At 42.7% G+C, this 103,112-nt stretch overlaps 6 protein-coding genes across 8 annotated transcripts; 1 reads left to right on the top strand and 5 right to left on the bottom strand.

Annotated features, from left to right (window-relative positions):
- The first annotated feature begins 2,954 nt into the window (after positions 1 to 2,954).
- On the top strand, positions 2,955 to 10,987 carry NIM1K (NIM1 serine/threonine protein kinase). 2 transcript variants are annotated; one of them, XM_088540317.1, is made up of 4 exons: positions 2,955 to 3,369; positions 3,909 to 4,147; positions 8,431 to 8,699; positions 10,216 to 10,987. In XM_088540317.1, the coding sequence occupies exons 1-4, from the start codon at positions 3,299 to 3,301 to the stop codon at positions 10,963 to 10,965; spliced, it is 1,329 nt and encodes a 442-aa protein (XP_088396443.1). In that variant the 5' UTR covers positions 2,955 to 3,298; the 3' UTR covers positions 10,966 to 10,987. The 2 variants fall into 2 exon arrangements, with proteins under 2 accessions (XP_088396443.1, XP_010226711.1); XM_010228409.2 differs by lacking the exon at positions 2,955 to 3,369 and having other exon boundaries at positions 3,468 to 4,147.
- A 3,139-nt stretch (positions 10,988 to 14,126) lies between these two features.
- On the bottom strand, positions 14,127 to 24,123 carry HMGCS1 (3-hydroxy-3-methylglutaryl-CoA synthase 1). Of its 2 annotated transcripts, none has more exons than XM_088540311.1 (10): positions 24,010 to 24,123; positions 18,697 to 19,154; positions 18,208 to 18,333; positions 17,542 to 17,706; positions 16,859 to 17,027; positions 16,574 to 16,744; positions 15,695 to 15,801; positions 15,226 to 15,351; positions 14,822 to 14,985; positions 14,127 to 14,441 (listed from the first exon to the last, which is right to left on the bottom strand). In XM_088540311.1, the coding sequence occupies exons 2-10, from the start codon at positions 19,142 to 19,144 to the stop codon at positions 14,349 to 14,351; spliced, it is 1,569 nt and encodes a 522-aa protein (XP_088396437.1). In that variant the 5' UTR covers positions 19,145 to 19,154; positions 24,010 to 24,123; the 3' UTR covers positions 14,127 to 14,348. The 2 variants fall into 2 exon arrangements, with proteins under 2 accessions (XP_088396437.1, XP_088396436.1); XM_088540310.1 differs by lacking the exon at positions 24,010 to 24,123 and adding an exon at positions 20,786 to 20,822.
- A 6,320-nt stretch (positions 24,124 to 30,443) lies between these two features.
- CCL28 (C-C motif chemokine ligand 28) lies at positions 30,444 to 37,508 on the bottom strand. Its single transcript, XM_010228417.2, is given in 4 exon segments — positions 30,444 to 30,554; positions 30,557 to 30,686; positions 31,426 to 31,552; positions 37,445 to 37,508. Coding segments are annotated over 4 exon segments (432 nt in total).
- Positions 37,509 to 57,468: 19,960 nt separating this feature from the next.
- On the bottom strand, positions 57,469 to 63,604 carry TMEM267 (transmembrane protein 267). Its single transcript, XM_010228412.2, has 2 exons — positions 63,228 to 63,604; positions 57,469 to 57,989 (listed from the first exon to the last, which is right to left on the bottom strand). Exons 1-2 carry the CDS (start codon positions 63,543 to 63,545, stop codon positions 57,654 to 57,656), a joined length of 654 nt encoding a protein of 217 aa, XP_010226714.2. The 5' UTR covers positions 63,546 to 63,604; the 3' UTR covers positions 57,469 to 57,653.
- A 4,389-nt stretch (positions 63,605 to 67,993) lies between these two features.
- Positions 67,994 to 78,280, bottom strand: CUNH5orf34 (chromosome unknown C5orf34 homolog). Its single transcript, XM_088540323.1, has 12 exons — positions 78,122 to 78,280; positions 77,831 to 77,920; positions 75,310 to 75,950; positions 74,611 to 74,712; positions 72,952 to 73,075; positions 71,805 to 71,896; positions 71,491 to 71,560; positions 71,007 to 71,177; positions 70,608 to 70,696; positions 69,884 to 69,976; positions 69,038 to 69,114; positions 67,994 to 68,139 (listed from the first exon to the last, which is right to left on the bottom strand). Exons 1-12 carry the CDS (start codon positions 78,278 to 78,280, stop codon positions 67,994 to 67,996), a joined length of 1,854 nt encoding a protein of 617 aa, XP_088396449.1.
- A 3,662-nt stretch (positions 78,281 to 81,942) lies between these two features.
- Positions 81,943 to 101,142, bottom strand: PAIP1 (poly(A) binding protein interacting protein 1). Its single transcript, XM_088540315.1, has 11 exons — positions 100,872 to 101,142; positions 99,736 to 99,905; positions 95,709 to 95,897; positions 92,115 to 92,227; positions 90,284 to 90,395; positions 88,539 to 88,664; positions 87,784 to 87,890; positions 86,422 to 86,539; positions 86,238 to 86,292; positions 85,396 to 85,489; positions 81,943 to 83,262 (listed from the first exon to the last, which is right to left on the bottom strand). Exons 1-11 carry the CDS (start codon positions 101,125 to 101,127, stop codon positions 83,169 to 83,171), a joined length of 1,434 nt encoding a protein of 477 aa, XP_088396441.1. The 5' UTR covers positions 101,128 to 101,142; the 3' UTR covers positions 81,943 to 83,168.
- Positions 101,143 to 103,112: the final 1,970 nt, after the last annotated feature.

Raw genomic sequence — 103,112 nt, forward strand, 5'->3', positions numbered from 1 at the left:
ACTAGGCTAATTCTCTCCCTAAAGAAATATTCCCAAATCCAGCTATCCTCTATGTAGACATCCTCAATCCAGGCCACAAAGGGAACTGAAAGGGGATTCGGAATTAACTGCAGTATCTGAAGCATCCTTATGAAAAACCTCGAGGAGTTGTAGGGTAAGAGGCTATTCCATGTGAGTTATTTCACGTTCGTTGCAATAGGATCTGCTCCAGGTTCAGGGAGGAAGAGAAATCAAATGCATAAACTTAAAAAGAGGCTACATAAAAGTGACCTGAGCTGGGAAGCACAAATTCAGGGCTCCCTGTTCTAGCTGATTTTAGATTTCCAAGTGTCCTATTCAAAGCTTCTTAAAATCAGTTGACTTTTATTTACCTACCAAGATGGGAATCCTGGCAAAAAAGTTTGTATATCCAGTGATGTCTCCTTTCGCTTTCTGCTTTTTGATTTTCCTCAAGTCTATGATCAGGCTTTAGCTCAGCCTTCAGCTAAAGGCTGAGGTTATTTAGTGCTTCTTAGAATAGGACCAGGACATCAGTACCTGGAAATATTTAAATAACAGGGTCAAATAAGAGCAATGCTGGCTTAGGATGTGTCTTACGCTTAATATACCTGCTTGCTCTGTCATATGGTGAGTTTTGTAGTGTGATTTTGTTTGTTACTGTTATTTAAAGCTATAAGAAATTTGGGCAGTTTTTATATTCTCCCAAGGCTTTTCAGATCACTGGTCAAACAGACTGGACACAGAAAATAAAGTATTCTTTCTTTATTGTATTTGGATGGCTTCTGATTTTCCTGGTTTCTCTCCCCTCTCTTATTGTTTCCTTTTATAACAAGCACCTTCTTGTGTGGGGTTGGGGTTCATTTTACTGGTTAAAATTGCAGGAAGGAGCCTAGGCCATAAATAGATGGGAGATATTCTGCTGGCTCCGGGAGTACTGAAATAGCTCGTCTCAGAAGACAGGGCAAGTCTGGCCATTGGGCTCAGGGCCAGGAGGTCGCGGGGCTGACAACACGTGGGAAGCCTGTAAGGGCAACTGACTGCAGGCCGTGCTCTAGAAAGGAGCCGCAGGACTCCGTAAAAATCAGGCAGGAGGAAGCCGTGGAGGAGCCGGCACTAGGGCCTCAGCGCTGCTCTGCCGGCCTCAGAGCGCCTCGGCCCCGCAAGGCCCTGGCCTTTCCCTGTGATATTTCTGCCTCGGTGGGGCTGAACTTTGACATACGGCGAGTTAGCCGGCTTCTCCTTGCCCTCAGCGAAGGTATTCGGGAGTGGATTACATGGGTCTGCTGGAAGGAAATCCTCCTTATGCCGGCAGCCTTTTCACACAGCTAGTTAATTGCAAAGGCCCAGATAATTCTTGCAGAAGATCGTCTTTAGCTGCAGGTCCCCTCCCTGTGTTAGTAACCTACACACACACATTTGGTTTATTGTTCCACCTAGGATTCTGAATAGACCAACGCTCCATGTGCTCCGATATCCTGAACTTTGTTTTTTGTTGCCACTAGGAGCAGTTCTGTGCTTGCCCTGCAATGGCAGGAGGAGGTAACGGTGTGTGCCCGCCTGCCGCTCCGGAGCAGTCAGGCCACTGGGTCAGGATGTAGCTGTCTGCTATGGCTCTTCTTTGGTAAGGTTATAAGGAAGGTACTGCCCATCAAAATACACTTAAATAATCATTTGTAGCTTGATGGGGCACTCTGCCTTGCTGACAAATAAGGTCGTTAGAGGGAACATTTGGCCTAAGAGAGGCCATTTAACAGGAGAATCCTGAAGGCTGCTGTGCTCCAGTCTCTAGTAACAATTTAAGTATTTAGCCAATGTTTTATGGTTATATACAGTATTTGTCAGCGGTTTAACTCTGTTCGGATCCAGAGAATAAAATATGAACCCTGTGATATCTTAGATTGTTGTTGAAAGGTGATTTGCTACAAACATTTGTCCTCACACTATTTTTGTCTGTGTTCGTTGCTTGTTTGCAGTGATTTCATAATATTGCATGATCCATCTAAGATCCAATTACTTCATTATTTTATATTTTTTCTATCACCCATGAAAATAGCAGCTCTGATTCTGCAGCTCTTTGACAAATACCTGATTTGTAATAATCAAACAGGAATAAAAAATTCAGATACTTCAAGAAACAAATATATTTGCACTCCAGTTATAATCTATTTAATCTATAAGCAGTGTTGCAGATAAACATAGCAAGTGGCAGCCCTTGCCTCAGAGAAGTAGCCAGGGCAGATGAGGAATCCTCCTCTATTCCCAAAGTGAGGAGAGGCTCTTGGCTCAGGACTGTTGCTTCAGCTGTGTGAAAGCTGAAGTGCTGAGTTGTGGTGGGCTCCTCCTGGCCAGCGAGAGCTGCCTGCGGGCCCTGTGCTAGAAGGGCAGAGGCAACTTGCCAAAGCTGCTTGCATGCCTCCCAGGACAAGCTGCTGGATGCTGCTTTCCACCTCCCAGCCTGTCTCCTTGGCCTCGCTCTGGGGAGCTGCCGGATAAGAGCAGACAAGCACCTCAGTGCCAGTGCAATCCCATTAGGGGAAAGGCGTGCCGGCTTCCTCCCTCCCGCTGCCCTCCCGGGGCCGCAGCCTCTCCTCCCTGGCTTGGCCAGCTCCACCTCACGCTCTCACATGCCCTCTGCTATTGCGCTGCCCCAGGTCACTGCCCACCTGCCCCAAGCACCGCGTGCAGCGGCTGCTCGGATCCCGTCCCCTGCGCCCGCTGCGTGGGGAGGTGTCCAGCGGGGTGTCCCCCGTATCCAGCCCTCCACAGGTAATTGCTGAGCAAACTCCTGTCTTACGAGGTTGCCAACAGATCAACAAGACAAAACATTAGAGCATTCTACAGGTAAATGATTGCTTGCTTACTTGGAATGCACATTTCTTTACATGTGTTGCCAAGCAGAGTTAAATTGCTAAAGAATATGTGGCATGCTCTCATTTAGTGAATCGCGTGGCTGTTACATAAGGGCTTTAATGACTTTCTTCATCCCTCTGCTGGCAAAGCGTCTGGCAAAATTTTGAGAAGGCTCAAGGCTTTAAAGAAAGCTCATCTAAATAAAGGAGGGTTAAAGTGACATTGCAGTTACTTAATCCTCTGTTGTCCTTCCATGTGACTTCAGAGATCCTGAGGCACAGCATTTCCTTTGGCTGGTACGTACCTTATCCTTTTCCTATCGTTTTCCAGGATGAGCTGCTCTGTTAAACCAGCAATGGGAAGGAAACAGAAAGGCAACAAACTTCTCACAGCCAGGCTGTGCAATCAGCCATTTCCACGGCACAGTGACAGGCTCACAGGATGAAGAATGAATCAGGGGAAAACCCTATGTTTGGCTTTTGGACTGGCACCGAAATCAAGAACTACTGCAACCTTAAGGTCAGCTATTCAAAATCACCTTGAAGCATCTGGGTTTGCTCAAAGCAGCTCGTAAGCTATTACTCCGACCTTTATTGAGTTAATTTTTCAGGGCATCAACATGGACGTGTGAAATGTTATGCATTTGTATCAAAAGTACTGCATAGAATGTGAATAACTCACTGCTTTTGTGCATTAACAGTTTACAGCTTTAATTGCAAAGCCTCTTTTACCTTGTAGATGAAGATCCTGACACGCTCTATCTGTCCGTGGGAGATGGACATAAATAGCTTCCAATTTTATGCCTGATTTTTGGACAGAACTGCAATATGTAGATATGCCAGATTTGTTTTTGAAGTGATGTCCAAACTGATCCTTGGATATGCAGTAAGCTGGGGTTTTTTTTGCTAAATTTGCCACAATTTCTATTATGCTGAGGATTATTATTTAATTTGAACTCTTTATGGGGTGGCCTTGTTCTATGGGGAGGTGATCACTCTGTGGACTATGACAACAGGGTATGTGGATGGAGGAGGTCTTGGAAAACACCGCTATGCCAGGTGGAATCGCGAGGACAGCAGCGAGGACTATGGGCGCGTGGAGAGCTACGGAGGAGACGAAGAGGGCAGGCAGCACAGGCTGACCCCATTCGAGAAACTAACCCAGGATATGTCCCAGAATGAAAAGGTGGTGAAGGAATTAACCCTAGGGAAGAGGATTGGATTTTATCGAGTCAGAGGAGAAATAGGGAGTGGGAACTTCTCGCAAGTGAAGCTTGGAATTCATTCCCTAACCAAAGGTAGGCACTGCTATATGGGTCCAATGGGTTCTGATCAAACTTGGTCTGCACATACGTTAGTGGAGCACCTTCTCTGGGAAGCTTTCTGTATACACCCTATATACACATAGAAGCTGTATGTGATTTTTTTTAAGTGAATCTGGAGTAATATTGGGAGTATCACTTATGCTTGAAAAGCAGCCAGAAACATTTTCTCTGGTCATTCCCCTTGGGAGGAAATGAAGAAGTCTCTGCATTTCAGGGAGTTTACACACGTGGCTGAAGGCCCCACACACTTTGGGAAGCAGCTTGTGCCCCTGCTCCAGGAACAGTCCTGTCCAGCTGCCTTCTCCTTGGCCTAGGCCGCAGGACTAGGTGATGAGCTTGCAAGGCAGCGAGGGCAGCATCTGGGGATGCCTCGGTTCGCAAAGCTGACGCTTTCAGAGCAAATTCTGCTAGTGGGGATAGGGCTTTTTTTTTTTTTTTTTTTTTTTGGTATCAGTAATTCTCATGAGAACTATGGCAGTTTTGCTGACTAATTCCAGTTTCATGTGAAGGGTTCGGAGAAGGGACATAGGTGTGGGTTGAGCTGGAAAATGAGCTTCTGTGCAGCCAAACCTAGCCAGAAGGTTATGTTGAGTAGTCATCTGTTCTGCTTTTCTTAAGCACAGAAAAGCTCCCTAGATGCTGCTTCTGGGAAGAACTAGAAAGGCCAGGTAACGGCAGTGAATACTTCAGTTGTAGCCAAGAACTTTATCTATCCTGCTTCTGTCACTGACCATAGGAGCTCTAGCTTTCCCTCAGGGCAAAGCTTCCTTGGCTTTGGTCCTCTTCTGCTTCCTTTTCCTCATAGTCTTTTGTTTCAAGTTTGGATTCATTGTCCTTCCCTCAATCATGTTAAAGGTAAGACCTTCATACTTTATGATCTGTTTTTCTTTGACGCAATCAGTCCAGACTGCAGAGATCTGAAAGCTCGTCTTTACCCTAGTCATTTTGCAGTGCAGTTATGCTAGGAATCAGAGGGGAGCAACACTTTTGTTTTAGTTTTTGGAAAATAGCTCTGTTCCACTTGTCCCCCCCCCCCCTTTTTTTTTTCTTTTCCCAGTGAATTTTCTCCTTCTCGGGCAAACTGTCTTGTGTTTGCTGTTGGAGGAAGGGCTGCTGCTGGGGCAAGCGCAGGAAGAATGCTAAGGGAAACAAAAGGATAAACTTTGATCTGGATGAACCTCTTACTTGTTGAATGTGGGGCAGAGGTTGCTTTGGCATTTGAAAGGGTTAGTAGAAAATATTTGTGACTGCAGGAAATTTGAATAAACCAAATACCAAAATGCAGGTCATCAGTTTTTCTTGAAAAGTTTCTTCTCCCTCATCAGAAATCTCTAAAATTACTCTTCCTCCTCTTTGCACAGGTAGCTTATTTTTTGGTTAAGATATTTGTAGGAGAAGGCATGAACTTCTTGCTGCCAAGTTTGTAATTGTCACGAGGAAGAAGAAATGAGGGTGCAGAGCCTCTTTTGCCTCAGCTCTGCCCCGAGCTCTTCTGTCCTCGTAGAACGTGGATGGGAAGCAGAAACACATCCGCACTTGCACACTCCTCTGAAGGACAGTAGGTCTCAGCTCCTGCTCAGGGCCAATGAGCTTAAGTCCTTCTTTTGGCTGAGGTGAAAATACAAGGGCTGCTTTACTGGAGCTGGCCAGGCTCCTGTGGTAGAAGGAGGTGGCAGGTAGGGGGTTCAGCTGCTCAGTTGCTATCCCTGTGTTGAGCTCTAAATACAGTCTTTCTCCTCACGTTTCACTTGGGTTTTCAGAAGGAAGCAGGTTTGTTTTTAGTAGCAAGCTCAGCTTCATTAGTGAGTGTGTGCAGTTCCACAGCCCTCGCCATGTGTCCAGCAGTGTGTGTGAAAAGGTTTGAGAGGGGAAAACTGCAGGAACGTGAGGATAAAGAGCTCCTTTGCTCCTTTTTAACTCTCAGGAGTTATCTTGGATGATTTCAGAGGAGGCAGAAAACCATTTGGTGTCGTCATACATATTAAGAACATTAATTAGGATTACCCATTTTACTAATCTGAATTTTGGCAGAGATTTTCTCCAGAGTCTTTTGCTGAGTTGCTTGCTACAGAGTATTAGGTTCCTAAGCTCTGTGTAATCTTGATTTTAAATACCCTCCATCTTGCAAGGATAGTGTGAGAACATATCTGAATATGGGCAATTAAGGATGCCTGATGTTCTCAGATGCTAAAAGGCAGGTGCAAAGTGAAGGATGAGGTGCAGGGGAGGGATGTGCGGGTGCCCAGAGTGCTACGCTGTCTGTTAAGCAGTTTTAACTGGGATCTGTTTGTTGCTTTTTGTCCTGAAGTCATAGCACACACTGTTTGTTCTGAGCCGGCTTCTCAACTTTTTCCTAATCAAAAAGGTCTTACTTGCTGCGCCTTAAGCTAGTTCTTTTCAAACCTTAACATTCACTGGGTATGGTCAATGACAGTCTCTTGTTCCTGCATTTTAGTGTGTCAGTGTAGAAGCTGCCCACTCAGAAGGCCCTTCTCTGTGCATTGGTGCAATGCAAGGCTGACAGCAATGTGGAAGCAGATGGAATTATTTTAAAAAGAAAAACTGTGTTCTTTGCACTTTAGTGGGACTCTCTTTGCACATTATGCATGTGTGCAGCTGGAGGGATGTAGGTTGTATGAGCTTGCTCCTGCTTTATGGTCTTATGATAAGAAGATAAGGCCCTTTAATTCTATCATGTTTCTTTACTTCCTTTTAAAAAAAATGCAGGAAAACTATGAGGAATCCTTCTTTGTGCTTTTTTTTTCCTTCCTTCTACATTTGTTTGTTTGTTCTGACCCAAATGCCCCTAAGATCTATATGGCAAGAAGTAGCAAAGCAGATCTGCAGTGAAGATGATGAGAAACGTTACCCACCTTGCACAGGCTGCCCCTGAAAACGGGCACATCAAGGTGATCATTCCTTACAGGAATCCCGTTAGCTTTGAACAGCTGTTGCTTTTTAGTAGCAGGATCAAAATCTGCATTTATGTCATAAAGAAATCGAAGTGTACAAGAGTCTCGACCTGTATGGCGATACGGGCATGGGTATCGATGGCATTTCTTCTGAATTGTTGAAACACAAATCTTACGTGTAAATAAATTTACAATATTAGGTAAAAAACATGTGGAATGTTTTTATACCAAATCATACATAGAAATATAATGGTCTTCTCCCTCTTCTCTTAAACTGACAAGTGACCTTTTTTCAATTTTATGGACAGGTGCTAGAAACTAAGGGAAACTTTTCCTTTCCACTAGATCAGATTAAAATTGGGAATCTATGAACATTTGAGGTGTTTTTTTTTTTTTTAAAAATCTCCTTTTCCCAGGAAGAAACAGTTACCTTTCCTGACTGCTTTAGTTTCATTTTCTGTCTTGCGCAAAGCTGCTGTAAATTTTTTTTTAACCAGACTAATGCTTCAAATACCAACTGAATGCAGTAGAATGAAAACAGAAGTTGCAACCTCTCACTTAATAAGGAAGGATGGGGGCAATTCTAACTGGACTATTTAGGATGGTTTAAGCTACTCAGGCAATGCAGTGCAACTGCATAAGTATGTCAGTGTTTTGTGCCCCTTGGGTTCATACAGGTGAGCTACAGAAACAAGGAGAACTTAGCAGCCCATGGTCCCAGGACAGTATACTACAGCCAGCTTTGTGCCAAGGTAAACAGCATCCTTGCAACTTCGTTCGCTTTACTGTTTTATTCCTTTTCCCAGTTTAAAAATCTCTCTGTGACATGGACTCAAGGCCCACTGTGGCATACAGATGCTGAACTGTGCCTCTCCCAGGTTGTATATGGTGCCAAGAGCCACGTGTGTATGAACATGTTGGGAAAAACATCTCTGGAGACAGCGAGGGAGGGAAGTGTTCATGCTCCGAGCCCTCTGCCCGGGCCAGCTTCCTGCTTTCACCAGTGCAGGGCCTGGGTCCGGGATCCCTGCTGCGCGGCCTGGGTCAGACAGCTACCGCACATGCTGGAGCCTGGGCTGTGAAACACGCGTTGGCCTGAGGACAAGAGGTGTTGAGCACTGCACTGCGGCTCCCAGATATTCCAGCAGGGACTGGCATGTAGGAGACGGAAGGGGGACAGGGTGGATAGGTGGGGCTGCACCCCAGGTGCAGGGTGCAGGGTGCACTAGGCTGCTGTGGCTTATCATAATTTGGTCAGGGGTGAAATATCGTTGCAGCTATATAACCAGCTAGGGTTGGACAGTTACTGCATTAAAGAACATGGAAAAGCATTTTTCTTTTCAGAGAAAGTAGCGATTAAGATTTTGGACAAGACAAAGCTAGACAAGAAGACTCAGCGCTTGCTCTCACGTGAGATATCCAGCATGGAGAAACTGCACCACCCCAACATCATCAGGCTCTACGAAGTGGTGGAGACGCTCTCCAAGCTGCACCTGGTGATGGAGTACGCGGGAGGTGGGGAGCTCTTCACTAAAATCAGCACCGAGGGGAAGCTGCTGGAAACAGAGTGCAAACTGATCTTCTCCCAGATCGTGGCTGCTGTGAAGCACATGGTGAGGTGCCCTACATGTTGCTCTGTGCTACTCTAGCCAAGGTCTGTGCACATGTCCTTGTTTGTCAGTCAGCTTTGCTGTTACCAACAAACAGGCCCACACTTCTCAGGAGAAAACCCATTACAGAAAAGCTGTCTTAGTTACCTGAGAGATCCTTCCTAGCTCTCTTGAGTTACTGCCTCCTGGTGAGAAAGTTCGGGCCAAGTGAACTGGGAAGTGGTGGTGGATGGTACAGCCCCCGAGCAGCGCCGGGTTCTGCTGCCTGCGCTGAGCAAAGCTGCACTCTATCCCTGCAGGCAAGTCAAGAGGCAGCACCGACCGAGGTGTTCCAGAGAGAGGTTTGCTAGGTATTGCAAAAAGCCTGCTTAGTTATTACAAAATAATGAGTGTAGGAGGCTGGAAATGAGACAGGAATTCCTGATCTTTGCTTTGCAGATAGGTGAACACCAAGCAAGTCCCTTCCCCAGGCTTCAGTATGACAGCTGGATTTAGGATTATGTTGTTTATATAGAGCACAAAGCATCTTCCAGCAGCAGAACACGGCAGTTAACTACCCTTGAGGCAGCAGCCTCTGCACCTTGCAGAGCAACTACTCTGCTTACAAGGACAGCTTAAAGGAAGGGAATTTTGTGGTGTTAAGAAGTAAAACTAGTATTTGTTCAAGCTGGCTCAGGGTGCCCTCCCCTGGCTTGTGTTTTCCTGCAGCGTAGGCTCACACACAGAAAGCCAGGCAGTCAAAAGCGATTGGGTATTTCCAGGTCAGGTGCCAGGTTAAGCACAGGACAGACAGGCCCCCTGTCCTGCAAGCCCTGGTTACGTCCGCCAGCTCTCGTGGAGCAGAGGAGGCCAGGAGCTAGTGCTGTGTGTTCTACATTCAGCGATCACATCTGGCTCAGCATTAAACCCAAACTACTGCCTGGCCAGTCTCTTCTCTGCCAAGCCCTTTATTTTTGCTAATCTGTCACTGAATTTGCGCTATTCATATCCTATCTCACTGCTGCCAACTCACAGGGGGACAGGAAGATGCCAGGCCCTAATTAACAATTTATTCTAAAATATCTTGGTATTTCCTATTCCCCTAAAAGCGTTGGGTAGAGAGTGCTCAAACCCATCTGTTCCTCCTAATCTTTTCAAAACTGAAGCTAAACCATCACCTAATCAAGACAGGGTAGAGCTCCACTAAACAGAAAATTAATCAATGCTCATCTCCCACTGTCAGTTTTGATGAAAAAGAAATAGTGGTTATGGAAATAGTGATTATTAGTTAACAACAGACTGTTATCCTTTAAAAAAAAAACCACTTTTTTCTTCCTGTCTTCTCCAGGTATTCTGGTGCAAATTCCTTCTCTACTGCTCTGGCAAGCATTTGTTCTAAACACTTTTAACTTTTCAATTTTACAGCACTAGTTATTTCTGACTTGGCCTGAAATAAATCTGTTCTAATGGACAATCTTGGTGGTCACTGCAGAACATTGCTGTGAACAAGCTATCACTAAACCTGCCTCTTGTTCTGCAGCACGAGAACAACATCATTCACCGGGACCTGAAGGCAGAGAATGTCTTCTACACCAGCAACACCTGCGTTAAAGTGGGAGACTTTGGCTTCAGCACAATCAGTACAAGAGATGAAACGTTAAACACCTTCTGTGGCTCCCCGCCTTACGCCGCCCCCGAGCTCTTCCGCGATGAGAGCTATGTTGGCGTCTACGTGGACATCTGGGCCCTGGGCATCCTGCTGTACTTCATGACGACGGGTGTCATGCCATTTCGGGCGGATACAGTGGCCAAACTGAAGAAGTGCATTCTCGACGGGACGTACAGTGTGCCCCCGTGCCTCTCGGCAGCCTGCCAGAAGCTGATAAGAGGAGTGCTCCAGCCCGTGCCAAGCGAGCGCTACTCCGTCAAGCTCATTATGAGCAGCGAGTGGATGCAAGGGATATGGTACCCCCAGCCCTTAGAACCGTTCCCACTGGATCCAAAGTATTTATCGGAGATCAGCACCCTCAAAGATGAAGAAAATGAAGTGAAAAGTATTCTGCAAGATCTGGGGGTCACAGACGAACACATTCAGAACAACCGGGGCAAGGACGCACGCAGCTCCATAACGGGCATCTACAGGATCGTTCTGCACCGCGTGCAGAGGAAGAGGGCGCTGGAATGTGTTCCGATCATGTCCAGCCCTGACCCCCAGGAGCAGGACATTCAGAAAGACAACAACTCTTACACAGGGCTAAAACACACATCCAAGCTGTGCTCTATTTTATAAATTACACTGAAGGCTTCACCCTTGGTACACTTAAAAAGGATTTTCTTCATTTTTCACATGCGTTGGTGTTATATTTTTGTAATTTTTAAATAAACCAAAACTGCCTTATCGCATCTGCATTTTTCAGTTCACACAAACAGCTCAAATGCAGGACTCTACTGGACTTTTGTTTGGCCCTCACTCCAGAGACCTGGGGCAGACGGTGCAGTAAGTACTCATGTAGTAAACCAGGTAAGAAGTCACTAGTGGAGCTGGTGAGCTTTTAATAAAAAGTGAGCAGTACTTACTTAACTTAATGCTCTCAAGCAGTAGCTCAGTTCAGGACTACAGTGGTAACTTTGGGGAAATTCTGCCTTAGCTTGACCCAACTTGAGCACAAACCAGGACAGCTTTTGCAGTGAATTATGTTTAAACAGAAACCAGATCACACTTGAAAAAACTGCATTTTTTTTCCTTAAACTTCTCCAACCTCATTTGAGTGGTAGATAAGAGCTTCTTTTTTTAAAACTTTTATTTTAAGAAACTACAAAGCTGTCTGTCAAACACTGAAACCAGCTGCATGATGTGTCCTGCTTTGTTAGGACATTCAGTGAGGCTGCCCAGTCAAATTTAGACATGCTCCTTTAACCTTGCTCCTGTGCTGTATAACCAGTGGAGTTACCACCTGCTCACTCTGTTTCAGTTATTTGTAACATGTTGGCAAGTCCAAGACCTGTTTTGACTCCAACTGCCCTTCCAATAAAGCAGCAAGGGGGTAGTAAAAATTCATCTAATATTATGTTCTTGCTTTAGCACTAGCTATCAGTAAGTTGAATGCAACTGCTAATAAATAAATACATCTGCTTATAAATTAAGTATTAGACTTTGCTAGTAACTTCTAGCATGACCGGTACCAAGGGCTGGCACAGAGTTAACTGTGACACACGTTAAATGCTGGAGAACCTGACAGTGTTTCCAGTTGTTCTGAACTTCATGAACCTGTAGATATATTCCTCCCTTGAGCTTTGCTAAGGTATGGCCTTACTTTAATGTGCAGCAGCCTTGGCTGAGCTGCAGAGGGTGTTTAGAGGCAGTAACTGTCCTCTGGCTGGGCCCCGGTGTTGAAAGGCCTAAGTGAGAGGTACAACCTATAGGGCTTTTGTTGAGGCAAGCAAACTTACCCAAGGCTTAGGGATGTTCTTTCACATTAAAGCAGGTTTGCCACATATGGTACCAGAGCTGAGGAGGTAGCAGGTGACTTTCAAAGGAACCAAATAATGTCAATGAGCAACAGAACAACTCTGAGAAACCACCAGGAGACAACTGGCACACTCAGGCTCAGGTAGACAGAAAGCAAGAAACAAATCACTTCCACCACTGTGAAAGGGGATAAAAATTACCGTCCTTACAAGATGGTAGCACAGGTGATTCTATTTCATAAGCTAGGAATTAATTCTTCCCCTCTATGAACAGTTTCTATCCAAAAGCACTTAAGACAGAGCCTTGAAGTACCAGTCTCCCAAAAGCATGAGCAGACCTTTCCACCTGTGTCATGAGATAGGATTAAAAAGTAAGATCAAGAGCCACACAGCTGGAAAACTCAACGTTCTGAGTTTACACAGGGCCAGTTTCCCCTCTTTCCTGTTAAAAGGACAAACAAAAAGCATCCTGAAATCCCAACAAGCCAGCACTACTCCAACAGGTTTCAAATATCTCAAACTTTATTTTATTAAAGGATCAGCCTCACAAACTGTGAGGGGGCCTGTGGTTAATTTTTTGTGCCAGTAGCTCAATCCTTGGCTTGTCCACTGCCAGCAATGGACTGTGTTCCAGGGCAAGTGTTTGTTGTGGTGCCAAGGGCACCTAAACCCCAGTCCTCGCACCGCTATCTTCATGCATTGTTGTTCATCATTTTCAATGGAACAGACACGCTAGTACCCAGCAAGTCATAATAAACAACTATTTTACCAAAGCTTGACTGTACAAATCCGGCAAAAGTTATCAAAGCCTAGTGAGTGACTGATCATACAAACACTTCATTACACCAAAAAAATGTAATTTAACAGACAAAGCCATTTCTTCTGCCACTTTATATTAAGTAAGTAATGCAGCTCTGTAGAATTAGACAAAGGAATAAAACTCAAAAAGACTTTGTTCTGTATATGAACTCAAAAATATATTACAAGCTTACAAGGCTCATGGCATAGTTCATTTCCAATCTGGACTTTAATATACCCAGGCTGGACTCACTATTATTAGTGGTGTACAGGTACCACTTGCAAATGGCTAGCTTTTAGTTAGGGGAAAAAAAAAAAAAAAAAAAAAAAAAAAAAACACACACATATACTACAACACTACTAAAACTTCAACGTATGAAGCCAGATTCAGAGTTAGAAGTAGTCTCTGAAAAACATATATATTAAGACTAATGAGAGGCCAAGGTTCCAGACAACCCGATCTTCCTCCCTTCCTTAGTCTGACATTTAAAACAGCTCCAGAAGATCTGAGAGTTTTATTTGAGAATTTATGTCTTAAATACTTAATCTTCAGTTACAATTAAATAATCTCAAAAGGTGCCAAACTGATGAACCTCAAAAAAATACACTGTTTGGTTCTCTGGAAGGAGAAAAAAAAAAAAAACAACAACAACAAATAAAAAACTGCATCTCACGTCATTCCTCTTCCCTTCCATAGTGCTGTGATTTATACTGAAGGTATAAAGCACACGGTATGAGGAGGAATTAACAGCAACTAACACAGTCAGTTTACAGAGCTCCTAAAATAAAACAAAAACCTCACAATAAACTTGTTAGTCTAGCTGTTCTTAATCCGTTGTTTTGACAGGGGAGAGAGAATCTATTCCATTAATAAGCGCTACCGCATGCATTCCAGACCTTTTCCAAAGAATGAGGCAGCTAGAACAGGAGAAGAAAGGGAAGAGGGAAGTGAAATGCTGTATGCAGAAGAGGGACTGCTCATTGTCAAGGCACTGAGAAACCCAACATTAAAAGCTTACACTGTTTTGTCTTACACTTTTGAATACAAGTTGTTAACAGTTGAAGTTTCAAGTCATTTTACGTGAAAAGGCAGGCAGAAGATTTTCTACATACAAAAGTCTTGTAACAGAACACAGCTACAGCTCAGCAAATTAACAATGTTTGTTTAGGAATCTACAAAGACCCTGGCAAGTCCCTCCATCTCCAGTATATTAATGATCTTAGTGTTCTGACAACACTATAATTATCACAACATATTAAAATGAATCTTGTCAAAGGGGTTTAGACAGTTTTCCCATGCTCCAATTAAGTTTTACTGTACAGTGAAACATCACACTATTTTAATCCGTTTTCTCTCTCTCATGCTACCCTCACACTTCTTCCATTTCCCCACCTCACAGAGGTATCTTAATGCTCCCCATTGGAAATGGCAACAGTAACGCCTTCCGATTCTGTTGTTGCAGGGATTCTTGGCACTTTCTTAGCAGGGCTTGGGATGTGCTAAGAAGAAGGGAAAAAATCATTAAATCAAGTTTTCTAGTTCCCATACATTCTTACTTCCTGGCTACTCCACCGCTCAGACACCATCCATGCACCATCGGCACCTGGTCTGCAGCCATTCCAGTCAGCCGCGTTTCATGCAAAACTCATTACGTGAAAGGAGCCATTTACTTGTGCAGCTTCGTTTTGGTTATAATGAAATGTACTTGGTTAAAATACGCAATGTACAAGCCAGAGGTAAAATACTGAATACAGCGTTTTAAAAAGTCCTCGAACCTTGCCAGACCCTTTCCTCTTTTGACATGCACCCACATGCCGACACATGCACAGAGCCTGCTCCACTACTTCACTCCCTCTTTAAAAGCGTGCAGAGTGTTCACCTCATGGACCACGCCGGGGTGGACGACTCCGACTCCCGCCTCCAGCGGCCCGTCACCCAGCAGCGGGCGCCTCGCATACGTTCTCCTGTGCTTTTCATCCACACGCACGAGGTACCACGTTCCCTCAAAGAGATCGTCTGCCGAGCACTGCGGAATATAGTTGGCTGCAAGAAAGACAACAACGTTGGTCAGTTCTGCTTTGTAAGTGAAGTTTGGAAGCAGTAGGCAGCAGAACTGAGTCTGCATTTTCATTTCAAAGACACTGGGCCAATAAACGCAAGCTACAGAAATGCAATTCACAAGCTATAGAAAAGTAGAGGGAGCTGGATGTGTCCTTCATGTGAATTAAACCCTAAGGATTTTGCTGTACACTGAGGGATGATTTATATTTAAGTGCTTTTTACCCAAATGATGTGTTTCCTGTCTAATCTTCATGTTTTCAGCAAAGACATCAGGTGCAATGCATTTTCTTGAGTCAAGTCTTGTTTTAAGATCAGAAAGGCTGGCGGTTATTTTGTCCAGGGAAGAACCTGCAATAAAAAGCCACCATGTAACACAGAACCAGTGCTGAGAGATGTGCATAAGCATGTGAAGCTCATGCTTCTGAGTGGTCTTCTGAATGGATTCTGAATGTTTTGAAATGCTTAAACATTACAGAAGCCAAACCTCTACCAATTTAAAATATTCCAGATTACACAAGCAAAATACCCAGCATTTGAAGAACACTCTGTATTCTCCACTTGCTCAGGGAAAGAGAGCTCCCTGAAGCGCTTTTAGCTGCTGGCCCATTGTGCATGCCCAGGGAAAGCAGGTCCTGTGTGGGGCGAGTTCCCACACAGGCTCCCCAGGGTGCCCTGGGCTCCCAGTGCTCACCTGGGGTGGCATCCTGCGTCACTCGGATGGAATAAAGTGTCGCGGCAAAGCCTGAGCCATACGAGAACACGCTGATCCTCTGCCCGGCGAGCTGCTCTGGGGAGTACCTGCAAATTGGCCAAAAACAGCAGCTTAGAATGCAAATTATGCCCAAGTGCCAGTTTTAAATAAACTAAAAGTTGCAGCCTGCTTAACAGAAAGCAGCCAGCAGACTGTACTCAAACGCACACATATGATCACTATAGGAATAAACAAGGATTTTTTAAGACATGATTCCAAGCATTGCTGCTATACCATTATTTTCAAGGTTGACTAAGCAAAAGGGAGCACATTAATGCCCAGAACATAGTTAGCTAAAAGGCAGCTAATTCTCATTGCTAAATTACCCAAAGCCTCAAATGAAATATCACATCCTAGAATGCAAGGTGACAACAAAGGAAAAAGACGACCCAAGACGACTTTCTCTATTTTAAGGGGATTTTGTGAAAGCCTCAGTGATTGCACAAAATACAACAGTTCCTTAAGCAAATATGGATTTCACTTGGCTCTTCTTGCTATAGAAGAGAGCAGTTTTTTCTTTTTTTATTTTTAATTTATTTTGAGCTGGGAAAAGATCACCACCCTACAAATAATATCCGGTTTAGAATGCAGGAAACATCTTCTAGGTCAACCTCTGGCACAGAACTTTTGCATTTGGTTTTCATTTGAGCAGATCGTGTGTGCAGAATAATTTTCTGGTCTTAGTCTTGCTGCTCAAGGTAATCTAACAGGTAAAACACCTAGATGGTTCTTTCACAGAAGCCTATCATCTGAAGCAAAACTATTTTACACAATTCTGTATGAGAAGCTGTGACTTTGTCTTCCTGGTCTCAGGCTTACTGGGCTAGAAGGGAAGCGAGGCAGCCGTAGACGGAGGGTGTGTACATATTCCCATTCTGGTTGGACACGAGCAGGGAAGCTTTGGTTTTCTGATTGAAGAGCTCGGCACTAGCTTTCATAAAAGCTTTTTCCACATCTCTGTCAAAATAGGTATCTTCCAGTTTAACATCCCTACAAAAAATAAAGGCAGTTACTAAAAGAGCAGAAAGGAAAAACATCTCGGGTGTTTAACGGATTCAGACTGGTGGATATGGGTAGACTGTGGGATACAGCAGCTATTCTCACCTGAAAGCCTCCAGACCACTGAAAACACCATTTGCTGTTTCAGGGTTCGGATCACTGAGAAAGTCATTCAGCAACAGCCTGGCCACAGATTTCTGCACCAGTTTACAGTAGGGAGAGTGGAAGATCATGAATCCAAAGTCATTCAAGGTGAAACGTCTGTCTGTTCCCTCTGGAAGCAGCAGAATATGGTATGTTATAACTTACTACTAGTGCTCACACTGTTACAGTAAACAGGAGAAATTATGACATGTCAGCATTCAAAAGATTGCCATAACACTAATGATTCCTGACAAGTTTGTTTAAAATACTGCCACAACTTCTATTCAAACAAAAATAATTCTTACTGACTGATCATGTGTGGCAACTAACAATGCCCTTTTTCTAGCAGGAAAAACTAAAAGCTTCACAGCATCTCTGTATTTTGAAATAGCAAATAAGCTGGTTTAAGTAGTAAGGGCCTGCAGAGGATACTCCTTGCTGAAGATGGTGTATTCAGTCACACCAACTAAACCATGTTTCACACGGCAGAAAGCAAACGAAGACTTCAACTACCTCAAACACCCGAACACAAGGAAATGGGGCACACACTAGCCTGCAGATCAGACACCAAACCCTGAGTCTGTCCACATAACTGGGCACTCCAATACACGCCCGTTTGCCCTGTCATGGAGCGAGGTACGTACCCTTCTGCCACTGGGCATGGATCTTGTTGCGATAGACAGTGTAGCAGCGATCCAAGGCACTGAGGTAGCACTGTATGGATAGTTTGCCATCAACTACAGGATACTCGGACACCATGTCTGGTTTATAGAAGTCATAGGCATGCTGCATGTGGGTCCCACGCAGCCCTGGTTAAGAGAATTTGACCAAAATTACTTTTTTTCAGCTACTTTGAAGTGATTTAAACACACCATAGCACACGTGAAGAACAAGCAGGTTTTAACAGCACCTCCAGTCCTTCTTGCCTGCACAGTTCTCAATTCCCTTGTACTCAAGCCCAGTAGGACTGAGCATAACAAACACAAATAACAGGATTTCCATCATTTCTTCTGGTACATGGAGAGCTTTGCTATTCAGTTCAAGTCCATTCTTCACCAATTTTATTAGAGAATTGGTTAGAGAATCCCCAAGGGAAAAAAAAAAAAAAACACACAAGACAGAAGCATCTTTAGTTGATATTTCCTGCCTCCTCTAATGGGCCTTGAACAAGTTGCCCAGAGCAAGAGATGACAAAGTACAACTTCGACGTGAGCGGGGGTTAATCCAGCCCTCCAGCAACCCACAAACACAGAGAAGAGGCTTCAGAAGGGAAACAGTGTCTGGCTGGTCTGTTTTCTCACAGAACTAACCTCGCTCAAAAATTAAAGGTGCATTTGGGCCAACTAGCATGGCAACTGCTCCGGCTCCCCCCGTCGGCCTGGCATTTCCAGTGGCATAAACAGCGATGTCTCCAGCGACAACGAGCGCGTAGCGGCCTGCAGGAAACACACACACAGCCCCAGAAGGGAGTCAGCATCCAGCGGGATTTAATATCCAGCAGCCTTTTGTGGACCTCTGTTCAGAGAGGAGATGACTGCAGGATTGGGGGGTTCTTCAATCTTTATTTATTCGCCCCATTTCGTGTTTTTCCTGGCAATCACCAGCGATCACAAGGAGAGCCCAGTGACGCTTCTCTGGGTCATTACTTTCCGTATGGAATTGAGCTAGTGGCCAATGCCCAGAGCACTTAAGGTGAGGACTTCACAAGAGGGCTCCGTTTTATTTATACGGTTAAACAAGAACAACAATTCACCAACAACAGAGTGACGCAGCCTCTCAAAAAAACACCCCAGACTTACCATCCCAGGAACTGGACTCGATCCAGTTAACAGCATTAAAGAGAGCAGCAGTGCCTCCATAGCACGCGTTTGTGGTGTCAATTCCTTCGACATCTGTATTACCAGATTCTTCAAAGAGTTGCATCAGGACAGTCTTTACCGACTTTGATTTGTCAATTATTGTCTCCGTTCCAACTTCTAATCTCCCGATACAGTCATAGGAAAGACTGTTCCTCTCCATGAGCTTCTGAACCACAGTCAAACAGAGAGAATTGATGTCCTCTCGGTCAGAGCAGAAGCCCATCTTGGACTGGCCAAGCCCAATGGTGTATTTGCCAGCATCTACCCCATCGTACTTCTCCAGTTCCGTCTGGTCAACGTACTGAGAAGGAAAGTAAATTTCCAGGGCAACAATTCCCACATCTTTTGGCCAACAGGATTCAGCATTCACTGGAAGAGACCCAGGCATTGTGGCAGATCTGAAGGGAAAAACAGGAAAAAGAAAGCATACAAAACATGAAACAGCTGACATTCACATCCATTTTTAGCAACATATTTCATATATACTATAATTTTATATGATTTACAAAAAAGGTTAAGTTTCAGCTATTTTAGTTTCCTTTGCAAAAGGCAAGCCTTTACTTCTGCAGCAAATTCCTGAAGATGCTTACTAAGAAGCTCTTTTATCTGAAAATGCAGTTTCAGACCTGCAGATACATATGCTTAAATTCAGCCCAAGTTATTTTACTGAAGCAAAATGAGCAAATCAACAAATGTTTAGTGTTCAAGAAATGTGAGTCTTAACGTTCATTATTCTACTCTTGCGTCTAAGGCTTGTATTAGGCCTCAGTTTTATACAACTAAGCTACAAATGCTAGATTTTTTTAAAAAAATGTTGCTGATTCATAACTTAAGTTTAGAACATAACTTCACCAGGAAATTGCCGCCTTAAACAGCCTTCAAAACTGTTTTTATTTTTAAATTAAATGACCCGATTGCCTCCATGTTGCATATACTTGCAGCAAAGACGGCAATTTTTGGGTCTCCCCCCACCCTGCAGTCTGTTTTGACATTACTGTACACTAGACCCAGAGGGATACCTCACAGGAAAACATATAAGAGTTCTTCATCACGGACTATGATTTCACATTTTAACACTCTTATCTACAATTACTAGGATAAACCACATTCTATTAATTTAACCCTATGAATTCTAAGCAAATAAGCACATTTTTTTTCTATACCTTTACTTACATCCTTAAAAAACAATTCTCTCTCATGCCCACCTATCAGCATTGTCAGATTGACCTTATCCAGCTTCTTCCTACAATCACGATGAGCTGCATAAAGGAATAAAGCCTTCCTAACCAGAAACAACCACTTCACACTGTACAAATTAACACAAATGCTAGGCAAACACTTTATATAATTGAATTGTATTCCTGCATACACGTATAATTGAAGACAAAAGTCCTAACTGAGACTTAAGGTAAGGACACACGGCTTCTCAGGCTTTCTGGTTGCTTTTAAGGAATTTGCAGGCACACCTATGATGCACCTAAAACAACCCATTTCACTCTGTGTTCATGAAGAAGCACGTTTAAAACTGCTGCCTGAAGCAGTACCCACGACCTATTAACACACCACTTCAAGATATTCAGGCATCCTCTCTCACCCTATTTTATCTAGTCAGAGGGAAAAAATAAATAAAAATTACACACACATATACATATAGAAAACCCGCAAGGTTACGACAAAGCCAGAACCTCTCCTTTTCAGTCCCCTGCCCCTGTCCCACCTCGCGCTGCCGGCGGGGAAAGGTGCGCGCGGCCCGGGACCGCCCGAGCGGCCGTTTCGCTTTCGCTGCCGGCACCCGCGCGGCCGCCGCGGCCCGCGGGGCGCTCCCAAACGGAGCCGCCGGCCCACGCTGGCCCCCGCCGCGGCGCGGCCCGAACCGGCCGCGCGGGGGAAGGCCACCCCGCGGAGGGGAACCGGCCGCGCGGGGGAAGGTCACCCCGCGGAGGGGAACCGGCCGCGCGGGGGAAGGCCACCCCGCGCGGGAAACCGGCCGCGCGGGGGAAGGTCACCTCGCGCCCCCCCCGGCTCTTACACGTTGCGGAATCCCATGGCCGGCTCCGCCGCACGGCCCGGGGGATGGAGCGCGCATGCGCGGCCGCGCCGGCCGTCACCTTCAGCGCGCGGTGATGCCGCGCGCACGCGCGCCCGCCCTACGGGGACGGTGTGGGCGGGGCTCTGCGGCCGTTACCGCCCCCCGCCTTCCAACCGCCGCCCGTTACCGCTCCCCCCCCCGCCTTCCAACGCCCAAACACCGCCCGTTGCCGCCCCCCGCCTTCCAAACACCGCCCGTTACCACACGTCCCCGCCCCCCCCGCCTTCCAACCACCGCCCCTTACTGCGCCCCCCTTTCCATCCGCCGCCCGTTACCGCGCTCCCCCCGCCGCTCTGGCTGCACCTGAGCCCAGCCCGCCCCTCGACATCCGAGGCATCACACACCTTTTTATAGTTGGGTGTGGCTTTGAGGTTTTTTTTTTTTTTTTTTTTCTCCTCCTCCTTCTCCCCTGCCTCTGCCCCAGCCGAGCTGGGTGTTTATGCCTGGGCGCGAGCAGTGAGGAGGCTGGAAGCAGGTGCGCTTCCGTCCTGCACAGGACATTTTCACATCACTTGACACAATGGAAAGTGCGCGGCCTTTCTGTTGATAGCTAGCTGCGCTCCCTCACAGCACCTCGCATTTGTCATGGCAGGGGACTCCAGGCACTAGGGAAACAAACCTCTCTCCTGCCAGTCCTCCTCTTTTGGCTGAGGTCCAGCAACTGCCTTCATGCGGCCCTGTGCTGCTCTCCTGTGGTGATATACCTTGATGCAACTGCAAGTAGCTGCATCAGTATATGGGTAACTCCCATAGAGACTTAAAGCCCAACAACATCCACAATTGGTTCTGACAACCAGTCAGAAGCTACCTTACCCTATAAGCCTCAGTTCTACTAGCATTTTATTTAAAAATTTTCTCAGATGCTTTAAGTAACACTTTTTGCTTGCCTAAGTGCTCCAGAGTGGGGGGAGATTAAAACTAGAGACCGTACTAAGTAGAGCAGATTGTTCTTACCAGCCTCTTGAATCTTCAGGAATGCTCCCACTGGTGGGTGGGCTCAGGAGTTCCACCTGCACCTTGGCTGTGCTGAGAAGCCAGTGCCAGCCACGACCCTTGAGTCCCACATGGAGGGCAGAGCTGCGTGATGGCCCCAGGGCCTCCACCAGCTGAGGGCTCTTCCTCCTCAGCAGCAGGGCTCACGGTGGTGGTTACTGAAAGCAGCTTCTCCAAGCTACTACAATGAGCCTCCACTTCCGAGCTGTTTACTGTCCATACAAAAACTGAGGAGTCATCAGGCTAGAGAGATTAACTAAGGAGCTCCAAGCTCTTTTTTTACAGGATTCCTGGGCTCCAGATCCTTCTCCAAGGACTGTGCTTGACCCTAAATGCACAGGGCACTGAAGAAGAGAGTGGGCAAGTCTGCTCCGGTCTTTGAAAGGATACAGGCACACTAACAGGGAGCTCCCAAAGACCAGCTGGAAAGGGATTTTTGACATCCCATCCCCTTTGGGTTGCACGTACTTCCCTTCCTTGAAAGGCAGCAAGTACAAAATCTTTGTAGAGCTCAAAAGCTGCTCCAGGAGCCAGAATGTCAAGAGCTAAAAGGCTGCAGAGATTAAATTAAATGTCTAAGAATGTAATTAAGATCCACAGTAACAGACAAGACAGTGGCAACACATAAGGGGCTTGATGGATGTAGCATGACATTAGAAAAAGGTGGCTTTTAAGTAAGGAGAGAATTCAACATTTCAAAGGATTCAGATTACATGGGCATCACCCTTGCTTGCTACTTACAGAGCCCAGATTAAAAGTGCCATTTAATTCTAAAGTACTGTAATTTTCATTAGAAAACTTTAGGCTGAAGACAACTAAAGGGATATTTTTCCTAAAGGTATTCTCATGGGCAGCTCAAACACACCTAATACTGCAGCAGTCTGGGCTACCAGGATATATGGTAATATAAGACACCATATCCAGTTATGTAAGATAACAGAAGTTACATGAATAAAAGTTATGTATGCTTCTGAACACTTAAAGCAAGACATCTTAACCAAGACAGGCATTACAGGAAAAAAAGCAAATGCTTATTTAATGAAAAACACCATTCTGTTCTCTTCATCAAAAGCACAAAAAGACAGTCACTGATTTTTTCCTACAACAGGAATCAAACTTTTCCATAATGCTTCTTTAAAGTACTCCCTTAAAAAGACAGTGCTAAGATGATTTGAAAAGAGACATGAGAAAGCAGACTTCGTCTGCTAAAGAATCTGTACAGGATAAGTAACATACACTGGCCTCTGCTAATAATGCCAAATAACCCAATGTGTTCTTCTCTACACAGGGCAACTGCTGCTTTCACCATCGTTATTACGAATATTTTGTTAATAACTTGACATTATTTCATACTTAAGTTTATTTCACACAAGATGCTAACTGAAAAATATATAACAAAAGTCTCCACGTGTTTGTGTTGCTTGTAGCAAACAGTTTGCAAATAGAAGGGGAAAAAAATAAAAACAAAAAGAATTACAGAGCACTTTTAGAATAGTGGCTCTAGAAGCAACATCTCAGGGCGTTTCCTCCCTTCCCCCGACGGAAAAAAAAAATAATCAAAACAAACAAAAGAAAACAAAAAACAACCAAACAAAATACACATGCAGTCGAGTGATGCAGTGGTAGCTCCAGGGAAGATACCCTGTAGTTGAATCTAGTCACCCGGCTCGGCGCAGAGATGCGGGCAGCGGGCGCGGAGCCGCTCGCGCAAACAGCCATCGCGCCGCAAGAGGTCACTGTTTTTAGCCAGATCGCGCAGCAAACGCAGCATCACCTCGTTCACCGCGAGCCACGAGCTGGACACACGAGGTCAAGCAAAAGAAAGTAACAGTAACAGAGAAGAGCAAGTAGAGTCTGACCGCAACCGGCCGTAGCATCCGCACGGAACCGGCATCCACCCTCAGTACCCGGGATGCTCCCCGAGGCCCCGCACGGCCAGGGGCGCCGCCGGCAGGGCGGCCCCGGGCTGACGCGACCCTCCGGGGCAGCGCCGGCCGCGGGGGGCAGCGCCCGGCCGCGGGGGGCAGCGCCCGGCCGCGGGGGGCAGCGCCCGGCCGCGGGGGGCAGCGCCCGGCCGCGGGGGGCAGCGCCCGGCCGCGGGGGGCAGCGCCCGGCCGCGGGGGGCAGCGGGCGATGCCCGCCGGGCCCAGGCCCGGCCGCGCCGCTCTCACCTGCGCGAGGCGATGGCTCCGGTGGCCGCTGCGCTCCGCACCCCGCTCGCACGCACGGGGGGACGCGGCGCGCGGCGCCTTTAAACAGCCCCGCGGGCCGCGGCGCGGAGCGGCAGCCCCGCCGCCCAATCGGAGCGGCCCCTGCGCGCGCCCCGCCCAGCGGGCGGCCGGCGCGGGCGGGGGCAATGGTGTGAGAGAGTGACGCAACGTGGCCAGAGGGCGGCACGCCAATGGGGACGCGGCGCCGGCGCGCGGCGGCCAATGGGAACCGAGCGCTGCGCGGCGGCGGCCAATGGGAGCGGGCAGCCGACCGCGGGTGAGAGTAGGGCGGCCGCGGCGCGCGGCGCGGCGAGGGGCCGGTTGCCCGGCAACGGGAGGCCGGGCGCGGCGCGGGGGGCGCGGGGAACGCGGGGTCGGTGTCGCCGCGGGCCGGGCCGGGCCCCCGGGCCCTGCGCTGCCCGGCGGAGCCCGCTGCTCCCGCGCGATCGCCCTGTCCGTCCAGCCGCATCTCAGGCACCGTCTTCATTGGACAAGTTCACGGGAAGCTTCTGCGGGGAAGCTGTAGCCTTTAGGCCTTAACGATGGTTTATAACCAGATGATCTGTTAGTACGTGGGGTCTGCAGTGTCCCCACGGGTTTGTTCCCTATCAGTGCAGGGAATATAAACCCTGATTGCGATGGGAAACTGCCAGATAAAAATCATGTATACCTTTTAACACCTGGATCATTTGGTTGCAAAACCCCAAGCAGAGGAAACAGGCTCCCTGACAGGCCGTCAGGTTCCCGGACGTGTGTTTGCTGCAGCATGCACAGGACAACACGCAGTATCAGGACATAACAAACAATGGTTAATTTTAATTTAATAAATTGGCTACTTGCACCAACTCATGGTCAGGTAGACAGTGCGGGAGAAGGGGCAAATCTCTCACTGATGGGCTTAATCTCTGTCATGTTTCTCAGATCCGAATTTGTGACCCTTCTGCTATCGCCATGTAAGAGCGCAGATTTGTGGTACAACCTTTCCTAGTGCAAGAACTGAGAAACGCTACTGAGAAACCAGGAAGAGACATTTTGTTGTTAAGTTTTCTTGCTACTTTGCTCTCCCCTGATAAGCCTATGTCAGTCTGTGTACGAGCCAAAGTCGATCTGTAGTTAGTTTTATTTTTCACTGTGAACATTTCTGCAGTTACAACATTTTTACGTGGACACGAGTTCCGTAGGCCCTGGCACGGTTCTGTCGCACAGACCCGCAGGCCGCACACGCTCCTCCTCAGAAGGGCTCGGCCTTTCCCGTGCGGGGGACGAAAACTCCAGCTTCCCTCCTCCTCTTCCCTCCGTCCGTGGACTGAACCAAAGGGCCTCGTGCCTCACACAGGCGTGAACTGCCCCGGCCATGACACACGTGGCGTCTGGCGCTGCTTCTCGTGAGCATCGCCTGGGCTTTCGAGACAGTAACAGCAGGATTTTCTTGGGCAGTTCTGAAGCGCTTCTTGAACAAGGCGTGCTGATGCAAATAGCACTGCTAAAGCTTTTTCTTCTAAAAAGGGAAAGGGTGAGGACTGGTGCCCAAATGACTATCTTTAGCTTGAGGAGAGGATTTTATTTATTTATTTATGCCTTTTTTTTACCCCTCATGGTACAAGATTGTGAATTACTTTCCATAATTTTTCACACTAACTTTCCATTTTATAAAATAGGATATGAATGTAAAAGACAGACACATGATACCCTTGTTAATAGCGTAATGCTTTCCCAAAAACCAAAAACAAATTAACCACTTATAGACAGTAGCATTATAACAATTTTCTTCTATTGTGCCCATTTTAAAGCGTATTTAATGACTACACCTTGCATATGAAGAAGGATAGCTAAAAACTAAAATATGACAGACTTCCTAGAATTTTATTTATATCCTAGAATAATAAAACTGAGGTTAAGGACACCCTCCGATCATAGTGATTTACTAATTATCTTAAGTGAAACTCAGGATCTAGGTATCTAATCTAAAACGTGTTTTTATCTCTTAGGATACATGCAGATACTAATTTAAACTTGTATCAAGTTTAGGAGTTCTCTTATATTTAGTTTCATGACTGGCTAATTCTTTATAGTCTAAGATTTACTACTACTATTTTATAAGCAGTAAAATGTCTTTTATAATGGGTGTTGACACCATCGTTCTTTTTCTTAAGGTTTATGAGTCTCCTGCTCTGCTTTTCCCATCACTGAGAATATTGCAAGTGAACAAACCTATGGGCGGGGTTGTTTTCAAATAGCAATCTTTTTTATTGGGAATGAGAAAGTCTAATGGCATCAGCTTTTTCTTCAGAGTATCTTTGATATAAATGCTAATTCCACCAGCACATGAAATTACAGAATCTCTTTTTAGAATTTTTCTGTCAAAGCAGTTTGCTATATAATACATCTCATTTTACTTGCTTTTTGCTTTTTGTACAAACTGATAGCTATAATTAAATCTCAATAGCTGAATTTTTATCATTTGGATTAAGTTTGAATAAAACCTCAATATTGTTTCAAGCACAGACACAGTTTTGGGTCCCATGGAACCTCTTATATTTGAGACACAAATATTTTTTAAAAATATATTGAACAAATATGAGATATGATTTTGAATACACTCAAGGAAATGCCATGCAGTTAAGCATATTGTTATCTAGTATTTGAATAATTTAAATAGTATTGATTTTATAAAAAATACTGTTATCTTTCCACTCTTTCTGTACTGCTATTGTGATCCTGTAATTGCTTTATATGGAATTCTGGGGAAGATGGCAATAATAACATTAAAGTGGTTGGTAAAGCTTCTTTCCAGATCTCCTGGGTAATAAATTATAACTCTCTAACCAAATTGTACTCCAGACACATGGCTTCCCGCTATTTCCAGACCAGCTTGTAAGAATTTGTGTCATTCTGCTTCTGTGGTTGTAAAACTTCATTCAGTCTGCCCAGTGACTTAGTTTTTTAATGCAGACTGTAATAGAGGTATATCTGGACCTCTGTAGCAGAATAACACTGCACCTAAGCAACTTAGAGCTTGAAACCTAAGAAAGGAGATGCCTTATAGGAGAAAGGAAAGAGCATTTACTAAAGATGCTGTTGCTGAAGGAACTTGGGATCACTTTGTTGCAAGGCTTGGGTCTTCCTAACAGAAGGCAAACAACATTTGTTCCTATTCCTGCTAAAATCCATTCGTCACCCGAGTCCGCTTTGTCAAAAGAGCACCTTGAACACAGGCCTCTCTCGCCATTTTTCACTTGTGTTAAAGTGGCTGGAAGCTCCTAGTCCAGGGGTGCTGTGAAAGAAAAATGCTGCTTTCCCAGCCTGTGACTCTCCTTCGGTTCCAGCTTTAAGTGTATCATATTTAGGATTGACTTGTCTTTGTAGACACAACAGAGTCTTTGCAGACACAACAGAGTCTTTGCTGTTGTTTAATAATTCTCTATTTACAGTAATAGCTATTAAAATAAAGAGTAAAAAGGGGAAGATTCTCAAAGCTATGAGCGCATCTGTAGGAATTTTCAAGAAAATCTGATTAATTATAGGCCTATATATAACTAAATGAATTCTAGGCCTGAGTTGGATTCAGCAGGAACTGGACTCCCGAGCTGCCCCGGTGCCCACCGGGGCATTGAGAAGCCGCCAGCGGCACCGTTAGGCACCCTGGGAAAGGGCTGTGCGAGGCAGCATCCTCAGGGAAGGAATGTCATGTGCTGCAACAATCTCTTCTGCAAAACAAGATGTTGAGATGACTTTACTGAAAAAACACCGATTTTATTTTTTTTGCCAAGTACACAAATAGCAAAGGTCAAAAATGATGTTCAGGTGCAAAGAGTGTGAGGTCACTTAAGTAATGTTTGCTTTTACTGAGAACCACATGAGTATAGACTTACTTTAAGCATTGACTGAAAATCTCACATGCAATAATGTGGCCAAAGAGATCACGCTCACATTTACAATTCACTACACTGGAATGTTTTTCTTTTATGCATTTGTGTGTCAGTGTTCAGGAATAAATGAAACTGTAGCAGGTGTGATATCTTTAAAGGCTGTTTTGATACTTCTGAAACCAACACTGGGGAAGAAAGTTTATTAGGTAACTAACAGAGGTTATTCCTACTCCCTTTCCCCCACAATGCACATGAATCCAAACTGGAAACACACTGGGCAGGTGTCATCTGACTTGTATCTTCTGACAATCCGAGTTTCACCTATTGAACCCAGGAGAACCTGTTACAGGATAACATGTGCTCTGCATAACCTGAAGGTGAAAAGGAAACTAGCAAAGTCTCCCTTTTGAAAGTGGTCCAGGAAATGCAAGTATTTGAGTAGTATTTAAGTTGTGTATCTGGCTGAGTCTTATCATACTAGTGACATTGACAGTGCTCATGCGTTGTAGCAGTACTAGTTATTAGAAAAGTCTAAAAATGCATTCAGATTACAGTTTGCTTTCTTTATAAAGTGTGCTTAAGAACTGCAGCACTGTAGTAATCTCAAATATGAAATAATATTTGAGCACTTGGGAACCTCAGATTTGGCAGGGGAGGGCGGACAACTGGCAGCATAAAATGCTGCCTCCTGAACTAGAGGAATAAGTGAGTGCCTGCATTTTTCATCTGCAAGCCGGACCTTCATGAGCCTCCTGCAGTCCATAGTGAAATTAGAGACCTCCCTTTCTGTAACAGACTAAGTATCTGAGGAGTTCTCACCCTCGATCGCAGCTGCTGCTGTTATCTTGAGCCACAGTTTCCCTTTTTCTTATCCTTTTTTATGCTTTTTGTTTTCCTGCCTGCTTGACTTCGCACCCTTTCTTCAGTCTCCCAAACTTGCTTGTTTTGCCTCTACCATACAGAGATACTTCATAATTCTGCAAGTGAAAGCCAAAGGCTTTCAGGGGCCCCAGACAGGGCCAGGCCTCCTGGAAAGGTAGACACATGGCTCCAATACTGTGATACGATGGATATCTGGGATAGAACAGGCATGGAAGTGGGATAGACTCAATACTTGGCTGGAAACAGCCGGTGATGGATTGATGGGAAAACAAGGAGGCATTGAAATGGCATCATAATGGCACGCAAAGACTCGAGAAGGAAGTGCACAGTTAACGTGGAATCAGTAGCAGAGCATGAGCAACAGAAGAAACCAGCCTGCTGGCACCAGCAGCGACGGATACAGCGCAGCGCACTGAGCAACCCGGCTGTCCTGGTGCTCTGCTGCCCAGCCCCATCAGCACGGGATTCCTCCTCATACCCACTCACTGCGGTCCCCGAGAGGTGCAGGAGCAGAACACAAGTGAAATGATGGGAAAACATTTGCAACGAATGCACCAAATGCACACAGCAGGGCAGAGGCTTCCTGCGCTGCTTCCCGCTGGCCATGTTCCCAGCAGGGAGAGCAGCCCGGGCTCTGCTCCGCAGGGCAGCTCCATGCCACGGGGCTGGCAGGGATGGATGGCACGGAGGGGACGCACGCAGTGCGCCTGGTGCCACGCGGACACCGCACGCAGCTGCACGAGCTGCCTCCCCGCCGCTCGGAAGCGATAGTTACATTTCCATAATCTGTTTTGGAAGAAGCTCGCTGCTTTCGCCAGGCGCGTACCAGTGGGAGCAGCACACCCACCGGCCACCTTGCTGCAGCCTCACATGTTCGCTCCAGCTTGGGAAGGTTTTAGCAGCCTCCTGTCAGTGCTGTGCGCCTTCTCGCTCTTCCAGCGCACAGCTAAGGCTTAAAAATTACAAAACAAGCACAAGAGAAAACCCTGAGGAGCTAATTTAAATCTAATGCAACAAATGAGAACAACAAACAGTAATTAACAGCTAGAGGAGGAAGAAGATTATACTCCCAGGTTAAGGATTTTTTGAACGTCCATTCTGTAGCACTTAACTCTTGTTTAAGATCTCTCTTTTCTCTTACTTGTTACTCACGTGTGCTTCTCCAAGGGAAGAGCTGATTTGACTGAGTTGGCTTTATGGGAATATGAAATTAGTCTGAAGCATTTCAAGGAAGGAGGGAGGGAACTGGGACTGTGTCAGGCCATGAAGGCCGCCGAGCGGGCAGCCAGCCTGGCATCGTTAGCAGTCCTCAAAGAAAGGCTCCGATGGGAAACCCTCCCTGGCAACATGATTGCAAAGAGAGAAGAGCAGGAGAGGAAGGTACAATGTAGGACACTGGGACAGCGGGACAAGGAGAAGGAACTGCCTAATGGGATGTGAAAGTACTGGGAGCCGCAAAAGTCAGGCAGGGGAAAGGAGACTCTAACCCTACTGTGGATCCAAGAGATACGGCAGAGCACTTGTAACTACAAGGCACTGTCAAAAAGACCATGTCATTTTGCTGGTCACGATTCTTGAGTTCAGGTGATGTTTTCTCACAGCGATTTCCCTCAGACCCTGGGTAATGCAAAGGTCATTTCAGTGCTATCGTGACCATCCCCGGTGCACTCCGCTGTCCTTGTACACAGTGCCGTAGTCCACGGGGGTTTGCATCACAGCGCCTGTGTCACTGCCGCTTCTCTCTCTCTCTTTTTCTCTTTTTTAATTTTGGTTCTTCTTTGTCTTCTACCACGTTTTTGGTGAATACTTAATCTCTTCTTCTTCATCCATTTCTTAACTTTTTTAATCCGTGGGCTTACACAGAACTTTCTGCCTTCTATGTAGAGACTACCACAAGGAAAAATAATTGTCAGTTTCAAGGAAAAGTGAAAAAATACATATTTTTAAATAACCATATGTATCACTCTCATACATAGCCTGCAAAGTTATGCTTGACTATATACCATCTATTTACTTTGTCTTACTTCAGATTTTGTAAAAGTTAGGATGTAAGGTTTTCAAGATTACATGTTTTTCCAAAATAATAAAAAAAGCTTTTCTTCTCCATTGAATCTCAAGACAATCAATGTAAATCAGGTATTGCCAATACAAATGTACTAAGTAGAACATTTTATCATCATCATGTAAATATCTAAGAATGAAAGATACTTATTAGGATTTCTTTAGAATTTATCAGTTTAACACAAACAGTGAAATTCAACCCCACTCCCCCAAAACATTAAATAGAAATAGTCTACATTTGAAAGTGAAGCTGATTTAATTAATTTAGGCAAGTTTTTTGGGGACTCTGGACCAGAGAAGTCTTAAGGTGTGTAAATGTTTCTTCAGTGCTGAACATAAAACAAGATTCAAAGTTAGTGCAGGCTCAATGATAATGCTGAAAATTCAGTTTTTAACAATCAGAAGTTAAAATAAGACATAAAAGGACAGTTTTAAAATTACACGGGACCTTATTTTTCATTGAATTCATGTCAGCATACTGAAGTTTTCACTTGCATAAATGGCACCTAACAGTTTTTAAATTGAGGCCACCCATTTGTAGAGAATCACCCCAAGTATCTCTTACATAACAGCTTCTAAGTGGCACAGGCCATCAGCTTTCTGGATGTCAAACCTCTCCACTCTTTGAAGAATTCCCTTGGGAATTTCCTCTGATATTTTTGTGCAACAGCTAAAGGCCACAGGAAACAAAGCTGAAAAGAATAACAACAAAATTAGAAATAACATAGATATGATATACAATTAGTTCATGTGTATATCTCATTAGATGAGATAGCATCCTCTTGACTTTTCTGAATTAGGAATGGGTGCTTTTGTTAGTTAATGAACAGCTTCCTCACCTCTTCTAACGCACACGTCTGTAAAGGCTTGTTACAGGAGGGGTAAAAAAGCAGCTTTTATTTATTTGTGTGTGTATGTATGTGAGAAAGTCACTGACATTAACAACACAGGAAGTGATTAGGAGTATAATTTAAAAAACACTGCCCTGCAAGACTGAAGCAGCCCCCTGGGCTTTTGTTTCTGAAGTAATTAACGTTGTTGCTGGGTTCTGTGCTTTCTCCCTTCTCCTCCTCTCTCCCAAGGGCTTGGGGGCGCAGGACTGGATGTGTCTCTGCTAGGAAACCATCCCCTGCAGATCGCTCCCTGCTTGCTAAAAGTCACTGCGGCTTCAAAGGCACATCAAAACTCGAGGATTTTCAGTGACACGTATCAAGATTGTGGTGCTTGCTTTTCTTCCATCCTAATACAAAACTACACCCCCTAACAGGATTCCCTCCATCAGCTCAAGGACAACCCAAGCTTTTGAGGGTCTCAGCTTCAAACCTCTGCTTCAAAGTGAGCACAGCAAGGACTCCCATGGCCCACCGAACAAACAGGAGCAGGGGGAGGGCGTCTCCTTTCTCTATATTTTGATTTTTTTTTCTCCTGGCCTGTAAATCAAGCTAATCTATAGGTAATGACTTAGTCTTGGAGCACAAGTCATCACACAAGAGAAGGGGGAAAATCCGGCTGAAAAAGATGCCTGTACAGAGCAAGGCGAGGAGGCTCCTCTGGAAGCTTGGAGTGAGCCACGAGGAGCCTTGCCGAGCTCGGGAGAGGCAGAGGAGGCCGGCGACGCGCAGCGGGGAGCTGCAGTTAGGCAGGATAAAAGCTTAAGGACAGGCAGTTATATCTTGAACTCTGTGTGAGGTTTCAGGGCCTTTCTGAAGACGTCTACCCCTGTGCTTCTTTTGACAAGATGTGGGAAGGCCAGCGCTGCCAGGCTCCTGTGGAATAGCTGGATGCTACAGAAGATCTTACAGCAAAGCAGGTTTCCTCTAAACTTTCTCAGTTATTTGCTCCACTGCCTGTCTGTAATCTCTCACCTTTACCTGCGTTCTGTACTTAGAAACACCACTTGCTCCCTTCCCTAGACCTGCACCACCTATACTGCATTGTCCTTCACACACTTGATAACTGAAAATGAAGAAATTAATTCTGATGCACTTTTGTAGCTGTATAAGGAAGAATACACATGAAATCATAGGATGAATATGAAGCAAAATTATTGGTGCCCCCAGGTGGGTTTTTGAGCATCTCATTAGTCTCATGTGACAAATTCCCCTGCATAGGCAGCAATCTTGAACTGAATGTGGCTACCTGATGCTCAGTAAGTCGTTGAACTGCAGCATTAAACCACTCGCATATAATTTATGAGAAAGGCCAGAAACATCACCTCTAGACAGGAGGATGCAATGGACTGCCTGTGAAGCCAGTGCAAATACCTAAAGAGCAGCATGAAGTTCTGCAGAGAATGTGACTGAAATGTCAGTGCTAGGGGGACAAATGCATTTCTTACAGAGACCGAGAGCCTGCTAGATCCTTTATACGTGTTTAGGAAGACTGTCTTGTTTTCAAAGGGCTCTATGGATGCTTGCCTTGTGGAAGTCTAATCCACACTCATTTTACTTCTTTGACCGAAAAGTACCACTTCTAAGTAAAGTGTTTTGTTCTGCGCATGGAAGTGCAGTTGCAATATTGCAGACAAATTATCTATCTTTGAATCACAAATGAATACAGAGTATCAGGGTTCTTCTGTCAGACACCCTGAAAATATCATCTGCCAAACTTGTGCTGACAGAGATGTTTGTGGTAACTCGTACCTGCTTAAATAGGAATCAGTTTACAAGTGAGGTAGAACCAGGGAGCAATAACCAAAGCTACTGAATTCAGCTCAGTACCAGAAACATCACTGGGTTTCAGTAGTTGGACCAGGCTCAGTAGTTGGTGATCCTTGGTCTAAACAACAATTGAAAGAATTGTGATTTTTTTTTTTCCACAAAGATGCTGTCTGGCCTTTCATGTGGTCTCTGAGATTTTTCCGGTGATGCTCGTTTCATTTGTCACGATGGCTGTCAATGGCTCAGTCAGAAACACAGCCCTGCGCTCCTACCCAACAAGTATTTAGAGCCGCTGTCTGACATGGAGCCTCTTCAGCCGACAGTCTTACAGCAGCTCCACAGTTGACAGCAGCTTAAAAGGACCTACAAGCTTGGTGCTGAATCTGGAGACTGGTCCCCTCAGCGTTTGCTCTGCCATTTTGGGGCAGGTTTTATTATCCATTCTGGCCTCTCTTTCTCAGGAACTCTCACCAAGGAAACACTTGCTGCTTTTCAAACTCTGTTTCAGATGCTCTTGCGGCATCCAAATAATTCAGTCTTATGGCTCTCCAGTCTTCAGTTCACTAGGAGAAACTAAGCATAGATCCTTGCAGATGGCAAGTGAGAATAACTGGAATACACCTTCGAGTGCCCACTTTCTCTCTCAAAGCTGCCTAGAAAGGATCTCCTCTTAGGATGCATGCTTTGCCACTCACACTTCTGGCATACATCAGTGCTAATCTTTTCACTGCATTTAACACATTATATGGAGTCTTATTATTTTCAAAAGAAGTGGAGAGAAAGGACAGCTTTCACAGCATAGGAAGCTTTGTCTTTCTAGTGACCACATTACGTCAAGCACATCTGAATATATCATAGCTTGAATACGTCAAGCACATTTGAAAAAAAACGTGCTTAATTTTTCCTTATCATACCTGGGCCTAACAGTATTAGGCAGTAGCGTTTCCTAATGGAGTTCTCATGTAGTTACAAAGCAAGGACCATACAACTGGGGGAAAAAATACTGCCTTGATTAATGGGACTAATCTCTTGCTTCGTTAGGACTGTGTACTGAAATGCTCTAGCTATTTCTATAGACAAGTTTCATCTCTTAATCCAGTGTTGCTGGTTTATGAACATAGACTCCAGGTGCTGTTCTTGTATATTAGTGATCACGTTACCTACACTTTACTATAAGGTGGATCTTTCAGTACTCGTTTGCTCAGGAAGCTGACAGAAAACGTTCCTTTAATCTAAACAAACTCAAGGCTGTTTTAAAAGTTCAGTACCTCAAAGCAGATCTTTTCAGCCTAACCCAAAGCAAGTCAATAACTATTTTGTTATGAAGAAGGTTTTGATCCTACCTGGCAGGGGAACAAAGAAGGATCCTAGAATTCTTGGCAAATGCAGAAGAGTTGTACTCGGCTAAGACAAGGAGGTTGCTTAACAGCAGGGAATGAGATGGGAAACTCTAATGTTGCAAAACGGCTTAATCCTTTCCATGATGTTGACTATGTAGTAATTAAAGCATAACTTTGAGTAAGGGGCTCAAGATTCAGAAAGGATGCTAGGCTATGGAAATAACACAGTACATAATGCTGTGGCCTCGAATCAATTCAACTTCAATGATGCTTTTCCTGTTCTGCTAAGATGGACATTTTCAAGGCTGGAAGCTGGTGGGGATGGATGGGTGGGTGCGTCACAGGGCCATGATTTTGAAACACACAATTGTTGCTCAAATCAACATCAATTTGCAGCTCTCTGTTCCTACGCATGAGGACAAGGCCTATGACAAAACTGCTGCTTGTGCCAAAATCCTGCCCAGCTCTGCTGTATAATTTACACAGAGCCCAGGTGCTGCCTGGGACCCATCCTCTGACCTCTGGCATGCAGTTCTCTATCCTTTGTGAGTGGCTGCATGCACGGGCTCCACCATGGAGCAGCAATTTTAAATTGTTTGTATTCCTAGTCTGTATTCCAGGGCTTATTCAAGACTTTGTCTCCTTCAAGATGGTGAAGAGAACATCAGCTGGAAACATTCTGAGGCATGAAATAAGAGTAAAACTATGTGTACACTGGGAAAAGTGTATGACAGAGAAGTGCAACTGAACGACACTGGAGAAACAGTTGTGCTTCAAGAAGCAACAGCCACTTCTCAGGACGCTCCTGCACTAGAGGACACACAGGCAGCATGTCAGAGAACTTGTCATTCAAATCCCATGACACTTAACACTTTTTTTTTCCTCTGATATCAAATTGATCTCTTCATATCTTGTGAAGGAAATATACATACTGGAGCTTTCACAAGAGAACCTCTGTGTCTCCCAAAATAAATTCAAATCAATCGCCTCTAAAATAAGAATAAACTATCTCGCCTAATCTGCTCCACAGTCTCCCATTCAAAGCTGCCAACTTCACAGCATTGCAGAATCTCTGCAATGCTGTAAGGGCCCAGTGCTGACAACAATGCCGTGACAGGAGAATATCAGGGATTATAAATCAAAATTTAAAAAAAAAAACCTAAATATTTTAAGAATGAAAATAATTCTGTTGCACATCTATATGTGAGCATAGGTTATCTGCTATTTTTCGAGCGGTGTCTCGTGCTCGTGCCTGGGTGCAGATGTGGCCACCAGAGGGCTTTCCTGGCTCTGGTCCCAGCAGCCAGGAGCGGCGGTGCCCGAGGCACGGGCACCCTTTGGGACTCGGCAGAGCCGCATCCCCAGCCTGGGGCACCCGCGCAGCCTCGTGCCATTCCGCCCCTTTCCACCCCTTTCCGCCGAGGGCGGCTGTTCAGCCAAGGAGCATGGTTTTATGTGGAAACTCAGATGCGGGAGATGCTGCTCTGGGCCTGGGAGCTCAGAATCAAAGAACGCGGTGTACGGACGCCTCCGCTCCGAGCGGCGCGCACGGGCGTCCCAAGCGCGCCCGACCTTGCCAACCAGGACGGTAGGGAAAAGCCTGCAGAGTCTCCTCACGCCAGGAGGGGCAGGGACCATTTTCACTGGCTGAAGTTTTGAGGTAGACTTGTCCACGTGCTGCCCAAATCCATAGGCAACTGAGCAGTTTCTGCTCTTAACGACTTGAGAAAAGAGCATCTCAAAGGCTCAAAGGCTGAAGCTCCAAGTTTTGGAAAATCTGGGAAAGAGTTTGTTACCTTCACGGACAACACAGATTATCTTGCAATAGAAAATTACAAAGATCTCAGAATTCAAGCAAAGAACTGGCTACTCTGTTTTGAAATGCTTCAATTAAGATGACAGAAGACAAAACACAACTGTTAATTTCTTAGGTCTCTACAATCCTGCAGACACACTACACCAAAGGCTGGGCAAAGCCGCGAGCAAAGTCTCTCTTCTGCACCTAAGAAACCAACTTCATGAAGTGGATCATAAAATAAGTGGTTTGAAATCTTTGCCGTCCAGGGCAACCTGATTTTAAAAGAAAAAAGAAGATTAAGGGCTCTTCTAAATACACTCACTTTGGAGAAGCTTGGAAAAAAGAAAATTGTAGTTGAACAAGAAATCCCTTTAGACAATGACATTTTGTCTACGTTCCCTTGAGAAATGACTGCTTTTAAAGTCTTAGGCCTTTATCAGTTAGTGTCTCACCTACTTTGTTCTTGGTATTATTACAAATTACCTACCCAGCATTTCCTTGTTTAAACCACTTTAGAGAAACACAAAGTCCCCTGATCTGAGCCAAGGAAATGCTAGGTGAAACCAACTCCCCTTAAACAAGTGGCGACTATTCTATGTAGTTTAAAGAGTAAGCTATTCCCTTCAGAAATTTTCCCTGGCTATAGCACAGACCTTAAAACTATCATTTTTGATCCCTTACAGAATGGTAAAGGCTTAAACAGACTTAATTCTAAGCAGTCTCTCACTTTTTTATTTATTTTGTATTAAAGAAATTAAAATACAGGTAAAGTACAGTTTTACTTACTCTCAGATGTCCGGCCAATCGCAACTGTGAGAATAGCAAAGGCAGCGACTAAGGCCACATCCATCTGTGCCAAGGGCTGCAGCTCTACTGCAGCGGAGCAGGTTGCGAATTCCAGGAAATAAAAATCCTGACCCCGCACCCGCACCTGGGGAGGGAAGCGGCTCAAAGCCCCACCCTGCACCTGGAAGCGGCTCCGCTGTGTGGGGCACCTCGGCTGCCCGCTGGCCCCGCGGCCACGGCCGGGTGCCCCCTCTTGGCCACAGCGATGTGGCTGCCAGAGGAGCCATTTTATGTGGGTGCCCCAGGCCCGGCCCGTTCCTACCCCCAGGCCCTGTGGCCACAGCTGCCAGAGGAGCCATTTTACCTGGGTACCCCAGGCCTGGCCTGCTCCTACCCCTAGGCCCTGCTCTCCTGCGTGATGCTTTGGCAGCAGAAGTCCTGCTGACAGCAAGGCCTCGGGATAGCTGCTGCGGGAGCAGGGCAGCGGCACGAAGCTCTGCTGTCACGCGCTGCCTCCCTGCGAGGGCGCAGGAGGCCAGCCCTGCGGCTGTGGGTGCTTTCCTGATGCCCTCGGGTGCACGTGGCTCTGTGGCCCCCCAAAGCAGGGGCCACGTTCCTCAGCACACCCGGGTCCCGCTTGGAGCTGCTGGCTGCTACAGCAGCCACGTTACGTGCCAAGGGCACTCCTGAACTAACCCGGTGAAACACAGCTGGAGAGAAACCACATCTGACTCATGTCCTTCCACATCCTTCTCCTGGCTCTTCCTCCTGAAGCCCCTTTCAGTAGTTTACTGGGGTGCCCTCATCTCAATATTAGCACACCCTTGACTTTCAGTGGCCTTGGAGGCTAATAATTTGCACAATGCTTCTATAAGGAGCATCAAAATAGTCTTTTCTGACTCTTGCAGGCTTTAGGGAAAAGCCATTCCTCACATTTCCTGCTACACTTGACATATCTAATGTGTTCACATCTTCCAAAATGTGGAAAGATTACTGCCTGTTTGCACAGAAAGGTTATGCTGTATGGAGAGACAGCAGTTGCTGTATTTTGCCCTGCGGCACCACTGCCATTGCACTGCAGGCTGCCTGCTTGGACCTTTCCTAAGCTCAGCTAGAAAATTCAATTCAGGAAGTTGCTGGCCTGCTTGGCTAAACCCACCTTTGCTCTGGCTCATTAGGGCACCTCAGCACATTCTTAAATTTCCGGAAAGTCAGATATAAGACACTGCTAATCTCAGAGACTTTAATCTCCACTCACACTATTCCCCACACCAGTCTTGCAGCTCCATCTAATAATAAAATAATATGATGCAATCCAACCTAACTGGTATCAGCTTCACTTCATAACTCTTCGATCCTGCTTGACCAGGACAACCGAATGAGGCACCTGTGAGTGCTGCACTCAAATGGACGCTGTGCTGTTAAGGGCAGTAAGCAAAGTATGCTGCTTTAAGTATAGTTTCACTTATGTCAAAACCAACAAGCTGACGCATTGTCAGCATTTAATTACAGTGGGAAGTCTGTGTTATAAAACCTAACATACCAGTGCCAAAGCTAAGAGAGCTTATGGCACCGTTATCAACTTGCTAAGAGATAAGGTCAAGATTAATAGCAGCGTTAAGTGTCCTTCAAATTATAACAAAGAGGAACAGTTTAAAAAACAAACAATAAAACCCAAAACACCCATTGAGGCAGGTGTTGCAGGTGTTGCAGGTGTTACAGGAATTACAATGACCGCGTTAGAAAAAGAGCTTCAGTCAGTGCAAATGAGATGTTGTGCCGGAGGGGTACTTGGCCGCATGGCAAAGCGCTCCTGCACGGCAGGGCTCAACAGGTCCTTCTGATAGAGGCTTCACCCGCAATCCCCCCGGCACAGTTTTAAAGGCCTGGAATGGGTTAGAAAGAATCACGGAATGGTTGAGGGTGGAAGGGACCTCTAGAGATCATCTAGTCCAACCTCCCTGCTCTAGCAGGGACACCCAGAGCACATGGCACAGGGTGGCATCCAGGAAGATCTCCAGAGACGGAGACTTCACAGCCTCTCTGGGCAGCCTGTTCCAGGGCTCTGTCACCCTCACAGTAAAGAAGTTCTTCCTCATATGGAGGGGGAACTGCCTGTGTTTGAACTTTACTCGTCATCCTGTCACCGACCACCATGGAGAAGAGCCTGGCCCCATCAGGCCATCTGTTCAAGTACCCAATCAGGTACTTGAACATGTTGATCAGATCACCCCTCAATCTTCTCTTCTCCAGACTAAACAGGCCCAGCTCGCTTAGTCTTTCCTGATGTGACAAATGCTCCAGTCCCTTTATCATCTTTGTGGCTCTCCAATGGACCCTCTCTAGCAGCTCAATGTCCCTCTTGTACCAGGGAGCCCAAAACTGCACCCAATACTCCAGGTGCGGCCTCATCAGAGCTGAGCAGAGGGGGAAGGATCCCCTCCCTCAGAGAAAGAAGCCTCAAGAAAGGCTTCCTTATTAAATATATATATATATGTGCATGCATGTTCTCAGAAACATACTGAATATCTGCAGATGGTCATTTCTCTGCACCAAATTATTGCAAAGTGCCTAGCTCCTCCTTCTTCAGTCAGATTACTCAATATTAGTTGAAGTTTTGTGGATTATGTTCTTTCACAGTTCACAGCGTGTCCAAAAGAAAGTAAATGTTTATTTACTTCAATGGGAAAGTACAGCAAGGAAATTAGGATTGTGTCAGACCTGGAATATTTCTTCTTCATAATGTGCCAACAATTTAGTTAAATAGTTAACACTATTAGAACAGGGAAAAATGCAGACTGAAAAACACAAGCTTATTTTATGACATTGAGAAATTTAAAATGAAAATAAAGCCAAGAAACAAGAGCAAATATTGGGATACGAATTTACACCAATGGATAGGCAGCCACCCAGTTTACAAAGAGAACAAGCTAAGCCACAAATTATTTTCCCAGAATTGCACTGACTTAATTGACAGTGGTCTTATTTACAATAATGGCTGAAGTGAAGGATTTCTTGACATAGTGACTTGGATTCCATTCAAATCTCAAATGAAAACGCTGACCTGCAGACAGAATGTACTATAATAGGAAAGATGGTTATCATTCTTCTGGTCTGAGAAACAAAGTGCATTCTTGTTTTAGTCCTTTTTCTGTGTTCTACCTTCTGCTTGTGAATGTGGGACTGCTGAAAAGGCTAAAAGCAGAAGCTTCTGCTCAGCTGCTATACTTCAACTCAAGAACAAAATATTCTGTGGGACACAAGAGAAAACCGAGTCTTCATAGCTTTACATAGCTTTTACAGTCCGTGGACCTGAACTTCCAACAGAAGTACTCATTACTGAAGAAAACTAAGACCACAAACTCAGTTTGTCAAATCAGAAGAAGCTGTATTAAAACAGTTTTGGATCACTGCAGATTTTGGTGAGATTTAGCTTTCAGCAAGAAGGCTCTTGGTGCCCTGACAGACTCTTCTATGGGGCAGAGGCAGCTTCACTGGCCCTGCGCTGTTTCAGCGCCAGACACTCTGCCGGCAGAGCCCTTCCCTGGGGTTCAGCTCTTACTGCAGGATTAGCTCCTGTCAGCTGTGGAAAGGGCTCCCAGGGAATCATTACCAGCAGTATCAGCAAAAGGGCCCATTCTTCTCTATTGCCTCCCTTGTGGCTTGGAGATCACTGGAAGAGCAAAGGAGGCTGCATTGTGGATAGTAACAGGGATCAGAATCTCTCTGGGGTTCAAGAGAAGGGACGCAAAAATCTCCCTGGTATGATGGAAGTGCCGATAGAAAGGAAAATGGAGGCGGACAAATTTCTGTGATCCTGGCCTCTGTGAAGGCAGGAAACTGAGACAGCAAAGAAGAGGGACATGAAAACACTGTGTGCTGGAGAACGGGCCACCCAAAGCTTCGCTTATGGAAGAGACAAGGAAAACCAGCCTGGCAGACTGATATATCAGAACTACGTGGCAACTGCTGACTCGTTTGGGAAGTCACCTGCTAGCAGAGGCCCAGGATTCATCCCAAGGATTGTCTTCCAGCCTTTCAAAAAATACTTCAGTGCTGGTGAGCCCGAAAGCCTGGCTCCCTCTGTGGTGGTCCCATAATTTGGGTTAGCCAAATTAAAACTCTTCCCATATCTCCAATGAGGCATTTTAAAACTGACATAATATTAAGCAGGCTTAGAAATAAACACTGATGAAAGAAGAAAAACTGAAGACATTACTAATCTTCCAGATCAGAAAAAAAGAGGGGGAAAAACTAAGATGTCATGAGATTCCTGTAAGAAGCTAGGGGAGGGGACATGTCTTGATCTAGGAGCTGCAGCACTTCTCTTTAAAAATCAGTCAGAATTTAAAGGAGGGCGAGGTATGAGGAGAGGCCCTGAAAAGAAAGAGCTGGGGATATGTCCCAAGGCTGGCCAGCAACTTTATTCAGGAGAAAAGCCGCCACTGAGATACCCAAGCAGGAAATAAGAATATTGGCATTTGCATTTCTTAATGCAGCAAAGATCTTTAATTCCATAGGTTTTCTTACTGTTTAAAACACTTTTCCTATGACTGCATAGCTTAGTCATTTTGTCAAACATGTCAAGAAATTATTACTATTTCTTTGTTTTTATATATATAAGTAGGTTGACCACACAGCCTCTTCCCATCCCTCCCCACTAAAAGATTTTGCATGACAAAGCTGAGCACCACAGTCTGCTCACAGATATGTAATGGCTGAAATAATCAGTGAAAGCTTAGTCCCCACTGAGCTCATGTCTGACTACACAGGTAAGTGGCCTGGTTCAGTTTGGTACTCATTATGTTTCTAACTTACTGCTCCTTAGTCCAAAGAAGCTTGAATTTGGCTTTCTGAATATTGATTTCCCTATCTTTTTAAAAATGACATTGTAGTGAGGGGATAATAAGTAAGAATTATTTAGGGGATATTAGTAGAAATCAACCCAAATTGAGTTAAGCAAAAGAGGTCTCTGCTCTTTTCTACCAACATAAATAGACACAAACGTTCCAGCTTCTGGTCTTCAGTTTGAACTGCAAACATGTTTACAGCGACACGGCTTGCGCAGGACAAGCGCAAACAGCTGCTGCCCCGGGTCACCCAGCAGGGTCACACGGGCACACGCAGCGCGTCCCCGTGAGCACACGCAGCGCGTCCCCGTGGGCACACGCAGCGCGTCCCGGTGAGCACACGCAGCACGTCCCCATGGGCACACGCAGCGCGTCCCGGTGAGCACACGCAGCGCGTCCCCGTGGGGCAGTGTGCATCCCCGCGAGCACACGCAGCGCGTCCCCATGAGCACACGCAGCGCGTCCCCATGGGCACATGCAGCACGTCCCCGCGGGCACACGCAGCACGTCCCCGCGAGCACATGCAGCGCGTCCCCGCGAGCACACGCAGCGCGTCCCCATGAGCACACGCAGCGCGTCCCCATGGGCACACGCGGCACGTCCCCGCGGGCACACGCAGCGCGTCCCCATGAGCACACGCAGCGCGTCCCCGCGGGCACACGCAGCACGTCCCCGCGAGCACACGCAGCGCGTCCCCGCGGGCACACGCGGCGCGTCCCCGCGAGCACACGCGGCGCGTCCCCGCGAGCACACGCAGCGCGTCCCCATGGGCACACGCAGCGCGTCCCCGTGAGCACACGCAGCGCGTCCCCACGAGCACACGCAGCGCGTCCCCATGGGCACACGCAGCGCGTCCCCGTGAGCACACGCAGCGCGTCCCCACGAGCACACGCAGCGCGTCCCCATGGGCACACGCAGTGCGTCCCCGTGAGCACACGCAGCGCGTCCCCATGGGCACATGCAGCGCGTCCCCGCGGGCACACGCAGCGCGTCCCCGCGAGCACACGCAGCGCGTCCCCGCGGGCACACGCGGCGCGTCCCCGCGAGCACACGCGGCGCGTCCCCGCGAGCACACGCGGCGCGTCCCCATGGGCACACGCAGCGCGTCCCCGTGAGCACACGCAGCGCGTCCCCATGGGCACACGCAGCGCGTCCCCGCGAGCACACGCGGCGCGTCCCCGCGAGCACACGCGGCGCGTCCCCGCGGGCACACGCGGCGCGTCCCCGCGAGCACACGCGGCGCGTCCCCGCGAGCACACGCAGCGCGTCCCCGTGAGCACACGCAGCGCGTCCCCACGAGCACACGCAGCGCGTCCCCATGGGCACACGCAGCGCGTCCCCGTGAGCACACGCGGCGCGTCCCCGCGAGCACACGCAGCGCGTCCCCATGGGCACACGCAGCGCGTCCCCGTGAGCACACGCAGCGCGTCCCCATGGGCACATGCAGCGCGTCCCCGTGAGCACACGCAGCGCGTCCCCGTGGGCACACGCAGCGCGTCCCCGTGAGCACACGCAGCGCGTCCCCGTGGGCACACGCAGCGCGTCCCCGGGAGCACACGCAGCGCGTCCCCGGGAGCACACGCAGCACGTCCCCGGGAGCACACGCAGCGCGTCCCCGTGAGCACACGCAGCGCGTCCCCATGGGCACACGCAGCGCGTCCCCGCGAGCACACGCAGTGCGTCCCCATGGGCACACGCAGCGCGTCCCCGTGAGCACACGCAGCGCGTCCCCGTGAGCACACGCAGCGCGTCCCCGTGGGCACACACAGCGCGTCCCCATGAGCACATGCAGCGCGTCCCCACGAGCACACGCAGTGCGTCCCCGTGGGCACACGCAGCACGTCCCCATGGGCACACGCAGCGCGTCCCCGTGAGCACACGCAGCGCGTCCCCATGGGCACACGCAGCGCGTCCCCGCGGGCGGGCAGCAAGCCGCCGCGGCACCGGCTCCTCGCTCACTCTGACCCTTGAGCTGGGGCAGCCCCTGCTGACACCCGGAAACGGAGGTTTTTGCTGAGAAACCAGCACGCCCGCGTGCTGTCTTTGTGGCGTTTAGTTAGCGCTGAGGCTTTTTGCTACCCCGCACAGTCCCGTGGCCACCGGTCCTTCTTCTGACACCTGCTCGGCCTTCGCAGGACATTTCGCACAGCGGGGCTGACACTCAGCATAAGCCCACAGGCTGGGACAGTAGAAACAGAGCTTTAAGACTTCTCCCATCATTTCTGTATCCCGGGCCTGCTCAGGAACAAGAGGGCTGCTCCGCTGGGGGATCTTTGCTGTCTGAAAGGTCCTGCTGGAGGACACGGAGCAGCGGGGTGTTCTCACCTGCAGGGATTTTCTACCCCTGCACTTCCTGCTGCAGGGGCTGCCAAGCACTTTGGCACCAACAGAAAACTCACCCTGCCAGGAGCATTCATCCAAGTCAGCTTCTTCCCCATTCCTTTTGGATTTTTCAGTTTTCTTTTCCCAGAAGGGCACAAAGGGCCTTTAATGTAAAGCGCTTGTGTGTTATGAAGAAACACCGTAGGTAGGATTGCAGCTGAGCTCCTTTTGCAGTTTGTACTCTTAAGGAAGTGTAGGAAGTGTAGCTACTGATTGGAAAAAAAAATACTTTATCAATGTGACTGGGAGACACCCATATTTAACAACAAAATGATGCACGAGTTGGTATAGCTCCTCCAAGTGCTTCACCATCATGAATTCTACATGTTGCCATCTCTGGATTTTTTTTTTTTGTATTTATTTATTTATTTTGTGAGAACTTAAAAAAAAATACGTAGGGCTACTTTTAGCAGCTCTCCTTCTGGAAATCCTGATGCATGAGTTTCACACGTTCCAGAGACAGAGTTTTTCTTCTTCTAATTTACAGGTCCATTAATTCAAGCTAAGCAAGACCAGAATCTCTTCCTCTATTTATATTTTAAAAGCTACCTATAACATATAAAACAAATTATTTAAATCGTAAAACTATTTGTACAGACTGTATACTGTTATACAGCTAACATAATAATGAGGGACCAAGACCTTTCTGTACTACCCAAAACAAAAACAAAAAAGCTATTAATAAGAACACATATAATAATCACACAGAAGCATAGAATGGTTGAGGTTGGAAGGGACCTCTAGGGATCATCTCGTCCAGCCTTCCTGCTCCAGCAGGGACACCTGGAGCACGTGGCACAGGGTGGCATCCAGGCAGGTCTTGAAGATCTCCAGAGAAGGAGACTCCACAAATTACTCGTCTCCCTCTGCACCTCTCACTCACAAAGGGCTTTGCTTGCTGGATTAGGACTACTTTTCTTTTGAATTCCACTGAAAATCAGGTGACCAAACACTCCCCACCTGCAATAAGGGCTGCTCCGCTCAGCTTGCCCAGTGAATCAGACTGGTCTTTTGGCTGGCGGATTACGGCTGCACACGTGTACGTGGGAGCATGGTTTGACCTAGGAAACAGAACATACCGCACTCGAATCTCTTCTGTGTTAAATTAACCACTTAAAGGGAAGCAAGCAGGTAATCCCCTTTGTTTCACCTTATCTGCCTTCAGCTACCACTTACTGTGCATTGCCAGTCAAAGATGGGCCCCCCGCCTGTCCACTCTCCAGGGATCCACTTCTGGGCTCTATTAAAAAGCAAACAAGAAAACCAAGAGAGCTTTCATGAGGCACTGAGCGTCCTGCCCAGGGGTGGTTCGTGCCCTCCAGAGGAGGCTACCTGCACTACCTTCCATAATCGCTGTTTTTTGCCAATGGTTTCCAGCACATAAAACACTTGGAAGGGACAAAGACACTTGCACATTTGTAATTACTGACTAACTAGGGGCAGGATGGAGATTTACTTAGGCAAATTAATTAAATATCTTAGTTCTTCGTCACTAGTCTAAAGGCTATTTCCTGGTATTGGAAGTTGCTTGCAGTAACCTGCTGTTCTTTTAAAATTACGAGTTTTAAAACCAAGCTGGTTTCACCATTTTTGGTCAGCTAGCAGGAAGTCACTGATAGAGCATTTAACCCTAAAACTCAGAGCCAGCAATTACAGCGTTTGAAATGAGCTCCTCTGTAGTGGTGTTTTTTTTTTTTTTTTTTTTTTTTTTTAAAAAAAAAACGTGTTTCATCCTGACCCTCCTCAGTCAGCTCTACTTCTTCAGCTTTGAAGAACCTATCTTCAAACACCCTTAATCCCAGCTTCCTCATTAGTGCTTAGGGGAGAATAAACTTTTTCCCTCCCTTTCCTTACTAATTAGGGCCTAAGGAGATTAGCTAATCCTTATAAAGCACTTTGAAGATAACAGTAGCTCTGCTAAGTACTACCACCTGGTGACTCATTGTGATAGGAATGCTAGGGGAAAAAATCAGGTGTCCGTTGAAGTTTTGCTTTGATAAATTATGAAGAGATGTGATATTTGATAGCACTCAGATATATTCTGTTCATGACACAGAACACCTCTGTTCAACTACTTCGATTGTGAAAGTCAAGTTACCAGCTCTGGAAGGTCTGGGAGCTACAAAGAACAAAATAATCCCCACAGTCCTCATGACTCACAAAAAACACAACCAAGCGGGCAATAAATAAGCAGCCTGGCAAAGCATTTTCTCCATTAAGTCCTTGCAAGTCCTCTCCTTCTCTACCAAGTAGACTTCTCAATTATTCCCAAAGGGCAGCATGAATGGCTTGTTTTGAGATGGAAAATAATTACAAATAACAAATACCTTTTGTGCAAACGACAAGTTTTATTACAGCATAATGTGGCACATTTTTTCCAAGCCTAGATATAGCACAAATGTAGATTTTAGCAGCAGTTTTTCTTGTTGCAAAAGGAAAATGTTTGTTGCCTCTGTAGACTGTAGTTATGTCCTTATGCCAAACCAGCTGGAAACTGAACTCAAAAATGCAAGTTTTATCTGCATCAATGAAGTGACTCTTGATGGGGAAACTGCAATGATTTCCTGACATGTAGAAATGTCACCAGAACCAGGGAAATAACCTGTCCTCTACTTTCAGCTTTTTCAGAAACAATTCTTCTCCTCGTTTACCTTGCAATAGGTGGTATTATGTGTCATCCAGCAACCCGGTAACACAGCTCTCCCACAGTGTTTTCATAACGATGTAATTATCTTCACCTGTGCCCTGGAAACCTTTCTTCTTTCCTGCAAGCGTGGAGTATGTGCATACTACGGGGCAGTGCAAACAAACTCATTGAAAGGCCAGTCTTTCAGCAAGGCAGGGATGAAGTAAAAACTGGAGCAACAACTCTGCCTGCCACGTGTAATTTTCCAGCACACTTTCATATCACTTTTATTTATTTTTTCCCCAGAGAAGATGCATTTACACTCTATTGCACAATCAGTTCAAACCTATTCTGATGAAATGCTCAGTACATGCCTAGTCTGAGGCTTTTTCCTTCTTTAACCAAATACCCCTTGTGACCACATGGGGAAAACATTTGTAAACATGTACCTTTGGGGGGAAAAAAAAAAAAAAAGAAAAAAAAATTGAACTCATCTTTTTTTGAAGACTTTGCATCTGCTCACTATTAAATGGGAAAATGCTCACACTCTTGATAATTAAGGAGATATTTCACTTCCTACACAGCAAACGCAGACAACTGAGAAACAAAGAAACGTGCTGAGATTATCCCTTTGAAACAGACAGGAAGAACACACGATTCTGCTGTTGTTGTTACTAATGTAGTCACAGCCAAACTGGTTTTCCTGTCTGAGATGAGCTTTTATAGAACTGATCGTTCCCCATGACTCTCAGTGTTTTATGCTGCCATTGGGAGACTGGCAGCCCTCTCTGCACGAGCTCTGCTGCAGGTTACGCGAGCGGAGCCTCTTCTGCGTCTTGTAAATGGAAAAAGATTTGGTCACCTCCCATGGCCGGTGCGGAAAGGAGCAATCTTTTAGCAGATTTCATAGTCTCCAAACACCGAAGCCATTTAAAAAGTGAAAACAAAACACCTTTCAGAAGAAAAATAAATTTAGCAGATTTCTTTTTTCAAAGAAACATAAACTGAACCAAAGACTTACTTATCACTACAAAATTCAGCCATGATAAATACAAAGATAATAACTGAAATTGTTAGGAGATGTAAAATTAGACTTTTTTCTTGTCAACATCCCAAACCAGATACAATAAATGTTTGCTTGCATAAAAAAAAAAATTATAAAAGTTATAATGTATTTTAAAAAGGTGATCATACCTTTACTAAAATGTGCCCATCCAGAAGTGATGCGCAAGTGCCCCATGAGAATTGCACTCTGTTGTTTCATTTTTCCATGTTTCCCTGCAGGTTAGACTATCTCATGGGTAAAATGTTCCCTGAAGAGGTGGTTTCCTCCTCCAGTAACAGAAAATCATGAGAAATGATAGGAACTACAGCCTGATCCCCAATTCTATTCACTAAAGACGGGAGCCTGAAGTACCCGGACTACAGCTCCTATGAAGGACTCAGAGAAGCACTTTCAGGTGGAAATACTCTCACTTTCAGCTAAACTATTTTTATATTCATTTTCTAATAAGAAATCACAGATTTTATCTGGAGGATTTTCCCATAAGCCATGATCATTATGCAGTCACTTAAAACAAGAGCTCCATGTGAAACTGAAGTGTTACAGTAGTTATCAGAAAATAGTGTGCATTGCTCTTCAGAAAACCATGAGAAAGCACAGAGGTTATCCAGAGAGATTCCCCAACTTAAAAAGCCAGAGAGGTTTACTGAAAATACTTCACCGACAGTGAAGGCAGCAGCCACTATTCTGGTTCTGTCTCATTGCTTTGCTAAAGATTAAAATGCCAAGTGAACAGCATGGAGCTTTTCCCACTATTGAGATGCTTCTTGAGCATTAAACATTTATATAGTGCCTGCCAAAGTTTTAGTTGCTCTACTTCCTAACTATATTTAACTTTTATTTCTGATTTTTGCTACTGGTCTTAAGCTAGTGGACACAGAGCAAATCACGTAAATAATAAATGATGTCTCAAGTTCTTCATGCCTTAAAAGATTGTTGGGCTGGAGGACAAGAAGAAATACCCTCCTGGACTTGGGGAATTCACAGAGCAATCCTGCTTGCACTGTGGATGATGCAAATCCCAGCAAATTAGAGCTCTCAGCTCTCATTTTCGAGGATATTAATGGGTCTTTAAGAACTAAAACAGAAAAACTGAATCAGTATGTACTCAGACAAAAGCTCTAGCTTAATAATCCTTCTTCATATTTGGAAAAAAATCTTTGCAAAAGAAACACCTCACTATGACAGAAAATTATTCCAAGTGGTGATTTTTTCGGGAACTTTACTGCACATGCCTGTGAGGGAACATCAATTCTGCTCTGCCAGTAAAATAATGCTGCCTTGTCCCCCTCCGTTTCTGAGAATAAACAACTTTCTCCATTCAGGCCAAACATATTCTGCAACATCTAAACAAAATAATCTATGAAGAACGTCAAGAATGATGCGATCCATACAGTTTCACATTGGCAAATAGCAACACATCAGAAAATAAATCTTTACCTTGGAATTAGCCTAAGTACAGGAATGAAAAACTGAGTAGAACAAATAGCCATCTTGCGGGTAAATGCCAATACACCACAGATCTACCCTGTTCTTCCCCTCTCCCTTACCCACACTCAGATTTTAGACGTGTAACTGATTTTTTCCCATTGCTGTTTTGGTATTCAAGTTAAAAAAAATGATTTCGCCTTTATCCGGCTCCTCCGTTCTCGCTGACTGCTCCCCCATTTTCCTAGACAACTAGTTTTAAGCTTGAGATCCACACGTGGTTCCTTTCATTTCCTCGCACGGCCAACGCGAGGCGCACTACGCTTCCTCAGCAAAGCAGTGGAATCCAGCTGCTCCCTTCCTCAAGCAGGGCCCCCACTGCTCTCCCGTCCCAGTTACCCCGCTCGCCTCCTCCGCACTCACCCACCTCACACCACACGTTCTGCTCCCGCACTTCAACGCGCGACGCAGGGAGCTGCCGGCGACCGGGGTTGGATCCGTCATCCCAGTCACACCATCCCCCTCAGCTCTGCCACGGCCACACGTCACATGCGCACCTGAAGGAAGGAAATAGAAGCAGCCACTTGCTATTCCAACTGCTACGACCTGCTAAGATCCCTCACACAAATATATATCTTTTTCAGTAATACTTGAAAGCACAGAAAGCATTAAGCACAACTGACCAGAGAAGTACCCACTTGGCCTTCAAAACCTTCTTCAAACGAATTACGACTTTTTTTGCAAGCCTTGGAAAAGAATTACGAGATACCTGAAGAGGAATGGAGGATTAACCTCCCCATAACTTAGGTATCTACATCTGAACTACTTACCCCCACTCCTGTTTGCGTCAGCTGCCATCCAGTTATGCTTCATTAAAGGCTTAGATCAAATTCCTGAGAGGCAGCATTGTGAAGATCTTGGCAGCATCCATTGTAATGCGATCTACCTAAATCCATTTTCATCTACAATTGCAAATTTAAGCCACTGTGCGTTTGAGCAAGATAATCAATGCTGTTCTACATTTTATTCCTCACAGCTTTACATTTTTTTTTCTCCAATCCAAACTGTTTTAATGTTTCCAACCTAACATTTGGCTATGTTGGTTATGCTAGCAACAACATGCAGAACTGCTCGTTTCTGACCAGGCTTATAATCCAGATTTTGTTTAATATCAGCAATTTAAACCAAATTGTTAAATTGAAACCCGCAGCATTATATTCTATAAACTTCTAAAGTGTCCTAATAGGAATGATGAGTCTGCTAAAATAAGTGAGAGAATCATTGAATCATCGAATCACAAAATCCTTAAGGTTGGAAGGGACCTCTAGAGGTCATCTAGTCCAACCCCCCTGCACACGCAGGGTCACCTAGAGCACGTGGCACAGGACTGCGTCCAAGTGGGTTTGGAAGATCTTCGGAGAAGGAGACTCCACAACCTCTCTGGGCAGCCTGTTCCAGTGCTCTGTCACCCTCACTGTTAAGAAATTTTTCCTTAAATTCATGTGGAACTTTTGGTGCTTCAGTTTGTGGCCATTACCTCTAGTTCTGTCAGTGGCCACCAGTGAAGAGAGGCCAGCACCATCCTCCTCACTCCCTCCCTTGAGGTACTTATAGACACTGATTAGATCCCCTCTCAGCCTTCTCTTCTCCAGGCTGAACAGGCCCAGCTCCCTCAGCCTCTCCTCATAGGGCAGATGTTCCAGGCCCCTGATCATCCTTGTAGCCCTGCGCTGGACTCTCTCCAGCAGCTCCACATCCCTCTTGTCCTGTGGAGCCCAGAACTGGACACAATACTCCAGATGCGGCCTCACCAGGGCTGAGTAGATGGGCAGGATCAGCTCCCTCAACCTGCTGGAGACGCTCTTCTTAACGCACCCCAGGATCCCATTGGCCTTCTTGGCCACGAGGTTCCACTGCTGCCTCATGGTCAACTTGTCGTCCACCATGACACCCAGGTCTTTCTCCGCAGAGCTGCTCTCCAGAAGGTCGGTCCCCAGCCTGTACTGGTGTCTGGGGTTATTCCTCCCCAGGTGCAGGACCTTGCACTTGGCCTTGTTGAATTTCATGAGGATTTTCAGCACCCAGTTGTCCAGTCTGTCCAGGTCCCTCTGGATGGCAGCACAGCCCTCTGGGGTATCGGCTACTCCTCCCAGTTTCGTGTCATCAGCAAACTTGCTGAGGGAGCACTCTGTGCCTTCATCCAGGTCATTGATGAATAAATTGAACAGGACTGGACCAAGGACTGACCCCTGGGGGACCCCGCTAGCTACAGGCCTCCAACTAGACTCTGCGCCGCTGATCACCACCCTCTGAGTTCTGCCATCCAGCCAGTTCCTAATCCACCTCACTGTGCACTCATCTATCCCACACTTCTGGAGCTTGCCCAGGAGGATGTTGTGAGGGACGGTGTCAAAAGCCTTGCTGAAGTCGAGATAGACGACATCCACCGCTCTCCCCTCGTCTATCCAGCCGGTCATTCCATCATAGAAGGCTATCAGGTTAGTCAAGCAAGATTTCCCCTTGGTGAATCCATGCTGACTACTCCTGAGCACCTTCTTGTCCTCCATGTGCCTGGAGACAAAGGCCAGTATGAGCCGTTCCATCACTTTTCCAGGGACGGAGGTGAGGCTGACTGGCCTCTAGTTGCCTGGGTCCTCCTTCTTGCCTTTTTTGAAGACTGGCGTGACATTGGCCTTCTTCCAGTCCCCCGGCACCTTCCCCGTTCTCCAGGATCTTTCAAAGATGATGGAGAGTGGCTTAGCTATGACCTCTGCCAGCTCCCGCAGCACTCTGGGGTGCATCCCATCAGGGCCCATGGATTTGTGGGTATCGAGGTTCCTTAGGTGCTCTCTGACCCAATCTTCCTCTACCCAGGGCAAGTCTTCCTCTCCACCAGCTTCTTCTCTTGTCTCTAGGGCCTGGGGCTCTAAAGGGCTGCCCTTGGCAAACACCGAAGCAAAGAAGGCATTGAGCAACTCTGCTTTTTATGTGTTATTCGTAACCAGCGTGCCCATCCCGTCCGCCAGCAGACCCACGTTTTCCCTGATCTTCCTTCTGCTGTTAATATATTTGAAGTTTTTCTTGTTATTCTTAACGTCTCTTTCCAGATTGCGTTCCAACCACGCCTTAGCTTTCCTTGTCGCATCTCTGCATTCCCTGACTACGTTCCTGTATTTCTCCCAGGGGGCCTGTCCTTTTTTTCCACATTCTGTATACTGCCTTCTTCTGCTTGAGCATTGCCACAAGCTCCCTGCTCACCCTCGCAGGTCTCCTGCCCCCTCTGCCTGACTTCTTACGCACAGGGATGCCCTGTTGCTGGGTGTGGAGGAGTAGGCCTCAATGTGGTGAGAGCTGTGAATTCCTCATGCCGTTGCTATGTCCGCTGCCTCCATCACAGATTTTGTGCCCGAACTCACAGCTCCCGTGGTTGGTTTCTCTGCAGAAGCTGCTGCAAAGGGGCGGACAGCACAGAAAGCTGCAGACCATGCACTGGTGCAGCAACCCTTACTGAATATCAAGCAATTTTAAAGAACCAAAATTACCAAGATCAAACCCTTCCAGTAAAACTGATGTAGTGATTTACTTAAGAAGCCAAAGAAGTCTCAGGGGACATGAACGGCGTTCCCTGGACACAAAAATTGTTTCTGTGGTAGATATGGCAACATGGTATATAGCTGCTGTATACAAACCCTTGCCCATTTTCCACACATAAACCTGTTTGGTTAAACAAATTCCCGGTTTCCTATTCAGTTAGACAAACACTCCTCTTTCCCCCATGAGAAGTCAATACTAAATTATATGAAAAAAAAATATAGCAAATAGAAAGCTATTATATAAGCATTAAAAAAGCCATATATATAAATCCAAGTGCTTCTCATCTTTAATGGTAGGCATGTTATATATAACATAAAACAGCTTTACAATATAACATTCAAATTTATAATTCAATGTAAACAAAGTAGAATTTGGGGAATTTTAACAAAGAGTGACAGGTACAATTTTGTATAAAGAAAAGCCTTATTACTTTTTTTTTTTTTTTTCTGGTAAGGAATGCAAAGGGTACTTTAAAGCTGACAGCACTTCCCGAAACAAAATGTAACTCAATTTGATGGAACCGAATGACCGTTCAGCCAAGCTCCCTGCAATACCACACTCAGGAACCTGCCTCGGGTGCATTTGCACAGCTGACAGAATTCAGGTCAGCTCCATCCCTTAAATAACTGTCCTCTTCGGATGCTTTTTATCGTTTAGTTTCATTCTGACATCAGCTAGTGGAGTAAAACCATAGCCATTCAAAATTATTAACTTCCTTCCAATAATAAGCCAATACCAGTGGCCTAATAGCTGAAAGTTTAATTGTTTCTACTTAATTCAAACTCCAGCCCACCTACATTTTCTTTGGAGCATGACATTGGCTATGGATAATTCACTTATCAATCAGCAATTAAATGTACATGATCATTAATACTATATACTTCACTGTAGCAATAAAAAATGGTACCAGTACTCATATGAAACATAATTACTTTTTAAAATCAGTTATCAGCTGGCAGGAAATGTGTTCACTTTTTCTATTAAGGCCTCCAGGACCTGGAAGAAATTTTATCTTGTTTCTGGGGAACTGAGAAGAAGAAACATTCCACCTTTTTTTTCTTTTGATTTGGCAATTATTAACATCTGTTTTTTTAATGGTGGCAATTCATTAAGATAGGAAAAAAAAAAAGCAGTATAGTTCAACAATAACAATTCCCAAAATCTCACACCTTGTTCAACTCTAAAAGTACATCTTGAAAAAAAGGGAGTAGCTGAGACTAGCAAATTAAATAAATAACAGTAATATTTTAGCAATAAATATTTCTTATTATACATGAAGTTATTAGCTTGAGGGTTTTTTGTGTAATTTACATGCTTTTTGTATTGACATTTATTCATTACTGTAACACATGCAAAAAAGCACAAACTGCTTCAGATACCTGCTACTTTTTTAGTGAAAATGTGACAAAAATTCCACGAAGAAGTATCAACACAATTGGATTAATAAATGTAGTTGCATGTACATGAAATGGTGATATGTAATTTTTAGAAAATTCATTTGTAATATGGAATTATATCTCCTGAGTGACGTAGGCTGAAGCAAACACTCAGCTTCCCCTATGCTCTCTAATTTGGGTACTTAAAAACTATGGCACGATAAGCAACAAGGCGTGGGGGAAATGAAAATAGCAATCTCTCAGAACAGCTTAAAACACTGTCAATAAAGAAATAAAGTCACCAAAACATCCGCACGAGGAGCGAGATGGATATGTCTGGCCCCCTGTGCAAAACTGCCCATCTCGGACTTGCTGTTATTCTCATGCAGGTTCCTTAGAAGCGCACTGAAGATGCTGAATTCCTACAAAATTGAGGATCTGTTCCAAGCGTTGCTATTTGCTAAGTCTAAGGACACTTCCTTGACCTGCTTGGGTAATAGGACAGACAGCAGCCTGCATCTAAAAACGCACAGACTTCGGTGAATAAGTGGGTGTTGGAGGGCGATGCAAACAAGCCACGTTTGCTGCTTTCCATTTCCATTGCCCACTGCCGTGGTGGAAGCGGAAGAAAAATCTAACCAAAAAAACAGTATTTTGAAATACAGTTGGAAATTTTTGCAGAAAAAAATATAGAAAAACAGAAATTGAAAATACATATTTTTAAATTACTGAAGATGTCCTTCTACCAATCTTTAGGCATAACTAGAACAATAAATCATTTCAGCAGAGAATCAAGCATCTTACAGTACCATGTGATTTTTTTAAGTACCATTAGTAATGCAGCTACCATAGAAAGGCTACAGCTCCAAACAAAAAAATACAAAATGCAGCTCCCCCACTCTGCTCCTGTATGTTTCACTCTGCTACAAATCTCCATAGAACACAAAATTACCACAAAGCAAGAATACAGAAAATCTTCTGCATGGACTCACTTTTCCCCCAGAGATATTCCTTACCGGCATTTGGCAGTCTATACTTTAAAATAACATTAAAAATAAATGAGCAAGCAGCACTGCTCCTCTATTAATCCATCAGGCTTTTGGACAAAACGTAGATATCCAGTTCCTGCTCCGAGCAGCAAGGCATTTGTGATGCTGTTTATGGAAACTTTTCCGCGTTGTAAAAAAGAGAACCAGTGTTTAAGAATAATTCTTTAAGGAATGTTCTGCTTCCCCAGTTTTCAAGGAAAAATCAACCACTCATTCATTTTAGAATAAATGGTCTATTGTACTCTCAGAAGAGTTTCTGTAAGCCTAGAGTTATATATGAAAAACAAGAAGGGCAGAGAGGATTTTTTTTGAGGGAAGGCACATTTTTAAGTGGTGCCAACATTTCTATAAACACCCAAGTGGGCTCTGGAGGCCTTCAGTACTTTGCAACTGTAGATGAAGGTCTGTGGTGCCTATTAAACCAGCCACCACACAGCTAGCCTTTTCTGTAACCTTTTTGTACTTCGGACTAATATATATTTACTAATATAAATATAGCATAACTTAAATAATCCTAATGCAAAAGTGACACCTAATTTCTACACTTAAAGACTATATGTGGTCCTTTTCAAAAACACTCAATTTCTGTCAGCTCCTCATCCCATACTCAGGAATTAGCTAGGTCCCATAACCTTAATGGTGCAGTGAAGTTCAATTAATAAAAGATCAATAAAGCAGCTACTGGACACTTCCCAGCTCACACATGGCCAGCTAAAGAAGAGTTCACAGTTTACTTGAGAACTTTTTCTGGGAACTTCCATAAGACTGTTATTCTGAATAGCCCACAGTGCAAATTGCCACTGTTTTATGAAGCTGCAACATGATCATATTTTTAAGGAGCTTAATTTAAAAGGAAATTCCTATCTCACTAAAATAAAAATGTATTTTATTTTGTGGTAATAAAGACAATATGGCACTTAATGGAAAATGCTGCATATAAGATGAATACAGTAGGAAAGTCCTAAAGCAATCTCATATTTTGAGAATTTTAATTTTCTTGCATCTTACTTGAATCTTCCCCAAAGCTTGAATTTTACTGTGGTACAGGTTTGCCTTTACACATTATCCTTAAATATTTAAACTAAAAATCCTTACGTTACAAATTAAATATTCACAATCAGTAGATTTTTAAACACATTGGTCAACCCCCATAGTGCTGTAATCAAACTTTTTTTCTTTCTCACCATAAATAATAGCAAGTAACACTCTGCAAAGTGAGTATCAAGCACTTATGGAGGAACCAAATTCAATATAAACATTGTATTACAGCAGGGCTCAAACAGGTGCAAATATGTAGTTGTACATTGTGAAATACAAACAGCATTTTTAAAAATAGTTGAATACAGGAACCCAGCACAAAAACAAGTTACTAAGTCTAACTGATGATTCTCAGAAGGGAAATACTCTAACAAATTCTGATGAATCCTTAGCATTTACGCAGTACTTCACCTTTTACAAGTGCTACACAAATGCTATCCAGTTAGAAGGATGAACTGTGTTTTTCGAAGGCAGAGCACAAGTCCAGCGTGAGTGGTGATCAGATGAACAGCACCATGGCAGCAGAAACAGAATTTAAGAATTTTCAGTACTACAGAGAGACTGAGTACTTTATAAACAGGTTGTCTACACGGGAATTGTAATGGAAGTTTTAAAAGGGGAAAGTGCAGACAGACATCATTACCATCCATGAAATGTGTTTCCAGACCACAAGGAATTGACACTGGAGCTTTAACTCCATAACCTTAGGATCCCAGCTTAGAAGCTAGGCATAAGGAAACTTTTCCCAGTGATAAAGCAATAGCTTATGTTTGAATGCAAACAATTTCCAAGATCCATCATCCTTATACATCAATGTGGATTCCGTGTTTTATAGACATTAATTCTCTAGTGCCTGTTAAGTACATAATAAAGGAACATAGATGAGGTAAAGATGCTGTAATTGCCACATACAGCCAGTATGGCAAAGGCGGAGTTTTTCCAAGTGGACAGAGCCAGAGGCCATGACGAATCCCATCACGGACATGATGGGAAGTCCAAGACATGAACAACATCCAGGGAAGAAAGCACCATGAGCCCTTTAGCCTGAGAAGGTACATAATAAACTTTAAGGTCAGAGCCACAACAGGAATCACAGTGGAACAATGAAGAAAGGGTCTCTGTGGAAGCGTCAGGGCAGCCTGCAGAAAATAAAAATATAATTGGCAATGGCTACACGCGAGACATGAAAAAATACTTCATGGACGTTTAGAGGTCTATTATCAAGTGGCTGCATGGTAGAAGGTGGTATTTTTTCTTTCCACTTTAATTGGTCAAAATCAACAATATGAATATTCAAATGGATAAGCGTCGTGTGCTGCCTTAGCAGCAGCAGAGCTCTAAGTGGCAGGACAGGATCCTTCTAGCATATAAGTCATGCATCCTCCTAAGCAGCAACAATAGTAAAACAGGGAACAGAGGGATGAAGCACCAGATTTGCTATTTAGTCATGCAGCATACATTAACTTGTACAGTATACAATGATATTATGTACCATTTCAAGGCAACTTAAGAGAAAAGCATACATTTGAAATACCTTATATGCTTTATTCATACTCAGAGAGACATTGTGAATTATATTACTTACCCTCTGTGATATACTAGCTTGCCAACATCTAATATGAAGCAGTAGTGTCTAATACCACACCAAGAACATGACTAAATTTACATAAATGTTGATTGCCTTGGCAAAGTATTCTTTATTGACATGGAAGAGATAACGTTCGAGTAAGTTGTGATCGGGGGTTCTGATATTAGCAACTTGCTTTATATTCCTTCAATTAAAGTCTGATATTTGATTTTAATGAAGGTGAATGTCTAGCTAGTAAGTCTTCATTACAAACAGACTGAATCCAGCCTTTTGAAGAAGTGATAACACACATACTTGAGAAAATATTCTGGATATACTTATTAGCAACAGCTGGAACTATCTCAATAAACTGAAAAGATAGTAAAAACTTAATGTTTTGGATCTCAGACTCCAAATTCTGTTAAAAAAAAAAAAAAAAAGGCAATAAAGGCACATTACTAGAAGATCTAAACCGGTAAGAAATGACAAGCATAGCACATAAAGCATAAATGCACAAGAACAAAGCATAAACATAATGTCAAGCATTTTGACAGAAAGCAGGGTAAGCCCCTCAGCAAACTCTGGTTACCAAATGCCTAGGAACTAACATTTACCAGAGCAGCAGCATGACTTTATAATTCAGCAGCAAAGATGCTTCGATGGTCACCCTTCAATAACTGCTTCCTACCTTCTGGCTCTCCTGAGGTCTACAATTTGAAATATAAATTTTTGCTCATTCATTTTGCTTTGTGACCTCCTGGAGATTCGCCGAACTAATTCACAGGAATTTCTGTCCCATTAACATAATCATGGTTTGCAGACGCAATATTGTCTCAACTTAAATGTTGGTGAATGTTTGGAAAGACAGTAACAGGCACTGACCTAACAACATCAGGTGCATCAGGTTATGGTGGGCACACATTGCTGCATCTACTGCTAGAAGCAGAGCAGCAGGACACAACTAACAACCTGACAACTCACACCACTGTTAACCAGTGTTAACCGCCCCAGGATTCGGCTAGTATTGAATCTCAATTGCAAAAATCAGGAATAGCTTCAAGTTCTTGAGCTCCTGTGGGTGTTTCAGACAAATGTTTGGGCCCTGCTTTCTCTGCAAGGACACTCATGTAAAGAGAGATGTCTGAATTCAAGCCAAGAAAATAGGAGACGGGAAGTTATGGATTTCCTTGGGACATAATTGGCTTTGAATAAGGGTACAGGCCATGTTAAAAGTCTTGCAGAAAGCTTTGCTCCATTAGCTTCCTCCATGTTGGCCTAGGACTCTCAGGCAAGCAATTGGGAAAACGCTCACAAGTACAAAAACAGTCACGCAGAAGTCTCGTAACACTTTCTCAACCAGTTTTAACTGTCACATTATAAAGCCCACTCCTTTGACTTGGTGCAAATATAATAGCTTGCGTGCATTTTTCATATAAACAGCTTGTTCAAAGATTAAAGTAGAAAAATCTTGTGATAGTGAAATTGTTTTTCATGTAGCCTGCAAGGTAGTTGGATTTCATTACTGTCAGCAAGAGGGTATAAATAAGACTTCTCAGCAAGAGAGTCCATATGGACTAAAACGTCCTGCAAAAAAGGATTTGTATGAACTGCCCTTCACAGGAACACATTTTGGCAGATCCTATTCAGTGGTCACAGCCTCTGCACATTTGCAGGGGGAAGGAGGGCAATTTTATAATTGCAGTATGATCATTAGGCTTCTTTCTCTTTTACACTCAGTAACTAGAAAAACAACTCCTTAAGTGAGGATGCCAAGCCCACGTATTTCTGTTTAGAAACACAAACTTTTAAGCTTTCTCTAACACCTCACAGGCAAATCTGTTTAGAAGTCATCAACTCTTAACAAATGAGTACAAGTCTTGTCTACCTCAACCTGGAAACATGAAGTGGCACGAGGCAGGCAGATTTGGGGAGGTTTACCATGAGACGCCAGGCTGCAGTCACTACCTATATTTGCTTATGACTCAAATAACCCTTCCCATACGCCTAGAAGTTCCGTCAGGGGCACATCCCAGCACCTCTCCTACACCAAGATGAGATGCTGGAGACAGGCACAGCAGTGTGAGCTCCCTCGCAAGTGGGAAGCTGCAAATTTTGCACTAATTCTAGACTACCTGCCCTGAAAGCTCCATAACAACAACACCAGTAACGATAATGAAACCACAAAGAAGAGCACAGGAGCCAGGCTGTCTGAGCAGCATGCTGAGATGGCAGCAACAGAACTACTGGACGAATCTGGAGGGAGTAAGTGCAGATAGATGATGATACTGCCTTATGGTGAAAGGATGGGTTACTCAAAAAAGGAACCTGTCAACAGATTTTAGAGTGATAACTAATAGCTCTGTAATTGTGTATAGTCTTATGAAAACCACTATAATTATAAATTAGTAATAGTGCTGTACTTAGTTAATTAGATTAATTCCTTAGTAACATATTGCTTCAACAAACATTGTAATCTTAAATCACTAACTCCCAAGTCAGCTGTCTGAAAGGGGAGAATGGCATTGGTAAAGTAACAAACAATTAATAAAAAGTAACTTAAAATAATAACTTGTAGGAGAGTAGTTTGGCTGCAACAGGAATTGCAAGAGGAGGACCAGATCAGAATTCAAAAACATCTTGCTAGCTGGAAGAATCTGGAACCACAAAACAAAACTGAGAGGCACATCATATTAAGCTGAAGGAAAAAAAATCAAATATAAAAATCAGGTCTAACTAGCCAGGCAACAACACAGCAAAAACTCTATGGGGATTACATTAGGTCTCAAACTAAATACTGTGACAGGTTTGCGAGGACACATAAAACCTGTAGGAGATTTTTTCCCCCCTAAAAACAAATAAACAAAAGCCCCACAGAAATGTAGGATGAACACAGCATGAGAAACATTAACCTATGCTACTTGCCCCACACAAGGCCGCAATCAAAATACTCCCTGCCGTTTGAGAGAGAACTCTTTATGGTATTTTAGGCAGAATCAATACAAAAGAAACAAGAGAAACAGTAAGAATTCTAGAAATTCAGACCCTCTTGACTTCTTGGGAGAGTTATTTAGTTAAGAGGAGACTTTCTGGAAGGCAGAGTGTTGTAAGAGCAACATGGTTACAGCCATCTAGAGATGCACAGAAGATAGCACTTGTATGTAGAATAAACAGCCTTTACTGTTATCAACCCCAGTTAACATATTTGAGGTGGGAGGAATTAACCGGGCAAGTAACTATGAAAAGGTCCTCAGGCTCTTTGGGTAACTTCCCTGCTCCTTTCTGTTGTGAAAGTTGGGCCTTTAAAGGGCTTTCCCTCTGCCTGAACATTTTGTGTGTTTGACAGATCAGAGCAGTCAGCTATTCTCTAAAGCTTTTTTGGGAGATACAATAAAAAAAAGACCAAACTGCCAAAAAAGACAGTTTAGAAGGAAAAAAAAAAAAAAAAAGTGGGAACAAATTAACTCATAACATTGCAAATTTACTTCTGCCTCATGGAAAGTAGGTATATTTGATCTTGCCTCACTTAAGAAAGGACACCTCCCAGTTCTTGAGAGAATCCTACAATCCTATGATAAAATAAAATATTCAGCTTTCTAAACTGACACTGGTGCAGAACGCCATCTAGCGGGGGTGACTAAGAAAAACAAGGTTTTGATAATAATTGCAAGAAAGTATTAAGGATGCTGTACAACAAATAAATACAATAAATAAATAAAAATAACAAATACAATAAATAAAAACAATAGTTTTAATAGTTTCAATCACCATGTATTCATCAGTGTGTTCACTGATTTTAAAAGGAAAAACTTATATACAATATTAAAATGATACATGAGATTATAGTTTTATAAATTTCACAATGCAGAAAAGAACAGTAAAGAAAGTAGTGCTTTCTCTGTCCAAGATGAATATAGGGAAAACTGATCAGATCAAAAGTTCTGCCAAATGAGCAAAATTTAAGCAGCTTTCAGTTATAGCAAATGCAGATACTATATACAGACAAAGATGTTCTCCCCTTGCAAATCTGACTTTTAGATTTCTATCACAAGCAATTCGACTCCCTGTATTCATCATCCCTACCAAATCAAAAACAAACAAACAAACAAACCCAATTTTGCATAGTTCCCATTTAATTAAAATTACCCGGGATGACAAGCAGAGCACGAGGACTCTGCCCAAGGAGCCGCTGGGTGCAAGGAGCACCTGCCCCAGCCCATGGAGGGGTCTGGGAGCCCAGGGCTGGCCTGGGCTGGCACTGCTGCTGCCTGGGGAAGGTCCGTGTGTTTTGGAGAGCTTGTGCACAGGCAAAAGCCAGGTATACAGGTTTGAAGCTGGCAAAAAGACAGGGATAGATAGGAACACATATGTGGGGGAGTGGGAATAAGACAGGCACTAAAAAGAAAGAAAATCATTAACAGAAAATGCCTTAACCTGGCCATATTAGTCCTACCCCAGTAGGAACTCCATCCTAAGGGGCAGTTCTGCAAAAGGATGATTATCACATACATTCCTAAAGAGCAGCTAGTTCACCCACTGCTTTTATTTACGAGTTCGACATTTGTTTGAGTTCCTTCTACAAGCAGCTTTATTTTAGGATAAACTCAGAATAATTTAAGACTGAAGAGGTCATATATTGCTTGCTATTTCTGCTCTGCAATTTATTAACACACATACCTAACACTGAAGGAACTTTAATCTGCAAGTTCAGTCAGGGTGGGATGGAGTGGAAGGGATAGGGCTAGATATTTCTCAGTAAGATAAATTGAAAGAGACAAAAGAGAAGAAAATAGGCAATCACTGATCAACTTACCTTTAATGACAGGGAGCCAGCGAGAACAAAGTGATCCACATCAATGACAGAGGAGAGGAAGCCAGCCAGGGTGACCTCAGTGAAGTCGCTTTTCTTCCTGAGTCCAATCACTATTGCCCAGGACCACATCCCTAGCACACCATGCACTGCATTGTCAGCGAAGGCTCGGAGCCAGTCACTTTGCTGAATGAAGGAAAACTGCAAGAGTCTGTCCACTACAAAGCAGAATATTCCCAAACACAGGCTAGAAATAACTGAGGCTGGAGTCTGGAGAAGCGCGTGGGCCTTTTCAGTTTCGGATGCCATTGCAAAAACCATGTGGCTGCACACAAAGGGTCACCAGGATATTCACTGAGCATTGTCCTTTGTAACTTCAGTTGTTCCGAAAACATCAGAAAGAACAAAAGGGAAAGCCTTAAAGAAATACATACTTCAGAAATGTATGTATTTCTACTCTGTTCATCTCTCTGAGCAACTCACAGTTCATCCTGTGGAATGGTATGAAGAATAAGTACTATGAAAACCAAGACCAATAAAATATCTCCAGTATTTAAGATCAGCACAAATCTGAAGACATCTTTCAACCAAGAAGTAACAAAAATTAATTCCTTATAGAGCAAAGCTACACATGCTTTCCCTCAGGATTTGCTCAGCAGCAACATCTAAGATTCTTCCAACATTTGCCACATTTACTTTAAAAACAGTTTCTCTTGCAGAAAAGGCAAATTGATGAAAGAAATAATCCTGCGAATTGATTTAAAAAATAAAGGCATTGATATTAGTACTAATGATTGATTTCTATCACTTAGAAGTCTTTAAATATTTATTTCCATTCTGTGATGGTTACAAAATCCTCTGGCATAAACTGACTTTTTGAGAATAACTTAAATAAATAACATCTCAAAAGAAATTCCAAATTAAATCAAACTCACACAACAAGAAACTGCAGAATATCTCAATTATAAAGATACAGCACTCGTTTCAGTGATAATTTTAAAACGTAAATAAAAAACGTTTTCCAAATAAAACCCCTCATAATTGTTACATTAAATGGGAACTAAAAAAGCAGACTTCGAAGCACAATATCAATTATAACAGTATAATTACTATTATGCTTTTCTCTCTTTTTGGAAGTCATGGAGTATAGGATGAAATGATGCTCTGAAAATGGATTCTTCCCAAGAGATTCCTTAGTGCAGTACAATAAATGTCGATAAGCAGAATGTCCTTTCTTCAAACAGTTCCGTCAGGTCAGAAATTTATTCTAAAGATGCTTTTATAAATTTTAATCTTTCAATTAAAAATATTTCTAACATCACTGGAACAAAGTATTTTATGGCTGCGAACACATCATTAACTATAAGCCCACAATACACTAAATCCTTATTCTGTTTTATCTACGTGTCCATTTATTGTAGAAGTATCCACAAATATGACTACAGCCATTGATTACCATAGAGAAAAAGCTCAACGAAGCGCTTATTTGGAAATGTTAAGAACAAAGAGAAGAAAACATCAATAATACAAAAGCTTTGCACAGGGATGAGAAAAAGCAGGTCAAGTTTAGAATCTGTTAACCATGACTGTGTCTCTTCTGAATAATCATGTAGACAAAAACCTTTTCCTGAAACACCACAAATGTAATTTATTACAGTAACTTCACAAAATACAATATATTTTTGAATATATTTCATTTTAAGGAACAAACAGCTAAGTCTTTAAAAGTATTATTGAAATATAACCATCACATTAGGCCAGATTTTACTTGAGACCCATATAAAACCTGACTGGGAAAAACTGATAAAGCAATATATCCTTAAAAAGCACACAAACATTCAGATCTAAACAACTTCCCTTCGGCTAGGGGGACACATCATTTTTGTTTCCCCACTGCACTTGCCTTGACTTATTCCAGTAAGAAATTAGGTATACCCCTCAGAGTTCCTCTGGGGATGCTGAATCCAGGCCAGTTCAGTCAATGCAGAAAGGACCATGTTCAATTCCTTCCACACCTGAATAAATGAACCAAAGCAACAGTAAGCACAGACTTACAAGCTCGCTGTAGAGCATGCATTAACCCGAATATTCAAAACACAGAAGGAAGCAACATTTTTCTAATGATTTCCTAAGTAAACAAAATTCAGTTGAAAATAAACCCTGCTAGGGTTGAGCAGATCTGTAGAAGGTTGTTTTTTTTTTTTTTTAAAAAAAAAGGCCGGAAGAAAAATAAATAAATAGAAATAAAAAACCCAGAACAAAAATAACAAAATTCAACGCCAAAGAGTCACAGAAGAGCGTTCAAGCCTTGTAATTTAAGGAACTGCATTTCATAATATACAGAATTTATTTGAACAGAATCTTCCTTGTAGCCATATTCTTTTAAAGATTCCTGCTCTAATGAAACCACGAGTCACATCTAGGGAGTCTTTTTAATGTAATCCCATCAGTTAACAACATTAGCATAAGTAAACAGAGATGCATAAATGTAAACAGCAACATACATTCCTATTAGTTTTTTAGTCTTACGCTGCTGTTCTACATGTATTATTAACATGCACATAAAATCTACAGGAAAAAAATCCCTGTGAGTTTTCAAAAATCCTGAATGAACACCTTTGAGAATGAAATGACAAATAAAATAAGAGTAACAATGACAACTACAAAACAAGAACAAGACATATGTGGGTGTCTGAGCAAGAACACAGACAGGAAGCTAAACTCAGTTTTGGGTTACCCTTAGCCAGAAGGGCTACTGTTTTTGGCATAATTGTTCTTTTAAGCACTACTTCCCACAAAACTGCATAATGTGCATTAATAATTTCCACGAAAAGAAATAATGCCAGCAATATTTAATAACTGCATATACTCTTTTGTCTAGGAATACAATCTGTTAAAACACTGCATGTTCTCATTCCTTCAAACAGCGAAAAGATCACACTACTCCACACCACAAAGACGAATAGTGCTCTCGCTATAGGCACTACAGAACTAACACAAAATTATCCCCAGCTTGTTGCATCTCACATCCCTGTTATTAAAAAGGTAAACTGGGAAATAGACACATTATACAAGGAGGATTAGAAAGGCTACTTCAAGCTGAGGACAACGGGAGGCTAGTCCAGTTAATACACCCAAGAAAACATTAAGAGGGGGTTCACGTAAGACACACACACAACAGCTGATACAGTAAAACATTAAGGTTATAACAGATGAAGCATTAAGCAAAATCTCTCTACATACCCTCAAAACACAATTGTGTTGCTATATCTCACTTAATTTGAGGAAATCAGAAAAAAAATATTTAAGAAAAGCACAGCTGACATTATAAATCACTGACAGAAGAAGATTATTTAGGCTACCAACCCCGCAAGTTATGTATGTCAGGAAACACCTGACAGTAAAAGGCCTTCTGATCTACTCTGTAAGAGCAAAACAGAAAGCCAAGTACTAAAATGAACCTTAAGAAATGTTTTTGTTCTGCTCCAATTTAGCAACCAGCTGCCAGGTGCATTAATGCATACGGGCATGACTGACATTTAAGATATGAGATCAAACCAATACTGCATTATCTCCTGGAAAAGCAGGTCACAGTGTAAATCAACCTGAAGGCCTAGTAAATTAAACATTGGGGTCAGATAATTATTATGCTGAGCAGAAGGGGCATGCGAAGGAAATGGTTGGAGAAGGGACCAAAGTGTCCCCTCAAGCATACAAGCCACCTGCAGAACTTAACAAGATACTGAGGAGCAAACTGAACCCAAAACACAGTGAAATTAAGGTGGGAATGGGGGGGAGACGACATTAAATCACGGACCTGCAACTTTGCAATGAAACTGTTATCTCAGGAACCAAAAATTAAAGAAGAAAACTAAAAAACTTCCTCCTTAACGGCTGATTCGGATATGGAGATATCTAGGAGCAAAAAAAAAGAGCAGAAATAAATACCTTGAAGGCAGGCAGCAACCCTAATCAAATCAAAATACTAGTAAGTTGTGGAAAGCCCCATTTCTCACGCTAGACCGAAGCGAAACAAATCAGCAAGCAGCACCAGCCCAGCGCGGCTGCCGAGGTGTGCGCACTAGCCCGCTCGTTACCACAGCGTTTGGCTCACGAGCACCGATCGACTGAAGAGCAAAGCACCTCCGGCCTCTCGGCGGGGAGGGCCGAGGCAGGCGCAGGCGGCAGGGGACCCCACACCACGCAGCCCAGCACGGACACGGGCTTCCCCGCTTCGGGCACCACGCGCTTCCCCGCCGGCGCGCGGGGCCCCGCACACAGCGGCGCCGGGAGCTCCCTCCCTCCCTCCGCCCCGGGGCGCCCCGGCCGCCGCCGCCGGCCCCTCGCGGGGAGGCTCCGCCCGGGGCCGCCCCCCGCTCCCCGCTCCCACCTTCGCGCGCGGCGGCCGCCGCCCCCAGCCGCGCGGGCAGCGCGCGTGCGCGCCGCGGAGCACGCCGGGAGGGGCGGGGACGGGCCGCCGCGCTGCAGAGCGGAGGCGCGCACTTAAATAAGTGACTCAGTAAGTAAATAAAAAGACGTTTTATTAGGCGCTTTAGGAGCCGCGCCGACGCCCCGGCCTTATGTATACTTAAGCAGACGCGTTCCTTACCGCCCTATCCCCCTTTAACCTGGCCACAAGGTGTGAAGCGGGAGGTCGGCACCCTGCTCGGCCCCTAGGGCTCCCTCCTCCGGGGCTCGAGCCGCCGTCCCGCGACCCCCGGCGCCCCTCGGGGCTGCGGTTTGCGGCCGGGCCCCTGCCGAGGCGGCCTTCACCTCCGCGCGGCGGCCAGCAGCGCCTCGATGTCCTGGATCGCCTTGGCAGTCTTCTCCAAAGCCTCCGAGACGCGCTCCTGGCCGCCCGCCGCGGCCCCTGGGCCCCGCAGGGCCGGGCTGTGCTCCAGTAACACTGCGGTGCCTTTGTTAAGGGAAAAAAATCAACGTTTCCCACCTAATAATGCTAAAACGTCTCGTGTATCCCACGAAAGCATCACTAGGAACACCATCAGCAACTCTCACACTCCAGAGCACAGGTATTCCCTACAAAAACAAGTGTTGATTATTTAAAATGTCCATTACCTACTTCTAGAACATGTACTTAAATAAAACTTTAATGCATCTCGAAGTGTACTTAAAAAATAAATCATATGAAGGTAATAACATATAATAAATCAGATACCACATTCCACACTTTAACAGTACTGCACTTTCATGCTACTGAAATTAAATGATGATTTAAGCATATGAAGCACTGCATACTTTCTTGGCAGCTCCTTTAACAGCGATGCAAAACTGAGGTAGCTGATAAATAGAAAGGCAGTTTACTGCAACAATATGTCAAAACAAAAGGCAACTTAACCATCTCTCAAAGACTGGTGGATGACTGTCAGTAAAACTCACATAAGTTTATATATGAGCTTATATAAAGAACCACCATTAGTAGTCACTCCCATCTCTACTATCCCTCTTTATTGAGGACTAACTCCTGGCAGTATAAAATGCTGTAAGATCATAATTTACTCTCCTTGTTAGACCAAGATTTTTTTTCTTCCTGTAGCTACAAATAGCATCACAAAATCTGCTATTCAAATGTGCGAAAAAAAGAGAGGAGGAGGGCTATATATTCAGCCATTGTTTTTGTTGACAGTGCACAGAAACGGATTAAGACACATGAGAAAACAAAAATAAAAACGAAGGAAGAAAACAAAGGTGTTATTTTAAAAATACATTTTAAGAGGGTAAGGCATTAGAAGAAGTTGTGATGATGATTGTGTATTTGATGATCTAAAAGTGAGGCTCTGAATATGCAGATGAACGAAAAGCACTAATTTGCACAGCTTTCAAAGGGATACAGTTAAATCTCCGTATTTTTTCAAGCTCAGCATCAGCAGACCTGTATAAAAGATCACAATTATGAATTATATATCAAATGTAGTTTTGTACTTCAGAATAGTTTGCATAGAACTATAGTTGCAGAACTATAGCTAATCAGTTGAGCAAAATCAAGTGAAAAAAGCTACATTTTTATCTTTTATTTCAGCAGCTGCATTTGTCAATAGCTGCATTTGTAAACCATCCACGTTTCCAAAAATCAGGGCTTTGAGCTAAGAATAGTCTCTTTGCTGTATATATGTACATATATAGAGAGATAGATTTTTGTTTTATCAACTACTGAATTACCAATAATTCTAATAACAAGTGCAAGTGTAATCAATTTCAGTTAACATTAATGTCAGATTGTTTCCATATAATGTCAATAGACCTTTGGTCAGTATCCTAGATTAGAAGCATTATTAGGGACAATGATCCCTAGAAACATATTAGGGGACAGTTATCCAGTTTCAAAAGCTCTGTGTACAGTTCTGGACTGTTTGGGCTTCTGTTAAAAGGAAAAAAAAAAAGAGTTCTTAGTCTGCTTTCCCCTATTCGTCTTGCAAAATAACTCTTCTGTAAGATTCTGAAGTACAAGAAAACAAGTTTCAGCTAGGACTCAACTTCCTTAGCATTTTAAATACTGAAAGGAGGATAAAAACATGCAAAATAGTGCATTTTGAGGTGCATTTGAGTGCATTTCAGATCGTTGAGAAATGCAACCTGCAAAATATGTTGAGTTTTATTTTCAATATTATTTATAATCAATTATGTAAGATAAAGATGAATACCTGTTTTCTTCATTTACAGAGCACGCAGTATATTCGGGAGTCTCCTCCCTGTCACTCAAACTTCTGCACCATTCTATTACAGTTCTGATGTACCTATGTTATCATGAAAATTCATAGGAAACAAGTAGTTATTTAGGTGAGAAATACAGTCTATTCATTCATCAAAAAGTTGAAGGCATGAGTCAAAAGAAAAAGCTGTGATACAAAATCTAACTTTTCTCTAGGTTTGCCTTTTTTTGATTCCCACTTTCTCCTCCAGCAAGAATCTCCTTAATACTATGCTTTCATAGAAAATTATAACAAAGCTACATGATTTTTAATTAATAGTATACAAGTGTTATTTTTTTCTGTGAAATTCTTGTTGTTAAAATGTAGCAGAGCAAGCTTGTGATGATCCTCATAATGAGGCTGTAATTAGAGCAAACAGAAAAATAATCTGCAGATAGATGTCAATATCTATAATGAAGCAAAAAATGGATAAAGTTCTATCACTTCCTTGCTCTATTTAGGGTATATATATATATATATATGTATATATCTTGGCTTATCCACTGATTTAAGTGCAAAGGTGCAGCTCTAGTTTGAGACTATATTCTGCAATTACACTTGCTGTGCTCCTGAGTCATACAGGTTTTGAATGCTTGCCAGATGAGAGATGTCATCATCTTGTGAGAAGAACTCTATTTCTTAATATTAAATTTAAAATTCTTTATGTCACTTATACCTTTCATAGATTCCAGGACGACTCATTTGGATTAGCTGCTGTACCCCATCAGAAGTAGTTAACTTACACCAGCCTACATTTTCATTTACCTTAGAAGAAGAAGAAAATTAAAAGTATTAATGTTCTACTAAAAAAATTAAATTATTAATGTTCCACTACAGTCTTGAAAAAAAAGTGCCTACTAATTATTTACTACTAAAACAAAAAGTCATTGCATATTCCACTTTAAATGTTTAAAGCTTGTGTTTTGTTAAGGACAGAATTTAGCATAGCCACATGTTTCTAATGGAAAGAAGAAAACCTGGTATAGTCCCTGACACTGATTTTGTGTTTTTTAAAAATACTTTATTCATTAAAGAGTGAAGAGAAGTCTCCAAATGCACAGAACCCATGAGCTACCTGGATCCTTCTAGAGCCTGGTTTGAAATCCCAGACCATATTCAAGGTCATCCCATCCCAAAATGTAGCACAGACTTTATTATCCGAGCATACAACAACTCTTCCTATTCCAGGAATAACTTCTTCAGCTAGCAAAAATGGCAACATTTCACGTCCATCTGTCTTGGCTTTCTAGAACAAAATGAATACATCAAAAAATCAGGAAAGGTCATTTTCTGTCATTTGAGCTATTTATGTCTCCTAAATTATCAGTTCCCTTGTTCCACCTTAACACCACCAGGATTTCCTTATCATGCAACTGATCTCTGCTTCGCAAAGGTATCTTAACACTGCATGGTTTTGGTTTCTAATATATAACTCTTGGTCTTGTTTGGGATACATGCAGTCTTTCTTCCCCTAGACTAGGTTCTATTCCCCACAGCTGATATAATCTTTTTTTTTTTTTTTAAGACAGCAAAATACTTACAACGTTCCAGCTACATACCACTTGCCAGCAGCAGAGACTATAGTTGTGAGTTAACGAAAGTTTAGTCTTGTAGCAGGACCGAAGCATCCTGAGGAAAAAACCAAAAATCCCAAAAACAATCACAAAATATTAAGCATTTCATAATTACTCACTATGTCTTTTACACCGTTGAGACCTTTATTCTACAAGTCTGTAGATGTCCCCCATGCTAATATGAGTTCCTTTAATTTTTACACTTCATGTGATAATAAGCATTATGTGTAAGTGCAATTATTTTCTTCTCCAAGTCAGAGGAATTAATATAACAATAATGAAATAGAGGAACAAGTTACCTGGTTGCCTGTGCAATAATGGAGGCTATACAGTATGGACTTCCTGGTACGTCAGGAGGTAGATTGTTCACTGAATACATCTTTTCTTCTCTCTGCAGTAAAGAATAGAAAGGACTTGAGTTCTTATTGTTAGTACAGAATTCAGACTGTATTTAAAAGCTTGCAAGACATGAAAATGTGTTGATTTCTAACCCCAAATAACTGTAATAACATTTATATTTTTCACTGAAAAAAGACAAAATGTAGTTGAAAAGTAAAAATATTTATTATTTACATCTATTTCTGTGGCAAGATACAAATTCAAAGTTTTTATCCACTCAATACGAACCACAAAGTTCTTATATCAGACAACACACTGTGGTTCATTACTGAGTGACTGACTGCTAAAATCTAGGTTGTTGACCTTTATGTATTTTAAAAATATAAATACGCAAATGTAGCCAAGGACAGAAAAAAAATGAATTTGAATATGTAATTCCTAAATGATGAAAAATGCAAGGGTTAAATTTATGAAACATAAACGGCTGTGCCAGAAAGATCGGCCACTTAAGAACATGAAGTATCTTTGCTCTTATACCTCTAAAACTTTTTTTTTTTTTTTAAACAGAGCAAATTTGCTACTCGGCTCAGAGAATTTCCTCTGAATTGCTCTAGCTACCTAAGTAAGTGTGGAAGAAACCACTATCATCCTTCGTATCAGCAAGCACCGCTACTACTGAATATTGAACCTCATGTTCTGGGACAAGAGTGATTAAAGGGACCACTGCACCGCCCTCCTGGTTTTCAAAGATGTTCTGACCCTAACAGGAAACGGAATGATGCAAGTTTGTTCATATTAACTTTAAAAATATCTTTACGGCAGTATCCTTTTTTTTGCAATATGTTCTTTTGTGAGAAAGCGATATTACAGTCTTACAACAATACCTATGCTTTTGAAATAGATGTTATATCGCACAAGTTTCCTTGGTGTGTTCATGTGTTCCCGAAACAGAAGGAAAAGTTTAGAAATTTGTGTATGCTTAACTGATTGCTTTATCACTGCTTACTACCATGAACACCAGATGGACAGTTGTAGGGCCTTCACTATAGGCTATGAAAGATGCTGTCAAAGAAATTTGAAAGATATTTTTAAGAGTTTTCTTTCTACCTTTTTTGTTCCTTTCTGAACTGCATAATGTTTGAAGTAGTTTCCCAAAAATGCTCCTTCTGACTTGAGAAAGCTGCCATCCCCAGGATAAATTTCTGCAATATTGGTACTACCATGAATAAACCTATGAGAAATAACAAGATTTTACACAAAACACTGTGCCACTAGACAAGCAACACATGTTAGTAAAGTTGAACAGAACACTAAGCCCAAACACATTTTCATCAAAATGTTTAGGTTTTTACTGTTTTTCAAGCAGCTGAGCATACTAGTTATTTCTTTTAAGAGAGAAGCTCAGTATTACGAAGCAGTGTTTTATCTGCAGCTTGCTGCAAAAGGCATGAGGTCAGCTGTGTCCCCTTTTCCCGGGGCCCCGAGCGTGTGTCTTGGACTCTCCCAGGGTGCTCCTGTGCTGCCCCTGCTTCCCTGGGCTGTTCCATATATCCAGGTTTGGAGAGGAGAGGGGGAAGAAGGCAGTTGCATCTCTGCGAGCTTGGCTGCATGTTGGTTGCATGTACCAAAGCTGAAGTCCCCTGTGGGCAATTCCCAAGCCGTGTCTGGCCACGACTGGCAGCTCAGAGGTGGCTGGTGAACAGGCTTCCCAGAGAGGCTGTGGAGTCTCTTTCTTTGGAGATCTTCCAAACCCGCCTGGATGCCACCCTGTGCCACGTGCTCTAGGTGATCCTGCTGAAGCAGGGAGGTTGGACTAGATGACCTCTAGAGGTCCCTTCCAACTTCAGCCACTGTGATTCTGTCATTACTTTCATAATGCAAGAAGAGGCTTTTTTTCCCAGGTGTGTGTATTTTTTTCCTTATAAAGAAATTTAGGGAAAATATTTGTTTTTTTTTTCCTTAGGAGGTAAACATCTAAGAGTTAAGTAATCTCCAGGCAGCAAAAAAAAAATCCTTCTTTTCAGCAGACCATCTCAACCTACTTTACACAGAAGAAATAATTGTCAGACTAGCTGCTTTCTAAACCACCCTTACGTATTCACTCCCATTACGACTGTACATTTTTCGCTATGACTACCAGACTTGGTGATCATGCAGTATCTTGGAACTAAAAATTTATTTAAGGATCTATTTCTGCAACTCTGTGGTCAGATGCCCTGATTTCAGTAGTGGAGCTTTAAGATCTGAAAGAAATGAATTATAGCCCTGAAATGCTGCTGTGTGTTTTCTTTAGATGAGTTCCATTTCTTCTTTTTTAAAGCCAATAAAAATCCACAGTAGAGTTTAACTTCCCCTTACAAAATATTACGGAGATCACCAAGATAAATATTTCTAAAATATGGAGTCCTTAACACCAAAAGAAATGATAAAATTTTCAAAGAAAACAAGCATCATAATCATTAGTGAAGCCTATAGGAACTACTGCTGCTCAGTAACGTCCAGGAAGTCAGAGCATTTCTTTAAAATCCTTAATATGATGTCAGAGTCTTTGCTTTAGGCACGCTTATCTGGAAACAAACTGTATTAGAAAATTCGAAGCAAATCTGAAGCCAGTAACAAGCAGCAGAAATCAACAGAATCTTATGTTAATCTTACATGAAGGTTGTGTATCCAGGACTGAGAGAGGGGCGAAGACGTGAATACCTAAAGCTTAATTCCCATGCAAATTAAGTGTTGGGAAGATGAAAAGCATCATCTCCTTCATACCTGTAAAGAACACCTTGGTACCATACGACTTGAATCACCTGAGGGTATGATTGGGTTTCACTGTCTTCATCCTTCTCTTGAAAGAAATCAGAGAAACTCCACCTGTGTAAAATACAGTAAAAGATTCACAAGATCTGCAGTTTTTTTTTTTTGGTCGCTATTATTCTATCCTCTACAAAAATGTATTTCTATACTGAAAGCGGAAGCATGCATATGCATATCTGTTCAAAGGAAAAGAGAACATATATTTTCAATGAGCTCTGGCTCCTGAGTTATCTGGGTACACCATTTAACCTCTTAGATATAAAACCAGTAATTCAAAGGTTGTTTTAATTCCTTTTAGCAGTGCTGACAGAGAATACATATGACTGTCCCAATTCAGAAGCATTATTTTCTCAAAATAAAAAACAAACACCCTTCTCACTATTCTTTCTTCATTTACATATTTATTTAACATTTATTTAACAATTCCGGGAATGTTATTTTTCTCTAAACTTATACTATCTAATTTCATTACTGTTGGATAAATACTGTTAGCCCCACAAATCTCACACGGAAAGAAGTTCCTAGTAAAGAACAGGATATTTCATTGTTTATTTCTGATGGATAAAACTCAAGTTATTTTCCTAGAGGCTGAAGTTCAGAGCTGCAGAACTGTAAAACATACATTAACACTAGAAAGCAAACAGTTTATACTACCTGTGTAAATGTGGTGCACTGCAGCTGAGTGGCAACGCTGTAGGCAAAGAAGAAACTGGTTCATACATTTCAAAGTTTTTTAAAACATTAGATCTGTTCGATTTCTGGTTATTTTCCTCACAAGTTTCCATTTCACTGTTGAGAGTGAACCGCTTAGAGCACATTAATGCCAATGACAAAGGGTATTTCCATTCTTCTGGGCATGAGGAAACAGAGCAGCACTGTGTAACCCACGTGTACTCAGAAGAGCAACTTGGCAAGAGAGAAGGTCCTTCCCCTCTGTCTTTTCGGTCCTTTGGTTTGGTAGGTTCTGTGTATTTACTTGCAGGACCACCACATTCATCCTTCTTAGTCTCTGTCCTCGTTTGTTTTGATGACATTTCTGGAACAGCATTTTGCCTTGATTGCCCACATTCATTTTTGGTTTCATAATTCCTGTTCCTCTGAGAGGAACGCAAGGATGCAGGCTGACTAACTTTGCATAAGAATTCCACTGTAAAGTCCTGCTGCAATTCCGACAGGTAAAGGTGAGCATACCCATCGAGGGAGGAGACCTTCACACTGCCATTTTTCACACACGTTGCCACCTCAGCCATAGCAGGGTCAGGCCATCGAACCTCTACAATATCACTGAGGAGAATCTAATGCAAGAGAACGGATTGGATATGTTAGCTCGCCTGAAGTGACAGTGGAGGGTTTCATTTAAATGAATTGAGTGTTTCAGCAAGGTGATGTGTGGCAAGGTACTTATCCTATAATTCATTGCATACCTAAACTCAAGAGGAATTAAAATAGTCTTTTTTATAGAAGCATATCCTGCTTCTTCCTGTTCCAACACCAAGGTTGCCATTTAGTATCTACTCATAAACACGTAAGCCATAAAAAGGCCAACTGACCGGCCATGATTGCCCAGCGACAGCAGACACTTGTTTCCAGGAGAAAGCCTGAGCTATCCTGATTGAATTAGTTAGCGGTAAAGCTCACAAAGAGCCCACAGTAAAACTGCGTACATTAAAGCATCATTTATTTCAAAACTTCCCTCTATTTATAAAATTACGGTAATGCAATGAAGTGCCATATAATAAGCATTCGTGTTTTCCTACCAAATGCAATGAAGTGCCATATAATAAGCATTCGTGTTTTCCTACCAAATGCAATGAAGTGGCAGATAATAAGCATTCGTGTTTTCCTACCGATACTGAAGCATATCAGAAGGCCACTGAAAGAAGGTGTGTAAATTTACTAAACCCCCAGCAAAAAGATTACCGAAATGGTAAACATTTTACAGTGTTACCTTACTACGTTTAGAAAGTCTCAAAACAAGCAGCCTCCTCTGACCCAAACAACAACTTTCAAAGGCAGATTCAAGGCCACATTACGCTATCTGTGCTGGGAGAACCGAGCCTAATACCAGCTCAAGTGTGGGAAGTAGCAAAGGCCTTGAAAATGTGGGCGCTGGCTGAAAATTGAGGCGAGAGGAGTAAAGTGGTGGTAATTTACTGGTAACAGAAACAAGTCCTGGGAGCTGGAGGGGCCTGACAGCCTGGCCTAGTGCAGGGGGGTCCCGAACTGCTTGACCCCTCAGGAAAGGCCTATTGCACTGAGGCTTCTCTGAAGAGGTCTTATCTACAGGAGGGAGGGAAGAATAAATAGCGGATATAAAAGGAATATAAGTAAACAATTCCTAAGTTTTAGAGTTGCAGAGAAGGGCGAGACATTTCTCCAACATTCAGCTGTAAAAGACAGGGATAAACATAAGGCAAAGTTTAATTTGAAAGTGTAATTTAAAATGGACATTGGCAAATGCACTAACCAAATTATCCTCTGCACATCTTGCAGATTCATATTCATATTCAGGGAGGCAAAAGCTTGCGTGTCCCTTTATTATGAGAAATCGCTGAAGAAAATGCACCCAAGGACATATTTTCGCTGTTGTTGTTGGAAAATATAGACAAAACAGCAGATGTTCCTGGGACATCATGAGAGAATATGAACAAAACAGCAAAGACTGGTTGAAAACAAAGATAAGGACGACCGTATCTTCAAGTAACCATCTGAAACTGGGCAGCAGGCCCTAAACAGGGCCCTCTGGGCCAGAGTAAGGCCGCATATGGAAGTGAGTGCTGGGATGTCATCGAGTGGACACAGAAAGATGGCAACCGGGGGTCTCTAAAGGCCACCAGAAACCACCAAAGGGGCATAGGGCACACACACACGAGGGTGGGATAGATTGTATTTAGTTCCGGGAAATAGAATGAATAGGTCTGATCATTCCTAGAGTTTAAAGCATATGTAGATAACAGAGAAATAAAAGCTTTAGCAAACACACCTTAGGGTGTCCACCATCGGTGGAACTATCCCCTGCGCACCCAGCTCTGCAATAAAGTGAATGTCTGCTTCTTAATACTACATTGGTGTTAAGAGGTTAATTCCCGGTTTTCAGTGACACCCCAGTCTGGCTACCAAGGCCTTTATTATTCTTTAATGACAGCATTTCACGGATAAAACTTACAAAACTTACTTGTTTTCTTTCTGGGGGTATAATAGGCGAAGGTAAGTAGGGGCGAGCAGAAAACTTGTTCCGGAAATCTAGAGCTTGCAGAAGTTGTTCCTGATTGGAAAGAAAAAAAAAGGGGGGGGGGGGGGAGGGAATGTGGGGAGGAGAGAAAACGCATCGCCGTCAATTAGTCTATCTGGAGGCGCCGCTTCGGCGGCTTCCATCGTGCTCCCCGTTCCCGTGAGCAGAGCTCGAGGCGCCGCCTCAGCTGCCGCGGAGGACCCCGCTGCGGCGGCTCCCCCCGCGCCCACGCACCCGGCGGCCGCGCACGGCGAAGGGCACCCGCTGCCCCCGCGCCGGGCCCGGGGCGCTGCGGTACTCGGCGCCGCAGGCGGAGAGCAGGAGGCGGCGGCCGCCGGCGCCGCGCGCCTCGGCAGAGCCGTCGCCGTAGAGCACGAGGAGCGGCGCCGCCATCGCCTCCCTCAGCGGCCGCCTGCGCGCCCGGACGCGCGGCGGGAAACGCGGCGGGACACGGCGCCCCGCGCGGCGGCAGCTTCGTCCTGCGTCTCCCTAGCACCGAGCGGGGCCGGAGGGACATGCGCAGGCCCAGAGAAACGCACAGCTGCTCTCCCGGTTGAACTCAATCACTGTGTGTGTATTTACATATAAAGATTTATTTTCGTGTACCCGCAGCTGGGGTGTGGTGCGGGGACTGCTGGCCTGCTGCTTTTCTCTGCGTGGGACATCTTTTGGTCTGAAGCAGCAGAGCTGCAGCTGGTTCTGTGCAAAATTGCTGTCTGGGAGACATGAGCAAAGTTGTGCAAAAAGTGGGCAGAACAGAATACATGGATTAAAATGGCTTGCTCTTCATTATTGAGAGAGCAAGAGGAAGCAGCCTTTGGATAATCAGGAGGCAGTCTTCATGCTAAAAGCCTGGGAGGAAAGTTAGCAGTGAGCCTTGGACTGTGCAGAATCACTCACCTGGGGCCATGCATCCTGCAGCTGCATTTCAGTGTGTGTATTCCCATCCAGTACAGCCCCATGGAGAACCTTTGCATTTGTCTATGCACGTCCCCTTCCCAGACAGGCAAGCAGCTGCCGGGAAGACTTAAACATCCTCTTCTGACACCATCTCTGGAAAAGCATGAAGAAGCTTGAGGAACAGAATTAAGAAAGCAGCTTGCAGAGGTACAACATATCCCAATGGTGACAGACTACAGATAAATAATTCACCTGTGCTTCTTTGCATATACATTCCTACCACAGAAAAATCTAACAAATAGCCATGCACACCAGGTCCCTGCTGAGTGAAGAATTGTTTTTCCACAAGCAAATTTTAAAAAAGTAACCCTCAAAGCATATTTGAGCAAACCATATTTGTACCCCTACCTATTTATGCTGTAATCAAAGTTGTTTTAAAGTCGTCAGTTTACTGTTAAGTGGCAATTTATTGTTAACCCCCGTGTAAAGCGCTAAGCAGATGTAATTCAGGATCCTGTGATATACAGCCACACCAGATGAGTCATAACCAGATATTCATAGAATCTCATGTAGCCTTAGAAAGTAAGTCATTCCTTACCTATGGAAACATGGGTTTCTTATATGAACATGGAATTGCTGAAGAGGTGAATTTGGTACAAATTTCTGCTTTCTAATTTGCTGGTACAGCAGTTGTAGGTGGTAGATCAACAATCTAGTAAAGTGGCTGCAGACACAAATCTGCATCAGAACAGTAATTGTCAATTTCTAATTCCCCTTTTAATCGTTATTATTCCACAGTATAATTGTTCAAAGCAAGTTTCAAAGCATGTTTTTTGCATTATCAATTCTTTACACCACTGGTTTATGCCACATTCATTGAAAGAAAACCTAGTGATGTAAAGATAACTTGGTCTTAAGCACAAGTCTAAAAACTTACAGGACTAGAGCAGGATTCTGAACATGCAAATTCTTATTCTGCATGAGCATGAAACTATTTTTGTCCATTAAAAAGTAGGAATGATGTTGCTTTTCTGCTTTATTAATTTTGATTTCCTGTTTACTGATGAAGTAATGGAAGTTGCACTGTTTTTTGCTAGCAACTTCACTGCTGAGGTTACAACCCTGAGCTTCAGAAGCACAGGAGGACACCTCCCTCAAACACCAGATCACCTGCTTTATCTCTGTGCTTCAGGAAGGTGGCAAACACAGTAAGTAATTCATTAAGTAAAATCTTGCAAATTTCTTAACATTTGGCTGTGACTTCTGCGGAATAACATTTTTTTCATATTTCCCAACTAACAGGATCTACAAGAATAAACTAGATAATTAAAACTAAAATTGAGTCAAGGAGAGGAAAATCTGCAAACAAACTATCACTAGTAGAATAAATGAGTTCTGTGCAGTAGGAAGGAGAATGGCAGACCATCATGATGAGGAAATACTGGCCACAAGAGAGAAAAAAAAAAAGATAGAATTTGTTATACAAACCAGAGCCAATGTCATGGAAAATCAGTACCATAATGGATTTATGGTTTAAAAAATATTGTAATACCTGATGGAGCTCGAGGAGTACTACAATTGCATTTAAAACCTGACACTCACTGCCACTAGCATTTGTTTTTCCGTTTCTAAAATGAAAGCTTTAGTCCAGCAGTAAAAAGCTCTGAGGAGAAAAACTGTGATTTTCAAATACTAAACACTTTTGTTTAATCAATTTCTAAAAGTTGCCAATATTGTGCAAGACTTTCATGATGTGTGTAGTTAAAACTACATAATTAGGTGTAGGGTAGGGAATCTAACACGGAGTATGTTTCTTTTCAGAACTGGCAGTTAATGACAGCTTCTCCTCTCTTCCAAATTGTTATTTCCATGCTTCTGTGTCTTGTCCTTCTTTTAAGCTGCAAGAAAATAAGTACTTTTTTTTTGATGAAAAACATGTTTACACGGTGCACTTAAAATTTGTAAATACTGAAGTAGTAGGTAAAATTATCTTTAAATCCCTCAAGACTCACCTCTATGATACACAGAAGAACTACTGCCTGTTAAAAGCAGACAGACAAGCATCGAGCGGTGACTGTTACAGTGCAAGACCTGCTTCTTTCTTTTGCTCTCTCACTTCTCATTTCATCATCACTAATTTGTAACAGATTCCTGTGAGACAGGACAAGCAGTAAAGACTGTTAGATATTTAAGACAAAGATTATTCTGTCACCCTGCCATTTTTTTTTTCTAGTGCAAAACAGGCTTAAAGCTCTTACAAACCTCCACAGATAAATTAAACCTCTTCACTATCTTGAACTCAAGTCTCACTTTATGAACTTCATATCTTCAGGAGAAAAAAAAATGCAAACCTTGATCTTAACTCGTTTAAATATACAATTCCCAATGAGGGAATTGTATCTTTTATAAATAAGGTATATGTTAAGTCACTTTATATTTACATCTCATACATACTCTCAGACAGGATGCACACACCTAGATTCAGACAGCTACTTTTCACAGAAAAAAAAAAGGTACAAACTACATAAAACTAAACGCAATGCAAAGTCTTTTGAAAGCACTATTATTTCACTAAAATGCATACTTTAAACCTTGTTCCTTGGTCATATTATTCTCTGTAATCTGTATTTCCACAAGACATCTGCTTGTAAAGTTACCAAGAGATCTAACCTACAATTGGATTAATCTTTCTCTAAGAAAACGTATTCTCAACTGAATATGAGAGAATGTGTTTATGAAGTATCTTCACCTGAAAATCATACCATTTGATTTATGGCGACCTAGTTTCTGGATTTTTGTCTAGTGACTTTGAAATGTTTATACGGTACTTAATTCTATGCTATCCTCTTAGGATTTTTTTCCAATCTGTATTAAAATACAAACTATGCAACTGTGTGTAAACTGTTTAAGTAAAAAATAATAATAATAAAAAAAAAGCGCAGTGAGGTGTTATGTTAGGAAAAGGGAAAAATGAAAGGAGAGAAAAGGGACAAAATTGAACATTATTCCTTTTAAACAAAAAGACAAAATACAGTGAAAATATACCAAAGGAAACAAAGCTAGTTAATTTTTATTTTCCAAAACTCAGACCTAAATGAATATGCTAAATAAACATCCAGAAAACAGTCAGTACTCACTGTATTAGCAGACACACAAGTTATTTAACCAAACGTATTACAGTGAAATATTAACAGAATTATTTACATGCATATTTACAACATGTGTTCTTTACAGTAGCTACTTTTGGGGAAAAACGTCCTTTTTTTTTTTAAAGGGGCTCTATTTATTCTAGCCTATAACAAATGACAGGAAATGCTACAACTGAGATCAACAACAGGGGAGTCTCAAAGGAAAACTAACATGATTAATTTGGGTCAGTTTGCATCAGAATGTTAACATCGATAAAATAAATGAATGAGGTACACAAGCTACAAAATTATGACAAATTATATAAAACAATTAAAAGAATGAAGAAAATTACAAATTTTGCCAGAAGGTTAGACATGTTAGATACATTCAAGAATATGTTAAGAACTGCACATACTCATGAGGAGCATGGTTAAAACATAACTATATTCATGTAGCCTTGAAGAACACAGCAAACTATTTAAAGGACTGTTTTTGCTTGTAAAAGTTCAAAATAGCTGAACCAAGTCTTGTAAGCACCTGACTTCCAAAATACTGCTTGCTTCTTCACAATATCAATATATTAAATGTTCATTACAGGAAAAAAAAAGTAGTAGTCCAGACCTCACCCATGTCTTTTTCAAAGGGTAGGAGGGAGGGAAAATAAAAACCTTAACAAACCACTTGTCATGATTGTGAAGTACAAGAAAGATAATCCATATTCAGCTAATACGCTACTTAGCACAAGCGAACAAAAAAACAGCCCCAAAAAACAAAACCCAAACAACAAAAGAGCAACCAAACGAGAACAAACAAACAAAACCATGTAAAACCCAGTTATCTTGCATATGAGGAAAAGGATGAGTAAGTCCTAACTTATCCTAAAACAGGCAAGCTATTCAATTTATATCAAGTTATCTATCCCCTTTTTTGCCCATAAGAAATTTAATGGGACCATTCCCAGTTAAGTTTTATTTCCATTGTGATACTTTTTAAATTGCTTTTATTGCAGCCAAAACATTGTTCATTTACCTGTACACAAAATAAACAATGATATATACATAACGTTTTAAGTTACAGGGCATCAGTTTACAATTTTTGGTAGATTCTGTTTTAACAAAATGAAAATTGTGTAACGTTAGTACTTGAAGAAATTCAGTTTCTTTATTTTGGTACAAATGTTACAATTCTGTGTTCCCCTGTATTCTAATCATACCTCAGCTGCTTTAATAAACTAACATTTATGCATAGCATCTCACTGTTTTCTCTTATGTTCTGATTCTAGGCAGAATTTTTCATATGCTTCTTCAATTTCTGGATCCATCTCATCATCAATGTCATCGAAATACCTACAAAACAAAAAGTCAGTTTAGGTACAGATTTTTCCAGAAACATTAAGTAGATGATTTTTTTTAAATATAAAATTCAAGAATAAATCTAGAGAAAAAAATGGAAAGAAACAAAAGTTCAAGGCAGCAAGTGTATGTAGTTATTACTATAGTGTTTGTGGCCATTTTGGGCCACCTTACACAAGTCCACAGGTTAAAAGATAGAAATAGTGTTTCTTGGATGACAGAAAAGCAATCCATAGTGCAATCCAAAATAACTTCTTTTCAGATTTTAGTAACACGCCTGCACTGATCTGTGTGTAAAAAGCATTACGTTAGCATAATTTTTCATTGGTCAACATCCTCGCCAACTTCCTAGTGCACATGCTGCATCGACTGTTCTATTCACACTCTATTCAGAAAAAAAATTCTTTACATAGACAACCTCTATTCCCATTTACTGAGCCATGGAAGGAGGCCATCTTGATTCATTTCCCATTTGCATTATGGCATTACCTTCCATTATAACTGTAGCTACTCTTCATTTCACAGAACATCCGTCAAATTTAGGTCACATAAAAGACTTTGTCTTGTTAATGACAACTGGTATTACAGAGAATGGAAACTGTACCAGAGTTTCGAAATAATGCTGGAAAGGGATGGGAGCTTCTCTCCTCCCCACAGTTACTGGAAGCAACTTAAATGTTGCTTGTTTTCTGTAGGTCCAAGTGCAGTGTCCATCATAATAAACTAGGATAATGGAGTTGTAGTTTGAACATATCATATGTAATTCTAAACACAAAAAGACAAAAAAAAAAACTAGCTCCCCAATCCCCACCCCCTCCAAAAAGCAGTTACTGACTCTCGAAATGTGTGCATTAATTTTAGGTGCCCTATTTGTTTTATCTCTCTGTATCTTGGGGAATCGCAAGAAAACTAGCATCTTAGCTGCACTGAGGCTAAAAATGATACCTACCTTATAGTCAACCACAGCAAGTGCCACAGAAACGCATAGTAGGAAAAGTAATTTCCTCTTGAGCATGAAAATAATTTGTCTACATATTTATTTTTGTTCCTCCTTTTTCATAGGAGCGTAGGCTTAAGGAGGGACTTGAGTACAGAATTCTTTTTCCTGATCAAGCTGACAAAGGATTGATCTGAGCTTTAAAGCCTCTAACAAAGAAGGGTCCACAGTCACCTTGTCCTAAAGGTTGGCTCACAGTCTTCTATATGTCACTCCTCAGATTTGCTACCTCTATTTTGCATTTCATTTTTTCTTTTCCTAAGCACAGCAGTTCCCATGGGTATTTATTTTGAATATGATCTTTCTTCATTCCTAATGACATCTCTAATTTAATCAAAGCCATTCCAGTGTCTAAAATCATCCTCCAAAGCTACTGCAGCTCTCTTGGCTAGGTGCCACCTAGAAGTTTTCCATTTATTACCAAAAGTATTGATCCAAGCCAGTACTATATCACATATACAAGCAACACTGGGAATACTTTTAGGTACAAAAGAACAATACCAAATCATGATCTCAGAATCCTCCCCATCCTTCAAAGAGGCAGGTAGAAAATGCAAAGCAATTTATTCTAGGTACAAATTCTTCCACTAGTTTCCTATTAAATGCTTATAAACTAATGTCAAAAAGGTTATGTTCCCATCTACCAACTCCCCTTTTGCTCTGAAGTTGTTTTTCCTATTTTACAGGAATACTGACTAGCCATTTATTCAGAGAACACTGCCTATCCCAAGGAGAGAAACTCAAATCCTTAATAAACTTCTTCTCTTCCCCTTGAAAATTTTTGAAAACTGTAATAACTTATAACTAAGATGTATGCACATATATCAAATTCAGGTTGCCTCATTTTTGATGCTTCCCAGCTCTGGTGCTTCATTCAGGAAAAAAATGCAGAAGAGAATATGCTTGCATTATGTGCAAAAATATCTGAACTATAACCACCTTTTCTCAACTGGATTTTTTCAAATTTGCATAACTGAAAACCAACCTATGCAAAAGCAAAAAGTCACATTTTTGTCATGACCGTCTTCTTAAGTCTGCAGTAAAAATAACTATACATGCATACATACATACATACATATATATATATATAAAAGAAAAAGAAAAAAGCACCGCTCTAAAAGGACACATACAGATATCCAGCCCCTGATAAGTCTGTCCCATTTTCTTCATAGTCCGGAAACAAATCTTCTCTCTCAAGCAGCTCTTGGTATTTTTCTTGGTAATCTGGCATAGTAAGAAGGAGACTAAGTGATATAAGAAAGATAAATCCTATGAAATTCATCTAACAGCTTTAAAATATGCTGTTTAATGAGACCATAAATAACATGATATGTCATTTAATGACCTCTTTCCTACAGTGTTTTCTTATGACATCAATCACCACCTCTAAGAATAAGGAATTACATCTGTTTTCCAGAGAAAAAGGTAGTCACAGGTGTTTATCTCACACTGTTTCTAGACAAACGAAAACAAAGGCAGCACCAAAGAAATAATCCCCCTTTTGTTAAGGACTACCAATGGACAAAAAAAAAAAATAGACTGGAAGATTTCTGACTAACTAGAGAGACAGCACAAAGTGCTGAGATTTATATAACCTCTAATACTTACAGTATTTTAATCCAGAGCAGGGTATACATTACACACTTCAGAGACAGAAATTTAAACGTAACTGAGCAGTGGAACAGGTTGCCCACAGAGGTGGTGGAGTCTCCTTCTCTGGAGATCTTCAAAACCCACCCTGATGTGACCCTGTGCCACGTGCTCTAGGTGACCATGCGTGTGCAGGGAGGTTGGACTAGATCACCTCTAGAGGTCCCTTCCAACCTGAAGGATTCTATGATTCTAATTATACCTTTTATATTGTATTAGTTTCAGATACTTTAAGTAGAGATCTGTATGTACTTCAGCAGGAGAAACTTAATTTCAGCTTTCCTAAGAGTGAGAAGACAAGTGAACTAAGCTTAAGACATACCTGGATCTGCTGCAGTAAAAGGAACACCATCGGAAGTGTAAAATGTTGGCTCATTCTAAGAATAAAGTTATACAGTCAATTTTATGCTTTCAGAGTGGTAGTTGTAGTTTACAGCAACGTGACTGTTTATGATAAAATTGAATTCACAATACATTAAGGAAATGAACTTTGAGTACATTCTTACCATAAAATAGTTGGGGTCATTTTCAGGGGTAGCTTCTCTGTATGGAGAAGTTGCATGAACTCTACCCCAGTTACTTGATCGGAGTTCTACTAGTTTCAGAAGCATCTGTTTCACATCTCTGAAACAGAGAAGAACACAGAAGTTCAAATGTTTAGCTCAGGGAAATCAGACCTCTCTTATCCTGCAGGTACCTATTCATTAAATCAGTATCTAAAAAGATTTAGGAACCATACTTCAAAAGAAAAAAGAAAGTAAATAAATAAAAATCATAATCACCAGATTTGTTAATAAGAGAAAAACAGCTTAACAATTGTTACAGCCATTACCGCAGATTTACAGTTTTAAACCAGTTTAAAAAGAGCAATAACCAAAATACATAAAAAAAAATCTGAAAGAACAAAATTTGGTCCAATCTACAGAAAATTAATTTGATTTTCTTGTCTGAGTCTAGATGCTTTATATGTATTTCCTCTCAATTATGAAATAAAAGGGGGTGAGTTACCTTCCCTCTCCACATCCTCTGTGGTGAAGGAGGAAGCCCAAACAGAATAGAAATCGTTGTAGTTTTAAAATCAAGCCATCAAATCTGCAGCATGATGAATTTGGGGGCAGCAGATCCTTTTCTTACAAAGGATGTTAGTGGGGAGCGAGAACTGATATTCTCACATTAATTTAAGCACCAAATTTGTATTGCTAACGTAGGCCCTTCCTGTTCTTCCCTGCAGAGCAGCTTGATTACAACCCACAGATACCACCAGGTACTGCTGACATCCCTCCATAAGGCATAAAACAAGATAACAGCTCAGTGTAAGAACACCCTAGAGGATTTTCACAAGTCTGTAAGAAGCCTTACAGAATACAGCAGAATACAGCAAATACAGCAGGAAAAAATACAGAATACAGAATACAGCAGGAATACAGCAGAATCAGACAGCCTCATCTACAGTTGATTGCAGTCCAGGCAAATATGAGCCAGACATTTTTTTTTCCAGCATGTAGTAAGATTATATCAGAAAGTTATTTGTTCAGAAAAAAATATGAATACCTTTATGTTCTTCCAGATTATGATTATTTATACACACCTTAAAGTTAAATTCAGATGGGAAAGTATAAACTGTCATACATTATCATCACTGTATTTCTGTATTGATAATAACTTCTTGGAGCCTAAAGCATTGAAGAGTTATTTAAAGACATAAACGTTAGAAATCCTGTGTGCATCTCTATTAATAGATTTTAAAATATCTGATTAGAATATTTCATTATTTTTGATGGTTCGTAAGTGAACAAGGTATCACCTTACTCTTCATGAAAAGAGTAAGATATTTAATAAGAATAAAATGCTGAACAGTGTCTTCCGACCTGCTGCAATTTGCATCCAACACAACATTTTCAATTCTCTGAATCATTTCATCCATTTCATTCTTCCCTTTTTCTTTCCAAGCATCTTCTAAAACTGAACCTGTCAACTAAAGACAGTGCATTAGTAAATTTTGTCTTTTTAATTTGTGTGGATACCACGTATAGTTAATCAAACATACCTTAGTACCATACAGTTTAACTGATGCACTTACAACTACATACAAGAAAACACTTTCTATTAACATAAAGCTCTTTTGCTTCATGTATAAAACAGATACGGAAAGTCCTGCAATCAGGGAAAGTATCCCTTCAGTACCTCTTCCCTCCCTTGTATCCTAAATTGCAAGAATTAAATAAGCGCGAGAAATAATATTTTCCATAGGTGGTAGTTAATATTATTCAAATAAGGCTCAACTTAAGAATAAAATAACATGAAGCATCTGAAATTTGCCATTGAAGTCTGAATTCACAGCACGAGAAAATGGCAGTGTTTATATTTTTTTTCTGAGATTTCTGTTATTTATTTGAAGTTCTGACCTTAAAAATATTTATCATATTATTATTTCTAATTAATAATAATATAATCTAATTTTGTCTGATTAACTGAGGGAGATACTGATGTGAATTATATGCAAAATGAGAAAAGTGCAAGTCTCTCATGTTGTCTAGGGTGTTTTGCCTCTTTCATTCAGAACTACAATGCATTAGAAAAAATCAGAAGCTACCAAACTTTTTTTTCTTCTTTTAAAACTCACCTTCAGCAGTTTCACAGCACATATCAGGTTGCTGTCCACAGGATTAGAGAAGAGAGCATTTAGTAATTCCCAAAGGCCAGCTTGAAGAACTTCTGCTCGTGTTACTTGTCCCTTTGTTCCCTTTATCTTCCAAAGATCAAAAATTCACCAATAAGACTTATGTTATAGAAATTTATTTAGTCACATTTTCCCTATCAAAAGCTCCATGGTTTGGTCTGTGATTAATATACGTGGGCTGTTCAGTTGGAACAACATACAAGATATGGTCAATATTCTAGAACACAGACTGAAACTCATACAAATCGCACATGTTCAAGTACCTGACGGGTGATTGTAGGGAGGATAGGGCCAGGCTCTTCTCTGTGGTGGATGGTGACAGGATGAGGGGTAACAGGTAAAAGTTGAAACACAGGAAGTTCCACCTCCATATGAGGACAACTTTACTATGAGGGTGACAGAACCCTGGAACAGGCTGCCCAGAGAGGTTGTGGCGTCTCCTTCTCTGGAGATCTTCCAAACCCACCCGGATGCCACCCTGTGCCATGTGCTCTAGGTGCCCCTGCTTGAGAAGGGAGGTTGGACTAGATGATCTATAGAGGTCCCTTCCAACCCTAAGCATTCTGTGATTCTGTAAGTATAACAGTGTATGCCTAGCATTTTGTTTCTTTGTTAATCAGTTCTTGAGGAAAGCTGCAAAACAACTGGCAAATTGTGTACATAAGCCCAAAATCTTGGAAACCTCACCTTTCCCATCTTATATTATGCATTCTCTACAGCTGTACAATGGCTTGCTTTTAGAAGACATTCCTTATATAATTGAAAAGTATAGAATACTGCTATAAAATAAATACTTCATACTCCACAAAGCTTGTCCAAAAACAACAAAAACCTCCCAAAACAACAAAAATGCCCTTTGGAAAACTCTTTTTTACTTCTTGCAAGTGATAAGTAGATTTTAAGGTGCACTTAGAAACAAAAATGGGCCAGAAAACTGGTTTATTTTCTCATGCCAAGAAAACATTTTTATAGCACTCAAATCAAATTATTGAAAAATAAACCAGATATTTTTAAAAACACTGAAGAAGTGCGCTTACTGAATTCATAGACATAAGACTCAAATGTTTTGTGTACTAAAAAAGGTGTATGTACACATCGTAGATGAGAGAAACTGATCTAAATATAAGGTCTCATGCTTCAGGTATAAGTCAAAAACTCAAAATTCATTAAAAAAGTCTCTTCAATTTTTAAATTGCTTGTCTTGAAGATTCCCATACCTTCCTCAAACATTCTTTAATAGCTCCTGTTAATGGCTGGATACTAAATTACATGGATTACTGATCCTGATCTTCTTCTGGTAGGTTGTACACTTCCTATATTGTTTAAGTCCTATTTGTCTGGTAGTTTAACTGGACAAAATGAAAGACAGTATCAAAATGTTCTTTCCAATTTTTCAAGGAAAACAGATAGAAAATATCTGTGAATAGACATAGATTTTTGGAAAAGGTGGTTCATGTTTGCTTATTTGTATAAACTCTTAAACTGTATTTATCTTGATATATTTCCTGTATAACTTCCTGTCTTTTTTGCTTATGTACTTCCATGTCACACATTATAATGAAATTGTTCCCAAGTTCTTTGACTTTCTTCCCTTCTTCCTCTTAAAAAAAAAAAAAAAAAAAAAGTTTCAAGTGATACTCCCTGCCACTGCTTAAAAAATGAACACAGACACAGAGCTTCCTTCTTACCTCTAGGTTAAGATAAAGTTCAGCTAAGAAAAGCACAAAAGCATGAAACTGTTTTCGAGTAATTTCATCTCCTTTTGCAGCTTGATCTCTGTTTTCATACTCTGTTCGACACCTGAAATATTAAAGCAAACATCATTATCATCTGTAGCCATATCAACACAAACAACATATTGTTTATGTAAAACAATGCTAAGAACCTATGAACCGCATTTAAACTGTTATTTCAATTCTTTATACTTAGTTCATAAATTCTTCATGCCACCATTTAAAGTTACAACTAGGCATAATTTAGTTATAAATACAAATACTTGGAATTCAAATTCAGTTAATTGATTTTGTAGTATTTACAATTTAAGATAACACTGCAGTGAGGTACATTTTCTATTATTCAATAACAGTGTCAAAAACATGCAAGCTTACATACCAATTCAAAAAATGAATTTGGTATTTGAATACAAGATAATCTCTAATTTATTCTCTTATACCAAGTATAAAGTGTGCTGAGAAACAAAAGAGCTTTCTTAAATGTTGTTAAATGGTTCATATGTACCCCTCACATTACCCAGACTATTCTATACATATTAACAATAAAAATATAAGCCACCTTAAATTTATCGTTGCAGGAATAAGGAATTTTTTTTTACTGGATTGGCTTCAAAACTGGGAGTGAGATAGAAAACTGAGTATCAACAAGTATTTCCTTTAAGGAATTGCTCAAGTAATAGGTATACTCACAAACTCAGGAAAAACAATGAGATGTAGAACATTAAAAAGGATACTGAGCATATTCTGGTATCTAAACACTAAGAATATGATTCCTTCATACAAACTAAAAGCTGTAGGAAACAACATTTCTTTCTTTTGTTCTTTTTTCTTCTCTCTTTTTCTTTTTTTTTTTTTAAGAACATAAGATAAAAAGTGATAATTTGTATCATAATTTTGGAAAAAAAAAAAAAAAGGCTCATCTGCCTTCGGACATTCAAAAAAAAGTTTCCATTTCATTCATGAGGAAATGCTCCCATGTAAGATAAATGCATTTTGATGAACTTTTAATCTAATAATGCATGCTTTTTTCCTAACCACAGGTGGTCTAAATGAGACTCCAAAATGAAAAGCAAATCTAAAGCTTGAAAAGATGGTAGTTCTCAAAAAAAATAATAATTTCTAAAGAATCACGAAGAAAAATATTAGTGTATTAATCTTTCAAAATCTCATGCAACCGGATTTAAAAGGAAATGCATCTGTAAAAATTATTCACATTTCTGTCATCTGTGAAGTCTAATCATTTTTTTAACTGTAAGCTTCCAAAATTTTGTAACTGAAAATTTAGGAAGTTTATCTTTCTGTATTTTGGGTGTCTATCTCACTGGTTTAAATTCAACTAGCCAATCTGTGAATAAACTTTACAAAGCAATTACAGCCCAAGTAGTAACTGAACACCAAAACAAACAACAACAACAAATTAAAAAAAAAATGAAGTAAGTAAAGGGCCAAGGGCCAGTACAGTAAGAGTATGCACATTTACAGTACTTTTAAAGTTGACTGTCTTTCAGATTCTCCCATAAATTGACATCAGTCTAACACACTCAGTTCAAAAGGGTCCACATTACGCTGAATTAAGTTCTATTTTTATATTAAAATTATTTTTCTATACTATAAAATACACATATAGTTATTATATATCCATTATGAATCTCTGCTTTAATAATCCATAATTCAAACTTCCATTTTTAATATATACTTCTTTGCCCACTGACTTAAGAATTACATATACAAAAGAGGAAGAATGTGGAACATGAGTAAAAAGCTTAAATGATGTGCTGATACTGACCTTTGAAGTAACAACTGCCGGAAGTTTCCACTTTGTGGATTAATGGTTAGATGATGAGATAAATAATTACACAACCGTGCTCCCATGTAGGAAAAATTTGGGACAGATGTGGCCTTCCAAAATAAATTTGGAAAAATAAATTATTCATAAAGGCAATGGTTATACTATTAGGAAGTATCTTTAAATACATTTTGGAAATCAATCCTTGTCAATAGCTGACTAGACCACCAGAAAGCAGTGTATCAAAATTACAAAAATTGCTATTTGTTTGATGTTAGTTTTGTTTCATGTTCACTTCACTATTTGCAGTTCAGCACCTTAAAAGTTCATTACACTGATTTCTTGGCTTCAAGACAACAACCACGCTTATGCCAGGCGTCCTTAACTCCACTTTCCCCATTTCTGTTAGATATCTGAAAGATATCTGTTTTATATTGGATATCTGAAAGATGTTTTCTTAACGACGTGCGCTCTTTCTAGATGAGCAATGAGGGCATTAAACCCAAAATTCCACCTTCATTCAGCCTAAGGGCTACCTAGCCCATGACTCTTTCTGGCAATAGAGAATGCTCAGGGAAAGAATGTAAAAGCAGGTCAAGGATTCGTCACTGCACAGCAATATCCTGATTCAGAAGTTAAAACTGTATCTTTCCAGGTAATAGTCCTTTATGGGTCCTTTTTTGTTTGTTTGTTTGTTTTAACCTCTCCTCTCTAAAATGACTATTACTTTTGAACACTTACACTTTTATCAAGTAAAACACAGGTGGTGGCAATAAAATTCCACAATCTGAGTTATGCATGCTGCCTGAAAAATACTTTGCTTTAAACCTGACACTTGGAAACTTTTAGAGGTGCAAAAAACTAACGAAAAAAATCATTTAGGTATACATTCTGTCTCTTTTAGGACTTCAAGCACAGAAGCTCCCTTGCTTCTGCAATTGTAAAGCAATTTTTTACTGTTGATTTGTCTTAAAGTCTCCTCCAGCAATGCTTAACTTCAAGATTATTTCTCAGGTGACATTCTGATGAAGAATAAAAAAGAAAAAGGTTCTGGAATAGGAAGCATGCCAAACAAAGCATGGATACTGAGAATTCATTAATTTTTCCCTCCACTGGCTTTAATATCTTTGAATGTATTTTTTACATCTTGATCATCTGCCTGCACTTGCAGACTTCTTGTATGTTTTTAAAAAAAGTCTTGCCATTAGAAAGTCAATGTGTTATCTAGTCACCTTTTACAAGCAGAGAACATACACTCAATGCAATTTTGCAATCTGCATAATGCTGCTGGAAAGAGCTGGTTTTGGAAGCTACAGTAAGTTTTATTACTTTAGAAGGTCAAGCAGTCATTACTTTCAGTTAAAATATATGTGAAACATCTAACCAGCATGTGGGTGCTGTTCAATAAGTTGCCTGGACCAGAAAAGGTACCCCCTACTTGTAAAACAAGGTAAAAGTATCAATTATAACTTTCCTTATTGGCAAAACAAACAAAAAATCCCCAAACTTTCAACCCTCAGCTGCATTTTACAATTATTGCTTTATTGTAATTAGTAGCTTTGCATTTGTGGTTGCATCAAACACTAAAACAGTTCAATTTTAAGTTTATGCCCTTTCACAGCACTCAAGGATTCAAAAAAAAAAAATCACTGAGGACATCATCCTGATAACCAATCATTGCAGCCTAGTGCCTTTTCTGTATTACTGTGGCTGGCAACCCCAGCTTGTCTGTCACTCAAAATCACAATCTAAGGGTAAAGGCTAGTCTGTCAATACACAGTTTAAGACATTTCAGTTACTATAACAGCAACAATCTAGTATATTAACTAGACAGCAATGAAGATTCCCAAAATCACGTGGTCATGTGCTCAGCTTTTGAAAAACAGAACTGTCAGGTCACTCCAGATGGACCCATAAATGCAAAGAACAGAGAAGAAAGGAGATAATCTTTCAGAAAGCCTGAATTACCTGACACCCAAGTAACTGGAAAACTGTACAGAACCTGATTTTCTTTTCTGATATAGCCTTTTTCCTTGACAAATCCAGCATCTGTAATTCTGCTCTGCTCTGTTAAATTAAATACTACTGAATCAACGGCTTATAAATACATTTCATTAACTGTCATTTTGTGATAAGCTAAGACTAGGAAACACAAACACATGAGTAAAAGCTCAAGAAAGAATATTGAGCATACATGCTATGCTCTTCTGTGCTACAAACAAACTGAAGTCTTACATTTTGGGATAGTAGGGCAGATATTCTACACTGAGCTATAGTTCTGCTTTTCAGATTAAAAATGATGACTGTTGCATTCACTGCTTCTTGGCTGAGGAAGCGATAGCCACCCCCAACATTATACTGTTGTTTTAAATAGTGAGAGAGAGGAGGAGGTGACATTAAAGACTTTACATTAAATGCAGCTTTCTGTACATTTAAATACATTTTCACACATGGAATAATTTCCTGCATTTTCTTCCAATAAAGCTATATTTCATATTTTAGTCTTTAATTATGTTTACTCACAAGTGCTCAAATAGAAGATTGGGAAAAAAATGATGCTGTTTAACAAGGCACAGAAAATGACAAAAGGTAGCTGAACTGAAAACATGCTGAATTACACATGCATTAGTTCTGTAAGAAACTTCACATCCTACAGTACTCTATGAACACCAATCAGTCAGGCAGGTCTATATATCCCAAATTATATCAGGGGAAAAAAAAAAAAGTGCAAGTATCTGCACTTAAGAGTGAATAAAAAATGGATTGCTCACATTCTTAAAAACAGAATTTGACAGAAACCAACACAGGAAAAAGATATCCAATGTAATAAACACCAAGCACAAGTGCCACTTATTCTCTGCAGCAAGTCCAAAGGCAGTAGCAGCAGCTCATTTGCTTAGCAACACAGATTAAGCTGTTCTTTCCAATAGCTCCCTCAATTAGCACAGAGTTCAATCCAAGGTCTCTGTCCTCATTCCATGGCCGTCAATGGGACGGGACCTAGTTACCCGGCAGACAAGCTTTCTTTTTCTTCAGTTATGCTGTTCTGAAATAGGTATATTCCAAATAAGGAACAAAACCAGTCAATAACTGAATATTTCCCAAAGGGTGATGCGCAAAATAAGAGAGTATTTAATTTTTAAAATACCAAACCATGAAAAGAAAAAAATACGCAAGTATTACGAAGTTAAGTTATCTTTGTGGAAGAAAAATGGAAAACTTTGATGTAGCTTAAGGGGTTTTTTCCATCTCTACTATAAAACATCTTCTAAGTAAATTACTGAATTTTGTGCTCCAGTATATGCCCCTAGAAATTCAAAGACACAAGAAATGAAACAAAATAAACTGAAAATTTATCAACCAACCACTCCACCCATGATCAGTCATTTCACATTACGAGGCAAAAACTTTTCCCATAATGTTCAATCTAAAATGAAGAAAGAAAAAAAGAGAAAAAAAAGAAGAAAGGAAAAGAAAAAAAAAGGAAGAGAAATGTAAAGCCAAAATAAAATCTTGCATGTTATAGCCATATAACTTTCATAGCAGGGAAGAGGACCATAATATCCACTTCATAAAACTGAACACACAGACTACCTGCTGATAGATGAGTTCCACGAGTTCTTGCAAAGCTTCATCTGTAATTACCCAGCCATTCAGTGTTTCAGCAAAGTGCTCTATTTCAGTTTCAAAACAACCCGGCTGCTCAGTGAGGTGATTTAGGAAATCTTGTACATACTCCGTCAAAGTCAGATAGCTATCACATCCATCTTCAAAGGGAGACTCCTACAGCAGCAAAGCAATTTATTAACAATTTGAAAAGAACCTAAAACAAAGTTGTTGAACTTACCATCTCCTAAAGCAGCTGTATGGCCCTTAGTCTTAAATAACTCTTAATACTCTCATGCTTGATAGTGATCTTTTTTTACGTGATATACTTGAACATTTTTAGACAGCATACACCTCAATGCACCGGAAAGCTCCATTAAGCTCTAGAATTCTAAAAACAGTGTCAGCTGTCATTATACAGATTATAGTCTCCTAGCCAAACATGTCAAAAAGATAGGCTAAAAAGCAAATCAAATGGTTTGCCAACTTGCATGCAAGACTAAAATTTTTAACCTCTTAAAAAAATAAGCGAATCGCTTCAGAACAGCAGCACCAAACTGAGTTTCATAACCCTTTTTGCCTGATGCATACTCGAACTGTACTGCAAATAAACAAACTGTGTAAGGAAAAGTAATCAGATACTGGAACCAAAATGTTTTGTGATTACAAAGAGAAGCACTCCAAAAGAAGCAGGAGGAGATAAGCTAAAGAAATACATTAAATATAGCGCAATTTTCCCATGTCCAATAAAGCCAGAAAAAAAACTTCTGAAGTCAAACTGCTTGTCAATAGATGAGGACTGCTAGGCATCAAATGAAACTAGAGTGGCGATGCATTAATCAGAAGTTACTGATATCAAATAAAAAGACGGTAAACACTCTTGCTTCTTCAAGAATGGAGCTAGCACAATAACAACTTCACCAATCTTTATGCTTCCACTGTTGGGACAGAATGTTATTAATTTTGTCCATTCGGAAATGGACAAAATGTCCATACAGAAATGGAGATCAAAATAATTGATTTTGTAAATAGTATCTCATATGAGCATTTGTAAACAAAAACCAAAGCCCAAAGAAGGATTGCTGAAGAACTAAACTTACACTTAGTGATTAAAACCTAACGGTAGTACTGAGAATAACAGCATTCTCAACTGACCTACTGTTTAATAAGAAAAAGATTTAAAATTTTTGAGCTAAAAAACAATCATTTTTTCTTTCTTCAGTGGACATACATACATTGAACAGATTTATATTTTCATTCTACCTCTCCTCACCCTTCCCTGAAGAAGCAGCTGTCTTTTACTTTCTGGCTTCAATATGCTGCAGTTTTTCCTCTACTGAGGAGCAACACAGATGTGTCATCTGTGAAAGAAAAATCACCTGGATACAAACTATAAAGAAATGAAATACTTAAAAAAAAAAATCAAATACTGATATTAATTTCAATGACTGTAAAGAGGACATGGGAAAACTCACACTTTCAAATTGTTTTAAAGCATGTTCTAAGGGTATACAACCTAATCTAATAGGGCAGATGCTCAAAGTAAAAGAAGATAAACTAAGACGACATTCCTTGGATACCTAATTAACTGAAACAATTGCCTCATAAACAATTCTGAACTGGACTTAAAGGGACTTAATATAGCACACCAGAAATAGGAAAAAATGCTCTTAAAGACTTAAAGAACTAGTGGCAAGTTTTTCCTACTGATGATAACAAAGCTGCGTACAACCTGATCCATGCTGGTTGTGCTCTCAGCTGGTGGATGGCTCCACTGACCTACAGAGCTCCTTTCTAATCCATAGTATTCTATGATTCCAACAGTTTGGACCTTTTATTCCTTCGATCCATAAGCTAACAGGTCTCTGTGTAACTTGCTAAATATTCTATCTCTGTAAGGGAAACTAGTTTTAACAAGGCACTTTCGAATAGCTCAGTGAATGTCCTGTACAATGAAGTTAGACTATTTTGCTCTCCAGAAATGTGACACTGTATAACAACTGCAGCTTATATTAATCCTGTACAGCACAACTAGCATCTCGTCAAACAGTTTGAAAACTTTGCAGCCCAGAATAGTGAATGCTGTAGCTTTTAAGAGCTGCTCTGACAGCAGCTTCTAACTTTATGAGTTTAAAGGCATAATAATGGCTAAATAAGGGTAAATAGTCAAACAAAAAACACAGCAAAAGATTCATGATCCAAATCTGCTCTCAGCTTCTGTTTCAGCACTTGCTAAACACTAGTATACATGAGAAGTATTCACAACATTTCTGCTCACATTTAGCTACCAGTAATTTATCATCAGCTTGAGTTCTCCTCAGACTTTGTAGAAAAACCTCTTTTCCTTCAGGTTATATATACCTAATAACAAATTTGCAAACTTAAATGCTTAATATATATCAAAAAAGCTGTATATTATTCCAGAGAAATATGAGTTTTCATATCTAAAACTCTAAGGAACACTAAGAAGGTTAGAAGTATTCATTCTAATTCAAAGAAAGAAGCTTCTCAAAATTCTTTTGCTTCCATTTTACCATTGTCAAACACAAGATTTGTGCAAAGTATCCTAAATTTCCCACTTTTGCTGCAGATGAACCCAGTTTACTAAATTAGCTCAGTCAATAAAATAACAACAACAACAAAAAGTACCCAGTGAAGGAGTAACAATTCTGGAACTTAACTATTCCAGGCCTATTATGGAAACCTAGTATTAGATTAGGGTCCTTACAACATACCAAACATACCTCTAGATAAGAGTTTTAGCTTTTGCAACCATTTTAAAGCTTTTTGTATTAAGATCAAATGTTTATAGTCATAAATTATTCTTACAACATGGCAGCTAAAAACTCCCACATGCTTGTGTGTTTTTATAAAATTGCTGAAAAGCAACATCACTGGCCTTAAGAGTTTGTAATTGCATGTATGCAAATCTGTTAATTTCAAAGGGCATTTTTTGATCAAGGAACTAAAATCCTTCATTTACAGAAAACATATAACATGTTTTGGGTCAAAGCACTCTTTTTCTCCCTGTAGATTATCCATTTACTGAAGCATGTTCACGTTGGCATTCAGTCAACAGCTGTCTACTGGCTATGGGATTGCATTATTCAGAAGACTGATTTTATTCAGCAAACTGGCATAGGTTGTAACATCCCAATAACATCATTTTTTTTGTGGAAACACCAAAACACCTGATGTAGAATTTACCTGAGTATTTTTCTATTAGTTATTCAAAATCTATTTGCTTCAACTTAATTGCATATTTTATATATTTGTAAAAATAGTAGTTTCCACACACCTACCCACCAGTCTGGCTGCTCACATAACAAAAGGTTATTACAAGGACTAACACAGGTCTCTCCTGGAGTAAAACTCCTGTACCATAATACAGGAGAAAATTAGAAGCATCTGGCTTGTATTTACATGTGACATCCACAACACAGATTTAAGCCAAATATCCCACCGAAGGTGTATGGATACTAGGAAGGAGTCCAACCATACTTTTCTTTCAGTGACACTGTATCACCAAAAGGCAAAATTGTAAGACACATGATGATAAATGCAGTTGGGCATTGACAGTCAATCACTGCTAGACTCAGCACGTTTAGAAAATGGATGCCTAAGGCTTTTCTAAGCAAAGCACTTGCTTCAAAAAAAACTGAGAAATCTTAATGAAAGTGAAGCTAAGCCTCTACTTCAAATGTGGTGTAGATGGAGCTCCAACAGATGCAGTCTCAGAAGAGACAGCTTGCACTCACATTGGTGAAGTCAATGCCTGGTACAATCAAGAAGAAATGCAGTTATCTGCAGTTAACTTTAACAAATCAGCCCACACTGAAGGCTCTCAAGCAATCCCTGTTATTCAGTCATTATCACTTAACATTCTGTGTCTCAAATTTTGGATTCTCTTTAACTACTGCAGCATTCAAGCTGTCTAATACACATGAACTCATGAAAACATTGCAAATTTGAATATAAGCAAACCGGCGTATACTAAGAGAAGATAAATACTTACTGCAAAGTTCAGATTGTATCCTGAGGGATAAAACTCAGGTGCGTTCGCAGACAATTTTGAGATTACCACAGGAGCCACCGCCACCTGAGGTTTCGCCATTGCTGGTCCAGAATCAGGAACCAAAATTTTATCTTGGGAGCTGATCGGAATTCTTGTCTGTCGTGGGTGTTCTGGAACGGTTTTATTATGTTAATACCTCTTCTTACACATCATTAAGTTTTTATCTATTCATATAACCTAACACATAACTTTTAGGAGACAGAGTGGGAATAGAAGAAAAGAATAGAATGACCTGCTCTGACAAAACAAAACAAACAAAAAACCAAAACATCTTACCAAGGTATTTTTTCCCCTGAAAAGTGATACTGCTCTCCTTTTAGAATATAAAAAGTTTAAATATATTACGACTGATGTTCTTTAGAAATTTAATCCCTAAAGTTCGGTTTTACTTTCAACTGCAAAGGCTCAGTTTTAATTGCTTTTCTTACAATGCAAAAAGTTTAGACACTGTGGAGAGGCCTTCGGTGCCAGCCAAAAAGCAAACACAACATTCAACCAAAGGTGACCAAAAAAGAGGAGCTCTCCTCCTCCAGCAAAACACTTTCCTAAGACAGCTGACTAGAGAAACTAGAAAATCTGCCTATGCCAACCTGCTTTTCTTGTGGGTTTTTCCACAGGCTGCACGAGCAGAAGTAGGCCTCTCAACACCTCCACGCACTTCTAAAAGATGTCGCAAATCGCTAGCCCCCCAACATGTTGCACAGGGTGCTTTCCACATTTTTTTTTGGTGGAGCAGCTGTTGCATTTACTGAGGAGAGCATGGTCGGGCAAAGCAGGACGCGCTGTGCCGCTGAAGGCTGGGTTTCCTCGGGGCAAACCTCTAGGCCGGAGCCCCAACACGGCTCCCGAAGCCGGGGCGCTCACCCAGACAGAGCGCTAGCACTGAGCCAGGGACACCACGGCAACACCACGGCCTCAGCGGCGGCCCCGGAGAGGCGCCCGGCCCAGGGCCTCAGGCCGCCGGGGAAGGAGAACGAAGGGCTTCCCCAGGGCCGCGGTGTTGGCCGGAGTGAGGAACAGTGCAGCGCGGCGGCTCGGCCGAGGGCCCCCCGTCTCCCGAGCGGCGCGGCCGGTACCTGCGTTTCCGGCGCCCGGCGGCGCGGTCCTGGGCGGCCGCAGCGGCTCCTGCTGCTGAAGGAAGCCACCCGGCTTTTGCTGCTGCGGCGGCTCAGCCGCTCCGGGGCCGTGGGCAGCGCTGCCCTCGAGGCGAGCCCCGCTGCCGCTCTCCGGCGCGCTCGGGAGGGCGGCGCCGCCTCCTCTGCCGCGACCCCGGCCCTGTCCCTGTCCCTGGCCGCGCCCAGCGCCCGGGGCCCGGTCGAAGCTCTCCGACATGCTGCAGCCGGGGCGGCTCTCGCCGTGGCGAGCGGGCGCGTCCCACGGCCAGCGCTTCACTTTCGGTTCCCCCCGCCCCGCGCCGCCACGATGGGCAAGGCCGGCACCGCCCCCAGCGCCCCCACAGCGCCCCCGCGGTGCCAGTGCGGAGCTGCGCCCGGCGCCGCGCGGCCGCACCGTGAGGGACGGACCCGCACCAGGCCAGCACCGCGCCGCGGGCCGCTCCGCCGGGAAACCGCCAGAAAGCGCCTTTTCCTGCTAGTATCCTCCCGCAACCGCGCCGCTCCGGGAGCGAGGGCTGCGCGCAGCAGTCCGGCGCTGAGGCCCCCACGGCACAGCGACGTGTGGAAAAAACTCTTCCTGCATGGGAATGTACGCGTGGAAAAAGCACGTCTAAAGGACAGCAAAGCAAAACCGCCAACGTGACAGCACTCACCGTGCTGTTGGGTCTACTTAGTGTAACCTTGCTGCTCATGCAAAAATGTTACAGCAAATTCCTGTTGGCTTGGGTTTAAAAATAACTGAGAAAGACAGTACATGTAATACTTTTTGCTAATATTATTAAACGCTAATGATTTAATTCACACAGCCACTCACAATCGAATTCCCTCATCTTTTGCTCAGCTGTCAGAGTACTTCTGTATTTGGCTTGCCAACACCTCAGGATCTGCTGTCAGACCTTGCTGCGGGGTGTGGTGTCTAACACGCCTCAGCTCATGTGTTTGCATGTGGTCCCCCTGCTCCGCGCTCACCTGGGCTTTTGTTTTGGGCTCTGTTGGTGACTCATGAGGGCATGAAAAACATTCAAGTATGCACAGAACCTTACAAAAAGATCCAAATGATTCTAGCAAATTAAATAATATACCCCACCTAAAACTCAAATAACAGCAAATGATTTGATGAGCTTTAAAAAAACTGAAGTTCCTTAAATTCTGCCATTATTATCATTAGACCTAAGCTGGAATATCAGGCTTTTAAAGATCAAAATTAACTACTCAAGAACAATATCAGTAAAGAAAGCTATATGCTGCAGCACCTGTTCAAGTGTGTTTGAGGAAATACCTTTTTCCTCAAAACTGTTGCTTCGGCCTTCTTGCCCCTATCCCGCACACCAGCACGATGTGGGCTTCAACAGTGCGGATGCCTCTGCTTTCCCAGCCCTGAAGAGCTCCTGCCCCAGATTTCCCCAGCAGAGCCGCAGCGAGGACGGAGCCACGCGGGGAGCCGTTAACGGACCTCTGGGGCAGAGCCAGGCGGGCAGCCGTTAACGAGCGCTCAGGACGGAGCCAGGCGGGCAACCGCTAACGGGCGCTCAGCCCCGCCCACCCGCCTGAGGCACAAGCCGCGCACGCAGGCGCCGCGTGACGCGCACGTGACGCGCGCCCCCCCCCCGCTCCGCCCCGCCCCTCTCCGTTCGGGCGGGAACGTGCGCGCACGTGACCGCTCCGCTCGCCTCACTCCTTCCGGGTGGCGGGGCGGAGCTTCGGCTCGCCCCACCCCGCCCGCCGCGCCGCCCCCCCCAAGGTCGGTCAGTGCCGCGGCGGGGCCGGCGCGGGCGTAGGGGTCGCGGTCGGCCCGAGGCGGGAGAGCCGCTCGGCGGTGGGTGTGGGGGCTCCGGCGCTGCCTGCTCTCGCCGGCGCGGGCAGTGGGGTGGGCGGTGAGCGCGGGCTGGCGGCGGCCGTTGGCCCGCGGAGGGCGTTGCGGGGCCGGCAGCCGCCGTGGCGGAGCAGCCGCGGGCGGGAAGTTGGGGTGCGGGGGCCGGGCGGGGGCCGCGGAGCGGCGGGGCGGGCTCTGGCGGCCGTTACCGGCCCCGGGCGGCGGCGAGGGCGGCCGGGCCAAGGTCAGGCGGGGACCGCGGGCTATAAATAGCGGCGCGAGCGGCGCCGCGCGCGGCGGGGCCATCTGCTGCAGCCGCCGGTGCCCTTCGGGCGGGCGCCCCATCCTCCGGGGACCGTCCGTTAGTTACAACAAAGACTTCGCAAAAT

The sequence above is a fragment of the Tinamus guttatus genome, unplaced genomic scaffold (assembly GCF_059628265.1).
Source record: "Tinamus guttatus ecotype Peru unplaced genomic scaffold, ASM5962826v1 Tinamus_guttatus_pri_ptg000059l, whole genome shotgun sequence".
NCBI classification, from domain to species: Eukaryota; Metazoa; Chordata; class Aves; order Tinamiformes; family Tinamidae; genus Tinamus; species Tinamus guttatus.

Excerpts from the sequence above, each read along its gene's own strand:
- NIM1K (XM_088540317.1), top strand. The coding sequence starts at position 3,299 with ATGAATCAGGGGAAAACCCTATGTTTGGCTTTTGGACTGGCACCGAAA. Across the intron at positions 3,370-3,908 it reads AGAACTACTGCAACCTTAAG|GTGGAATCGCGAGGACAGCA; the intron begins GTCAGCTATTCA and ends CCGCTATGCCAG. Across the intron at positions 8,700-10,215 it reads TGGCTGCTGTGAAGCACATG|CACGAGAACAACATCATTCA; the intron begins GTGAGGTGCCCT and ends CTTGTTCTGCAG.
- HMGCS1 (XM_088540310.1), bottom strand. Across the intron at positions 17,028-17,541 it reads CCATGCCCAGTGGCAGAAGG|AGGGAACAGACAGACGTTTC; the intron begins GTACGTACCTCG and ends TGCTGCTTCCAG. Across the intron at positions 15,802-16,573 it reads CTCGCTTCCCTTCTAGCCCA|GTACTCCCCAGAGCAGCTCG; the intron begins GTAAGCCTGAGA and ends GCCAATTTGCAG.
- TMEM267 (XM_010228412.2), bottom strand. The coding sequence starts at position 63,545 with ATGGTTTTTGCAATGGCATCCGAAACTGAAAAGGCCCACGCGCTTCTC. Across the intron at positions 57,990-63,227 it reads CTGGCTCCCTGTCATTAAAG|GCTGCCCTGACGCTTCCACA; the intron begins GTAAGTTGATCA and ends TATTTTCTGCAG.
- CUNH5orf34 (XM_088540323.1), bottom strand. The coding sequence starts at position 78,280 with ATGGCGGCGCCGCTCCTCGTGCTCTACGGCGACGGCTCTGCCGAGGCG. Across the intron at positions 73,076-74,610 it reads TACCAAGGTGTTCTTTACAG|GTTTATTCATGGTAGTACCA; the intron begins GTATGAAGGAGA and ends TATTTCTCATAG. Across the intron at positions 70,697-71,006 it reads CAGGCTCTAGAAGGATCCAG|GTAAATGAAAATGTAGGCTG; the intron begins GTAGCTCATGGG and ends TCTTCTTCTAAG.
- PAIP1 (XM_088540315.1), bottom strand. The coding sequence starts at position 101,127 with ATGTCGGAGAGCTTCGACCGGGCCCCGGGCGCTGGGCGCGGCCAGGGA. Across the intron at positions 99,906-100,871 it reads GCCGGGCGCCGGAAACGCAG|AACACCCACGACAGACAAGA; the intron begins GTACCGGCCGCG and ends AAACCGTTCCAG. Across the intron at positions 85,490-86,237 it reads TTTTACTGCAGCAGATCCAG|ATTACCAAGAAAAATACCAA; the intron begins GTATGTCTTAAG and ends TTACTATGCCAG.